This window comes from Peromyscus leucopus, chromosome 6, assembly GCF_004664715.2.
Source record: "Peromyscus leucopus breed LL Stock chromosome 6, UCI_PerLeu_2.1, whole genome shotgun sequence".
NCBI classification, from domain to species: Eukaryota; Metazoa; Chordata; class Mammalia; order Rodentia; family Cricetidae; genus Peromyscus; species Peromyscus leucopus.
This window is the reverse complement of record NC_051068.1, coordinates 68,300,747-68,437,005: the sequence shown is the minus strand read 5'-3', so window position 1 is coordinate 68,437,005 and position 136,259 is coordinate 68,300,747. Positions and strand designations below refer to the sequence as shown.

The following is a 136,259-nucleotide window of genomic DNA, read 5'->3' as shown; positions in this document are numbered from 1 at the left end:
GCTTGGAAAACCTTTTCCCAGCCCTTTACTCGGAGGTAGTGTCTGTCTTTGGAGTTAAGGTGTGTTTCTTGTATGCAGCATATGGATGGGTCCTGTTTTCTTATCCATTCTGTTAGCCTGTGTCTTTTTATAGGTGAGTTGAGACCATTGATATTGATGGATATTAATGACCAGTGATTGTTAATTCCCGTTATTTTTTTGGTTGTGTTGTGTTGTTCTTCTGTGGTGTATGTTGGTGTAGGATTATCTATTGCTTGATTTTTCATGGATGTGTTTAGCTTCTTTGGGTTGAATTTTCCCTTCTAGTGCTTTCTGTAGGGCTGGGTTTGTGGACAGGTATTGATTAAATCTGGTTTTATCCTGGAATATTTTGTTTACTCCGCCTATGGTGATTGAGAGTTTTGCTGGGTATAATAGTCTGGGTTGGCATCCGTGGTCTCTTAGTGTCTGCATGAGGTTTGTCCATGATCTTCTAGCTTTCATAGTCTCTATTGAGTAGTCTGGTGTTATTCTGATGGGTTTGCCTTTATATGTTACTTGGTCCTTTTCCTTTGCAGCTCTTAATATTTTTTCTTTATTCTGTGTGTTTAGTGTTTTGATTATTATGTGGCGAGGGGACTTTTTTTTTGGATCCAGCCTATTCGGTGTTCTGTAAGCTTCTTGTATCTTCATAGGTATTTCTTTCTTTAGGTTAGGAAAGTTTTCTTCTATGATTTTGTTGAATATATTTTCTGTGCCTTTGAGGATTGATCTCCACAATATATAAAGAACTCAAGAAACTAGACATCAAAGCACTGAACAGTCCAATTAAAAAATGGGCTAAAGAGCTAAACAGAGAATTCACAAAACAAGAACTACAAATGGCTGAAAGACATTTAAAGAAATGCTCAACATCCTTAATCATCAGAGAAATGCAAATCAAAACGACTCTGAGATACCACCTTACACCTGTTAGAATGGCTAAGATCAAAAACACCAATGACAACCAATGTTGGAGAGGATGTGGAGCAAAGGGAACACTCCTCCACTGTTGGTGGGAATGTAAACTTGTACAACCACTGTGGAAATCAGTATGGCGGTTTCTCAGAAAATTAGGAATCGAACTACCTCAAGACCCAGCCATACCACTCTTGGGCATATACCCAAAGAATGCTGATACATACCATAAAGATACATGCTCAGCTATGTTCATAGCAGCACTATTTGTAATAGCCAGAACCTGGAAACAACCTAGATGCCCATCAACGGAAGAATGGATGAAAAAAATGTGGTACATATACACAATGGAGTACTACTCAGCAGAGAAAAACAATGAAAGCATGAAATTTGCAGGCAAATGGATGGAACTAGAAAAAATCATCCTGAGTGAGGTAACCCAAACCCAGAAAGACAGTTATGGTATGTACTCACTCATTGGTGGATTCTAGATATAAAATGAACAATCAGACCACAACCCATAGAACCATAAAGGCTATATATATAGCATGGAGGTCCCTAGGACGACTGTGGCATATAATAAATTTCAGTTTTACTCAATTATTGAAAAAAAATAGCCAAATGAATGGAAACACATGAACTATGAACCAAAGGCTGAGGGGCTCCCAGCTGGATCAGGCCCTCTGAATAGGTGAGACAGTTGATTGGCTTGATCAGTTTGGGAGGCATCTAGGCAGTGGGACCAAGTCCTGTGCTCATTGCATGAATTGGCTGTTTGAAACCAGGAACTTATGCAGGGACACTTGGCTTAGTCTGGGAGGAAGGGACTGGACCTCCCTGGACTGAGTCTACCAAGTTGATCACAGTCCTCGGGCGAGGACTTGTCTTGGAGGAGGTGGGAATGGAGGGTGGGCTGGGGGTAAGGGGAGGGCCTGGGAGGGGGGAGAATAGGGGAACCCATGGCTGATATGTAGAACTGAATGGTATTGTAAAATAAAAAATATATATCACAAAAAAAAAATAAAAAAATAAAAATAAAAAAATCTTAAATAAAAAAAAAAAAGAAAAAAAAAAGAAAAAAAAAAAAAAAAAAAAAAAAAAAAAGATTTATTTATTTATTTATTATATACAGTGTTCTGCCTGCATGTATGCCTGCAGGCCAAAAGAGGGCACCAAATCTCATTATAGATGGTTGTGAGCTACCACGTGGTTGCTGGGAATTGAACTCGGGACCTCTGGAAGAGCTGCCTGCTGTTGCTCTTAAGCTCTGAGCCATCTCTCCAGCCCCCAGATTTCATTCTTAAATCCATTCCTTTTAAAGGCATATACAGTTTTTTGTTTGTTTGTTTTTTTAACAAAAAACAAACTTGGAAAGAAAAATACTCAACCTCATAGGGAAAAACAAAAGACCCAGGATAACTAAAAGAATCCTGTATAATAAAGCAACCTCTGGAGGCATCACCATCCCTAACATCAAGCTCTACTACAGGTTGGTACTGGTATAAAAACTGACATACAGACCAATGGAATCGAATTGAAGACCCTGACATTAATCCATGCACATATGAACACCTGATTTTTGACAAAGAAGCCAAAACTATAAAATGGAAAAAAGAAAGTATCTTCCAACAAATGGTGCTGGCATAACTGGATGTCAATATGTAAAAGATTACAAATAGATCCATATCTGTCACCATGCACAAAACTCAAGTCCAAGTAGATCAAAGACCTCAACATAAATCCAGTTACACTAAACTTAATAGAAGAGAAAGTAGGAAGTACTCTTGAATGCATTGGCACAGGAGATCACTTCCTAAATATAACACCAGCAGCATAGACACTGAGCACAACAATTAATAAATGGGACCTCTTGAAACTGAGAAGCTTTTGTAGGGCAAAAGACACAGTCAATAAGACAAAAAGACAGCCTACAGAATGGGAAAAGACCAACCCCACATCTGACAGAGGACTGATCTCCAAAGTATATGAAGAACTCAAGAAACTGGACATCAAAATACTGAACAATCCAATTAAAAAATGGACTAGAGAGCTAAACAGAGAATTCTCAAAAGAAGAATCACAAATGGCTGAAAGACATTTAAAGAAATACTCAACATCCTTAATCATCAGAGAAATGCAAATCAAACAACTCTGAGATACCACCTTATACCTGTCAGAATGGCTATGATCAAAAACACTAATGACAGTCAATGTTGGAGAGGATGTGGAGCAAAGGGAACACTCCTCCACTGTTGGTGGGAATGTAAACTTGTACAACCACTGTGGAAATCAGTATGGCAGTTTCTCAGAAAATTGGGAATCGATCTACCTCAAGACCCAGCCATACCACTCTTGGGCATATACCCAAGGAATGCTCAATCATACCACAAAGATACATGCTCAACTATGTTCATAGCAGCACTATTTGTAATAGCCAGAATCTGGAAACAACCTAGATGCCCGTCAACTGAAAAATGGATTAAGAAAATGTGGTACATATACACTGTAATAGAGTACTACTCAGCAGAGAAAAACAATGACAGCATGAAATTTGCAGGCAAATGGATGGAACTAGAAAATATCATCCTGAGTGAGGTAAACCAAACCCAGAAGAACAAACATGGTATGTACTCATTCATAAGTGGATTCTCTATATAAAGCAAAGAACAATCAGACTGCAACCCACAGAACCAGGGAGGCTATATGGCAGGGGTACCCTAGGATGACTGTGGCTTATAATAAGTTTTGGTTTTACTCAATCACTGGGCAAGCTTCAGTGAAACATTTCACTATTAGGATAAGAATTTATACTGTATAACATAAAAATAAAAAAAAAATTAAAAAGAGGTAACACCAGGGAGGACAGAAGAATCTGTGGCTGATATGTAAAATTAAATTAATTATAAAATAAAAAATATTTAAAAAGATTTATTTATTATTATGTATACAGTGTTTCTACCTGAAGACCAGAAGAGGGCACCACATCTCATTACAGATGGTTGCTAGCCACCATGTGGTTGCTGGGAATTGAACTCAGGATTTCTAGAAAAGAAGCCAGTGCTCTTAACCACTGAGCCGTCTCTCCAGCCCAAGGCATATACAGTTTTATGCATATTTGATGCTATTAAAAATATTCTTGTGGGCTGGAGCGATGGCTCAGAGGCTAAGAGCACTGGCTGTTCTTCCAGAGGTTCTGAGTTCAATTCCCAGCTCCCACATGGTGACTCACAACCATCTGTAATGACATCTGGCGCCCTCTTCTGGTGTGTAGGGATATATGCAGACAGAACACTGTATACATAATAAATAAATAAATAAATAAATAAATAAATAAATCTTTAAAAAAATATTCTTGGATGGGGAGAGGTTGAAGAGATGGCTCAGTGGTTAAGAGTACTTACTGCTCTTGCAGAGGACCCCAGATGGGTTCCCACATCAGGATGCTCATAACCACCTGTTGACTCTAGCTCTAGGGGATCCAATACCTCTGGCCTCAAAGCTCCAGGGAATCTCATGCTTCTGACCTCCAAGTGTACCTGCACCCATACACACACACACACACACACACACACACACACACACACACACACACACACACATAGTTTTAAAGTAATAATTTTAAAAATACCAATTGGGGGCTAGAGAGATGGCTTAGCAGTTAAGAGCACATGATGCTTTTCCAGAGAACTGGAGTTTGGTTCCTTGTACCCTGGTCAGACAGCTTAAACTGCCTGTAACTCCAACACTTCTGATCTCCCTAGGCACCTGCACTCACTGCACTCTGTACACACACACACACACACAGAGAGAGAGAGAGAGAGAGAGAGAGAGAGAGAGAGAGAGAGAGAGAGAGAGAGAGAGAGAGCAGGGCCAGCAAAACGGCTCCAAAAGTTAAGGTGCCAAATCTGAAGCCTCAGGACCAGGGACTCACATGCTGGAAAGAAAGAATTGATCTCTCAGAAGTTGTCCTCTGACCTCCACACATATGCCATGGCAGAGGTATCTATATACATACATCTGAACACACAAAAGAAAATTGAAAAACAAATTGCGAACTTCTTTAGGAGCCAGATCTGGTGCAAGCCTGTGCCTGAAGCAGGAGGATCACATACTCAAGTCCTGCATGTAACTACAAAGCAAATTCAAGTCCACTCTGTCAATTTAGTGAAACCTTATCTCAAAATAAAAAATGTAAAAAAAAGTGGGGTGGGAGGGTAAGGTACTAAGGGAATATAGCTCAGCAGAGCAGTTGTCTAGCAATCATGAGGAGGCCCTGGATTCAAACCGCAGGGATCCTCCCCTGCCCAAAAAACAAATAATCAGCATAAAAAAATCTTTAAAAGAGCAGGGCGGTGGTGGCACATGGCTTTAATCCGGCACCCGGGAGGCAGAGTCAGGCAGATCTTTGTGAGTTCAAGGCCAGCCTGGTCTACAAATCAAGATCCAGGACAGGCACCAAAACTACACAGAGAAACCCTGTCTCGGGGAAAAAAAAATCTTTAAAGGCTGTCATGGTGGCACAGGCCTGTAACTCCAGCACTAGAGAGACTGAGACAGAAAGATTGTGCGCTCAAGGCTAGCCTGGGCTACATGGCAAGACTCTGTCTAACAAAAATAAATAATACAATCTTTAGAAATATAAAACTCACCGGGCAGTGGTAGTACAAGTGTTTGATCCCAGCACTCAGGAGGTAGAGAAAGGCAGAACTCTGTGAGTTCAAGACCAGCCTGATCTATACAGCACTAGTTCCAGGACAGCCAGGGCTATCCAAAGAAACTCTGTCTCAAAAAACAAAATAACAAAAACAAAAAAGAAGAAATATAAAACTTTAACATGAATATAAACTGGCTTTCTTATCGATTCCCATGGGAAGGCTATGGACAACAGCACTTATTTTCATTTAAAAAAAAAAAAAAAAGCGGGGAAGGGGGGCGGGGGCGCCACAAAGGTCAGGCATGGTGGCACACTCCTTTATTCCCAGCACTCGAGAGGCAGCCGCAGACGGATCTCGGTGAGTTCGAGGCCAGCCTGGTCTACACAGTGAGTACCAAGCCAGCCAGGCTCGGTACACTGTGTACTCACTGTGTAGAGAGACCCTGTCCTCAAAAACACAATAAAATTTAAAAATATCCCATCCAAAAACATGGTTCCTGTGGGCTCCTAAACCTGGACCCCGCCCCCTTCAGGCCTACGAAAGAACTACAATTTCCAGAGGGCTCTAGCCCCGGCCAGGCTCGCCCGCGGCTCTCCGAGGACTCCATTTCCCAGCTATCCCCGCGCCGTGCGGACGGTCTACCTAAGCGCCCCCTCGCGGCGCTCCGCGGCGCGCTGAGGTTCCCGGCGGCCCTCGCGGCAGGCTTGCGGGCGTCCGGGCAGCTCGTGATGGCCGCGGCTGGTTCCGCTGCCGTGTCAGGGGCAGGGACCCCAGTGGCGGGGCCCACGGGCCGCGACCTCTTTGCCGAGGGGCTCCTGGAGTTCCTGCGACCCGCTGTGCAGCAGCTCGACTCCCACGTGCACGCGGTCAGGTGCTGGAGCGGGAAGGCTGGGGGCGGGGCCTCTGGAACTGGCTTGGTAGGGGCGGGGCCACGGAAGGAAGCGACCTGCTCAGTTCTGCTAAGACCAAGACTCTCCGGGGAAACCGATGATGCCCAGGCTGGGTAAAAGAGGCGCGAGGGCGTAGAGGAGGCCTGGTCTCAGTACTCGAGGAATAAGTAGAATTAGTCCCCCGCCTTCCATTCACTGACCGTGTAGGCCTTTGTACCTCTTTGCAGAGAAAGCCAGGTAGAGCTCCGGGAACAAATTGACAACCTAGCTACAGGTGAGTGAGCACCCGGACGACCCAGAACCCTTGAACTCACTTTCACGAGCTTTGCTTTCCCAGGCTCTAGGCTAGGTCTCTGTCACTTGTTTCCTCAATAGCAGAACTACCCACGGACTCTAATTTCTGGGGATATCTTACGACAGAATGACAGGGAGTGACGGGAAGGAGTCTGGTCACACGAGACTGCAAGAGTGTTTTTCATCCCGTTCCTCTTTAATACTCCCTAAGAACAAAACAATGAGCCATTAGATGTTGGTTACCCATTTCCTCTTCCCAGAACTTTGCCGGATCAATGAGGATCAGAAGGTGGCCCTGGATCTGGACCCTTATGTTAAGAAGCTGCTTAATGCCAGGCGACGAGTTGTCTTGGTGAACAATATTTTACAGAATGCCCAGGTAATAAAATAAAAAAATTAAAAATTAAAAAAAAAAAAAAAAAAAAAAAAAAAACAGGCGGTGGTGGCCCACGCCTTTAATCCCAGCACTTGGGAGGCAGAGGCAGGTGGGTCTCTGTGAGTTCCAGGACAGGCAGGACTATTAACACAGAGAAATTCTGTCTCGAAAAACCAAAAAAAAAAAAAAAAAAATTTTAAAAAGGTTTCCTGGCAGAGCATGGTGACACATAATGAAATTTCAGTGTTTGGCAGGCTAAGGCAGGAAGGATGGCTGAGACTTGAGCATAGCCTGGACTACACAGGGACTGTTAGATCACCTAGGGCTATATAGCAAGACCCTGGATCAAAAAAACAAAACAAAATTCTAACAGTTCTTTATCCTGCTTTATATCTTCAACACAGTGAAAGCCACCAAAAATTTTAACTACTGGGGAAAGGTTGGTGTTAGCTAGTCTGATTTAAATTAAAAAAAAAAAAAAAGGCCCATTAACACCCTGCCCCCCATACTAGGCCTCAAACTCAGGTCCTCTACCATACTGGACAGGTACCCATAAACCTAATTCTTAATATCTAGTGGCCATCATTTACAGGCTTATAGGACTGACTTTAAGAGAGCCCAAACCAGCCATGCAGTGGTGGCACACACCTTTAATCCCAGGACTTGGGAGGCAGAGGCAGGCAGATCTCTGAGTTTGAGGCCAGCTTTGTGTACTGAGCAAGTTCCAGGACAGCCAGGGCCACACAGTCTTGAAAAACCAAAACTTAAAAAAGGAGTCCAAACCTAAGATATCTTTCGGCAGCGCCTACTCAACTCAGGTAAAACCTTTTACAGCAGTCGTTAGATTCCTTGTCTTCCTGTCTCGTAGGAACGGCTAAGGCGATTAAACCACAGTGTTGCCAAGGAGACAGCTCGAAGGAGAGCAATGCTGGATTCAGGAGTTTACCCTCCTGGTTCTCCAAGCAAATAATAAGAGGGGCCTGTGACCTGAGTACAAGTCCTGTTCTCCAGCTGCCTTGTTTTGGTAGACATGAGAAGATTCCAGGAAACAGTTTGAACTGTGTACTCATTCATGTAGCAGCCTCAAGAAACGTACATCCTGCAGGACTATCCTGAAGAACCTCCATTACAGCTTGTGCTTCCAAGAATAAGCCTCTACCTTTGGGTTTTGTTTCGGGAGACAAGGCTCAGTATGTAGCCCAGGCTGGCCTCAAACAGGAGGTCTTCTTGCCTCAGCCTCCTGAATGCTGGGATTATAGGCATGTGCCAGTGTGCTTGGCTCAAGCCTGTATGTATATTCCCACAGAGAATGTTAAGTAGGTTAGGCATCATGTGGTAGAAACACACACCAGATTTAGTGCAGAAAGAATATGTCCACTCCTCCCCTCCGTGCATTACCATCGTTCCTCTCGTGGTTAGGACCTTTTCAGATTCATCTTTACATGTATCCTATATATTTTAATGTTTGGGTTAACTCTTCTTAGCAAGTATCACAACTGTTGCCTTCATTACTGAGCATAACAAATGATATGAGGATCTAAGGTCAAGGGCAGAGAGCCTTGACAGCTGAGAGTCCCTAACCTTTTGTGGATTTTTTTTTTTTTTACAAGCTATAATTTTAAGGACTGGAAGGACAGCTCAGTGATTTAAGAGCACTGGCTGTTCTTTCAGATGATGGAGTTCAGTTCCCAGCACCCACATGGTGGTTCACAGCAATCTACGACTACAGTTCCAGGGGATACAATGCCCTCTTCTGGCCTTTTTGGGCACAGCACACACACAAGATGCAGACGTAGTTACTGGCAAAACATCCATTCACATAAAATAAAAAATTAAAGCTAAATATTTTGAGTTCCATCTTTTCCAGGCCTAGTTAACCAGTGTTGATCATCCTGTTACTGTCTTATTACTTGGACCTGGGCAAGGTTTCCTTTACCTGTAACTTCACTTGCTTTGTTTTCAATTGAGGACTTAGGCAAAGTCAAGGTAATAATCTATCCTCTTGACTACCCTGGCTTGAGTATGTTAATGGTATTGTTCAGCATTATTAAATAAATGCTTGTATTGGTTATTTTAACAAAAAAAGGATTCATCTTTGTGGTTTCAAAGGGTTTAGGCCATGGTCACCGTGATCTGTTTCTAGGCCTACTGTCAGACATAATGATTGTATGCTAATCAAGTTTCTCCATCCCATGCTGGCCAAGAGAAGGGAATGTTGGGATTCTACCTGTTTTCTTTTATCCCTTTATTCTGTCCAGGCACCCAGCTCATAGGATGGTTTTACCCACATTTAGGGTGGACTTGTTGCTCAGTTAATCCTCTACAGAAAATCAAGTGTGTCTTACCAACCTCCTAGGCCAAGCTGACATGAAAATTAACCATCACAATGCTTAAATGTATTCCAGTTTACTCTCAAACATAGAAAGATTCCAGGAGTCCATTACTTTTAATTTACAAAGTTTGAAATTGCAATCTGTTTATAATAAAAGACTCAACTTTAATTCTAAATGAAGTATATAAAAGGCAGAAATAGTTGCTAAATATTGAAAAATAAGACCAAAAGTCCTGCTAGGAAGCACTTTAATGTTTTTCTTAGAAAAAAAAAACTCAGACACTTGACAGTTTACATTTCAACAACAGGAAGTACTGGTTAGGAGTGGGTAGATTTAAATACTGGGAATGTGTGGCATTCTGCTTCATTCAGGTGGATGGATGGCATACACAGTCACAAACGGGAGACTTCTGGCTACTTAGCCTCTATCCAAACAGTGGAATGACACACTTTTCTTTACAGCTTGTTTTCCTGCCTTCTATCTCCCTATGCCACAGAAATGCCACCATATAAGCCCCATAGCAGCTGGCTTAGGCTCATCTTTTCCTTGGACAGAAAAGAGTAAAGGAAAGTTCATTCCTGCGTCTCCATACTTTCTTCTTCTTCCCCTTGAGGTGGCTCTTCTGTATTCTCCTCCTCCTCCTCCCCTTCCTTCTTCTCAGGTGGCTTCTCATAAGCCTTTTCTGAAGGTGTCACAATCACTCCATCCCAGGTCGATATTTCAGAAGCAAGATCTAGGAGAAAAAGATGAAACCCATTTCATACAGATAGCTCAGTAAACAAAGAAAGCTAGATCCAGAAATAGCAGGGCACCTTAAGATACAGCTCCTCTAGAGGTCAGAACCCCTGGACCACATCCCAAGGAGAACTCACAGCTGGCATCCCCTTCCTGGCCAAGGATCTTCCTAAAGCCTCCATGTGAGAGAATTCGAACCAGAGTCTGAGCTGTGTAGCAGACCATATCCTGAAGAACAAGGAGGGTAAAATCAGCCCAAATAAAGAGGTATACATGACTAACATCCATGTGAAAGAGATGAAGACAGTTTTTAATCTCGAGTTCACTCAGTTTTCAAGAATCCCCAGTTCCCCTGCCTTCTGGCCAGCACCCCATTCATTTCATGGTTGTGTTAATACCTGCTGTTCTAGGGTCATGACTGTGTGCACCCTGAAGTTGCCACTTTCACAGGGGTCAGTGATGCCCACTGACCCTGGCAGGAACAGTCCTGCAGCCAGAATCTGCAAGCAACGCCTGGAACACAAAGACAACACTTAGAAAGCACACAAAACAGCTTACAACCCAAGCCCAAACCCAAAGAAGCATGCTATACCTGTATGCCACATTCAGAGCCAAAGGCTGTCTGGTGGGGTTGTTCATCACTGCATAGTGCCCCTGGAAGAGAGAAGTCTGCCAATTCTATGTTTCAGCACACTACAGCCTCAGGTGATGAGGAACACCAGCTGGGACGATGAGCCGAGAGCGGTAATGGAAGCACACAGTACTTGCACTAAGTACTGAAAACCTCAGCGAAGCAGTAACCTGCCAATCTTCCTACACTGTTCCCCCACTAAACCTGGGTGGTGACAGGGTTCCCTAAAACACACCAACTAGCTTCAAACTCAAAATGCTCCTGCCTCAGCCTGTCAAAGACTGACCAAAATTTCTCTTAAGCCTCGTTCAATTTCTGATGTCAGTGGGTTCAAGAGTAAATAAAGCTGGGTGTGGTGGCACATCCTTTTAATCCAAGCACTCTGGAGGCAGAGGCAGAGGATCGTGTTCAAAGCCAGCCTGGTCTACAGAGTGAGTTCCAAGACAGCCAGGGCTACACAGAGAAACTGTCTCCAAACTAAATAAATACGGACAAAGACTGATGCCAACTGCGCCCTTGTTGCTTCTTACAATACTTGCAATTGCACCAGGCCTCTCACATACCAGACAAGCACTCCTACATGGAGCTACAGCCTCAGCCCCCCCCCCTTTTTTTTACTTACAAGTAGGTCAAGAATCCAGGGGGTGAGAGGCTCAAAGCCAGGAAAACGAATCCTCAAGTCCTTCAGCAATCTGATGAGAACTTTCACTCTGAATGAAGGAGACCATAGATTAGAGGTAATAACATCATACTGGTATGGCTATACTATTTAGAGAACTTCATATACAGTGCCCACCAGCTGACTCAGCAGAGATAGGCCATTTGTTCCTAAGTCTGGCAAACCTGAGTTCAATCCCAAGACTCACATGAAAGGAGAGAACTCCTTAAAACTGCCCTGAGACTGAACAACTGTGACCGCGATAAAATATTAATATATCCTCTTTCAATCTTGTTTACTTAGGTAAAAACCAAAACCCAAATATCACATCTGAAACAGTTCTGTCAGAGGAAGCAGGGGGTGTGTACTGTTACCTATGTAGAGGCCAGAACCTCTACCCTCCTCAGGAAGGGCTATCTCAAACAAATAACAACTTAGACTCACGTGGACTGAGAAGCGTTTTCTTCAAACCAGCGGGCATGCCGGATGGCCGCTAGGGCGCTCTGCAACACCTTGATGTCCACTGAAGACAGACAAGCACAACAGGCTAAGAAACTTTGCTATCAAGTATGCAATAGACTTAATCCGGTACCTGTCCAGGAGTGTGGCAGGCCATATATCCAAACACTACTGTTCCGCCCCAGCCAAATCAGGAAACAGGCAATACACATATCTTTCCCAGTAATCTATTTCCCTGCCAAATATTTATACAGACTTTTACTTTTTTTTTTTTTTAAAACCTTTTTCTTCAAGTATTTTTCTTCTGCAATCCTTTTTAAGGCTTTGAAAAATCTCACTAGGAAGCTGGCAAAACTATTTACAAATTACGGAGAAAGTAAAATTCCCTCACAGTTAACTCAATACTAAAATTTCCTGAAAGCTTCAAAGCTGTCTCTTCTGCCGAAATGAGGAGAGAAGACTTACAATGAAGCTCTGGATCCAGTTTTCGGAGATTGGGTGGCACTGTTGTAATGAGGATTTTCACCGTAGCATCAGAAGAGCTAATTTCAAAGCCAGTTTCGTTAGTCAGCATGGTCAAAACTAAAAGAACAAAATAATCAAAATATGTAAGACATATCTGTTCTGTTTTGTTTTTATTATTAAATTATATTTATTTTAGAGCACCTGTAGAGGCCACGGACAACCTTTAGGAATCAGTTCTCTCCTTCTACCACGTAGGCCCAGGGAACACACTCAGGTCATCAGGCTTGGTGGCAAGCACCTTTACTCACTGTGCCATCTTGCTGACCCGCTTTGCTTTTGAGACAAGATCTCATTTAGCTCAGGCTGCCTTTCAAATCACTGCACAGCCAAGGATGACTTTGAACTGCTGATCCTTCCTCTACCTCACTAGCATGTATGAGGATGTGCCACGAAATCTGGTGATGTAATGCTAAATAATGATCTCAGACCTTCACACAGGCTAGATATGGACCCTGTGTGTCTAGGAAGCAGTTTTTCTGTTCTGAGCAAGCTCACTGTTCTGGCTGCATTGGAAACACAGTAAAGAGAAGAATATGGGCTGGAGAGATGGCTCAGAGGTTAAGAGCACTGGCTGTTCTTCCAGAAGTCCTGAGTTCAATTCCCAACAACCACATGGTGGCTCACAACCATCTGTAATGAGATCTGGCGCCCTCTTCTGGCGTACAGGAATATTGTATACATAATCTTTTAAAAAAAAGAGAGAGAGAGAGAAGAGTACTTCTTTCTCAAAAACAGTGTTCTTGTAAGGGAACTCGGGGTTGAATTCCCCTTTATAAAAACTGAGATTAACCACATGCTGTCTCTTTTCCTACAAAGAACAGTTCTTTTCTGGTAAGCAAAGTCATTATTAGGATCCCATTTTTGTTTTGTGACATAAGGTCTTACTGTGTATATAGTTCAGGCTAGCCTTAAATTACCAATCCCCCTGCCCTAGTTTCTCAAATACTGGGTTATAGGTGTGCCACAACTGGTTTAACAGGTGGGTTTTCTGGCAGTGGGTTAACTTTTTTGTTTTTGTTTTTCGAGACAGGGTTTCTCTGTGTAGCTTTGTGCCTTTCCTGGATCTTGCTCTGTAAACCAGGCTGGCCTCAAACTCACAGAGATCCACCTGCCTCTGCCTCCCAAGTGCAGGGATTAAAGGTGTGCCACCACTGCCCAGCTGGCTGTTATTTAACTTTTGATGCAAAATGTATATGCATGTATAAGTAGCAGAAGCTGGTCTCAAACTCCAGACATTCTGCTTATGCCTCCCAAGTGCTAGGATTACAAGCATGCACCAAAAACCATCAATAAGAGCTTAGATACCAGTCACTGGAAGGTGGCAGCAAGGAGATCATCAGGAGTACTAGACCAACTTGACATGATACCCATCTCAAAAGGTGGGGGAGGGAAGGGACAGGACAACTTGAAGAAACACCAAGCCTGGAGATGAAGCTCAGTGGCCAATTGATCATCTAGCACGTGTAACAGGCACTGTGTTTAACCTCAACCCCATACATACATATACAAATTCAAGCTAAGGGTTATTTCTGAATTACGGAGTTTTAAAACAGAAATCAGAATCCAGTGGTGCACACCTATCTATGATCCTAGCTCTTGGGAGGCTGAGGCAGGAGGAATGTAATTTGAGGCTAGCCTGGGCTATGGAGTAAGTCTTTGTCTCATAACCCACCCTTCATAATAAAAAAATAAACTGGAGCTGGGCGGTGGTGGCGCACGCCTTTAATCCCAGCACTCGGGAGGCAGAGGCAGGTGGATCTCTGTGAGTTCGAGGCCAGCCTGGTCTCCAAAGAGAGTTCCAGGAAAGGCACAAAGCTACACAGAGAAACCCTGTCTCGAAAAAAAAAATAAATAAATAAATAAATAAATAAATAAATAAATAAATAAATAAATAAATAAAAAATAAATAAATAAATAAAAAATAAACTGGATACCTGAGACTCCTGCTAACCTTCGACCTACATGAACCTGAACCTGACTGTGAGCCCGGCTGTGGCTGTCACTACTTAGACATTGAGCACAAACTCAAGACCTTCTGAGGGGTCCTGTGCCCTCAGGCTTTCCATGACCTACGTGGACCTGACAGTTGTGAGCTCAGCTTCTGCTGTCACTACATAGACATGGAGGACAAACCCAGACCTTCTGAAGGGTCCTGTGCTCTCAGGCTTTCCACGACTTTGTTCCCCAGAGCAGCAACAGCTTCCACTAGATGGGGGGGAAAAAAAAGACATTATGAATGTTACAGTAAGGCATTTTATGGATATTTCTTCTACCAGTAAACAACTTGGCATTTCCATTTATACCCCACAGACCAAGCTTATTCAACTGGAACAAATACTCTTCCAGGGGGGGAAAAAACTGACATGAGAATTGGAATTCTCAAGCCATAAGAATCCTCAGGTATACACACCTTTTTACTTCTTCTTTCTTTTTAAATTTTTTTATTTTTTGAGACAGGGCTTCCCTGTGTAGCCCTGGCTGTCCTGGATCTCACTGTGTAGACCAGGCTGGCCTCAAAATCAGAGATCTGCCTGCCTCTGCCTCCCGAGTGCTGGGATTACCACCACCGACCAAGTTTACAAGTCTTCTTTCTACAGTAGTGTTTCCAGGTCAGTGGCATTTACGACATGTGGCAGGCAATTCTCTTCGGCGAGGACAGGGTCTGTCCTAGGGGCTCTAGGTGGCTCCTTTCCCTACCGATGCCAGCACTCGATGGTTCAGATAGTCAATGATGTGTCCAGACCAACCAATGTCTCACAGGGAGCAAACCTGATTCCAGGTGACAGACGTGGACTCCAGCACTGGCCACAACTTGTTCTAGACATCCACTACAGTTTGTCACTTATCACTCCAATTGCATTAAAAAATAAAAATAACAAAACACCAAAGAGCCTGGTGTGATGACACACACCTTTAATCTCAGCACTCAGGAGGCAGAGGCGAGCAGCCATCTGAGTTGGAGGCCAGCCTACTCTACATAGTGAATTCCAGGCCAGCCAGAACTACACAGTGAGACCTTGTCTCAAACAAATCAATTTACTATTTCTTTCCACACATGCATACTCACACACAAATGAGTAAACAAACAAACAAACAAATAAATAAATTAGGGCTTTAATTCTTTTTTTTTCTCCCCCAAGACAGGGCTTCTCTGTGTTGTTTTGGTGTCTGTTCTGGATCTCACTCTGTACACCAGGCTAGCCTCGAACTCAGAGATCTGCCTGGCTCTGCCTCCCAAGTGCTAGGATTAAAGGTGTGCGCCACCACCACCTGGCCTGAGCTTTAATTATTAATATCCCTAAATCTAACCTCAATGTTTAAGAAAGTGGGCTGGAGGGGCTGGAGAGATGGCTTAGAGGTTAAGAGTACTTGTTCAGCAGGGTGGTGGCATGTCCAAGGCCATGTCTCACCCTCAACAGAGAAAGGCAAGAGGTACACTCACATGTTGGCAGGATCTTTAGTATGACCACCAAGTCTGCCACATTGTGTCCTGTAGTCATTGTCCCCTTTTTATAGGATCCCACCTGGCGGACCTCTTCAATTTGCTGTTGAAAAAAACAAAGGTGCTGAGTCCCCCAGAACTGTTTCAGCAGCCTTAATACTCAGATTTGGAAGCAGCCACTACAAAATCACATCCCCCAAACAACCACACATGACTAGACCAGTGAAACAAATCCTGTCCTTAAGATCAAGAGATCCAGAATGCCCCTGTACTTTTCCATTTGGGGCTTTGATTTGAAAGATTAACAGGCAAGAGCCAAGGAAATTTCCATACCACCAAGAGTGCCCTTTCTTAGGATTAATTCATCAAAAACTCACCACTTCAAATGTCCCTGGAGCCACTATCAAGTTGTCAATCACATTGTTTATTTTTGTCACCAAAGAAAGGATAGAAGCCTAAAAAACATCACAAAGCAAAAATACCCTCAAGCACAAAACAACATATTTAATCTGTTTGAGTCATCACCAGACTCTCCACCTACAGTAAGAAGGGGGATGAATAATTAAACACAGGAGAAAATTGGGCTCTGACAACACCCTTGACAGGAATCAAACTCAGGCCCCAAGTGTGCTAGGTAAGTGGTCTACCACTGGCTTACATCCTAGGCAAGACAGCACTGTTAACAGATGCATCATTAACTCTTTCACGATTTTTTTTTTTTTTTTATTTCACAGGCACATTGGTTTTTTGCCTACATGTCTGTCTGTGTGAGGATATCAGATCCCATGGAACTGAACTTACGACAGCTGTGAGCTGCCATGTAGGTGCTGGGAATTGAATCCAAGAACTCTGGAAGAGCAGCCAGTGCCCTTAACCACTGAGCCATCTCTCCAGCCTAACTTTAACTCTTTAGGCCCTTAGCACTGAGTCAGGGAAGAACATACCTGTTCAGCAGAATTGGGGGCAAGGTCCTGATTCCTCTTCAGCAAGGCTTCACTGAAGGATGTTTCATCGGGTGCAGGCTTGACTCGAGGAAAAGCCATTTCACACTAAACCAGAAATTAAACTGTTATTTACCAAAAATAATATACAGAAGAGTTTTTTTCTGATACTCAACAGAAGAAAAAAAAATTGTTACACACTTGTAACCTCAGTACTTTCAAGACAGAGGCAGGAGAATCTACAGTTCAGCACCAGCCTGCACTACATGAGACCTGGTATCAAAAAATATATAAGCAGGACCCAATGAAATGGCTTGACAATAAAGGCCCTGAGTTATCAATACCCAGAGAGCCAAATCCTGCAAGTTGTCCTCTGATCTCCACACATTTGCTGTGGTGTACGTATGATAATAAATGTAATAAAAACACTTATAATTATCATCATCATCATCATCATCATTATTACCTGTTTTGGGGGGACAGGAGTTTTCTCTTTGTATCCCTAGCTGTTCTGGATCTCACTCTGTAGACCAGGCAGGCCTTGAACTCAGAGATCTGAATGCCTCTACCTCCCAAGCACTGGGATTGAAGGCGTGCAACATTATTGCCCAGCTTTAAAAATATCTTTTAAAATAGCTAGAGACCAGGCTAGAGAGAGTGCCATGCTGGGGGCTTGGCTCAGTGGTTAAGAGCACTGGCTGCTCTTTCAGAGAGTTCAACTGTGCTCACAACCGTCTGTCAGGAGGACTCCACTTCTTGCAATTCAATTCCAGCACCCACAGGGCAGCACAACTGCTATAAAGCTCAGACATAGCAAAACTATACAATAAATCTAGACTCACTGGCTGCAGTGGCGCAGTCACAATAAAAAGACACAAATGCAGGCAAAACACTAACACACATAAAATAAAAATAAATCACTTACATAAATAAAATAAAAAAAATAGGGGCTAGAAGTCAGGTATGGTGGCACCGGATTTTAATTCCAGCACTCAGGAGCAGATGGATGGATCTCTGTGAGTTCAAGGCCAGCCTGGTCTACAGAGTGAATTCCAGGACAGCCAGGGCTACACAGAGAAATCCTATCTCAAAATAACAAAACACCTCCCCCAAGGTGGGAGGGGGGCGGCTTGCAGGCTGGAGAGATGACTCAGCAGTTAGGAATACTTGCTCTTCTTACAGAGGGCCCAGGTTCAGTTCACAATACCCATAACAGAGCTCACAGCAATCTATAATTTCAGTTCCAAGGAATCTGACTCCCTCTTCAGCCTCCACTGTTACTAGTACTAGGCATATATGGTGCACATACATACATACACACACTCACACATAAATCTTTAGAATAACCCCATCCCCCCACCCAAAATTCTACATTTGATTCTGTTCTTCCATCTACTCCATTTCAAAGCCATTACACCCAGCTTGCAACACTTGCTCTTACTTTTTAACTCCTTTGGATGTTCAAGTCCAAATATAAATAGGAAGAACCTAATTCAAGTTCTCATTACCCTGTTGTGCTGGTCTGTTTTTTTTGATACAGGTTCTATTTTATCATAGGCTGGCCTGAACTTGCTATGTAGCTGATGCTGACATTAAACTCATCCTCCTGCCTCTGCCTCCGTTATGCTTGGATTACAGGTGTGCACCACCATACCTGACATATGAAATGCCCTGGGCTCTCCGCATACTAGGCAAGCACTCTACAACTGAGCTACATCAGCCCACATTCTCATTACCCTTATATTAAAAGAAATAACCTAGAGGCTGGGGAGATGACTCAGCAGATAAGAATACTAAGTGTTCTTCCAGAGAGCTCAGATTGGTTCCTAACACACACGGCAGCTCACAACCTCTGAAAACCTCTTCTAGCCTTCAAGTGAACCAGGCATGCAAAGGGGTAAACATACATACACATGAAATAAAAATGATCCACTGTGAAGTCAGGGTATGGTGATATACACCTTTAACCTGGGGCAGGGACAGAGGTAAGCAGATCTCTATGAGTTCAAGGTCAGCCTGTTTTTACAGAGTAATTTCTAGGACAGCCAATGTACAGAGAAAGACCCAGTCTAGGGGTAGGAAAAAAAAAAAATCCACCACTTGTGGTAGTACACACTAATAGCAGTCAGGAGGCAGAGGCGGGGCAGATCTCTGTAAGTTCCAGGCCAGCCAAAATTACATATACAGGCCTTGTCTCAAAAATAAATAAGCTGGGCGGTGGTGGCACACACCTTTAGTCCCAGCACTCTTCTAGGCCAGCCTGGTCTACAAAGCGAGTTCCAGGATAGGCTCCAAAGCTACACACAGAGAAACCCTGTCTCAAAAAACTAGTAAATAAATTATCAAATCCTAAAAATTATTGAATTTATATTATAATCAAATATTACAGAACAAATACTACAATTAAACTGTAAAGGAATTATCTTCTCTGCCCTGTTTATACTGTTTTGTTTTATTCTTGTTGAGATAGTTCACTATAGTAGCCCAGGCTGGCCTTGAACCTTGAACAGGGTCCTCCTGCCTCAGGATCCATTACTGGAAATACAAAGGAATCACAAAAGGATTACAGTCACTTTGAAGACTAGCTGGCCAACTGGTTTGTTTTTAAATATTTATGATTTATTGTGAATGTGTTGAGTGTATGTTTGTGCACCTTGTGTTTGGGAGCCTATGGAAGTCAACAGAGACATGAGATTCTCTGGAACTAGAGTTACAGACAAATGTACACTGTGATGTTGGTGCTGGGAATCAAACCTGTGTCTGCTACTAGAGCCATGTTATATACGTGTGTATACATAGAGTATATAACAATAATAAAATAAAACTAGAAATTAGTGTTGTAACAGAGTTAGCATGCTAAAGACCCTGGGTTCAAATCTCTAGTACTCAAACTAAATACATAAAAACTTAAGCCAGATATGACAGTGCATGCCTATAGTCCCAGCACTCAGGAGGCTGAGACAGGAGGATGGTGCATTTGCCGTCAGCTTGGTCTACACTGTGAGTTCCACGCCAGCCAGGCATACAGAGAAAGACCCTCTTTCAAACAAAACACTATATCCATTCATGAATCTACTCCAAATAATATTTGGCTTCATTAACAAGGAGATTCTGGGCTCTCTTTCTCCATCTGTAAGTGAGCAGTGGTCAGTCAAGTCCTACAAAGCCAAATACTCACCAAATAGAAATCAAAAGGGATATGGGGCACAAAAGGCCTGAACCTGAAACACGAAAATAATCCAAAATTATTCAAACAGAAAGCAAGTGAGAGGCACACAGTGCACCAAATTTGTCTTTTTTTTTTTTTTTTTTTTTTTTTTGGTTTTTTTCGAGACAGGGTTTCTCTGTGTAGCTTTGCGCCTTTCCTGGAACTCACTTGGTAGCCCAGGCTGGCCTCGTACTCACAGGGATCCACCTGCCTCTGCCTCCTGAGTGCTGGGATTAAAGGCGTGTGCCACCATGCCCGGCGCAATTTCTTTAAAGACAATTTGCGCCGCGCATGGTGGCACACGCCTTTAATCCCAGCACTCAGGAGGCAGAGGCAGGTGGATCCCTGTGAGTACGAGGCCAGCCTGGTCTACAGAGTGAGTCAGGACAGGCACCAAAACTACACAGAGAAACCCTGTCTCGAAAAACAAAAACAAACAAACAAATAAAAGACTTTCACAAAATCAAGTAGAACAGTCCACTCCAAACTCCAACAAACCAGGGCAAAGCTGCAAACAGCCACACTCACCCTCCTCCAGGGCCTCCTCTGGAACCAAAGCGCCCACCACGACCACGTCCTCTGTCACCCCTAAAAATACATACATTTTACTTTCACCTCGCTGGAAAACATCTCCATCATACCAGCCATGTTATTTCAATTTGACTTACCTCAACTGCTTCCAACTATGGAAGTCACTTTTCGCCAATTCCAAAGGGTGCCCAGCCCCAGCCCCACCCCCACGACGTCCTAATTCTGGATTTTTGTTTTTGATCAGGGGTCTCCTGTATTCCTGGCTGCCCCAGAACTCTTGATGATGATGCCTTACCTCCCAAGTGCTGTGATTGCGGCGTGTGACACCACAGCCGCCTTCTAATTCTGGATTTCATCAAAGCTCACATCAGACCCTGACACACACACCCCTACTAAGTAATCCACGACCGTGAGGCAAACCAATCCTAACAAAGTAAGGTGACTTTTCTTTTATTAACACAGCATAACAGTTACCAGGACATCCTATTGGTCAAACACTAGGCACTAAAAAAATAAATAAACAAATAAAAAAAAATTGCGCAGCGCTGCCGTCACCTGACTGCACGCCGAGGATGCTCTCTCTGGTCAGCTGATGTAACTCCTTTACATCACCCCGAGATCTAAGGCTAGCCCAACTCCCCTGCTGGCCCCGGCCCCCAGCGGGCCCGATTCCCCGCCTCCACCGGCCCCCTGCAACTCCGTTCACGCCGGCCAGGTTTTCCGCCAGCCGCCCGGATACAGGCCCTCGGCCCTCCGCCTCCGTCTCAGTCCGCCCCCCGAGGTTCCTGGAGGAACCTTCAAACACCTCTATCCACTTACCTCATGGTCCACTTAATCCTGAACAATGGAGGCCACCCAACCGCCCTCTCCCTGGAAGAACCAGGTCCGCAAAGAAGCGTCTGCCGCTGCGTCCCAACAAACGCCAGCGCGATAGGCTCCCGCCTCGCTCCGTCCTTCTTGATTATTGGTTGATTCAGCAACCAATGAAAAATGCCCTATAAAGAGCCGACCAATAAGAAAACATAACGAAGATGAAGGCAATTTTCCCCACTGGCGATAGGGGGCGTTCAGAAGTCGGGACAGTGAACTGGAAAAGTTCTTCTAGGGAAAAATAACAGCAGCTAGCAGTGGGTAGCAGAGTGGCGCAGCGGAAGCGTGCTGGGCCCATAACCCAGAGGTCGATGGATCGAAACCATCCTCTGCTATCGGAGACTTACATTTTTGTTTGCTTTGGACGCCTTCGCTTCGATGATACAAAAACAACCCTATTTTTCTGCAGCAAGAGACACCATTGTTTTTCTTCTCCAACATTTTTTGATTTTGCTTTTTCATTCATGACAGGGTGTTGCTTGGTCACTCCGACTTACATAGTACTCGTTAATGTAGCCTCACTCTCAGCAAACTTCACGCCTTATCCTCCCAAGTGCCGGCATTTCTGTAGTGTGCCACCTTACCTGAAAAGGTAACTTTTACCCTATGAGAATACCAGGAATAATTTAGTCTCGTTTACCACAATTATTCCTTCGATATTATTACTGTTATACGATTCTTTTTTATTGAAAAAATTTTCATACACTGTATTTTGATCATGTATTTCCCCTCCCCCAGATCCTCCCCACTTGGCTGTATTATGTGATTCTGACGAGTACTGATGTATTGTTTACTTTTGTAGGCGTGTATTCCTTCCAAGTAACCTATCCCCACCTAGATTAAAATAAAAATACTTTTATTGAGTCGCCAAGGTGGCTCAGAGGGTATAAGCTGCTGAGACCCACGTGGTAGAAGAAAAGCGGCGACTTCTGCATATCTTCCTGCGACCTCACTATGTGCGTTGTGGTTGTGGTGACATCCATAAGCACAGCATAAATAAATTTAACAGAAAAATTTTCAAAAGGAATATTTTGGCAGAGCGTGGTGGAACACGCCTTTAATTCCCGCACCTATATGGCGGTGGCAGGAGGATCTGTGAGTTCAAGGTCAACTTGGTCTACATAAGCGGTCGATGTCAGACAGTGAGATACTGTCTCAAAAAACACTAGTTTATGACCTCAGAAAGATAACCATTCTGGATTTCTCCTATCATGGGTTAGGTTTGCTTTTAGGGTTTTTTTAATTTATTAGGGCTGAAGAACCAGCTCAGAGACAGCTCAGCAGTTCAGAGCATGCACAGCTCTTGAGGGGGGGACTGGAGTTTAACTGTTCTCTTTCCGCCTTTGGGGCACTGCACACAAGAGCATACATATAGACACATATACATAATTTATTCATTTATTTATTTTTTGTTTTTATTTGTTTTTCGAGACAGGGTTTCTCTGTGTAGTTTTGCGCCTTTTCCGGAACTCCCTCTGTAGCCCAGGTTGGCCTCGAACTCTCAGAGATCCTCCAGGAGCCTTTGCCTCCTAAATGCTGGGATTAAAGGCGTGCGCCACCACCACCAGCCTACATACACATAGTTTGTGGATGGATGGATGGATGGATGGATGGATGGATGGATGGATGGATGGATGAGTAAATAAATAATAAATCTTAGAGCCAGGTGTAGTGGCATACTCCTTTAATCCCAGCAGAGGCAGGCAGATCTCTGAGTTCAAGACCAGCCTGTTCTACAGAATGAGTTCCAGGACAGCCAGGACTACATGCCTTGAATTTTTTTATTTATTTATTTAGGGGCTGGAGAGATGGCTCAGCAGTTAAAAGCACTTGTTTCTCTTGCAGAGGAGGAGGTGTCAACTCCCATCACCCACATTGCGACTTACAAATGTCTGTACTACGGTTCCAGGGGGTTCAAGGCGGTCTTCTGATCTCCACAGGCATTAGACGTGCATGCGGCACACAGACATACGTGTGAGCAAAACACTCACATTCATAAAATAAGTAAATGTAAAAAATATTTTTTTAAGCTGTTGTTAGGGAAAAAAATGTTTATTCGTTATTGTGTGTGCATGATTTGAGGGTAGTAGGGGAGGATGTGCCACAGCCATGTCTCGCTGAGTCTTTCACATGAGTCCTTAGGACCTACTCCACATAGTCTCTCTATGTACACCTGCACCCGGAACTTGCCAAATTAGCCTAATCATCATAACTCCTGCTGCTGCAGTCTGCCAAATGCTGCTGAGATTACAACCCAGCTTGTGTGAGTATACCCAGCTTTGTCTGTTATTTTTAATGTTTAAATTCTTACACTCATTTTTCTGTACTTCGTGTGTGTGTGTGTGTGTGTGTGTGTGTGTGTGTGTGTGTGTGTGTGCATGCACTATGGCATGCAAGTGGAGCTCAGAGGACCACTTGCCAGAGTCAGTTCTCTGCTTCTACCCTAGAGGTCCTGGAGACTGAACCCAAGGCCTCAAGCTTTGCAGCAAGTATCTTTACGTCTGGATGACTCCGCTTTTGGTATGCGGGTGAGGATGTAGGGGGCGGGGCTTCTGGCTTCTTTCACTTGTTCCATGGCGAGACTCTTCTGAATTTTTGGAGTTTGGTATTTTGCTTTGTTTGTCTTTGGTTTTTGTTGTTGTTGTTGTTTTGTTTTTGTTTTTATTAATTTTTTTTATGTGCATTGGTGTTTTGCCTGCATGTAGGAGCCATCTCTCCAGCCCAGTTTTTGTTGTTGTTGTTTGGGGGGTTTTGTTTGTTGTTTTTTTAAGATAGGGCTGCTCTTTGTAGACCAGGCTGGCCTCGAACTCACAGAGATCCATCTGCCTCTGCCTCCCAAGTGCTGGGATTGAAGACATGGAGCACCACACCCTGCCTTGCTTTTGTCTTTTGACACAGCGTCTCCTGTGTAGCTCTGGCTGACCTCGAACTCACAGAGATCTACCTCCTCTGCCTCCCGGTGCTGGGAGTCAAGGCATGTGTCACCATTCCCAGCATTCTTTGTTTTTCTTATTTCATCAGAAATCTGACCTTTTGCTCAGTGCATTATTTACCTGATTCTTAGCTAGCGTGGGAAAGGTGACCAGGACCTGGTGTCTCTTCCTATTCACCTTGCCTCCTAACCTGTAACACGTTGCAGGGGTGCTTCTCTGTCCACACTGGCCATTCTGATGGCCAGATGCCAAGTCATTTCGGGAAATGACTTCTAAAATATCTCGTTTAGTGAGCAGGTGCTGACAAGGGTGTGCTGGCAGCAGTTATTAGAGACGGAGCCCACAGCCATTGATGAAGTCTGTACTGATAGACCTCCAGCTTTTTCATTCTGAGCACTTCATCACAGGCAAGGGAGGTGCTGCCATTAACTATGCCCAGAAGAACTACGCATGGGCCTTGAGACCAATGACCTTGTCTGGGATGGAATTTACAAGCTAACCAGCCAGTGTTGCAGCCTTGTTTTTCTATACCTTTGGTGGGAAACTTTGGTATGGAATGTCACTCTGCTGATTACAGGTGGAGTTCTTCGCTTAGCCTGCCCCGGGTTTTCACAGCCATCTTTGAACACTACAACTCCACCTTCACTACATTATCCTGCAGAACTCCCATTGTGCCTTCATGGCAGACAATGAGGTCATCTGTGACATTTGACACAGAAACTTCCATATTGCCAGGCAGTGATGGCGTGCCCAGCATACAGGAGGCAGAGGCAGGCAGATCTCTATGAGCTTGAGGCCAGCCTGGTCTACAGAGTGAGATCCAGGATAGCCTGGGCTGTTAAATAGAGAAACCCTGTTACAAAAAGAAAGAAAGAAAGAAAGAAAGAAAGAGAAAGAAAGAAAGAAAGAGAAAGAAAGAAAGAAAGAAAAAAAAAAAAAAAAAAAAAGAAAGAAAGAAAGAGAGAAAGAAAGAAAGAGAAAGAGAGAAAAGAAAGAAAAAGAGAAAAGAAAGAAGAGAGAAAAGAAACCTCAATACTGAGTACCCAACCTACATTAACCTTCAGGCCTTCTTAGACAGATCATTCTTCCCTCCCATTTGACAGCTTTCCATCCCACCTCCCTGCAGCTGCATAAGCCCATGTCTTCTCTGCTGAGAAAGCTTATCAGGAGCAGAGGTCTTTAGCAGAGGCCACTAGTGCTTACTTGGAGCTAGCCAACCAGATGGTAAAATGTGACCTCACCACAGTAAACATATGGCTTTGAAGCCTGCTGTGCCAAGGTGATGTGGTTCCTAAAGAGGTCAGTGCTACTGTTGCCATCATCAAGACCACACAGAGCATGGAGTGTGTATTCTCATACTCTGGTGGCCTCAAGGCCGGTATATATCTCTCCCAGTGTTACCTGATAGAGACCTGGACCAGCTACAGTGAGCTGTGCATGCTGAACGCCACCACCGCACTGCTGAGGCCTGGGATCGCCAGAACCACAAATCTGACCTGATATGTGCCGGGTGTACCTTTGTTCACTGGCCTGTGGGTGAGGGATAGAGGAAGGGGGCACTTCTGAGGCCATGAGGACACTGTGGTCCTAAAGAAATATTATATAGGGAAGTCGGTGTGAATGCCATTGAGGGGGAGGAGAAGAAGGAAGGGAATATAATTATCCATTCCTTTCACTGCAGCTGCAGGCCTTATTCCTAGAAATTTACCTTCAACCTTAGCTGACAGCTATTAAAAGCTTCCTGGTTAGATTATCTTCTCTTGCCTTAAAAAATAATTCATGTGCTAGGTAGTGGTGGCACATGCCTTTAATCCCATCAGGAAGCAGAAGCAGGAGGATCTCTGCGAGTTCGAGGCTAGCCTAGTCTACAAAGTGAGTTCTAGGACAGCCAGGGCTACACAGAATAACCCTGTCTCGAAAATAAAAAGAAAATCATCCAACATTTCTAGTTGTTTGCGGCTCCAGATTTCACCATACTGACAAGAATTCAATAACCTAACGCTGTTCTGGTCCAGTCATTTCCTCTGAGCTCCAGCTGCACCAGAAGCATATGGAAACCTCTACTTGGGTATCTACAGGCACCTCAGGTTCAATAAACTAGTTACCACCCACCCAAACGGCTTGTTTTAGTTTCTCAACTAAAGAGGTCACGTCCCTTAGGTCCTTCCCTTTTCTGAGTCCAGCTAACGGTACTTACGAAGCGGATTCTGTCTTCTGTACACCCTACGTGCAGACTCTACTTCCCACTACATAACACCTTACACCTGTCACAGAAAAGCCTTCCTGGTCTCGTTTCCTCTGCCCTGTTTCCTGCTCAGTCATTCGCACTCCCAGGTCCAATGACAGCCAGGTGATGTACTTGAGTGAAATAAGGTGGGTAGAGACGTGTTCCCACTGATCATGCAGAAAGGGATGCAGACCTATGTCACCAGCTTTTTCAACATTTCAAGAAAAGCAGGGGGCTAGAGAAAGGGCTCAGTGGCTAGAGTGCTTGTTGCTGTTGCAGAGACCCAGGTCCAGGTTGGGTCCCAGCACCTTTGTGGGAACACACACACACACACACTCTCTCTCTCTCTTTCTCTCTCTCTCTCTCTCTCACACACACACACACACTCCCTCAAACACACAAAAATAAACAAATCTTTTAATAAATAAATAAATCTCTTTTTTTTTCCCCAATTAGGGAGTTGGAAAGAGGGCTCAGCAGTCAGAAGGGCATACTTCTGTGCTGGCAGGCTGCAGTTCTGTTCCCAGTACCTGGGACCCATAGCCGACAACTTCCTGGACCTCCAGCTCCAGGGGATCCCATGTCTTCTGGCTTTCCAGGGCACCTGAACTCCACTCAGACTTAAAACTTAAGGAAAACTACTTTTTTTAAATTTATTTATTTTTATTTTACGTGCATTGGTGTTTTGCTTGCATGTATATCTGTGTGAGGCTGCCATGTGGGTGCTGGAGTTGAACCAGGTCCTCTGGAAGAGCAGTCAGTGCTCTTAACCACTGGGCCATCTCTCCAGTCCAAGGGAAACTACTTTTAAAAAACAGAAACTGTCAGGTGTGGTGGCGCACACCTTTAATCCCTGTACTCAAGAGGCAGAGGCAGATGGATCTCTGTGAGTTCGAGGCCAGCCTGGTCTACAGAGTGAGATCCAGGATAGGCATCAAAACCACACAGAGAAACTCTGTCTTGAAAAACCAAAAAGGAAACCAAACAAACAAAAAACAGAAACACAAATAGTCATAGTCATGAACCATCTATTGTTTTGTTTTTTGAGACAGGGTTTCTCTATGTAGCCCTGGCTTTCCTGGAACTCTGTAGACCAAGCTGGCCTTAAACTAAGAGATCAAGAGATCTGTCTGTCTCTGCCTCCACAGTTCTGTGATTAAAGACATGAACCCACCACTATCCAGTCATCTGCTATTTTTTAAGCATGGACAATTAAATAATGGAGATACTGAAAGCCTATCTACAAAAAAAAAATAATTCTCCTAACACTTCCTGTATAGAAAATAGATTTCAACATTTTGCTCTCGCCACATAACTCCCTTTCTTTTTTTCTTAACTAGAGTTATTTATTTTAAATATCAATTGTATCTGTTTGAATGGCACGTGGTGGGAGTGGGAGGCATGTGCCCTCAGGTCAGAGTTGTTGGCTCCCCTGGAGCTGGAATTACAGTTGTTTGTGAACCATTTACTATAGGTGTTGGGAACTGAACTCTGTTTCTCTGGAAGGGCAATACACAGCCTTAACCGCTGAGCCATATCTCCAACCCCAAATACCCTTTTTCATCTTTTTATCCTTGTTGATTTTTTTCTCTTTGGAGGTTTTCCTGACTCCAGTCCAGATAGAATTATTAATAGCCCTCATCTCGGTCTCTGAGCATATCCCTTTCTTCATTGCAGTGCCTTAAAGTATATTGTATTGTGGTTATTTGTCAAAAGCATATGTGTGTGTATATACATGTATATATGTATATGTATACACACACAAACGTGTGTGTGTGTGTGTGTGTGTGTGTGTGTGTGTGTATTTCATCGTTATGCTGTCTGCATTTAACTGGCACTTGACACAGATGCTCCTCTGGAAGTATTTGCTGACCTTAGATCCTGCTGAGACTGAAGCCTGGCGAATGTGATGGCGCAATACGAGTAATGAATGTGGATGACCATTAGAGGGCAGACTAATCCCATGGCGCTTCGGCCCAACAGCCCAGCAGTTTGGTGTCCCCAGACTCCTCACGCCTTCATTATTCTTCCCATGTTCATTTCCAACTACAACCTCACAGGTCCCATTTTAATAATCTTCTACACAAAGCACTCAAATGATGTTACATCTCTTCTCTAACCACCCACTCCTCCCCGTCCCCACTTTCCATCACTATTTGGAAACTAAAGAGTTAACTCCACCCTCCCACCTGGTCATCTTGCTCTGTTAATCTGCGCGATCTGGGAGGCGGCGAAGAAGAAAGGGGAGGTACTCATTGATGGACTGTGTAACCCGGACTCTGGCTTGCCTCCACTTGGTTGCCTTTTCCAGAAACCCTCCCAAACTCCTACAAGCCACACACACCTTTTCCGGCCGAGATCCAAACAAGCCTCTATTTCCCTCTTCCCCAGAAGGAGCCAGGTAGGAGAGGAGACCCCAGGAGGGGCGCCAGGGCCGGGGAGCAGCTTCCTTACACCTCCCTCCTCAGCCTTGCTCTCCCCACGGCCTGTGCGCCCCGCCCGCGGGTGCTGCCAGGGGAGGGAAACCTCGCACAGCGGCAACGCGGAGGGAAGAGGGTCAGCAATAACCGCGCGCACGCCTGGGTGGGGGCCAGCCGTAGCCCAGGCTGGGAAGCCCGCGTTAAAGAGCCGGGATTGGCTCCCTGGGCTTTCTTGTCACCGAATCTGGGAGGGGAGGATTCGCTGCCTGGCTGGGGACCTTGTGGTCCCGTCCCCCCCTCCCGCCTCCGGAACGGCCGGAGACTTGAGCCAGCCGGACGCCCCTTCTGGCACACTCCTGGGGCAAGCGCGAGCGCACACTCCCCTTTCCTCGCTGGCGCTCCCTCTCGCCTCGCTCTCTCCGGATCACCCTCTCGATCGCTCGCTCGCTCGCTCGCTCTCCACCGACTCCCTTCGGGTGCTGCGCTCGCTCCCACCTGCTCCGAGGCACCCTCCGCTCCCGGACGCGCCCCGCTTAGCGCGCTTACTAGACGACCGGACCGTCGCAGCCCCGGCAGGCAGCGTGCCCTCGGGGCTGCGCCTGCGACCCACCCCGGCCCTCGCTCTTGCTCTGGCTCTCTGGATGTTCGCGATTCGCCCCTGAGCCCCAGGACTGCGAGCAGAACATGGTGACAGCGCTGTCCCGCCGCCGTTGCGCTCGCTGAGGCCATGCCCGGCTCCCGACGCGTCCGTCCGCGCCTGCGGGCGCTGCTGCTGCTGCCACCTCTGCTGCTGCTCCGGGGCGGGCACGCGGGGGACCTGACGGTGGCCGTGGTGTTGCCGCTGGCCAACACCTCATACCCGTGGTCGTGGGCGCGCGTGGGGCCGGCCGTGGAACTGGCTCTCGAGAAGATGAAGGCGCAGCCGGACTTGCTGCCAGGCTGGACGGTCCGCATGGTGCTGGGCAGCAGCGAGAACGCGGCGGGCGTCTGCTCCGACACCGCTGCACCGCTGGCCGCGGTGGACCTCAAGTGGGAGCACAGCCCCGCGATGTTCCTGGGCCCCGGCTGCGTGTACTCCGCTGCCCCAGTGGGGCGCTTCACCGCGCATTGGCGGGTACCGCTGCTGACCGCCGGCGCCCCGGCTCTGGGCATCGGGGTCAAGAACGAGTACGCGCTGACCACGCGCGCGGGGCCCAGCCACGTCAAGCTGGGCGATTTCGTGGCGGCGCTGCATCGACGGCTGGGCTGGGAGCGCCAGGCGCTGGTGCTCTACGCCGATCGGCTGGGCGACGACCGGCCTTGCTTCTTCATAGTGGAGGGGCTGTACATGCGGGTGCGTGAGCGCCTCAACATCACAGTGCATCACCAGGAGTTCGTCGAGGGCGACCCCGACCACTACACCAAGCTACTGCGGGCCGTGCGGCGCAAGGGCAGAGGTGAGGCGGGCACCCACTCGGACCCCTGGCTCTCGCGGCCTTCTCTCCGGCCTGTCCAGGGCCTGGCATTTCTCCCTCCTTTGGGAGCCAGGCATCCTCCTGGCTGTTTCTCTTAGAGTCTTCCCCAACACGACTTTCCTACCTCGGGGTTTCTAGTTCCCTCTCTTACAACCCTTCGGCGCCGCCGGGTTTGCATTCCTACCCTCTCCCCCACCCCCACCCCTTTCCTCCAGTATCCCCGTGACCTTCCTGCCGCGGACTTTTCCTGAGTTAAGCGCGGAAGGGCCTAGTTCTAGCGCTACTAGGTCCTCTGCTTGGTGCCTGGCTTTTCTTCCTCCTGTTTTCGCTCTACACTACCACGTTCTTTCTCCTCCAGTTTCTTCTATTGCTCCCACACGAGCTCTCGGGTTCCTTTTTCCCCTGGCCATTCTCTGATTCTTCCTGCGCTCTTGGTCCCCCACCTTCTTCCCTCCTCCCACCTCTCTCTCCCTCCCGACTCTGCACACCTTCTTCTCCCATCTTTCACGGTCTCTTGCCAAGGCCCAGACTGAGCCAGGAGTTGGTGCCATTTAAAGACTACAAACTCAGAATTCCCTTGCAATGCCTTGTGTGTTCATTCGTGTGTGCTCCCCCTCCCTCTCTCCCTCCTTCCTTCTTTCTCCACCCCCCCCCCCCCCCCCCCCCCCCGCTTCTCCTTCTTTCCCTCCAGTTATCTATATCTGCAGTTCTCCGGACGCCTTCAGGGCCCTGATGCTTCTGGCCATGGATGCCGGCCTGACTGGGGAGGACTATGTTTTCTTCCACTTGGATGTGTTTGGGCAAAGCCTCCAGGGTGCTCATGGCCCTGCTCCCCAAAAGCCGTGGGAAAGAGGAGATGGGCAGGACAGCAGTGCCTGCCAGGCCTTTCAGGTGAGTGCTGGGGTTGTTGACACATCGTTTCTGGGCACTATGCCCCTACATGTCTGAAATGATTCCAGAAAACAGGTTTTGGATAGTCAGAGAGTTGTACAGTGAACTCCATGGGATTTGGGGGCTTCGGAATCAGGAGGCTAAACAGGTAATAGAATGGATCTGAAGTAGGAGGATATTAAAGACCCATGAACTAGACAGTTCTTGAATCTTTTGCTCAAGCATGGAGGCCACCTCATAAAGGACACAGGGTTCAATTTGATCTTTTTCTTATTTAATATTTATTGTTTACTTTTTTGTTTTTTGTTCATTGGTTTTGAGCCAGGGTCTCTCTATGTATTCCTGGTTATTGTCCTGGAACTCACTATACAGACCAGGCTGGCCTTAAATTCAGATTCTCTTGCTTCTGCCTCCTGGGTGCTAGGTTTAAAGGTGTGTGCTACCACACACAGTCATTCAGTTTGATCTTGACCTAAACAAAGAGGCTGGTCTGGGAGGTGGGACCCCAGATGATTGGGACCCCAGGATACCGGGAGGATTAGGGTCAACTCCTAGGACTCCCCTTTTCACTGATTCCTTCCTCAGGCTGCCAAAATCATTACTTACAAAGAGCCGGATAATCCTGAGTACCTGGCCTTTCTGAAGCAGCTAAAACTCTTGGCTGACAAGCAGTTCAACTTCACCATAGAGGATGGCCTGGTAAGAGGAGGTCCTAGGGACCGCCAGTGTGGATCTCCAGACCCTAATTCATGGCTCTGCTCTCAGGCATTCCATTATCCCATCTCCCCTTCTTCCTGTCATTTGTTTCTCTTTTGATGGTGGGGGGAGACAGCGGCAAATTCAACCCTCGAACCTAAAGTCCTCATCAGGGAAGTGGGAATGATATCTCCTGCCCTATCTACCTAACATGACTCCGAGTGGGGAGCAATGGTAGATGCAAACGTATCTGTTAAGCGTCACATCTCTGTGGAATATGGCTGTTTTCCGTACCCTCTTCCAAGCTCCCAGTATCCTCCCAGTTCCCTACCCACAGCACTACACTTTGTCCCTCTCTGCCCTGTCTGAGCTCTGCTTGCTTCTACAGGAGAATATCATCCCAGCATCCTTCCATGATGGGCTCCTGCTCTATGTCCGGGCAGTGACAGAGACTCTGGCACAGGGGGGAACTGTCACTGACGGGGAGGACATCACTCAGCGGATGTGGAACCGAAGCTTCCAAGGTCAGGGCCTAGAATTGACTGGAATGGGCTGCTTTGGGGGTGGAAGTGAGAGGGAGCCCCAGGTGCCCCAGCAGGAGACCACAAAAAGCCTGCTATCCAGCCAGTCTCCTAAGTTCCATAAAATTCTGTGTGCCTAACCTGCCACTCCTACCGCCAACATAGCTGAACTTTTCACCATTACGCATGTATCCATATTTGTGTCTACGTCTCTGTCTCTATCTTGAGAGAGAGAGATGGTTGGGATGAAGTGAGGTGTCTCTGAACCTCCATTCTTTCAGAACACAGCTTTCCTCCCCTGTCCTTAGGTGTGACAGGATACCTGAAAATTGATAGCAATGGAGATCGGGAGACCGACTTCTCCCTCTGGGATATGGATCCAGACACAGGCGCCTTCAGAGTAAGTTCATGCATGCACCAAGAAGACAGTGCCAGGCAGGAATGGTGTCTCATCCTCCTCCCTCCTCCCCTCCTCCCCGCCTCCCCCCTCCCCAGCATCCCTGCCAGGTATGAGAATACTGGATAAGGCAGGCTCAACTCCTCAGTCTAGGGAGCAACCAAAATGATCAGGATGCACAGGGAACTCCGGGTCTGAAGAGAGAACAGAATCCTTCCCTTGAGGAGTTCCTACGACAGCTGGGACCCCATCCTAGCAGAGACAGGTACTCAGAGCCAAGAAGAAGGCATGTGTGCCCCTCTGTAAATACAGCAGGGACAGAGGTCAAAGGCACCGAGAATCAGATCTACCAGTGAAGGCCTGAAAGAGACATACAGGGATTAGTCCTGCAAGTGTAGACTGAGGTGTTTCTGTCTTGCAACCAATGCCAAACTTCCTGAGTACACAGTTGGGGTTTCCAATGGGATTTCCTACGGGTACTTCTCTGCAAAGCCTTTTAATGTTCAAGTTTTTTTGCCCCTTAATGCTTTGGGCATAGATTTGAACTCTCTGGATAGTCCCAGCAGGATCCTGGTGAGTAGTTGGTCGCCCAGAGACAGGTCCTAGAAACAAGAGATTGAGAAGCAGGAGGCAAGATGGTTCCGAGGCTACGGGCACTCACCACTCCGGATCTTCCTCAGGTCGTCCTGAACTATAATGGGACTTCCCAGGAGCTGATGGCTGTGCCAGAACGCAAATTATACTGGCCGCTGGGATACCCACCCCCTGACATCCCGAAGTGTGGCTTTGACAATGAGGACCCCGCCTGCAACCAAGGTGACTGGCCCGTGCTCCCGAAGTCCTGTTGTGGAGGCACTGGCTGCTCCCTGGGGAGCTGGAGGCCTTCTGAAACTCCCTTCATTTGTCATCTGTTAGACTATTAGACGATTCCCTCCCCTGTTGTCTAACCCCTGTCTCTCTTCTACAACATGGACCCTCCCACAGACCACTTTTCCACACTGGAGGTCTGGCGCTGGTGGGCAGCCTCTCTCTCATTAGCTTTCTGATTGTGTCCTTCTTCATATACAGGTAAGTTAGGGACTAGGTGAGGCTGGGGAGACTTGGGAGCACAGAGAAGGGAGCAGGAGGAGAACAGGCCCGGGAAGGAGCCTCACCCGGGAAAAGAGTACTTATTTCATTCCCTCGGGGAGGAGGCAGAAGCTCCAGACTGGAGTCTGGGAAGGGTGGAGCAGTCAGGTTGGTTCAGGTCGGGTGATGGCTACAAAGCCCTATCTAGGAACTCAGAGGGAACAGAGAAGTTGAGAATGGCGTCACAGCAGCGGGGATATTGATGTGGAACCCCCATCTTTTGCTGAGGCCAGATGGAAAGCAGTTCAAAACCTTCAGGTACTGGCCCAAAGCAGTTGGCCCTGAGTGATGAACCCTGCTGTGGGCCGGGTGATGACCCTGAACTGGAAAAGAGGGGTGAGCTGAGCGAGCCACTCCTGCCCTCCAGTGCCTGTGGAAATGGAAGTCCAGGGCAGGATAAGGAAACAGGAAAGAGAGGGAAGAGAGCGTGCTGACTGAGCACAAACTGTGTACCAGGCACTTACACACTCAAGACACCATTTCATCCTTGTAATAACTGAGAATGACGTAGCCGGGCACTGGTGGGGAATTCTTTAATCCCAACACTCAAGAAGAAGAGGCAGGCAGATCTCTGTGAGTTCTAGGCCAGCCTGGACTACAAAGGAAGCTCCAGCACAGCCAGGACTGTTACACAGAGAAACCCTCTCTCAAAAAAAAAAAAAAAAAAAAAAAAAAAAAAAAAAAAAAAAAAACCCAAGAATGAAGTAGAAGCTGGGTGTGGTAGTGCACGCTTTAATCCTAGCACTCAGGAGGCAGAGGCAGGTGGATCTCTTTGAGTTTGAGGCCAACCTGGTCTACAGAGTGAGCTCTAGGACAGCCAGGGCTCCATTGTGAGACCTGTCTCAAAAAAAAAAAAAAAAAAAAAAAAAGAATGAAGTAAAAGTCAATATAGAGGCCTCCAATTTCCAAAAGAAGAAACTGAAGTGACTATCTGACTCTCCTGTGAGGTAGACTTTCCCTCAGGCCCCAGGCCTCCCAACTCTTAGCTCAGAGAACAGGACTCCCTCACTCACCTCTCAGCACGGGAAAGGTCCCAGGGCTCTGCGGGGCTGCTGTGCACCCCCCTGGGCCAGCGGCTCAGATGCAGGCTTCACATCCCAGGAAGATGCAGCTGGAGAAGGAGCTGGCCTCGGAGCTGTGGCGTGTGCGCTGGGAGGATTTGCAGCCCAGCAGCCTGGAGAGGCATCTTCGGAGCGCTGGCAGCCGGCTGTCCCTGAGCGCGGTGAGGACACTGTTGTCTCCGGAGGATGGGACTATTTGAGTACCGAGGGTGATGCCTGATGAGGAAGTAGAAGGTGATCTTAAGCTGGACTCTCACCTGGAATCAGGACTTGGGAAGTTAAGACAGGAAGATTGCTTCAGGCCTGAGGCTAGCCTGTGCTACAGAATGGGACCCTCTGTCTTAGAAAACCAAATCCGGTGGTGGTGGTGGTGGTGGTGGTGGTGGTGGTGGTGGTGGTGGTGGTGCTCATGCCTTTAATCCAGCACTCGGGAGGCAGAGGCAGGCAATCTCTGTGAGTTGAAGGCCAGCCTGGTCTACAGAGTGAGATCCAGGACAGCCAAGGCTACACAAAGAAACTGTCTCAAAAATAATTAATTAATTAATTAAATAATTAAAAATAATAATAAAAGCGAAACTGAACAAAAGAAGTCTACGCCCAGCTCTGCCTTCACCTGCTGTCTCTGACATTGTCTCAGATGAGGGTTGCAGCTACAGCCTCCCTGACCAGGCTATTTCAAAGGTCAAAGGTCTAAGTGAATACACAGCCATGAGTCTAACATACTACATAAAGGAGGGTGAGAGCTAGCCTCGGTGGCTCACACCTGTAATCCTAGCTTGGGAGGCTGAGGCAGTAACATTGCTGGAGTTCCAGGGCAGCCTGGGCTAAAGGTGATACCCCCATCTCCTCAGGAGGGTGACGCAGATAAGGGGCAGTGTGATTGAATCTAAGATTTCTGAGATGCAGACTGGCCCCCGGGGCTGACCACGCAGTCTGTTGTTCCTCTCTGCAGCGAGGTTCCAATTACGGCTCCCTTCTGACCACAGAGGGCCAGTTCCAAGTCTTTGCCAAGACAGCATACTATAAGGTAGGTCTGGAGAAAGAAAGACTGTTGATCCTTGGGACCCAGGTGGATCCCAGTGTGCTCTGAGAACTAAGAGGTGGTTCTGAGGCGGGTCACCGGAGGACAGGGGTGGGCTTTTAGAACGAGGTAAGGACCTGGGGTCATGGACGGGCTTTCAGAAGCAGTTGGGGAGGGGGGTGTCTCAGGCCATACCCTGCACAACACGTCTCCATTTCTTGCCCAGGGCAACCTCGTGGCTGTGAAACATGTGAACCGGAAACGCATTGAGCTGACACGAAAAGTCCTGTTTGAACTTAAGCATGTAACGTAGAGGAGTGAGGCCGTGGTCTGGGAAGGGACCCATGGGTACTCCAAGAGAGTTGGCCAACAACTGATTATGGAGGGATCTGTAGATCTGGGATGGGCCCTTGAGTCTTGTGGGTAGGAAGAAGGAGATCAGTTACGAGCGATCACTGGGTCTGTCAGGGTCCAGATGTGTTGTCCCCACAGGCAGACAGCCTGGAGGAGGAGAGGTTAGGGAGCAGATGCTGAGCAAGGACATGTTAGCAAACACGTGACTTGGTGAGGCGTGAAGCCTCTGCCAAGGGCCCTGACGCCCTCCCAAACCTGCAGATGCGAGATGTGCAGAATGAACACTTGACCAGGTTTGTGGGTGCCTGTACCGACCCCCCGAACATCTGTATCCTCACAGAGTACTGTCCCCGTGGGAGCCTACAGGTGAGTGGAACAAGGGGGTATGTGTGTCAGGAGACTTGGCTCTTACCCCGCTGACCATATGAGCCCAGACAAGCCTCCCTCTTTCTGGCTTTTCTCGGCCCTCTCTGTAAATGGGAGTGGGGAGGAGGGAGTATCGGGGGGGGGCAGGCATGGTAATGGCACTAGAGTGAATCCAAGTGTCCTGTTATACCAGTTTATACCAGTAGCTCCCTTGTGCCCTCCTCCTATGCCCAGGGGGTTCTGACTCTTGCTGCCCCAGCAGGACATTCTAGAGAATGAGAGTATAACTCTGGACTGGATGTTTCGGTACTCACTCACCAATGACATTGTCAAGGTGAGTCCAGAGGAACTCGCTGGATGCCAGGCAAGGGCTGGGCACGGTTGGAAGTCACATTCGTGCCCAAGCCCTCTGCCTTCCTAAATTTCCCAGGGGATGCTCTTTCTACACAACGGGGCCATTTGTTCCCATGGGAACCTCAAGTCGTCCAACTGCGTGGTAGATGGGCGCTTTGTGTTGAAGATCACGGACTATGGGCTCGAGAGCTTCAGAGACCCGGAGCCAGAGCAAGGACACACCCTCTTTGCCAGTGAGCCTGACCCTTGACCCCTAGGCTTTTGCTGCCAACACAGCTGAGAAGGGCAAGTGAGGCCGAGCCTCTGTTTGGCGTGGGTACATCTCTCACCTCCAGGCTCAACCTTCATTGGTTAAAGAGGTCAGACTAAGTGGTCTCTAGTCCTCTGGTTCTCGGCGCCGTGCAGTGTCCACAGGAGGACTAGCCGCTGCCTTGTTCCCAGCTAATCTTAAACTGTCCGATGCTTTCTTCTCTCAGCATGATCGGACCATGCTTTCTTACTTTTATTATTGCATTTATTACCCATGAGATATGATAGTCGTCTGCTAGTTTTCCTATCAGAATGTAAAGTACCTTATCCTTTAGCTTTGGGGCCTCTCCTTCTCTGACTCCTCACCTCTGGTCCACAGAAAAATTGTGGACCGCACCTGAGCTCCTGAGAATGGCTTCCCCGCCTGCCCGTGGCTCCCAAGCTGGTGACGTATACAGCTTTGGCATCATCCTTCAGGAGATTGCCCTCAGGAGCGGGGTCTTCCATGTGGAAGGTTTGGACCTCAGCCCAAAAGGTGAGGATTATGTGGCCTATACCCCAGCCAATCTTGACTAACCCACCCCCAGAGAGGGAACCCCTGCAACCACCCTTACCCTTCCTTCTGGAGTGGGGAGTCAACCACTGTCCTTTGCTCCATGGCTGACAGTGACCAGTCCACTCTGTGCTCTGGGTCTGGACTTGTCCCACCTGCCCCAGCTGGTTGCCCAGCTAGGCCCTTGATAATACCACTCTTCAGTGCATACCCCTTCCCACACAGAGATCATTGAGCGTGTGACTCGGGGGGAGCAGCCCCCATTCCGGCCCTCCATGGCTCTGCAGAGCCACCTAGAGGAACTGGGGCAGCTGATGCAGAGGTGCTGGGCAGAGGACCCCCAGGAGCGGCCACCCTTCCAGCAGATCCGCCTGGCGCTACGGAAGTTTAACAAGTTAGTGGTCTCTTCCCACCACTGCCACCATAAAGCCGGCCTGGAATCCGTTTCCACAGTGGCAGCGGGAGCCCACCGCAGCCCATCACAGCCTCACAGGCATCTGCATATGTGTATAACTCGGCTGTCCTCACAGCTCTCTACCATGCACAGTTCTTTCCTCTGCCAGCACTGACACTCCACACCCTTCCTGCCCCTCAGCCCTACACTGACCCCCAGACTTACGATAAGTAAGCGTAGATGGTCCAGATTCCCCAGCCTCTTCCCACCTCCCCGCTTAGTCTCAATCCTACTCAAAGTCCCTACCCCAGCCCTTCCCTCCGGCCCACTGGGACCTACCTAGTCTCCCAGACTCGTCTCTTGGCTGCCTGTGCGCCCATCACTGCCCTCAACTCATCCTGACTCACTTCCTCTCCACCTCCTTCCAACACTTGTGTTCAATAAGGATAAATAAGATATCAGCTCAGCTCAGAGGCAGGTGGATGTCTGTGGGTTCGAGGCCAGCCTCGTCTACATGGCAAGTTCTAAAAACAGCTAGGACTGTTTAGAGAGACCCTGTCTCAAAGGGGGAAGAAAAAGTGGTCAGTGCCTGAATGTGGGCACTGCCAGGCAGGACCAATCATCTCATCCGTGCCCCCACGTGCCCCACGGCCCTCAGGGAGAATAGCAGCAACATCCTGGACAACCTGCTGTCACGCATGGAGCAGTATGCGAACAACCTGGAGGAACTGGTAGAGGAGAGAACACAGGCTTACCTGGAAGAGAAGCGCAAAGCTGAGGCCTTGCTCTACCAGATTCTGCCTCAGTGAGTGCTGGGCTGTGGGTGCGAGCAGTCCCACGCCTGCACGCACGCACGCACGCACGCACGCACACGCACATGCACACGATCACGCAGCCCACTCCCTGGGGACCCCACCTCACCTTCCGGTCTCTACCCGCCCTCACCCCTCAGCTCTGTGGCTGAGCAGCTGAAGAGAGGCGAGACAGTCCAGGCAGAGGCCTTTGACAGCGTCACCATCTACTTCAGCGATATCGTGGGCTTCACGGCGCTTTCGGCAGAGAGCACACCCATGCAGGTAAGTGGGGTTCAGCCACGGGCCAGGTAGGGTCAGCTTGGCCCTCTGGTTAGCACTCCCCATTTGTCCCTGGTGGGGACCCACATTCCCCATTTCTCTTGGCGTCCCTTGCCTTCCAGGTGGTGACCCTGCTCAATGATCTGTATACCTGTTTTGATGCTGTCATAGACAACTTTGATGTGTACAAGGTGAGGGTGTGAGGAAGGACAGGCAGACGTGGACAGAGTCAGAAAAATGTTCAGAGGGGTACACTGGATGGAGGAAAAAAAAAAAAAAAGGCCAGACAATGGTCATGCCTTTAATCCCAGAACTCGGGAGGCAGAGGCGGGCATGTCTCTGTGAGTTCAAGGCCAGCCTGGTCTACGGAGGGAGTTCCAAGACAGAGAGAGCTACACAGAGAAACCCTGTCTCAAAAAACCAAAAGAAAACAAAGACCAAGGACATGGGCAAAGAGACACAGGGGACCCAGGAACAGACAGAGAAACTGGGGATGGAGGATGAGTACAGTGGCAGGCGGGTTGATAGGGACAGAATGACAGACAGTGAGCATGGATCGGCAGACTCACCAGCACAGGGAAAGCCCCAGTCCTCCTGTCCCTCATTCTCACGCCCCGCCCCGCAGGTGGAGACCATTGGTGATGCTTACATGGTGGTGTCAGGTCTCCCAGTACGGAATGGACAGCTCCACGCCCGAGAGGTGGCCCGCATGGCGCTTGCCCTGCTGGATGCTGTACGCTCCTTCCGCATCCGCCATAGGCCCCAGGAGCAGCTGCGCTTGCGCATTGGCATCCACACAGGTCAGCCCGCAGAAGGCTTCCGAGTCAGATCCAAGAGGCTAAAACTAGGGAACGAGCGGTGGTCCTTGCTTCTAGTCCCCTTATGCCCTGCCTTTCCTTACACATCCTGGGACCACAACTCCTACCTCCCCTGGAGTGCCCACCTGCCTCCTCTAACATCCCTGGGCTTCTTTTCCCCCGCCCAGGTCCCGTGTGTGCTGGTGTTGTTGGGCTGAAGATGCCCCGATACTGCCTCTTTGGAGACACAGTCAACACAGCTTCAAGAATGGAGTCCAATGGAGAAGGTAGTAGAATGTCCCTCCCAGAGGGAATGAGAAAGGCGGCTGGCAAAGGCTTCCTGCTGCTTATGCCTACCTAGTTTCTCAGCTAGCTCCAGCTTTCTCTCCTCCCACACTGCCTTTTCATAACACACATATCCCCCACATTGTAAGTCTAGGCTGTTGCTGTGTGTGTGTGTGTGTGTGTGTGTGTGTGTGAGAGAGAGAGAGAGAGAGAGAGAGAGAGAGAACACAGTGGATTGAAAATGCACTAAACCAACCTTACCTATGAACATCATAGCGTAATTAGGTACCTGAATTGTTTTCAAGGCACTTTCTTTAGCCTACAACTGAGCAACGCAATCTAACACAATCCCCTTTTCCCTCTGTGTGTGGCATTAGAGACTTAACAAGTGCCCTGACACTGAGGTATGTGATAGAAGATATTTATATTCTTTATTTGAATGTGGATCTCATTAAGTTGCTCAGGCTGGTCTTCAGGCTGGTCTTGAACTTATAATTTTCTTGCTGTAGTCTCTAAGTAGCTGGGATTACAGGCCTAAGCCACCAGCCTGGAAAACAAAGTCCATTTTATAATAATAAAGTATTGAATGTGCTCATATACCCACAAAAATAGGTGTTTTGCTGGTGAGATGCTCAGTGAGTTAAGGTGCTTGCTGGCCAAGCCTGATGACCTGAGGTTGAGCCTTGAGACTCACATGGTACCAGGGGAGAATGGATTCTCACAAGTTGTCCCTCTGACCTCCATATACTCACCACATACCCACATACATATATACACATACAATAGATGAATAAGGTCAGGCAGTGGTGGTGCATGCCTTTAATCCCAGCACTCAGGACGCAGAGGCAGGTGGATCTCTGTGAATTCAAGGCCAGCCTGGTCTACAGAGTAAATTCTGGGACAGCCAAGGCTACACAGAGAAACCCTATCTCAAAAAAACCAAAAGGGAGCCAGGCAGTGGTGGTGCATGCCTTTAATCCCAGCACTCGGGAGGCAGAGCCAGGCGGATCTCTGTGAGTTTGAGGCCAGCCTGGTCTACAGAGCGAGTTCCAGGACAGCCACCAAAACTACACAGAGAAACCCTGTCTCGAAAAACCAAATAAATAAATAAATATCACAATATGCCAGGAGTGTTGGAGCACAACATCTTTAGTCCCAGTACTCAGGAGGCAGAGACAGGCAGATATCTGAGTTCAAGGCCAATCTGATCTATTCAGTGAGTTTCAGGACAGCCAGAGCTACCTAGTGAGACACTGTCTTGAAAACAAAACAAAAAACAGCCTGGTCTACAGAGTGAGATTCAGGACAGGCGCCAAAACTACACAGAGAAACCTTGTCTCGAAGAAAAAAAAAACCAAAAAACAAACAACAACAAAAAATACCCCCCCCCACACACACACACACGATGTCCAAAAATGTCCTCTCCACCCACGACACATAAGTAAATGTAGTTTACAATGTAAAGACGTACGAGAGAAGGCAGTATGAAGTTGTCATTCATCTTTTCTGGGCCTCAGTTACTTCTACATATAGCATTCCTGTTTGCGGGCTGTAAAAGATCTAGCACAGCTCTGGGTAGACAGTAGGCATCTAATAAATGCTTGTTTCCACCCCGCCCCTTGATCTTGCCTCTGGTTCCCTCTATTTTTGCCTGCTGGGTGTTTGTTGTTTGTGAATAGTATCTCAAGTTGCCAAGGCTGACTTGAGTCCCGATCCTCTGGCCCTCACCTGAGCGCTGAGGTCACAGGATTGTACCGCCTTGCCCAGATGTCTTTGGTTTGGTTTTGTTATTTTGCTATGAAGTCTGGGCTGACCCCAGTCGCTCCCCCCACCCCCAGCCTCCCAAGTGCTAGAATTACAGACAATCCCCTGCTGTATTTGACACAATTCAATTAAGTAAATAGTTATCCAGCAACTCCCTACCTCCAGGTTGGGCGAACTGAGAAGGCCATGTGACCCTCACCTGACCCAAAGCCCAAAGAAGTCCTGTCCAGCTGCTAATGTTTGCACCTATGCTTGGGGCTGATGTGGAAAGAACTTCACTCTTAGATCATTTTTCACAGAGCACATTCTCAGAAGTGGGTCAGCAACACAGGATGCCATGAAGACACAGGTCAGAGTGGCTTCAGAAAGAATGTGGGAACAGTGGGGCCTCACTGACCTCCTGCCATAAAAAGAGAGTCTCCCTGCAGGTGGTGCATTCCTAACATCCCAGCACTGGGGAGGCCGGGGCAGGAGGATTCCAAGTTTCAGGCTAGCCTTGTCTCCAGTAGAGTGAAACTACATTTCACAAAAACGATGTGTGTGTAGTAGTGGAGGAGGGCATCTGGAGATGGCTCACTGGGCACAATGCTTGCTGTTCAATCCTGAGGATTCGAGTTTGGATCCCCAGATGGGCACTAGAGCCTGTAACCCCAGCACTGCCGGGAGGGACGGAAACAGGTAGATTCCCGGAGTTCACGGCCAGCCAAGTGTAGCCCAAACAGGGATCGCCACAGTAAGGCTCACACTCAGTGAGCCCCTGTGTCAAAGTGGAGAGTGACAGGGAATCCAAAATTCACCTCTGCCTCCACGTGTGTGCACATGTATGCACACTGCCGTGTGTGTGCACGGCAGACACACACACACACACACAAAATACTGAGTCGAGTAATGGATCACAACAACTGACATAATGTTTCCTGTGTGCCACACTGTGTCCAGATGTGCCACATTGTGTCCAGATGTGCCACACTGTGTCCAGATACTTTGCAGGTGCTTTATCTGCTTATTTGAGGTGCTGGAAATCTAAGCCAGGTGAATGAGAGTGGGGTTAACTCCATACAGCACCCACCCTTTGAAATGAGCATGGTCGCTGTCAGCCTTTTACAGACTAGGGAGACGGGGTTTCTCTGTGTAGTTCTGGTGCCTGTTTATCTTAGTTACCTGAGGAGTCCAAGCTGAGCCCCTCTGCAGTTAGAGGTAGGGTAGCATCTGCAGTGTGGGTTCCTAACCAGTGCTGTGCACCCCTTCGGGAGCTGGTTGAGTCTCAAAAGCAATGTTGTGCGATAGTGTTTTCCACAGTCACGGAGATGCTCTGTAATCCATAGGTGCAGTATGGTAGCCTTGCATCTCATCTGCCAACTGATGGCTTAAAAGATATCCAGTGAGCCGGGTGGCGGTAGTGCACGCCTTTAATCCCAGCACTCGGGAGGCAGAGCCAGGCGGATCTCTGTGAGTTTGAGGCCAGCCTGGTCTACAGAGTGAGTTCCAGGACAGGCACCAAAACTACACAGAGAAACTCTGGCGGGGGGGGGGGGGGGGGATGGGGGATGGGGATGTCCAGCGAGCTGAGAGTGTAACTTAGTCCTTAGAGTGCTTGCCTAACAGCAGAAAGCCCTGGGTTCAATCCCTGACACCACATAAACCAGACTTGATGTTTGCCTGTCACCCCAGCACATGGGGGTGGAGGCAGGAAGATCAGGAGGTAAAAGTCAGTTTAAGTAAGGAGATCTTATCTCAAAAGAGAGGCGAAGAGGGCGTGGAAGGGCCAGAGTGTTGGCTCAGCAGTTAAGAGCACATACTGCTCTTGTAGAGAACCCAGATTATGTAGTCACACTTTACAAGGACAGTCCAGGACTTCCTGAGCTAAAGGAAGCCATTGCTATCCAGCCCACATTCCCAGTCTTATCCGCCTGCCCCCCCCGCCCCCGCGCCCTGCTGCTCCCACCCGGGCACTCCTCAACTTCCTCTGTCCTCTCCAGCCCTCAGGATCCACTTGTCTTCTGAGACCAAGGCCGTGCTGGAGGAGTTCGAGGGTTTCGAGCTGGAGCTTCGAGGGGATGTGGAAATGAAGGTAGAAGAGGAATCGCTCTAGACCCCAGAGGATCCCAAGGCCACTCCCACCCTTAAGGGTCTCAAGTGACTTGGGCAAGTAGATGTGCCGTTCCCTACCCAGCCGCCTCTTTTTGTTCTTCCAGGGCAAAGGCAAGGTTCGGACCTACTGGCTCCTGGGGGAGCGGGGGTGTAGCACAAGAGGCTGACCTACTGCTCCTGCCGCCCCTCTCATCTCCTCCCTTCCCTGTGCCGGAGATGACAGAGGCGCCCGGCTCCCACCGCTCCCACAGCAGCCGGACCGCGGCAGAAAGATTAGGACCTGAGCTGCGTCCCAGCAGCCACCGGCTGTGACCTCTGAGAGGAGGATGGAGATGGCAGGGCCTGGAGGGGACCCCCTGAAACTCACAGGGCTGACTGAAATCCACAGTCACGCCCAGTGGCACACTCGCAGCAGCACACGTCCCCTGTCCCACCCTTACTCAGCTGCCAAGGTTGGGAAGGCGACTCCTTGTCCTCCCTCAACTCTGCTCCACTGTAACTTTTATAGGGAGGGAAAGCGCCACCTGAGGGACACTGAAAAAGAGACTCTAGGCAGGCATTTACAGGAGGTGAGCAGCCACGGGTCACAAATACCCCCCTCACTCCCACCCCACCCCACCCCGCAGACCTTGCACCGGGGAGAAGAAAGGCTGTGGTCTCCATGCCTTGCTTCTCCTATGAGCGAAAACCATTAAAGTCTTTCTTCCTATGAACAGTCTCTTCTTGCGGGGAAGGGGGTTGCCGGGAAACAGTCGTGTTCTTTCTTCCAAAAGAGTTGCCTTCAACTTTGTTTCTTTTTTGTTGTGGTTACAAATTTTACACTTTTAATCGAAGAGACCACAGAATTTCCCAGCAGTGCTAAACTTTTAAGAGTCCCAACTGAACTTTTGTTTACATAGGTTTACATAGGTTGAGTTTGTTGGTGTTAAAAATTAAAAAGAGGCAGGCCTGTACTCCTAGCCACTTACTGAGGCCGACACAGGAACATCAAAGGTTCAAGGCCAGCCTGGACAACTTAATAAGCTCATCTCAAAAAAATAAACTGGCCCTAGATGATGGCTCACACCTGTAATCCCAACATTTCCGAGGCCGAATCAGGAGGATTGCTGGGAGGGTAAGGCCACACTGGGCTACATTCCAAGCCAGCCCAAGACCTTGTCTCAAAAAAGGTCTAATAAAGAGGTTGGGGGATGTGGTTCAGCTGATAGAGGGCTTCCCTGTGGTGCATCAAACTCTGGGTTCTGTCTTGGAGGTGGAGGCAGGAAGATTGTAAATTCAAGGTCATCCTTGGTCACATAGTGAGTTCGAGGTTTACAAAGACATTTTTTAAGTTTTGTTTTGGTTTTGGCTTTTTCAAGACAGGGTTTCTCTGTGTAGCCCTGGTTGTCCTAGAACTCACTCTGTAGCCCAGGCTGACCTCAGACTCACAGAGATCCACCTGCCTCTGCCTCCCAAGTGCTGGGATTAAAGGCGTGCGCCACCACTGCCTGGCTCTAGATTTATTTTGTGTGTATTGAGTTTTGCCTGTTTGTATGTCTGTGCACATGTGTTATGTCTGGTGCCCTGGTACAGAGACCAGAAAAGGGCAATGAATCTTCCGGAGCTGCAGTGACAGGTGGTTGTGAGTCACCACGTGGGTGCTGGGAGCTAAACCCGGGTCGTCTGCAAGAGCAGCCAGTGCTCTTAACTGCTGAGCCAGCCCTGCCGCCCCTCCGCTCTCTCCCCACACCAGCAAGGACATTCTCAAGAGAAATGGGCCTTTTCAGTGTGTGTGGGGGCCATCATTAGCCAGTGCTGCTAACCACTGAGCCATCATCTCTCTGGCTCCTCATGGAGCCTTTTGTTTTGTTTCAGATATTACTTTGTTTGTTTGTTTTTTTTTTTTTTAACTTGTTTTGTGTGTGTTGTAGGGGGCAGGCTCACACAATCCACTGCGTTTAGATGGAGGACAACTTTCAGGATTCACTCCTCTCCTTCCACCGAAGGAGCGCCGTTACCTGTTGGGCCATTAGACTGGCCATTAGGGGTGCCTTCGAGACTCAGTTGTGGCGTGGGAATGGGGTTCTTCCTCTTCCCTACACTCCATTCCCTGTGTCCGGGTAGGCAAATGTGACTTCACCCCCTGCCCCTCAGGAGGGCTGGACATGCCCTGGCAGTTGGCTGAACGCTTGCCTAGTATTCATGAAGCCCCGTTTCCTGCTCTCACACTGAACTCGCAGTGATGGAGGCCTCTAATTCCACCATTCCAGAGAGATGCAGATCACCTATCAAGCTGGAGGACAATCTGCACTACATGATAACCCGTCAAAAATAATCAAGTCTGAGCTGGATCCCGAGTCCTCCTTTCCCAGCTCCAGCCACCTCGCACCTTCCTAAGCAGTCCCGCAGGAATGTGGGGGAGAAGGGCAGCCTCACTTCCCCCACAGGGAAGCCAAGTGCCAGACATTTCTTCATCACCATCCATCAAAGGCAGACAGGCCTCTGCCCTGACCTCCCCAGGCCTCTTCCTGGAGCCTGTGCCAAGTGGGACCTGGCGGTAGGGTGGAACACCGGGGGGCTTAAGGTCTGGCTACCAGGCAGTCGGTTCTCGTTTGCACATCAAAGGTGGCTGGAGGGCTGACGAGGTTTACTGAGAGGGTGCCTAACACCCAGCAGCCAAGCTTCGGGTGAAACGCTCTAGAAGGAAAGATGGTTGTCCTGGCAACCACAGCACTCTCCACTTTCTGTGGGCCCTGGTAGCCATTTTAACTCCCATGCCCAATTCCTCCCAGGAACTGAAGACAGACCCCCAAGGAGAGGCTATGATGTAACTACTACAGAGGCCTAGGAGGTGATACCCCAGGCTGGAGCATCCAGAGAGCCTGGCTTTGGGGAAGAGAGACGGAGATGAGGTGGGGAAGGGGGCGGGGAGCTGGATGACTGCGGAGCCTGCAGCAAGACAATTCTAGGAAACTGCCGGTCAGATCCTTCCGGGGCAGCCGGGCTCCAGCGGGCACTGGGAGGGGATGAGGCTGGGAGGGGGCCCCCCGAGGAGACGCCAAAGGGGTAGATGATTTCTGCAACCCCAGAACTTTCACTGGAACCGAGGAGATTTCCTTCCGGAGTTAGGCCCCTGAAGCCAGGAAGAACTGGGAAAGGCATTACTGGGAGTGAAGGGGAGTGGAGGGGGGGGGAGGCCCGGGGGGGGGGGGCCCTCCCCAAGCAGGGGCGCCGGCCCACGTGGGAGGGGCTGTCTAGCCTCAGAGTTTCCTGGGCCGTCCAGCCTAGTGGGCTAGGAGGAGGGGTGGAGGAGGGCAACAGGGCTTCCCTGGAGTGTGATTTGATAATAACAACAGCAACAATTGGCATTCAGCTGTGCCTTACAGTTGACAAAGGCTTTCACATAGATTATCTCATCAGCCCACGTGACACCCCTGAAAGAGGAGGGCAGACCAAGTAGGCCACCCAACTGCCGGTAGGAAGGCCCAGCAGAGGTCCAGCTGTGGACCCACAGCTCCAGCTAGGCCAGGACCTGGAAAAAACAGAGCTGACGTAAGCAGACAAATATCCTCCCCCACTCCCAGCGTGTGTTTTCTCTACGTCAAAGCACTCGGGCAATTTATCATAGTGTTACATTTATTTGCTGCAAAATAATTCATACCTTTAAGGATAGATCTCCAAAATTAATTAATGGCAGAGACCAATTTTGCAGCCTTGAAGCCATTTGTAAATTAAGTTGCAGAAACCATGAAAAGTTTTTTTTTTTTTTTTTGTTTGTTTTTTTTTAATTAACCATTTTAAAAATAGGCCTTTCAAGAAGATTTAATCTCTCTGGGTTGGAATGCAAATAAGATGAAGGATTAGGATGCAGATAAATTTGGTGTTGCACAAAACAGGGGTGAGGATGTTCAGGAGGAGGGTGAGGCTGGGTGTTTGCTGGAGGATTCAGCGCTATACTGTCACCAGGAGGAGTGCCCTTCCCTCTCAGGACCTCTGCTCAGTTCATGCTGGATCCTTGACTACTTGGCTGAAAAGAACTTTAGGATCAGCCAAGACGAAGCAAGTTAGTGAGTTTATTAAAATTATAAAGGAAAATTATTTAAATTTAATAAATTTATTAAAATTATAAAGGAAAAGGACAATATGCAATCTAAAGGCCCAAGTAGGTGTGTAGGTTGCCATTGGCTGTCTTTACAATGACTATTAGCAGGGCAGTGGTGGCTCAGTCTTTAATCCCAGCACTCAGGAGGCAGAGGCAGGAAGATCTCTGAGTTCGAGGCCAACCTGGTCTACAGAGTTCCAGGACGGCCAGGGCTACACTAAGAAACCCTGTCTCAAAAAAACAAAAATTAAAATTAAAACAATGGCAATGTGAATGTATATATGTATAGAGAACATATATGTGTATATACATGTATATATATATATAGTATATATATATATATGCTCAAAGGATGCATTTACAGCACAGTTTAAAGATTAAAGCTTAACATTTAAATTTGAAGATTAAAAATATATAAGCTATTTTATTTGGGTTAGAGACAGGGTCTATGTAGCTCAAGCTTACTTCCGCTTCAATGTGTAATCATGATGGCAATCAACTCCTGATCCCCCAGCCTCAATCCTCTCAAAATGCTGGGATTACAGGTGCATACTAGCGCACCAGTTTATATATACCATGTGGAGAGTAGAACCCAGGCCTTCGCGCATACTCAGTCAGCATTCTACCAAGTGAACCACAGTCTCAGCCTTACAATTTTTTCCCCTTAGATTTTTGGGCTCTAGAGAGATGGCCCAGTAGGCAAAGTGCTTTGCTGAGCAGGTGTTGAGTACCCACTGAAAGCCTGGAGCAGCAGCACTCACCAGTAAATACAATGCTGAGGGTAGAGGGGAGCTAACTGACCACAAATCCAGCCAAGTCTGCAAGCTCAGAGTGTCATGGAGAAACCCTGCCTCAGACAATGAGAGTGCCAGAGGAGGATACCTGAGGCCAACTGGCTGTCCTCCGTTTGCATTGCACACAAGTACTCATATATAAACCACACACAAAGAGCCACAAAAGAATTCTGGGCCTGAGGCCGTGGTTCGGGATAGAGTGGATGTTTAGCATGTGTGAGAGCCCGGAGTCCACACAGCACTAGGGGGAAATTTTTCTGTTGTGAAACAGATTGTGGTTGTGGTAAGCTCATATATTTGAATGCTTAGTCATCAGGGAGTGACACTACTTGAGAAGGATTAGGAGGTGTGGCCTTGTTGGAGTGGGTGTGGAGGAAGTGAGTCACTAGGGGTGGGCTTTGAGGTCTCAAATGCTCAAGTCAGACCCAGTTGCTTTCTCCTCCAGCTGCTTATTGATCCAGATGTAGAACTCTCAGCTCCTTCTCCAGCACCATGTCTGCCTGCTTCCTGCCATGTTGATAATGGACTGAACCTCTGCAACTGTAAGCCAGCCCCAATTCAATGTTTTCCTTCATAAGAGTTGCCTTGGTCATGGAGTCTCTTCACAGCAATAGAACACTAAGACAGTGGTTTTATTGCCGGGCAGTGGTGGCGCACGCCTTTAATCCCAGCACGCGGGAGGCAGAGCCAGACGGATCTCTGTGAGTTCGAGGCCAGCCTGGACTACAGAGGGAGTTCTAGGAAAGACGCAAAGCTACACAGAGAAACCCTGTCTCGAAAAACAAAAAAAAAACAAAACAAAAGACAATGGTTTTATGAGGTGTAATTTAGATTTAGGGATGGGAGAGGGATACTAACAGAGCAGAGCCCAGCTTACAAACATTCTGGCCCTGAGCAGGCATAGTTTGCTGATTTTAGCATCCTTGTTTGAGATTTCTTTGGAAGAAGGCACATTATCTCTTTGGCGGGTTTGGCTTTATCAGCTACAGTGCAGTTTTCCCTCAGTAAGCACGAAAGGCAATCTAGATCCAAGAGTAAGAGGTTTCGTTCCCTTTGCACATCCTTTCATTTTATCCTGTCCCGACGCCACCAGGAAAGGGGGGAAGGGCAGGCAGGAAGGAGCTCGCCTGACAGTAGCTCTAACCCAGTGTGAGAGAAAAATCACTACTCACCTACTTCCATCTGACACCCACCCACCCCAGGGAGGGACAGACACACGGTTGATTGTCCTTTAAGAAACTTGGCAAAGATTCTGTAAGTGGGGCTGGAGACATGGCTCAGAGGTTAAGAGCACCGGCTGCTTCTGTAGGGCACCAGGTTTCAGTTCCCGGCATCCACAGGACATCTTACAGCCACCTGTAACTCCAGTTCCAGGCGGTCTGATGCCCTCTTCTGGCCTCCAAAGGCACTGCACATATATGGTACACAGACATATATGAAGGCATACGTACAAAATATTTTTGTGGGTTTTTTTATTTGTTTGGTTTTTGTTTTTGTTTTTCGAGACAGGGTTTCTCTATGTAGCTTTGCGCCTTTCCTGGATCTCACTCTGCAGACCAGGCTGGCCTCAAACTCACAGAGATCCGCCTGCTCTGCCTCCCGAGTACTGGGATTAAAGGCATGCGCCGCCGCCCGCCGCCGCCGCCGCCGCCGCCCAGCACAAAATATTTTTTTTAGAGATTCTATAACCGGGCTGGAAAGATGGTTCAGCGGTTAAGAGAACTGGCTGCTCTTCCAGAGGTCCTGAGTTCATTTCCCAGCAACCACATGGTGGCTCACAACCATCTGTAATGAGATCTGGCGCCCTCTTCTGTTTTACAGGCATACATGGAGGCAGAACACTGTACACATAATAAATAAATAAATCTTTTAAAAAATATTCTATAGTTAAGTATAGCTTTATAAATATTTATTATTGTTGTTATTATTGGTTTTTTGAGACAGGGTTTCTCTGTGTAGTCCTTGCCGTCCTTGAACTCATTCAGTAGACCAACCTGGCCTCAGCCTCTGCTGGGATTAAAGGCATGTGCCACCACTGCCTGGCCAAGATTTATTTTATTTATTTATTTTTGGGGTGTGTGTGTGTGTGTTGTGTGTGTGTGTGTGTGTGTGTCTGTCTGTCTGTCTGAGTGTGTGGCAGAGTCCTTCTTCTACATAGTCCCAGCTGTACTAGAACTCGATCTGTAGACCAGGCTGGCCTCAAACTCCCACCTGCCTCAGCCTCCAAAGTGCTGGGATTAAAGATGTGCACTCCCGAACCTGGTTTAAGTTTAAGATTTATTTTATCCAGGGGCCATGGTGGCACAGGCCTTTGATCCCAGCACTCGGGAGATAGAGGCAGGCGAATCTCTGTGAGTTTAAGGCCAGCCTGGTCTACAAAGAGAGTTCCAGGATAGCCAGGGTTGTTACACAAATAAACCCTGTCTCGAAAGGAAAATAAAGATTTATTTTCTTTTTAATTATGTGTATATGTATGTGGATATCTGTACATGAGTTCAAGTACTAGGAGAGGCCAGAACACCAGGCCAGTTATCAGATCCCTTGGAGTTGGAGTTACTGGTGGTTGTGGGTTGTGAGCTGCCTGACATGGATGGGTTCTGGGTTCTGGGAATTGAACTCAGGCCCTCTGAAAGAACAGTATTCACTCTTTTCTTTTCTCTTTTTAATTTTGAGACAGCGTCTCTCTACATAGCTCTGGCTATCCTGGAACTCACTTTGTAGATGCACCTGGCTTCTAACTCACAGAGATCCGCCTGCCTCTGCCTCCTGAGTCCCGGGACTAGAGGCATGTGCCACCATGCCTGGCCAGTATTCACTCTTAACTCCTAAGCCACCTTTTAGCCTTGTATATCTTCTAGTAACTGTAGCAAACCTCTGGACTTGATGCTGTGTTACTGCCTTTGCTTCCAGATGTGGACAGTAGATGGTCTACATTGGCTTTTGTTTGTCCTGTGATCAGATCGGCTTGTCATGTCTCAGCCCACCAATTCCCAGCAGGCAAAATAAACCAAAATGCCATTTCAGTGTGGATATGTTGTTCAAATCTTAGATGGTCTTTTAATAAAAACCCAGAGCCAGATATCAGGGTGAAAGCTGTAAGATCAGAGAAGCAGAACAGCCAGCCACTAGTTCTCACCTCTACAAAATCCTCAGCCTAAAGAGAGTGAGTTCCTGTTTCCTCACGCCTTATATACCTTTCTCTGCCCTGCCATATTACTTCCTGGGATTAAAGGCAGGTGTGCTTCCCAAGCAAAGGCAAGAGATCTCAAGTGCTGGATTAAAGGTGTGTGCCACCACTACATGGTTCTGTTTCTCTCCTACTAATGGATCAATCTCATGTAGCCCAGTGTGGCCTTGAATTCACAGAAATTCAGACGGATCTCTGCCTCCCCAGTGATAGGATTAAAGGTGTGTGTCACCACTGCCTGACCTCTGTGTCTAATCTAGTGGCTGGCTCTGTCCTCTGATCCTCAGGAAAGTTTATTAGGATACACAGTATATCATCACATGGATACATGAATCCTTCTCTTCCAATGTGCTTCAGATATTGAAACTCAGAGCACTTGTACATACATATATAATAGGGCAGTGTGGTGGTTGCATAAGAATGGACCCCATGGGGTCCATTTGGGTGCTTAGTCACCAGGGAATGGCACTCTTTGAGAGTATTGTAAGGACCAGGAGGTGTGGTCTTGTTGGAGGGGAGCGGCACTGGAGGTAGGCTTTGATGTTTCAAAAGCCCACACCAGGCCCAGTCTCAGTCCTCCTGCCAGTGGCTCAGGATGTAGTTCTCAGCTGTTGCTGCAGCATCCGCCTGCCTACCGCCATGCTTTCTGCAATGATGATACTAGACTAAACTCTAAAACTATCAGCAAGCCCCAGTAAATGCTTTCCTTTATGAAAGTCGCCATGGTCATGCTGTCTCTTCACAGCAGTAGGACAGAGACTAAGACAGGCGGGATCTATTCCAGTCAATCAGGTTGTAGGCTTAGAGATAGAGTGAGCTTGTTTTCTCTCACTGTGCCTTCATCTTTTTGGTTTTTTGTGTATTTTCTTAGACAGGCTCTCACTGTGTAGCTCTGGCTGTCCTGGAACTCACTATGCAGACCAGGCTGGCCTCGAACTTACAGAGATCTGCCTGCCTCTGCCTCTCCAGTGCTGGAGTTGAAGGCACGCACCACCACACCCAGTGTGTGTGTTTATCTTTTTAAGGACCATTATAGTTTTGCATATGCATTATAATATCTGATAATGTTATACTTGTCGGAGTGGCCCAGATCATTGACCCAAAATGAAGTCACCTAAGACACCAAGATGGATGACCCACATGGGACCCAGCCCCTTCCAGGAAATGGAAACTGAAGATTATGCATTTCTCAGACTCTCCGCAGAACAGTTTGGCCATAACCTCCTGCTGCCCTATCAGCCAGAGTTCCCTCCACTCCACCTCATAAAACTTGGCTTACTGTGGTCCCTTTCGCCTGAGACAATTCCTTTTCCTTGACTGCCCCTCCAGTCTCCCGCTGACTAAAACCACTCTAAAGCCGAAACTCCGCTTCTCGCCAGGACTGCCCTCCCTTCCCTGGAGGCCAGCCCAGCAGTTCCTGCCCTGAATCAAGCTTTGCCTTTCATCCTCAGTGCTGCTCTCACGGTCTGGTTCTCTTGCTAAGCCACACAGTACTAAAATATGTTCCATAAAAACTCACAGCAGGGCTGGAGAGACGGCTCAGAGGTTAAGAGCACTGACTGCTCTTCCAAAGGACCCAGGTTCAATTCCCAGCACTCATATGGCAGCTCACAACTGCCTATAACTCCAGTTCCAGGAGATCCAAAACCCTCACACAGACTTACATGCAGGCAAAACACCAACACACGTAAAATAAAAATAAATGTAAAAAAATCAAAAAACAAAACAAAAAAACTCACAGCAGCCAGGACACAGTGGTGTACGCCTTTCATCCCAGGGCTCTGGAGGCAGAGGTCAGTGGATCTCTTCGAGTTCAAGGCCAGCCTGGTCTACATAGTGAGTTCCAAGACAGCCAGAGCTCTATAGTAATACCCTGTCTCTAAATCAAAGAAACAATAAACAAAAATATCTTTTTGTTGTTGTTTTTCAAGACAGTGTTTTTCTGTGCATTTCTGGCCACGTCAGGCTGGTCTACAAAGTGAGTTCCAGGACAGCTACACAGGAAAACCCTGTCTCGAGCAATCGAAACAAAAATAAAAAAGGAAAAAAGAAAATGAGGGAGTTTGTTGTTTTTCTGTTTTTCAGTACTAGGTATTAAATTTAGGGCCCTCCCACCAGGCAGTGGTGGCGCACGCCTTTAATCCCAGCACTCGGGAGGCAGAGGCAAGTGGATCTCTGTGAGTTCGAGGCCAGCCTGGTCTACAGAGCGAGTTCCAGGAAAGGTCAAAGCTACACAGAGAAACTCCTGTCTCGAAAAAAAAAATAAATAAATAAATAAATTTAGGGCCCTCCCAGCCCACGATAAGTTTATAATGTAATTCCTGCCTTGCGGTTGAATATGCTGAGAAATATTTTGTAATATTGCATTCTAAGAGGGAAAAAAAGGACAATTCAAGTATCCCACAGTACCACAGCAGAGTTAAATGAAGTTCACTTGTTTGGAGGGGACCGCTGGGAACTGAACTAAGGATTTCACACAGCCTAGGCACTGAACCCTACCCCTGGGCCGCCTTATACTTTCATTTTGAGACAGGGCCTCATTAATTTGCCCAACTTGGCCTTCAACTGACTTGAATTAACTCCTTAACCCAAGTAGGCCTACAAACACCAAATCATAGAGGATCAAAATATAGGAAAATAAAACTAAAAAAATAAAATAATAAATGAAATGGAAACCCCCAGGTATGGTGGAAGGAGCCTATAATCCCCACATTTAGGAGGCTGAAGAAGAGAGATCTGGAATTGAAAGCCAGCACAGGTTACATAGCAAGCCTGCTCTTAAAAACAAAAAGAAAAAAATGTATAATGACATATATCATATTCCCGGTGACAACCACTAGTCATCACGACTGAGAAAAATCCTCGATATACCAGTTTCTATCTATATTTCTACCTTATTTGCTGTCCTACTCACCGCATGCTCTGTTGATAGTGTGATAGTTTTTGATCTGGACCTGACTTCATGCCAGATAAGGTCTTTTTACTCAATGGTGGAATATTCCTAGAATTCTTTTTTTTTTTAAGATTTATTTATTTTTATTTTATGTGTATTAATGTTTTTGCCTTCATGTATGTCTGTGGGAGGGTGCCATTTCCCCTGGAAATGAGTTACAGACAGTTGTGAGTTTCCATGTGGGTGCTGGGAATTGAACCCTGTTCCTCTGGAAGAGCAGCCAGTGCTCTTAACCACTGAGCCATCTCTCCAGGCCATCCTGTAAACTTCTTATATGAGAATGGGAATAGTAAACAGAAATATCTCCATACGTGCACTCACACATGCACACTAAGTGAATGCCTACCGGACTTGTCTAGTCCATCTTTCCTTATAATGAAATACCTAAGGCTGTGTATAAAGAAAAGACTTGGGGTTGGAGAGACAGCTTAACTTACTTACAGTTAGGAGCACTGGATGCTCTCCCAGAGGACTTAGGCTCTACTCCCAGCACCCACATGGTAGCTCACATCTATCTGAAACTCCAGTCCCAGGGAACTGATATCCTCTGCTGGTCTCTATGGGTAGAGTATGCACAGATGTGGTACATACACATTTGTGCACATATATGCAGGCAAAATACTCATAAACATAAAATTGGGAAAAAAGGATTTTTGTTTTGCTCTGTTTTTCGATTTTTTTCTTTTCTTTTTTTTTTTTTTTTTTTTTTTTTTAGACAGGGTTTCTCTGTGTAGCTTTGCGCCTTTCCTGGAACTCACTTGGTAGCCCAGGCTGGCCTCGAACTCACAGAGATCCGCCTGCCTCTGCCTCCCGAGTGCTGGGATTAAAGGCTGTGCCACTACTGCCAGCAATATGCTGGCTCTTAAGCGCTAAATCATGTCTCTAGTCCCTTCACTTTATTTTTGAGACAAGGTCTCTCTGGCCGAGGGCTCCTTAACTAGGCTTGATCGACTGCTCCTGTCTTTACCTTCCCGGCACTGGATTGAAGGCTTGCACTGTTGTTTGACTTTTTTATGTAGGTTCTGGGAATAAACCCAGTTTTTCACACTTGTTCAGCAATCGCTTCACCAAATGAGCCACCCCCACATTTTTCTTCCTTCCCCTTTTCTTCTTTTCTTTTTTTTTTTTTTTTTTTTTTTTTTTTTTTAGACAGGGTTTCTCTGTGTAGCTTTGCACCTTTCCTGGAACTCACTCTGTAGACCAGGCTGGCCTCAAACTCACAGAGATCCGCCTGCCTCTGCCTACTGAGTGCTGGGATTAAAGGCGTGTGCAGCCGCCGCCGGCCGCCCAGTGGTTTTTGGTTTTTGAAGACAGAATTTCTCTGTGTAGCCCTGGCTGTCCTGGAGCTCACTCTTTGGACCAGGTTGGCCTTGAACTCACGGATCCGCCTGCCTCTGCCTCCTGAGTGCTGGGATTTAAAGGTGTGAACCACTACAGCCCAGCTTACATTTTTATTTCTATTTGACATATAATCATTTTACATATTTTTAGTGTATTACTTTTTTTCTTTTCTTTGGAGAGACACAAGCTAATGTGGTACCAGCTGCTGCCGTGACCATTAATCTTGAAGTAGGGAACAGGATACCAGTCAAGTCTGGGTTAACTCTGCATATAGTTGTGGATACAGCATTTCTGAACGATGAACTTATCTATATGGAGAACTGAGTAGAAGCCAGCTCGATGGTTAAGCAGCAAAGGGGACAAGCACAGTGTGAAGACACAGAGTCCAGGCCTTAGCAATGCATCCGGCCCCGCTGCACAGCTGCACAGCTGCCCAGCTGCCCAGCTGCCCAGCTGCAGGTCCTAGTGAAGAGCCAGTGTTTTCAACAAAAACGGCCTTCGAGTTCCTCAAAATTAGCCTCTTATGCTAACCCAGACAGGAGGCTACGGCAGGAGGATCTTAAGTTCAAAGCCAGTCACAATGACATGGCTTGTTGTAGGTCATCCTGAGCTATGAACATTGTCTTGAATGACTGAATGAATGAATGAATGATTATAAATAAGTCCTAACATGTCTGAGGTGTTATCTATAGCAAAGATGATGGGAAACCAATAAAATAATGTACTTCTGAGATGTCTGACCTTCCAAATCGGCGACCTTTAACTCAGCTAAAGCCAGTGATACTGGAGGGTCCAGCTAGGCTTGTCTTCAGGTAACACCAAGGGACAGGGATTCTTGGAAGGAACCGTGATCCTGGCTAGTGAGATGGCTCAAGGGATAAAGTAATGTGTTTGCTTCCAAGCCCGAAGACCTTAGCTTGATCCCGGGAACCCACAGGGTGGAAAGAGAGGACCAACTCCTGCAAATTGTCCTCTGGCACCCACAAATATGTACCCCTTCCCTCACTGCACAATAAATAAATGTAATAAAAAAAATAAGTGTGGCGTATGGTGGCACACGCCTTTAATCCCAGCACTCGGGAGGCAGAGGCAGGGGATCTAACTTCCAGGCCAGCCTGTTCTACAGAGTGAGAAAAAGACAGAGAAACCCTTTCTCAAAAAGCCGGAAGGTGGGGGGCGGGGGGGGGAGGGGGGAGACAGACAGACAGACACAAAAGGGTAGGGGAAATGGATATGCAGATATCTATTTATATATGTTTGGAAAAGTATAAAAAGAAACTTAGCCTGGTAGCACAGGACTGTCCCAGCTACTTGGGAAGCTGAGGTAGAAGGATTACAAGTTCGAGGCTTGCCTGAGCAACTTAGTGAGACCTTATCTCAAGATAACATGCCTTTTTACTAGAAAAAGGCTGAGTGTATCTTAGTGATAGAGCACTCACCTAGCATGCATGAGATCCTAGGTTCAATATCCATACTGCAAAGAAACCAAAATGTGGCTGGAGAGATGGCACTCATATGATACACACACATACATGCAGGCAAAACACTCTCATAGGTAAAAATGCATCCTAGGGGATGATTGGGATTTTTGAGGCCCACCTTGGCTATAGAGTGAGACCATCTCTAAATGACAGGAGGGTGGGACAGTAGAGGGGGAGTGGGGGGGACGACGCTGGATGGAAGTCTGGCTCAGAAGTTGAGAGCAAATACTATTCTTACAGAGAGGCTGAATTCAATTCCCAGGACTTCACCACTCACAACTGCCTATAATAACTCTAGCTCCAGGGGGATCAGAAGTTTGGTCTTCTCAGGCACTACACTCACGTGTACGTACACACACACAAACACACACAAAACTAAAAATAAAAATAAGAGACAATCTTTTTTTGAAAAAGGTCAAGAGGTCATTCATTATTCATCAAATCTGGGAGGGGAAAAAAGGACAAATGTCAGGTCTAAAGTTGTGCAACTCTGTTTGTAAGGAAGTTTCAATTATCTCTTTCTGCTCTGGCATTTCAGTAATTTTATCCTATGAGGTAAATGAGCAACAAACAAATTAATAGGAGAGAGCACACATTTATTTTCATTAAAAGCATCAGAGCTAGTAGGGCATGGTAGTTCATGCTGTAATCCAAGCACTTGGGAGGCTAAGGCCAGAGGATTGCCAGGTGTTCAGGGCCAGCCAGGGCTACATAGCAAGACTCTGTCTCAAAAAAAAAAAAAAAAAAATCAGTCAGTAAATCAACCAATGGTGGGGGCAGAGCTCAGTGCACTGCTATGCATGACTGAGTATCTGAGCTGGATCACTAGCTCGACACTAAAAACCAGGCATGGCAACAAGTTTGTCATGCCAGTGCCAGGGAGGTGGAGGTAGACAAACTCCTGGAGCCTATCAGTCAGTCATCCTACCCTAATCAGCAAGCCCTAGGTCCCAACAAAACAAAAACTAAAAATAAAAAACAAAACAAGGATAAAAACACAGGGCTGTCCTTAAGGAATAACACCAAAGGTTGACCTCCACCCATATGAGCAAACACATGCTCAAGCATTCATACACACACATACACACACACACACACACACACACACACACACACACACACACACACACACACCATATATATAATTAAAAATGATCCTAATCACCATTACACTTTTTTCTTTTTATTTGCTTGTTTGGCTTGTCAAGACAGGGACTCAGTATGTAGCCCTGGCTGGCCTGTAACTTGATATGTAGACCCGATTAGCTTTGAATTCACAGAGTTCCATCTACCTCTGCCTTCTGTGTGCTGGGATTATGGATGGCAAGTACTCCTCTACTTGGCTTTTACATGGGTTCTGGAGGCCCAAAGTCCATTTTTCATGTTTCCAGGACAAGCAATTTTTCCACTGAGCCATCTCTCCAGCACCCTGCCTCCTTTAATTTTTATTTTTTTATGAGACAGGGTCTTGTGGGTTATTCACCCAAAAATAAAGTTCCAATATGGATTTAAGCCAATAGAAAGTCTTTATCAGGCAACTGGTAACTCCACCGGGCGTTCAGGATCCCAGTGTAGCACTAAGCATTTCTCAGAGTGAACTTTTAAGCACAAAAACCATGACCTGGGTTGATACACTTTAGTTAACAAGAACAGTCAGCAGAACCACAGAAGCTAAAAAGTAAGGTTAGTTAGTAAGGTTGGAGACTTTCCCAGAACTATGGGCTTTGATGGATTAGGCCTTTGTTTTCATTTTGGCTGGTGGTGCTGTCTATCTGTTGAGTTTTACAGCTTGAAATGGCACTTCCATCATGGAGTCCATTGTACTAAGATCTAAGGTCTGGGCCCTGTTATAGCTGTTGTTGCCTAGCTCAGGCTATTCGGAACTCACAGTCTAATCCAGTTTGGCCTTGAATTTTTGGCAATCCTGCCTCAGCCTCTTAAACCCTAGGATTACAGGAAGGAGCTGCTCAGAGCTTGTTTGTTTCTCAGTTCCATCACCTGTAGAGAAGGTAGTATGTACTCAGGTGTAAATGAATCAAAACATAAAAGCATACAGTGCTCCTCCATGCAGCAAGCCTTTGATAATGTTTTAATCAATATGTGTATAAGAATTGTAGTGTATTTCCTGACCCAAGCACAGAGAAGAGCAAGTCCTATAAAAATCTTTGTTAGGCAGGTGTTATTTATTCTTTTTTTTCTTTTTATTTTCTTTCTTTCTATTTATTTATTTATTTATTTATTTATTTAAGACAGGGTTTCTCTGTGTAGTTTTGGAGCTTGTCCTGGAACTCGATCTGTAGACCAGGCTGGCCTCAAACTCACAGGGATCCACCTGCCTCTGCCTCCCAAGTGCTAGGATTAAAGGCATGCACCACTACTGTCCAGCATTTTTCTTTCTGTTTTAAATACACATTTCAAAAAAATCTGCACGGTGCTTATTACTCATTTGAGGGTGCAAAGGATTGAATGCAGCTTTGCTGATGGAAGGCAAGCACCCCACCCCCAACTCCAGCTAAGCCACTAACTCTACACAAGGCTTATTTAAGGAAATTATAAAGCAGTCAGTTATGGTGGTGCATACCCACATTCTTAGCTCCTGGGAGGCAGATGCAGGAGGATCAGGAATTCAAGGTCATTCTTACCCACATCTCCAGGAGCAACTGTCTCAGAAAAACATTTTTTTTTTTTTTTTTTTTTTTTGAGACAGGTTTTCTCTGTGAAACAGTCCTGGCTGTCCTGGAACTCACTCTGTAGACCAAGCTGGCCTCGAACTCACAGAGATCCGCCTGCCTCTGCCTCCCAAGTGCTGGGATTAAAGGCGTGCGCCACCACGCCCTATTTTTTTTTTTTTTTTTTTTTCTGAAATTTTCTTTTTTAAGTCCTGGAAAAAGGGTGGCGAAGCTCACAGAGAGCTTCTGCCCAGAGTCTAAAGTGTGCCCCACGCCGGTGAAATTCCTGTTATCAAGTCCTGCAGCAATGTAGTGAATTCTTTAATCCTCAGTACCCGAAAAACAAACAAACCCAGAACTTTTAACAAATGGGAGCTTAATATGAAGCGTTGTACATCTTTTTTTTTTTCTTTTTGTCTAATACATGTGTTCCAGGTACATAACTCTGTTGTAATGACTTGTTTGTAATTCAGAGGCTAAAACAGTCCCATACACCTAGAAGGAATCCAAAGCATATACAGGAGGATTGAAAAGTAAGTGCCGGGGGCGGTGGTGGCGCACGCCTTTAATCCCCGCACTCAGGAGGCAGAGGCAGAGGCAGGCAGATCTCTGAGTTCGAAGCCAGCCTGGTCTACAGAGTGAGTTCCAGGAAAGGCACCAAAACTACACAGAGAAACCCTGTCTCGAAAAACCAAAAAGAACAACAACAACAACAAAACCAACCAACCAACCAACCAAACAAACAAACAAAAAAAAACCCACCAATGCAAATGAAATGAAAGTAAATAAATATTTAAAAAGAAAGAAAGAAAAGTGCCGGAAGTGTATTTGGAGGTCAGTCAGTCCAAGATAGTAGAACGGGAGAATAAACCTATACCTAAGGGTCGGGGAGGGGAAGGAAGCATGAATTGGATGGCTCAGCCTCCCAAGTGTTGGGATTACAGGCATATATCACCACACCCGGCTTGGAGCTGTATGCAGTAATCAGTTCATGTTCCTAAAAATGAAAGGTTCCACTGAAACGCAGAGTAAAAGAGCGAAGAAGAAATGGACTCCCATACAGTCAAGCTCTGCTGTGACCACAACAAATCATAATATTCTCAATGGATTGTGTGTGTAAATACAGAGACCAGTAACATTTGTCGGTCCCGGGGCCTCAAAGGTCGAAGAGGTATCAGTAAATTGTGTTAAAGCTAGTGCTGGCACGATTCTAATTATTTGGTTTGCACTAGTGGATCAACGCACTTTCGTTGTTGTTGCTTTCCAAGTCTTACTGATAAATCGCTCGCGTAGCACTAGCAGTTCAGGAAGTAGCTTCAGACCCTGAGGGCGTCTGCTCTGGGACTGCTGAGGGGTTGGGACTCCACTGCTCCTTCCTCTGCACAACCTTTTAGGGGTAGACCTCCGGTCTCCGAGGCTACCCAAGGACAATGTTCTGAACACCTGTAGGGAGCGGGGCGAGAGGGAAACACCGCGCGTGCGTGCTGCTGCGCGCAGGCGCAGCCCGGCTTTTTCCGGATCGCCCAGCACTCGCACCTACGGCGTCCTCCCGTCCCGCCTCCTGATGCAGAGGAAGGATGCGATAGGGCACACTTGTTGCCCATCAGACCAGGCTCAGTTCTTCTCCCTACAATTGGCGGCCCGGGAAAAGGCCAGTCCGTCGTCGTCGGCTCACTCCTTAGAGACCTGGCGCCACCGCGGAAGCCGCTATTGGCGGACGCCCGGGACCGCGACTGCTCACTTCCGGCGCCGGCGACGACTCTGCCCGCTCGGGCGCCCTCAGCCTCCCCCGCCCTTCCACCATGGCCGCCTCTGTGTGGTGTGGGGAGAAGCTGGTCCTCCCATAGCGCTCCTGCCGCATCCTCACCCGCTAGGGGCCGGATCCCAAGGAACCGCGTTTCCCAACCCCGCCGGGAAGGTTTCCCGTCCCCACCTCAGGGCCAGGACTCCTTCCCACACCTCGAGAGGCAGAAACTTAGGGTTTCCCCCTCCTTCCAGGATAAGAAGCCAGAGGGTTCCCCCTCCACTTCTGCAAGGGTGGCAGCCTTGCCCATCTCGCTGCAGGGCACAGACCCTTAGTCCACCGTACTTCTGCGCTAAGGCTTGGCCCCCCCAGCACGGCCACTCTCCAGAGGGAGCATCTAGAGAACCCGCGCCTTCCCCTCCGCAGGAGAGGAGGCAGGAGTGCGGAAAGCCGGGCCTCTGGCCTCCTTCCCACTTGTTCCTCTTGCTCCTCGTCCTTGGCAAGCCAGAGTTCTCCATTTCTAGGACTTAACACCCGTCCCCTCCCTTGACCTCTCTTCCGGTCTCCTGGCTGCAGCCATGGAGTTACAGAAGGGAAAGGGGACCGTAGCAGCTGCTGCATCAGGAGCAGCGGGAGGTGGAGGAGGAGGAGCGGGAGCAGGAGCCCCAGGAGGGGGGAGGCTGCTACTTTCAACCAGTTTGGATGCCAAGGATGAGTTAGAGGAGGTAGGTGTGGGGGGTGGGCAAGGGAGTTAAGGAATTGGGTTGAGGAGGGATGCTGGAGCGGATACGGGGTGGGGGTGGGGAGAAGAGGCCTTCAAGTTTTTTCCAAGGCAGAAACATTGCTCTGGCTTCCTGCTCCTAGAGGAAGAAGTGTGGGTCAATTTCCTGGACAGGTTGCCCTAGTAACAGCCGCCGCTATTATGAAAACGGGTGTGAGGGGCGTTGGTTACAGAAGGGATGAAACCATCCATATTTACCAAAGTTATTTTCATTCCTTTCCACATACACACCAATAACTATCTATAATATCCACCCTATTTGAGTGTGTTAAGTTTACAGGCAGGTGTCTGAGGATTGGCAACTTCCTACAGACTTGGCCCCTTTTCGATGGTATCCATTGACTGTGTGTGGATACAGACAGATGTCAGTGATTTTAACCGGGCATTTAGAGTGAGTGAAGACCTAGAAGTAAGTAGTATCTAGTTTGGCACAATCAGCCATAGCAGTGGGGTGAGCCAGGATATAGGGGACTGCTTTCTTCAGAACCAGAGAGTACACACACAAAAAAGGAGAGAGCAAAAACATGAGTGAGGAGTCACGACCGGCCTCCCTTTCCCCTTGTTCTCCCCCTGTCCTTGACTAACGGGAGATGATCAGTGTCACCCCTTCTGCTGCTTACACACAGGAAGACTGACTTAGGATGTGCCACAGAACTGAGGCATGATTGCTGAACTGTGTGTAAAGCCTAATGCATTCAATTCAGTGTTTATTCAGGGATGGGGGAGGAAATGAACAGGCCCTGCCTCTTCACAGACAGTGTTTCCTGACACTGGTGAATTTCTGCATCAGATGCTACAGTAGGCAGGTTAGATTGCCAGGTGTGGTGGTTCATGCCTGTAATCCTAGCGCTTGGAGGGTTGAGTCAGGAAGATTGTGTGTGTGTGTGCTGAGTTCTGGGCTAGCTGGGGCATTATTAAAAAGACCTTGCCTCCAGAAACAAAAGACAGAGGAAAAAAAGAAAATATGTTAGGCCACAAGATGATGGGACACACACACACACACACACACACAAAAGGGAACTTTGTGGCCCAGCACTGGCAGAGACAGGATGATCTCTGAGTTCAAGGCCAGCCTGGTCTACATAGCAAGCTTTAGGACAGCCAGAACTACCATAGACAGACCCTGTCTCAAAAAAAGAGGTGAACTTTAATCAAAGTGGTCTTATAGCAACCTTGTGGTTTATCCACCAGCAGATGGAAAGTGAGTTATGTTTTCACTGTGTAATTCTATGCATAATTAGGAATGTAAATATTACATCTAAGCCAGATATGGTGGCACAGGTTTGTAATTCCAGTACTCCAAAGAGGACAAGGCAAGATGATTGTAGGTTCAAGGCCAGCCTGTGTCACCATGCCCTACTAATTACCATCCTCTGCTACATTTTGGGGTTTTCATTTTGTATTTTTCTGTTTCAGTTAAAAAGTGTGTGTGTGTGTGTGTGTGTGATATGTGTTGGGGAGTGCCTGCTGAAATGTGCGCGTTGAGGTCAGAGGGCATCTTTGTGGAGTTGGTTCTCCCTCCACTTGTTTGCAGCCTCTGAGGATTAAACTCAGTTTGCCATGCTTGCACTGCAAGCCTCTTTATCTGCTGAGCCTCTCCCCAGCCCTGTTTTAGTGTTTGAGATAATGTCAGTATATAGTCCTGGCTGGCTTTAAACTTTTGTTTGTTTGTTTGTTTTGTTTTGTTTTTCAAGACAGGGTTTCTCTGTGTAGCTTTGTGCCTTTTCTGGAACTCACTCTGTAGACCAGGCTGGCCTTGAACTCACAGAGATCCGCCTGCCTCTGCCTCCCCAGTGCTGGGATTAAAGGCGTGTACCACCACCACCACCACCACCACCACCACCACCACCACCACCACCACCACACCACCCCACCCCCACCCCGGTGTCTTTCTTTCTTTCTTTTTTATTTTTTCTTTTGCGGGGAGGAGGTGTTTTGGTTTTTGGAGACAGGGTGTCTCTGTGTAACCCTGACTGTCCAGGAACTCACTCTGTAGACCAGGCTGGCCTCCAACTCAGAGATCCGCCTGCCTCTGCCTCCCGAGTGCTGGGATTAAAGGTGCGGTACCACTACTGCCTGGCTGGGTCTGGAACTTACTATGACCATTTTGATTGTCAAGTATTGAGCATGGCACTCTAGCACCAAAGCTTTGGGAGGGTAGAAAGTCAGTAGGTGGCTGACCACCGTTGATCCCTCTGCCAGAGCAGGGTGAGAGTCTGTGGGGTCCCATCCGACTCCTCCAGGACTCACGTACAGCATCCTTTTCTGGACAGTGAGTTATGTGGCTGAAGGAGATGACGAGAGAGGAAGCCTTTATGTTCGTACCTTCTTAGACTCTGAGAATGAACTTTCAGCTTCCTTGTGAGAAGCGGGGGGCGGTTGTTTGTTCCTTTCTGGTCTCTTTCATGGTGTGGGTGCTTCCAGTGTGTCTCAAGCTCCCCCTTCCACATCTTACTTTGCCCTTTGTCCTTCTTAATTTCCAGCAAGTCTTGCTACACTAGCCTTCCCCCCATGGGTGTGGCTCTGTTATCCCTGCTAGGCCATGGTGTCCTAGGGTCAGGCTTGCTGGCCTCTTCATCCTCTGTGCCTCACCACAGATCTTTGCACACAGAAGTTATCAGCACCTGCCGTTGACCAACTGACCTCTGCTCATTCCGACGTGGTAATTTTCCACCATAGGCCTACCAATGGCCCAGGAAAATGGGTCAGCTTTTTGACTCCACGTGCTTAAAGTGCCTTGAGCCTGATAGGAAAATAGAAGGAGACGTGAGGTGTGCTACCCAGAAGTTTGTCGTCTAAGGACAAAGTATTGCTCCACAAGAAGTCCTGAAGAATTAGGTGAGGGTAGTGAAGACGTGGACATAGTTGAATATGATTAACAAAGGCCCCTCACAGGCCTGGAGCGGGACACACTCCTCAAGATCATCCTAGACGGAGCTGTGACTCTTCTACTCTGGGGAGTGTTTTTTGTATCCTTTCTTCTCTTTGGCCCCGTTCCTCCCTTTGAAGACTGATATTCTTGCCCATCCCCATCCTAATTTGGGGAGGGAATGAGATAAAAATAGTGCCAGAGATCGGAGGAGCTTAGAACATGTAGTTCCTAGTCTCATGAGGTTTCACAGTCCTGGCTATTCCTTTGCCAGGGAAGGACCAGTCACTTTGAAGTCAGGCCAAAAGCAGGAGCTGCGGCCCAGAGAAATCAGAATATCTTCAAGATAGGTCTCAGAATTAAGTTTGGCAAGATAGAGGTATGTCCCTACCATATTTCCTCTAAGCGACAACTCAGCCTGTCTGAGAAATCGCCGAGGGATGACCTTTGAGTCGTTTTTAATTTTTTCCCCTTAAATCATCATTTCACATGTTCTTGATTGTAGAATATAGGTCATTCCTTGGAATCTGCAGGGCGTTTGTCCTAGGTCTCTCAGAGTTTGAGGATGTCAGAGCCTGTCCTTTCTGTAGGCACCAGAAGGAAAGGCTGGCTATACTTAGAACCCAGCATGGTCAGTCACTTCTTACTGATGCAGGTTCTTAGAAATTGTGCAGGTTGGATTACATTTTCCTTTTCTGAAGACAGTGGACTGAATGCTGCAAGGCTCCCTGCCTTCTATAAGGGAGCCATGCACTCCACATGTAGCAGAGTGTATATTCAGGAGGCCCGGGAGAGGGAAATGGGGTGCCTAGAGGGGCTCTTCTAGTTTGCATCTCTAACCTGTCTTCCGCTTCAGGTATATACTGAGAAGCTGGAAGGCTTCCCTCCCCTCCCCGGGCCGTCCACTGCTCTTGTCAGGTAGTTTTAGTACTAGAAAAATGAGTTCCAGAGCCCCTGGAGATGATAAATATTTACTCAGCTCTCTGAGGTGCTGTCAGAGAGAGCTTGTTCTGAACCGACCCATCCTGCCAGCAATTGCTGGCAGCTGCGTGTGTGATTTCATCTTTTCTGAGGACCTTTAGAGATGACGGGAAAGGGTACTGTTACCCAATTATACATCTGGTCTCCTGTGGCCTCTGAGGAGAGTGGTCCTTTTTTTGTTTTGTTTTCTTGAGACAGGATTTTTCTGTGCAGCTCTGACTGTCCTGAAACTCACTCTGTAGGCCAGGCTGGCCCCAAACTCCGCCTGCCCCTGCCTCCCTGAACGCTGGGATTAAAGGCGTGCACCGCCACATCCAGCTGAGGAGAGTGTCCCTTTTGTCACTCTGAATGATTCGGGATTATTTCTTTTTGTCTGTTTATTTGTCCTTGTTTGTTTGTTTGTTTTAGACAGGCTGGTTTTGAACTCCTGATCTTTCTGCCTCCACCTCCCAAGTGCTGAGGTACAGATAGGCGTATGTTGTCTGAAAAGGAATGGCCTCATGTTTCTTTTCTCATTGAGTTTGTCGGCTCAGTCAAATTCTGGACTCTGCTTTCTACATCCTTCATTGGGCCTCCCTGTTTCAAGAGGCTACTCTTCTTGACTGGGCAGTGTCCCATAACATTGACTCAGGCCTCTGATCAGAGTTTAGAACATTTGGGAGGAGCCTAGAGAAGCTTTGCTCAACCCAGAGCCTCATGAATGTTAAACCACACCAAGACTCTTAGCCAGAACGTAGGGCCTTGGAGCGGGATTTGCAGGCTTTTGGTTCTGGGTCCATTAGTCAGGCCTCCTCCCTCCTCTCTCCTCCCTCCTCCCTTCCCCCTTCTCTATGCGGCCCCCCCCCCCCCCCCCCCCCCCCGCGCGCGCGTGCGCGCGCGCGCGCCGCTTTTTCAAGATAGGGTTTCTCTTTTTAACCCTGGTTGTCCTGAAATTAACTCTGTAGCCCAGGCTGGCCTCAAACTCTGAGATCCACCTGCCTCTGCCTCCCGAGTGCTGGGATAAAGGCGTGTGCCACCCCCCACACACCGCCAGCATTTCCTCTGCTCTCTAAAGGCAAAAATAAGAGAAGAAGCCTTTCACTAGTTGGAAACTTATCCACAGCCTGTGGCAGGGGATTATGTTTTCAGGAACCTTTAAGGACATGCCATGAGAAGTGGTAGCAGGAGGGCTAGCAAGATGGATGAGGATGGAGTGTGGTTACCTGCTGCCAAGCATGACCACCTGATGGTGGAAGATTCCCGACGCCCATGAGTTGTCCTCTGCTGCACACTGTGCGCACACACACAAACACACCACACACACACACACACACACACACACACAAGTAAATGAATGTAATTCATTCAGTTTACAACAGAGAAGTGGCGGGAGATTGGAGAGCCAGGCGTTCAAGGGTTGGATTTGTGCGGTTGCTGAGCTTCACAGATTGGATAGGTTCTAATCAGCTGAGACTGTGCATAGTGCAAGTTTGTGATGCAGGGGTCATCTGTTTGTTTGTTTGCTTGGTTGGTTGGTTTTTTCCAGATAAAACCAGGGTTTGCAGAGGCTAATAACTCCTCCAGGGTGAGCCTGGGCCCGGCCAGCGAGGACCTGTTCCAGCCATGCTTGCTTCCAGGTGGCTTCTGTTGCTTGCGCTGCTTGGCCTCCCTCTGGCGATTCAGCGGACATGCTTTCTTTGATGTAGGCGGTGTGTAGACTTCGAGGATGCCGCTTACTCACCTTTCCCCTCCATGCTGAAGCTGCCGATTAACCCAGGCTGGATACAGGGTGCCAGCAAGACCTGACCGTTGGGATAGGTCACTCTCCAGTCCCTGGTGACTGTCTTTAGTAGAAAGGAAGGGACAAGGTTTTAAAAGAGAGAAAGAAACCCAGCCTCAGGCTTTTCCTGCCACGCTTTTTTTATGCAGGAGCTGAAGTAGGTGATAATGGGTCCCAGAGCTCACGGGGCTTGCGGGCTGCAGCCCAGCTTTCATGTGATGGCGCAGCTGCTCTTCACAAGTATCACTTGCTATTTATTGAGGCTGAACATGCTCATCTGCCCCAATTTGAAGCTAGGCCTGCTGCCGTTGGAGGTAAAGTTGTAAATGTCACCCCCAAGCGGCTTTAGGGTGGTTTTAGGTTAAGATTTTGGACCTATCAGAGCCTCTTTTCGAAGCACAAATCTACCCTTTGCTACCTTAAACTTTTATTTTTATTTATTTTTTTATTTTTATTTATTTTTTTTTTTTTTTTTGGTTTTTCGAGACAGGGTTTCTCTGTGTAGCTTTGCGCCTTTCCTGGAGCTCACTCGGTAGCCCAGGCTGGCCTCGAACTCACAGAGATCCGCCTGCCTCTGCCTCCCGAGTGCTGGGATTAAAGGCGTGCGCCACCACGCCCGGCTTATTTTTATTTTTTTAAGATTTATTATTATTGCTGGGCGTGGTGATAAACACTGTTAATCCCAGCACTCAGGAGGCGGAGACAAGTGGATCTCTGAGTCTCTGAGTTCAAGGCCAACCTTGTCTACATTGTGAGTTCTGGACAGCCAGGACCACACAGAGAAACCCTCTGTAACAAAACAAAAGCAACAAAAAAAGATATATTTTTCTTACTATTATTATCTTGTTTTGTTTTTGAGACAGGGTCTCACTTTATTTTTATTTTATGTGTATGAGTGTTCTGCCTTGGTGGCTGTCTGGTCTGTGGAGATGCTGGGAACAGAACCTGCATCCTCAGCAGGAGCAGCCATCTGCTAAACTGCCAAGCCAGCTCCTCAGTCCTGTCACGTTGGGCTCTTCTCAGGATGGACATGGATGACCTGGATGACGGTCAAAGGAGAAGCATGTTTGTCTTTTCTCCTCACACCTTCCTCACTGTACTTACTTGTCACTGCCGCCGAACGTTGCCAGCAGGATCGACATCATCATTATTGTGGTTTTTCTTTGCAGTACCGGAGCCCAAAGTCTCAGATATGTTAGGGTGGTTGGTTGGTTGGTTTAGGTTTTTCTTTTCTTTTTTTTTTCCCCGAGACAGGGTTTCTCTGTGTAGCTTTGCACCTTTCCTGGAACTCACTCTGTAGTCCAGGCTGGCCTCAAACTCACAGAGATCCACCTGCTTCTGCCTCCCGAGTGCTGGGATTAAAGGCGTGCGCCACCACCGCCCGGCGGGTTTGGTTTTTCGAGACAGGATTTCTCTGAGTAAAAGCTCTGGCTGTCCTGGAACTTGCTGTGTAGACCAGGCTGGCCTTGAACTCACAGCGATCTGCCTGGCTCTGCCTCCTAAGTGCTGGGATTAAAGGCTGCGCCACCACCATCCGGCTGTTAGAGTTTTTTGTTTTCAGTTTGTTCCATTTGGTGTTGTGAGACAGGGTCTCACATAACTCAGGCCTGTCTTGAGCTGCCTTTGTAGCCAGCGATGACCTTGTATTCCTGATCCTCCTGCCTCAAGTCCAGTTCCAAGTGCTGAGATTATAGTGTGCATCACTGTGCCCATAGGGCTTTCTGTTTGTTTGTTTCTACATTGTTGTTGTTATGAGTGTTTGTCTTCCTGCACAGTCTGACTTTGGTGGTCCAGCTGGCCTAGAATTTACAGCAATCCTCCTGCCTTCGTCCTGAGTGTTGGGATAACAGGCGTCACCACCATACCCAGCTCCATCCCATCTGCTGCACATACTAGTCTCACTACTGAGCCATATTGCCAGCCCCCTCTAAATACTGAGATGAGGTCTTGCCAAGGTGCCTGGGTTGGTGTTGGTTTTTTGATTCTTTTATCTCTGTCTTACAGGAGCTAGGATTGTAGCCATACACAAACCATGACTTCACCAAGATGGTTTTCTTTTCTTTTCTTTCTTTTTTTTTTTTTTTTTTTTTTTTTTTTTTTTTTTTGAGACAGAGTTTCTCTGTGTACCTCCTGGCTGCCCAGAACTTGATCTGTATACCAGGCTGGCTTCAAACTCAGAGATCCCACCAGCCTCTGCCCCCAAAGTTCCAGCAAGATGTATTTTGTTAGCTTGTGATATTGGGTAAAAATAAACAAGTCTGCCCCTTTTCTGATTTTGCCAGCCTCATTATCACTGGGAATTGGTTTTTCCTTAACCCAATTAAAATTTTGGGTTAGCCTCATGCTAAAGTTTTAGAAGTTGTAGGATAGTTCAGATGTTGGTACAAAGTGACTGTCTGGCTAGACATATAGCGTGCTTTGTCGGTATCTTAGCAGTATGTAGTAATAAATGCTTCTTCAGGATGGGGACCCTCCAGTGACTCCTTAAAATACTAAGCACATGCCAGGTTATGGTGCCCTTTGAAACTAGAGTGGCTATCCTTGTTTAACTAAAGGCAGTGGCAGGTTTAAATTTCTCTATGTAGCTCTGGCTGTCCTGGAACTAACTCTGTAGACAGACTGGCTTTGAACTCACAGAGATCTGTCAGCCTCTTGTCTCCTGAGTACTAGAATTAAAGGCATGTACCACCACTGCCTGACTAACAGCCAGTGTTCTTTTTATTTATTTATTTATTTATTTTTGGTTTTTCGAGACAGGGTTTCTCTGTGTAGCTTTGCGCCTTTCCCGGAACACTCTTGGTAGCCCAGGCTGGCCTCGAACTCACAGAGATCTGCCTGGCTCTGCCTCCCGAGTCCTGGGATTAAAGTCGTGCGCCGCCGCTGCCACCACCACCGCCCGGCTATTTTTTTATTTTTATGTCCATTGATGTTTTTGCCTGTGTAAGGGTGCCAGGTCCCCTGGAACTGTAGTTAGAGCCAGTTGTGAGCCATCATGTGGTTGCTGGGTATTGAACCCAGGTCCTCTGGAAGAGCAGTCAGTGCTCCTAACTGAGCCGTCTCTCCTACATGGGTGTTTTGTCTTTACATATGTCTGTTACCACTTGCATGTCTGATGCTGGTGGAGGCCAGACGAGGGCATTGAATCTTCTGGAACTGAAGGTAGAGACCGTTGAGAGTCACCATGTACGTGGTGAAAGTCCAGCCTGGGTCTTCTGCAAGAGCAACAAGTGTTCTTAACTGCTGAGCCAGTTCTCTCTGCCCCCTGTATACTTTTTTTTAGTTTTTTTGTTTGTTTGTTTTTGTTTTTTTAGTTTTCTGAAAAAAAGGTTTCTCTGTGTATTCCTGGCTGTCCTGGAACTACCTCTATAGACCAGGTTGGCCTCAAACTCATTACTTTTTAATTTTAACATGAAAAACATAATAGTAATTCCTTGATTTACTCAGTACTTCATATCTAACTTTCTTTTCTTCCTTTTTGTTTTGAGACAGTATCCCATTATGTAGCCTTTGGCTGTCCTGGAAGTCATTACATAGACTAGGGTGGCCTTGAACTCACAGAGATCTACCTACCTTTGCCTCTTGAGAAATGGAATTAAAGCACGCAAATCATTGATTTTTTTTTTTTTTTTTTTTTTTTTTTTTTTTTTGGTTTTTCGAGACAGGGTTTCTCTGTGTAGCTTTGCGCCTTTCCTGGGACTCACTTGGTAGCCCAGGCTGGCCTCGAACTCATGATCCTCCTGCCTCTGCCTCCTTCAGCAAATCCTACCGGCATGCGCCACCTGCCGGGCGGTGGTGGCCCACACCTTTAATCCCAGCACTCGGGTCTCTGTGAGTTCGAGGCCAGCCTGGACTACCAAGTGAGTCCCAGGAAAGGCACAAAGCTACTCAGAGAAACCCTGTCTCGAAAAACCGAAAAAAAAAAAAAAAAAAAGATTCTTAGTTTTTTAGTGACTTCATATTTAAAATCTAAAGAAAAATTATACAAAATTTTGCTATGCAGCCCAGGCTGATCTTGAATTCAGAATCCCCCTGCCTCAGCTTCTTGAGTACCCAAATTACAGGTATGCACCTTCATGTTTGTCCACATATATTTGGACAGACTCTGACCATACCGTATTACCTACATTGTTCTTAACTCCTGAGCTCAGGTAATTGATTTCCCAGTTATCTGGGACTACAGCATGTGCCACGACATCGGACTTTCCTAGTCTTAGAGGAGCTTGTTTACTGTGGTTTAGGTGACTCCTGCAGGCTGTCCTCCGTTTGTTATTTTCCTGTGACGGTAGTCAGCATTGTGAGTCTTAGGACTTTGCCCTTCCCGAAGGTGTTACCTGCTAGCTGCCGCACACATGGGTGATGTTGTCCAAAGTCAGCTGCTCCTGCGCTACCCCTGCCACGTTTGTCAGTGGCCCTTCTGCTGGCAGAGTTTCTTCTTTTTCTTTCTCTTTTAAGCATAGTCGCAGGGTGACCAAGCTTGAAGCTTTAAAATGTCTTTGGGCCGGGCTGCGGTGGCCCAGAGGCAGAGCCAGGCGGATCTCAGGCAGCAAAATTACACAGAGAAACCCTGCCCCAAAAACAAAAAGCAAAAACAAATGTTTTGGGGCCAAAAGCACTTCATAGATGGTGTTATGACGCACTCCCCATGTGTTCCCATCCCTCCCCCAGAGGCTGGAAAGATGCATGAGTATTGTGACATCGATGACGACTGGTGTCTCTGAGCGAGAAGCCAACGATGCCCTCAACGCGTATGTAAGTACCCTGTCCTCTTACATCCGTTCTGCTTGGGGAAGCAGACAGGAAGGGGGAAAGATGGTGGTGGTGGCCAGGACTTAAGGGGCTGAGTTCACATCTTGGTTCCTTAAATGAGGTTTTACTCTCTCCCTAGTAGAGTCTATTTCTTGGAGCCTTTATTCTGAGACCCCATCTTAGCATATGATACATCCTGGCCCTTGAAATTAGTATAGAATCCAGGCTAGCATCATACTCAAGGTCCTTCTGCCTCAGCCTCCCAAGTGCTGTGATCCCAAGCTTGTGCCATCTTGCCTGACTTATATAACAACTTAAAAGCTCAGTTGTTGGCCGGCCAGGTGGCTCAGTAGGTCAAGGGCTTTGCACGCAGCCCCCACAGCCTTGAGTTCTCACTCCTGGATTCCACAGGACAGCAAGAGAGAACTGACTCCCAAGAATTGTCCTCTGATTTTCTTTGACAATTTATAAAAAACTTTTATTTATTTAGACTTGGTCTTAGCCCTAGCTGACCTGGAACTTGATGTATAGATTATGCTGGCTGAACTTACAGAGATCTGCTTGTGTCTGTTTCTCAAGTGCTGGAATTAAAGGCATGTGCCACCCCCACCCCCCAAAAAAAAGCCAGGCAGTAGCAGTGCACTCCTTTAATCCCAGCACTCGGGAGGCAGAGGCAAGAGGATCTCTGTGAGTTAGAGGCCAGAACTCACAGAGTGAGTTCCAGGACAACGATCCCTGCGTGGGTCCTGGGTAATGCATGTGACCCTAGCCTGGGAATGAAGGGTGGTGGGGACAGTTGGGTCCCTGAAAGCTCGTTGGCTGACCAGCTTAGCCAAATCTATGAGCTTCAGACTTAGTGAGAAGCCCTATTTCAAAAGGTAAAGGTGGAGATTGAGAAAGACACCCGTCACCTACCTCAGGCCTCCTTGAACATATGCATACAACACACACATGTATTATCCACACATACAATACCATATACATCTTAGGTAATACTAAAAAAATTTAAATGATGAAATATGTGTGAAAATCCTGTAGTGAATCCTATTACTTAGTGTGTTAACTGAAAAAGTAGTCTGACGTAAAGAATAGTTAGAATGAGAAGACTCTCACAGAGTGAGTGCTTAGGTACCACTCACTAATGACCAGGTATCATCATCGCTGTGCTGAAGTCCCCGGGGTTCTGTGGTTGTCTGTGGCTGTGACTGGAGCAGATGTGTCTCCACTGCAGGGTTTCCGCAGCTCCTGTGCTTTTCCCACTTGAAGGAAGCACTCTTGTATTTTCTGGCTCTAGCTTCAGGTGGTCAGAGAAAGCAGTAAAATTTCCCCCTTTCCTTATCTCCTGAAATAGGTGCCTCATTCCTTTTAAGAGAAGGAAATCATCATATTTGAGAGTTGATTTTCTCCGTTAAATGTTACTCAAGAGTCCCAAGAATTCTAGGAGAAACTGTGCTTGCACTTCCTGCATGTAAGTGACAACTTCGTTTTTTTCCTCTCTTACCTTCCAGGTATGCAAAGGACCCCCCCAGCATGAAGAGATCTGCCTAGGCCTGTTTACTCTTGTCCTCACTGAACCCGCCCAAGCCCAGAAGGTAAGGCGATTTCTTCCCTGGGTCCTTATTAATCTATGGGACCTTTACCCTTTAACTGAAGTGGCGTCACACTCTTGACAAGAGCTGAATCACTTTGTCCTCCAGATGTGATCTCAAGTCCCTTCTTTTTTTTTGTTTTTTGTTTTGTTTGTTTGTTTGTTTGTTTGTTTTTCGAGACAGCATTTCTCTGTGTAGCTTTGCACCTTTCCTGGATCTCACTCTAGACCAGGCTGGCCTTGAACTCACAGAGATCGCCTGACTCTGCCTCCCCAGTGCTGAGACTAAAGGTGTGTGCCGCCACCACCCGGCTTCAAGTCCCTTCTTACTCTCAGTGAATTCATTAGTCTCTGGCTGGAGTCCTTCCTAACTCCAGGTCCTAAAGCTGAAAGGCAAGAACAAGCAGTTAGGAGAATAAGAATAACATGAATGTTAAGTTTCAGGTATGAGACACGAAGCTCAAAGGTTGGCATTTAATTTGGGGGATGGAAGAGATAAAGGACAGCCAAGTCCGTGAGAGCCCTTACCCAGAAGAACAGACAGAAAACAGCCTTAAAATTGTAGCATGTAACCTTTAGATTAAATAACTTAATGTAATGATTAAGAAAACACCAGAGCACAGTGGAGCCTGACTTCCTAATGAGTATTGCCGGAAACCAGCCTGGCCTTTTCATAGACAGAAGAGGCTCCGCCAAGGCTCAGGACCAGCGGGATAGTTTCTCTGGATTCTGTTCTTTTTTTTTTTTTTTTTTTTTTTTTTTTTTTCAAGTTTTCTGTTAGCTTTCGCTTTCTGAGCTCACTTGTAGCCAGCTGCCTCACTCACAAGATCCGCCTGCCTCTGCCTCCCGAGTGCTGGGATTAAAGGCGTGCGCCACCAACGCCTGGCCTGGATTCTGTTCTTTTTATAAATTAAGTCTGCTGTTTCTCCAGAGAGCTCCTTTCCAGCAACTTTGTATCTTTTGAGTCTGGGCATAACGGTTCAGGTTGGACTCTGGCTGGAACCCTGTGACAGACATGAAGATCGAGGGGGCTTGGTTCTTGGCCCTTCCTGAGCACAGCTGGCGTGGAAGGAATTAGACGCGCCGTTTGCCTGCTGCTGTGCTCTGCTCTATCCGTTGATCTGTTTCGTTTCGTGTGTCTGAACCCTGTGAGGCTTCTGTAGCGTTCTCCCTCTAGACTGCAGCTCCTCCATAAGGTACCTGGGAACCTAGCCATGTTGCCGTTTGTTCAGGGATAACCAAAGGAGTCTCATTCTAAGGGATCCAGACAGGGTGCTCCTGGTACCCGGCAGAGATGCTTGTATCAGTGAAGCCTGTGTGGATGTGGGGACCTGCTGTGTTCATACTTCTCTGATGCCAGCTGGTGCCTGTGAAGATGAAGGACTGGACAGTAGTTCTTCACGTGGTCTTGCTTCCCCAGGAGAAAGACCAGTCATTTTGAACTTCGTTAGGTAGAATTCCATCTGTGCTTTTTCCCTTTCTCTTCTTTCTCCTTTTGAGACATGTTCCAGGCTGACCTGGAGCTCCTCTCCTCGGCCTCTCACGCGCTGGGTTTTCATCTCACAGTGAATGTGTCACCCGGATTTTTAGAGATAAACGGATGACATTGGTGTGGTGGTGCCGAGCAGTAATAGGAACTCCCTGCCTTTAAAGACCTTGCTGGCAAAGATGAAGGTGGATAAGTGAGGGCTGTGATTTGATTTCCTCTTGTATGTATTTTTATAGGTATTGTGATTAAAATCTGATTTAAGGGCCAGTGAGATGGCTCAGCTAGCACATGTATTTGCCACATAAGCCTGATGACCTGAGTTTGAGTTTGATCCTCTGACCTATAGTAGAGGGAGGGGACAGACTCCCAGAAGGTGTCCAGTTCATTCATTCATTCACACACACACACACACACACACACACACACACACTACATAAAATTTTAAAAAAATCTGATTGGCTGTAGCTCAGTGTTAGTGCTGTGAGGCCCTGGGTTTGAGCCTCACTTTCCTCTACCCCAACTGAACTGGGCATGGTGATACATGCCTGTAAGATCAGTAGTTGGGAAGTTAAGATAGAAGGATTGCCCTGAGTTCAAGGCCAGTTAGAGCTACATACCAACTACCAAGCCAGTAAGTTAAATAAACAAGTAGATTTTTAGAAATAAAAAATGGGTGGGCCGGGCAGTGGTTTAGTCCCAGCACTCGGGAGGCAGAGCCAGTGAGATCTCTGTGAGTTCGAGGCCAGCCTGGTCTACAGAGATCTAGCAAGATCCAGGACAGCTAGGGCTGCACAGAGAAACCCTGTCTCACATCAAACAAACAAACAAATAAATAAATAATAAAATAAAATAAAAATTGGCTGGAGAGATGGCTCAATGGTTAAGAGCATACACTGCTCTTACCAAAGACCCAGCTTCAGTTCCCAGAATCCATATCACAGCTCACAACTGCCTGCAACTGCAGTTTCAGGGGATCTGACATCCTCGTTGGCCTCCAAGGCATGGCACACACATGGTGTACATAAACTTGTACAGGCAAACACACATACAAATAACAAAATAAGCTCCAGGCCAGCCTGCATTACAACGTAAGACCTTACCTATAACAAACAAACAAAACAATAAGGTGGAAGTCATCTCAGTGCAGATTAGCCTCGCCTTCTGGAAAAGGTGAGGTCTGAGTCTGCCGGGGTCAATCAGTGAGCTTCTGGGAGGGGAGCAGGCTGTGCCCGCTGGCTCCCTTCTCTTGCCCGGCTTGGCGGTGGAGAGGCCACAGGTTCTGCAGCGTCGGTGTGTGTTGTGCCATGAGTGTGGCCCCGCAGTCTAGTGAGGGCTGGAGTGTCCTCCTTGTTTGCAGGGCGGCAGGCCCGTGCTCCCAAGGGAGCTGATGTCCATGTGCTGAAGGTGTCTAAGTAAATCCGCTACCTGCGGGTGCCTAGGTCAGACCTCTTTAGGCAAGCACGTTACCGTAAGTCTTACATGAGGGAGGACCTGTCAGTAGTGAGTCATTTGGACACTTGAGCCGGGTCAGACTGGCGGAAGAATTAGTGGCAAGTCTGCCCAGTTCTTGACCCTTCTCTGCTTCGGGCAGAAGTTCCTGGCAGGAGTTGCTGACAAGGACGGGTCTTAATGTGTTGTCTTAGAGTTTAGCTTAAGCAAGAAGACTGTTTTCTAGGGTTTTTTTTTTTGGGGGGGGGGGCGGTTAATTCTGCCTTTGCACAGAAATCCAGGGTAGATTCAAGGTTTGCTTGTTCCTGGGTCTTGTAGGCATAGAGCTATGAAGCATGGATGATAAAGATAGTTGTGGAAACTGAGTCAAGAATCTTGGGTGGGAAGAGCGAGTTGGGAGCTTCTGAGGCCTGGACGGTAGTAAGCAAGCTCAGGAGTTAGGATCAGCTCTTAGGAACTTGTCAGTGGATGGGTAGGTGGGTGAAACAGGTGAGCTAGAGATGTTGCAGGTAAGGACCTGAAAGATGGCTCAGCAGCTAAACTCGTTTGTTTGTAAACCCAGTGACTGAGTTTGGTCCCCAGATCAAAGGGAGAAGAACTCCGGAAAGTTGTCTTCTGTTGTGCACGGTTCATGCACAGCGATAGTAATTTTAAAAAGAGAATGCAGATACGGTGTTGATGGAGAGTACAGTAGGCATGGCTGAACTTCATCCCAATTACGCCTTCCTCTGGCAACTCTTACATGGATGCTTTATAGCTTTTGAATTTATTTAGCTGGGGTCTGAGCTAAGTATCTGGAGTAAGGGCTGATGTGATGAACAGAGGCTAAGCTGGGATCTCAACTCTGCAGGTTCTAGCATCAATGAAAAAATGTTAACTGGAAAAACCCTGGCATCCGAAAAACCCTGGCATCCGTGTCCAAGTCCCTCTCCCTCAGATGTTCCTAGACTCATTCCTAGGCCTTTGGTCTAGGCTCTCATTGCTGGTGGTCTGGAGAAGGCTGGAGCTGCTGGGTCACTGTCCTCAGCAGGGCCAGGCTGACGCTGCCTCTCTACCACCCTGTCCTTTTTCTTTTGTCTGAGATCGCTGCTCTTGTGTGTTTTGTTTTGTTTTCGTTTTTCTTCCCATCTGCTTCTCTTCCAAACAGTCAGCAAGCTGGCACAGAGGTTCCGACAGCTGGCAGCGTAGGGCACATGGTGCTGTGGGTACCCAGCTGCCATGTTATCAGTGGTTACAACCGATAAAGATCCCTGGTGGAAGGTGGAATTAGGCAGACAGTATCACGGCTCTTCATCTGGCCTCATACCTCCTGAAAAATTGGCCCTCCTTCCCTGTCCTGAGTCTGGGCTACGTTTCTGGTATTTCTCCTTTCGTTTGAGCAGACAAGGCTCTGATGTGGTTAGCTCAGCATGGGTTTTTCTTTCTCCCTCTCCCTCCCGTTTCCTCTAGGACATTCTGTGACTTACCTGTGAGGAGTCTCCAGAATGTACTCTTCCAATTTGATAACCAGTATGTCAGCAGAACTGGGTCGCCTGTCTTGTGCTCCCTCCCTTGTGGTTTTTGTTTTTAATCTCTCAACAGTCTACCCCCTAGATAGAGTCAGGATAAATTCTCCTTTGGGTATGAGAAATTTGTGGCACATGAAGAATCTCTGTTGATATTTTTTTCATCGGAGCAGTTAGACTTGAGGGCAGAAAGGCGGGGAGAAGGATGAGAACAAATCTTGTAGAGCCCCCATCCCACTAAGGCCAAAGAGCTGTTGGTAGTGAGGACCACACTTGGAATGCTTAGGGTGGGTGAGTTTTCAAATGGAGTACCTTCAGAGCTGTCATAATTCTTCCCTCCATCTCTGGCAGCCTTGTCTCCTTTAGTTAGTTTTCATATTTGTTTTTGAGGTGGTTAAGCATAGTATTTGAAATTAGATTGCCTGGATTTGTTTGTCTGTTTCTTTTGTGTGAGATCTCATGCTGTAGCTGGGATTATAGATATGATCACTGCCTGGGTTTAATGCTGGTTTTCCCCACAAACTCTTGTTTCCCCTCCCCTGTCCTGTTCTGTCCTGCCCTGTCCTGCCCTCCCCTCTTCCCCTCCCCCCTTTCCCCTACCTCTTCCTGTGGCTACTTCCTCACCTGTACAAAGACAATAACTAACATCTGTTTCAAAGGGGTCTTAGATTTACCCAGTGCAGTAACATAGACAAAGTTCATGCTGCGGTCGGTGAGTGTTAGCTATTACTATTGTTGCTCATTTTTTCTTCAAAAATTTTTTGATTATTTTTCCCCTCCTCCAACTCCTCCCCTCCCCATCTCCCTCCCCACCTAACTTTATGTGTTCTCTCTCTCTATTTTGTTTGTTGTTTGTTGGCTTGGTTTGGTTTGGTTTTGAGGCAGGGTTTCTGTGTAACAGTCCTGGGATTAAAGTCATGTGACACCACCATCCAGCGCTCTTGCCCGAGCTCTCTCTCTAAAACAAAAACAAAACTACAGAAATGATGCCTGGGTATGGTGTCACATGACTAATCTCAGCACTTGGGAGGCAAAGGCAGGGGGATCTCTGTGAGTTCCAGCACAGCCAGGACTATGGAGAGAGATCCTATCTCAAAAAAACTGCCACAGACATACAAATAAAAACCCATACACACAATGAAAATCAAAACAAACAAACAAACAAACAAAATCACTAAGATAAAAAGCATCCAAACGAAAAGAAACAAAAAGCCCTCATAAAAAAGGCATGGAATCTACTTTTGGTTTTGGTTTTGGTTTTTCGAGCCAGGGTTTCTCTGTGTAGCCCTGACTGTCCTAGAACTCGCTCTGTAGCCCAGGCTGGCCTCGAACTCAGAGATCTTCTTTCCTCTGCCTCCCCGGTGCTGGGACTAAAGGCGTGCACTACCATTGCAGGTGTGCAAATATCAGTGGTTAGGGTCGCCCTGTGTCACGGTCATGACGTCCTTCTTTCTTTTCTCTCTGGCTCTCTGTCTCCTCCCTTCCTTTCTTTCTTGGCTGGGCCTCATGTACTGTGTAGTTGAGGATGGTCTTGAACTCCTGATTTTCCTTCCTGCCCAAGTGTTGAGAGGACAGGCAGGAACCTCCACACCCGACTTATTGTTATTCTTTTTTGGTGGTGGTGGGGGCTTTATTTTGTTTTTGTTTTTTTGAGACAGGGTTTCTCTGTGTAGCCCTGGCTGGCCTCGAACTCACTAAGATCCACCTGTCTCTGCCTCCCCAGTACTGGGATTAAAGGTGAGCGCCACCACCACCTGGTTTATTGTTAATCTCGATGCGATGCCGGGGTCTCTGCACCCAGCCTTCTGATGTTTCTATCTAGCTCAGAAGCTCTCCGCTGAAGTTTTGCCCTTTGGCTGGGACCCTGCCAGGATAGAACTCAGCAGGTGGGGGAGGCAGCTAATGAGCTTCCCTAAGGCCTGACCTCATTGATGAAGAAGCAGGGTAGGAAAAGCTCTAAGGGAAAGGGAAGCAGTGACTCAGAAGAAACTTATACACTCCCTCTCCCCGAGGGCTGAAGATGCTGCAGGGACCCCCCCCCCTTTCAAACTTGGCATTCAAGAGAAAAGTCTAATAAAGTTCATGTTTGGGGCCGGCCAGCTGCCTGAGTAGGTAAAAGCACTTGCCATACAAAGCCTGATAATTCCTCTGTCTCAGACAAGTTCAGAGTTCAGTCTCTGGGTTAAAAGTTTTGTTTTGTTTGTTGCTTTTGTTTATTGCCCCTGAGACAAGGTTTCTCCATGTAGCCCTGACTGGCCTGGAACCTCTACCTCCTGCGTGCCAGAATTAAAGCTGTATACCACCAGGGCTGGAGAGATGGCTCAGTGGTTAAGAGCACTGGCTGCTCTTCCAGAGGACCTGGGTCCAATTCCCATCTGCCACATGGCAGCTCACAGCTGTGTTGTTCCGGTTCTGGGTGACCCTATACCCTCAGACATACATGTGAACAAAACACCAGTGCATATAAAATAAAAATAAGTCAGTCATTAAAATAATGTTGTGCGCCACCACGTCCGGCCGTGAGTGGCTGCACTAGCACATATCTGTAATCTCAGGAGGCTGAGACAGAAGGCTTGCCATACATAGTGACTTCCAGGACAGCCTGAGCTACCATGTAAGGCTCTGTCTGAAACAAACAAGGAAGTGTTTGGTTTTGGTTTTCAGCAAGAGTCTCACTTTGTATCTCAGGCTGGCCTTGAACTTGTGATTCCCCTCCCTTAACCCCCAAATGCTGGGCTTTGGGCTTGTGCCACTATATCAAGCTAAGAAAGTTCGACTTTATTTCTGTGTTTTCTCCCAGACCCTCGTCCCTTAATGTTCCCTCTGCTGCATCTGACTGGGTTACAGCAAGTCTACAAACCTCTGGGTTTCTTTTTGACTTTCACCCAAACCCATTTTCAGTGACCTTTCACTGGCAGATGAAACGCAGATGGCTCCCACCTGGGTTTGCTCAGCTTGTGGCATCAAACAGTGTGACACTTCCTGAAAAGGGAGGTTGGGGGACAGGGACAGGACCAGGAGCTGTGCCCAGCAGGCTTTCTTGCCTTATTAGAGAATCTTTTAGTCCTTTTCCCTAACCCAGGAGGCAGAGCGGAGGGCAGTTTTGGAATGGAGAAGCCGTGGAGAGGAAAGAGTCCAGAATGCAATGTGTTCTGTTGCCACTCAGTATCCCACTGTTGTTATTGAAGAGACTGGCTGGCTTGGGGCTGGCCGGGTGACTGTGGGGAAAAGGTCTTAGCTTACTGGCTGCTCACAAGCCTTACTTCTCACAGTGTTACCGGGACTTGGCTCTGGTGAGTCGTGATGGTATGAACATTGTCCTGAACAAGATCAACCAGATACTCATGGAGAAGTATTTGAAGTTGCAAGATACCTGTCGTACTCAGGTAAGGCCAGAAAAAGAAAGAAGAGGAAGGCTGGAGTGTAACTCAGGGATAGAGCACGTGCTGAGCATGCCCATGGAAGGGTTCAGTCCCCAGCCCCAAACAAGAAAAGAGCCGAGCTCCGTGGTACGGGCTGGAGGTGGGTCCTGAAGGGAGACGGTGTGGGCTGCAGCTCTCACTGTGCACCTAAATTGTAGGTGACTCAGTTAGCCATTTTTCAGACTCACATCGCTGCTCTGTATGTCTTTTCCTCTCCTGTAGTTGGTGTGGTTGGTTCGGGAACTGGTGAAGAGTGGCGTTCTGGGAGCTGACGGCGTTTGCATGACATTTATGAAGCAGATTGCAGGTAAGCTTGTTGGCAGGAGCGAAGAGGAAAGGGAAGGAAGGAGCCCAGAGATAAGCCTAGACAATGGAGGATGCTTAAGTACCTACGGAACTTGATTGATGGGGTCTTGGAGCCTGATGTAGACATCTTCTGGCCACATACGTTGCAGGAAAAAAAATGGATTGAAAAATCACAGGGGGCTTATGAATCAATGAGTCTTGTCTTGATTTCATTTCTTTCCTGCTAAATTAAGACCTGACCAGGTGTTTGGCTCTATTAGCCAGTCACCACCCTGGAGTTAGGAGCTTCTAGATCAGGAAGGAGGCAGTGAGAAAGAAGGAAGCCATGTGCTCTCTGCCTTTCTGTTTTTCCTGGTTTCACCCCTGTTCTAAACACTGGCTCCCTAGTGATTTTGGCAACTAACGAGGGCCAGTCTGAGGGACAGTGTCACAGAATAGTCCCTGACATTTAGGGTTTTTTTTTTTTTAATCTTGGCATCAATGACTTCTGTCTGAAATATTGACTATGGAAAGGTCTGCCCAAGCCATCTCTTCTGCTTTTGAGATCGCTTGTGTTTTGTTTTCCTGTTAAAAACAAGAAAGCAAACAAAGTATTAATAATAGATAAAAACGAGGCCGACCCTGCAGCTCTGCTTCACCAATGCCCATTGGTGCCTGTCTTTTTGTTTTGTTTCTTATGGTGGTGAGAATTGAACCTAAGGCCTCATATGTTTAGGCAAGCACTCTACCACTACAGTGTACCATGCTCAACTCCACTCACCCTTTCTCCCCCCTCCCCCTTTTTTATTTAAATGAAAAAAGTCTTGCTGTGTAGCCCGGGCTGGCCTCACATTCCCAGTCCTGCGTCAGCGTCCCCGGCGCCGATGGTACAGGCCTGCACCATCATACCTGGCTGTGCTTTGCCTTTCTTTAGGGTTCTCTCTAACACTGAGATCCCTACTCAGTGTGGACGGCCCCCAGTGGTTGTGATATGACTATGTGAACACTGAATTTTTTCCCTGAGACTCGGGTGTGACATTGGTGTGCTGTGTATTCTTACTCTTTTTCGGCACCTCCTTTTTGTTGACACCCCAGCCCCACTTCTCATCCCAGCGTGGCTGTCTGGCAACACTGCGTGTTAATTCTGCTCCAGGAAGTTCAATAGCAAGATCCAAAGACTGGTGTCTAGAAATAACGCGCACACACACAGACACACAGACACACACACACACACACACACACACACACACACACACCCGCCCGGCCCTTAGCCTGTCAGGATCCTGAATCCCACCCTGACACCCGGACACTAGACGGCTGCGATGCCAGCTCACCGCATCTCTTAGGCCCTAGTGCACATTTTGCTTTTCAACTGGGGCTTCAGTTTGTCTGAGACATTACTTTTCAAGGACAAAGCATTCCCTCTGCATTTCCTGGTGGATAGGAAAATATCGGCTCTGGTAAAGTAGCAGTTCTAGAAAATCAGAGCATTCTTTTCCTTTCTCTCAAGGCAAAGGGGAAATCTTGAAAGCCTGGAAGGAGAGAGAGAGGTTATTCTAGCATTCAGGGCAGTAGTGGTGAGATACCTGGGTGGACCGGCAGGATGAGTGAAGAGGTTTGTTGGTTCGATTAGCTGAGTTGCTAATCAGAGCTACTGTATTCTGATTCTTCCCCCTCCCATCCCCTTGAAATCAGGTGGCGATGTTACAGCCAAAAATATCTGGTTGGCAGAAAGTGTTCTGGATATCCTGACGGAGCAGAGGTAGAGTCTACCGTGAAGGGTGGGGCAAGACCAGATACGGACATGAGGGGTGTGAGTATGGGACATGGGAAGGAAGGCTCGTGGCTGTAGGGTACTCTGATGCAGTGGGAAGGTGGCAGATGGAAGGACTCATGCCACAGTGTGTCCCAAGGGATGAGGAGTGGGAAAGAAGGACCTTGCTGAAATATCTCAGAGCCCAGGAAAAGCTGGTTTCATCTGATAAGGGTTTATTTTTGACCCAGACCTCCTTGGAATGTTTATATTTTGGGGGAGCTGGGGGAAAATGAGCTCAGTAGAGGGGGCCAGCCAACCACTCGAGCCTGGAGGTACCTCATCTCCCTTCCAAACTTCTCAGTCCAGCACATGCTCTTTTTTGGAATGGTCCAGGGGCAGTGTGGGTGAAGAAGTAATAGAGAGCAGAGACTCCTCCTAGAAGGTGACACAGGGGCACGTTTGACTTTCTGGCTCCTCTTCCCCATCAAAGTGACGGCCTGGGAAGGGTGGGAGGGCTATTCTATTATGTAAATTTGCTTATGGCTTCACCTTGGCCTGTGTTCCCAGTTTCTGCCTCACTTAATTCTAGCGTCTCTTTCAGAGTAAGGACATCCAATAGCCAAATGACTAAGAGGCCTAATATTGTCCATATTTGTTTCAATTTAAAACATGGTTCTCTTCATAATCAAAGCTATGCTCTGCCCAGGCCTGCTGTGCAGCGCCACCTAGTGCCCCGAGCGCAGTATATTCGGCTGGCCTAGGGCTGGTGTCATCACTAGCAATGGGGCTTCTAGCAGTTTCTTACCTAGGCCTCTGCTTCTCTTTAGATCTCTTGTTTCTCGACTCCCTTTGGCTAGAGGGCCTCACTTCCATCTCCCTCTCCTCCTCATTATTCCATCCTCGTGGTCAGATTTGTCCTCCCCTCTGCTAGGAGTCTTCCTCAGAAGTGATCTTCTCATTCTGTTCCTGGTGTCAGATTCTGTCCGTCATCCCTTAGAGCTGAATTTCCCATGCAGGTCACCTAGCAGCCGCCTTGCTGCCCAGCCCCTTCACATTTGTGGTGAAAGGGACTGCCTTGGCATTTTAAATGTGTTCTAGCTTACCATCCTGTTTACCTGACCTTTCCAAGTATTTTTAGGGATGTGGGGGTAAAAGGAAGTATGTGTCCTTGAGTAGCATTTCCATTTTGTGAAAACAGGACAGTGCTGGGCATTGTAGTGCATGCCTGTAATCCTCTCGCATTTGGGAGACTGAGGCAGGAGGATTACTGTGAATTTCAAGTCTATCCTGGGCTATCTAGCAAGACCCTGTCTCAAAAAACAGAAGCGACTCACACAACCAAAAGAAAAAGAGAAAAGAAGACAACAAAAGAAAAGCAAAGCCATAGTCTTTCAGTTAATTAAGTCGCTTGATTACTTTTCCTGAACCAGGATGTTGCCTGGTTGTAGTAATTAACCTCTTCCTCCAGTTCTCTGCCTCCCAGCAGGGGTGTCAAAGCAATTACAAACTACTTGGCACTTGGAGGCAGCGTTAGGATGCTGGGAACTCCCCTCTGTGGCTTTCCCGGTGCCCCTTTTGAACAGATCATGCTTTCCTCACTGTTTTCCAGGGAAAATCTAAAACTCCGGAAAAGTGGGCTTTACCGTCTAAATTCCACCCCCACCCCCACCCCCACCCTGCAACAACCTCCCAGATTTTGGTTTAGGGTTTCGGGCAGGTGACTCATTATCTGAGGGTGGGGTTGGTGGCTAGAGCCAGGGAAAGGTTTGTGGCATGGTTGACTATAATAAGCCCGATAGAGGGCTAGCACAGTGTGTTCTCAGAACTCCGGGTCCTGAAAGGGTCCTGGAATTCCCCAGAGGCCCTTGCGTCACACTTAAGAGAATTACTGACACAGAAAACACGCTCCGTAGCTGAGCAGGAGAAACGCAGCTTGCCTGTGTTTGGTGCCTCACCTAACACCGCTTCGCATATGATGGGCCATGGTGGATGAATGAGTCAACAAACAGTTTTTAATTGGCAGCTGTGAAAATGCTTATGTTAGAAGAGGTTGATTTCATTCAGCACCTACCTATGTTGGGCATTTTTCTGGTAAAGAAAATTAGTTACCTTTACCTTAGTCAACTCATAGTTAGTTAATAACACCTGAGAAAAACCTTCAAAAGATGGAAGCCATTCTCTGTGTGCACATCCGAGGAGTTTGAGGTGCAGGCCGGTGGAGCAAGTGGGTCTAGGCAGGAGGTAGGTGCAGTGTCTTCCCTTCCTGCAGGGAGTGGGTCCTGAAGAGCAGCATCCTCATCGCCATGGCTGTGTACACATACCTCCGACTGATCGTGGACCACCATGGGACTGCCCAGCTCCAGACCCTTCGGCAGAAGGAAGTTGACTTCTGTATCTCCTTGCTTCGGGAACGGGTAAGGGAACAGAACAACATCAGTATGAGGAAGTGATATCTAGATGTGGTATCCCAATGGCCTTTATGCATCTGGGCCAGAGATCCCTTGTTGGAGGTGCAGGTGGTTTAGATGTGGTATTTTCATCATCCCTAGACAGCTCAGAAGTAAAGGACAGGGAGTTGGCATGGAATACCCCTTGCTCCTAGAAACGTCACACATAATGCTGGCATCCAGGGTTTTTCTGGTCAGTTTCGGTTTACATTATTGTACAACACAGCTATTCTTGTATGCCCACTGTTACATCAGCCCCACCTAACCCGGAAGTAATTGACATGTTTACTTGTGTGGATTATGAATTATTTACTGCAGTTTCTCCAAAGAGAGATATGCTAAATCTAAGCTACTATGAGGCCACTGGCCGGCCACATAAGAAAATTTAAGTTAAAAGCACTATCAGGTAAAACTTTAAAGTTCGGTAGTTAGATCAGATGCCGCTCTTTCAGAGGACCTAGATTTGGTTCCCAACACCCACGCGGTGGCTCACCGATATCTACAATTACAGTTCCAGGGGATCTAGCACTCTGTTATGGCCTCTGTGGGCACATGTGGGCAAAACACTGATATACATAATATAAAAGTAAATCTTTCTAGATGTGGTGGCCCACACACACCTTTAATCCCAGCACTCAGGAGGCAGAGGCAGGTGGATCTCTGTAAGTTCCAGGCCAGCCTGGTCTACAGAGTGAAATCCAGGACAGCCAGGGCTACACAATCTTAAAAAACAAACAACTTCAAAGCCAGTTGGTGATGGCACACGCCTTAATCCCAGTACTGTGGGAGGCAGAGGCAGGTGGATCTCTATGAGTTTGAGCAAGTTCCAGGACAGCCAAGGCTACACAGAGAAACACTATCTCAAAAATCTTAGAAATATATTCACATAATTGTGTAGGCACATGCTTTTAATCAATATTGTTTGGACCACACAGATATATAGATCATTTCTTTCATTACAAATTGTCTTTTCTGTTGGACAGAACAAACGTTGGGGTAGGATATGTGGGGTGTTGCTCCCCAGTCCCATACTTTTGGAATTTGGTTCCCTTGAACTGAATCAAAGCAACTTCAAATGGAGAGGGGCTTGATTGATGGGAGAGTCAGCAGGGCTCCCCTCTTTCTTGTGGTCCCCAGTTTCAGCCGCACAGCCAATCCCTTGACTCCGGAAGGAATCGTGTCATGGTCCCTTCAGCCATCTTTCCCCTCCATAGAACGCGCTATACTTTGTCCGCCATCTAGAAGGTGAACAATGCATGTTTTTATTCTCTTTCCTACTCCCCATTCTCCATCCTCCCTCCCTTTCAGTTCATGGAATGTTTGATGATTGGCCGGGACCTTGTAAGATTACTTCAGAATGTTGCTAGGATACCAGAATTTGAACTGCTCTGGAAGGATATCATCCATAACCCTCAGGCTTTGAGTCCTCAGTTTACAGGTGAGTAAGCCCCTGGGTGTGCCCTGTCCTTGTTTGTTTGGGTTTTGTTTTGTTTTGTTTTGTTTTTCGAGACAGGGTTTCTCTGTGTAGCTTTGGAGCCTGTCCTGGATCTCACTCTGTAGCCCAGGCTGGTCTTGAACTCACAGAGATCCACCTGGCTCTGCTTCCCGAGTGCAGGGATTAAAGGTGTGCGCCACCACAGCCTGGCCTTGTCCTTGTTGTTTTGAGTGGATTTGAAGGGCCGGAGGTTTGTTGGAGAGATTTAATCAGAGAAAGCTTGAGGTAGGACATACTTGGCCGAGTACAGCTGGGCATGGGAATGGCAGGCCACAGAACAGTTCCTGACTGGGCCCTACTTACCTGCCTCCAGCTGCCATTTAAATTAAAAAACAAAGACAAGGCCTCAAGATGGCTCATAAAGGCAGTTGCTGCTAAGCCTAATGACCCGAATTCAGTCTCCAGAACCCCACATGGGAGAAGGCAAAGAAGTTGACTCCCAAAGTTATCCTCTGACCTCCACACACCCACTATGACACATGTGAGTCCACATATGCACATCAGAAAATTAAAATGGAAGAAAAACTTAAAACACAAACGTGGATAGAAAGCCGTGACCTCTTCCTTCCCAGAGCTCCTTGAGAGGGTGATGGATGACCAGTCTCTGGCTTCACTGTGGTTGACAGGGTGGAGTCAGCTGAGGGTCTTATTAGTCCTGGAAGAATGGCTCCCAGGATGTGGCACAGTGGTAAAGCACCTACAGTGTGCTGAGTTTGATTCCTAGAGCTATAGAGAAGACAAAGAAATGGTCCTGCCTCTCATTACAGGGGTCTGTTTGCTTTGTGTGTGTGTGTTTTCCCCTGGCAAGGTCTTTCGGGTCTGACTTTCCCAGAATCCTTTTGTATTCTATATAGCTTCATTCCTCCTCGCATATAACACAGATGTGTACACACACACACACACACACACACACACACACACACACACACACATGCTGAAGGCTGTCAGGAGGGTGCTGCTGCTGTGGGCTACTCTGAGACCTTAAGTATGTGCTGGGTTGCTCGGGGCTCCTTCTCCTCAGAGGGTGTGTGCCAGCTCCTTTAATCATCTGTACAGCCCTTAAGATGAGTGTTTTACTTCTACACAGGCAAGTGAGGTTCAAAGAGATGAAGCCGCCTGCTCGGGTCGGCTAGGCAGTGACAGGCAGGATTTGGAGACAGTCTTTCTGACCGCCCGGTGTACGGCTGTGCCGCTCAGTCACGTTGGTGCTAGGACCTCAGAGTGTCACCCTTAGGAACAGGAAGGCAGGCTAAGACTTCCAGTATTAGCCGGGCGGTGGTGGTGCACACCTTTAATCCCAGCACTCGGGAGGCAGAGGCAGGCAATCTCTGCGAGTTCAAGGCCAGCCTGGGCTACAGAGTGAGTTTCAGGACAGCCAGAGCTGTTAGTTACACAGAGAAACCCTGTCTTAAAACAAACCAAAAACAGACTTGTCACATTTCCCCCTGAATTTCCCATCTACTTGTAGCTATGAAAACATGGGTGTCGGGCTTTGGGAGGCCCGCTGAAGGGAAGCGCCGCAGTCAGTCAGCGTGACCGGTGTCCAGCTCGTGTGCCTTTGCTCCGCTTCCCGGGCTCGTCACGGAATAGGCCCGTGAGCAAAACCACACCTGCCCCGGCCCGGCGGTTTCCTCTTCTGCCTTCCATTTCTCTGGCCTCTTACTTCTCTTTTACACTTGGTTCAGGTATCCTGCAGCTACTTCAGTCGAGAACATCCCGAAAGTTTCTAGCCTGTCGTCTAACCCCAGACATGGAGACGAAGCTCCTCTTCATGACGTCCCGGGTGAGATGATCTGTGTCCGGTGTTAGCTGAGCTCCCTGCAGATTTGACACCGCGGATTACCGCCCCACACAACAGTGGCTAAGTCCCTTACCTTTTTGGGGTTTCCCTGGTGCAGTCTATGCCTGCACATTGCACAGTACCCTAAAAAAATGTTAGCGGAAGCATTCGAGGTAGAGTGCTGAAGAATCGAGGCAGAATCCAGCCCTGTTGAAGTTTGTTTTTAAAAGCAGCCTTTCCAGTGTGTGTGCCCAGGTGTCTGTCTGCAGTGTAGGCTGTGGTCTTTGGTTTCCAAACGTGGCTGCACTGTGGTAAAAAATGTCTGAGGACCGTGGTTTTCCTGTCTCTGAGGATTGTTTGTGGACAAAGGAGTTGTAGAGGCGCCTGCCTACAATCCCAGCACTCAGAAGGATGATTTGGGAGGACTGGTACAAGTTCAAAGACAGCCTGGGCTACATGAGATCTGGTCTTCTTAAAAAGAAAAATAGTAACAAAAATGCTGGACATGGTGGTATTCGCTTGACATTTCAATCCCAGCACTTGAGAAGCAGAAGTGGGCAGATCTTTATGTATTCAAAGCCAGCTAGGGCCACCTAGTGAGACTGTCTCAAAAGAAAGAAAAGAAAAAGCAAATTGTAGTGGGATGGGATGGCACATGGATTGGGACCCTGAGGCATGAGGATCTCCAGTTCCAGTCTAGCTTGGACTACTTCACAACATTGTGTCTCTGAAAAGGCCGCATTTAGAGCATATACATACTGTCTTAGTGAGGGTTTCTTTTATTGTGAACAGAAGCAACTTGGAAAGGGGATGGTTACTTTGTCTTACACTTCCATGTAGTCCACCACTGCGGGAAGTCAGAACAGGAACTCAAGCAGGGCAGGAACCTGGAGGCAGCATCCCTGGAAGGTGCTGCTTACTTGCTAGTTCTCACGGCTTGTTCAGCCTGCTGTCTATAATGCCCAGGACCACCAGCCCCTGGGTGGCACCACCCACAGAGACCTGGGCCCTGCCAAATCACGCACCAATCAAGAAAATGCACCACAGCTTTCCTTGTCCACAGGCCAGCCTGGTGGGGCATTTCTCCAGCTGTGGTTCCGTCTTCCAGAACGACTCTGGCTTATGCCATAAAACTAGCCATCACACATCTGTATATTAACATTTAGTATTTTTGCCACCATTGCTGTGTTCCAGGTGCTCAGCCACTGTTGCTGCCACAAGTTCTGGTCCACAGTGTTGACCTGGAAGCATCTTGTTAACCTTTTTGATCTATTTTGATATTTTCTGAGAGGGTACTAGAAGAGAATTCCAGATCTGCCCCATTGAGTGCTACTGTGTGGTTATTAGGTGCCTGGTTTGAGACAGGGTAGTAGTCCGGTTATCTTTGATCTTTTGGCCGTCCTCCTATATCAGCTTTTGGAGTGTGGGAATTTCAGATATGGGCCGCCACATCTGGCTCTGGTGTTGTGGTTTGTAAACATTTGAGGTGTGTCTGGGGAAGGACTTGCTGCCAGGTCTGGAGAGTTTGCGCCTTGTAACAGTCCTGTTCAGTCATCCTGCGTCAGGAAGCAGTCAGTACTCAGTGGTGGCCTGGCTTAACACTTGCTCTCCAGGAACATTCTTTCACATTCAGCTGTAGCTCCGGAAAGGGAGAAAAGCTGAGGCTTCTGGCCAGAGAAGCAGAGACGAGCGTTAGCAGCCAGATCGGGCTGCAGCTGCTTTGGGAGGCCAGTGTGTCATGAAGCCAGCTGCAGGGGTGCGCGAACCACTGATCACCAGGCCAGCTGGAGAGTTAAGATCAGGACGTCCCCAAGAGGAGAGGGCGCTGGAGACACAAAGAGCTTAGTTGTCACAGGACACGGTCCCGGCTCCCACTCATCACCCTCCTCCCCACCCCTCCTCCCTAGGTGCGATTTGGCCAGCAGAAGCGATACCAGGATTGGTTCCAGCGCCAGTACCTCTCAACCCCCGACAGTCAGTCCCTGCGCTGTGACCTCATCCGCTACATCTGTGGGGTAGTCCACCCTTCCAACGAAGTGCTGAGTTCAGACATCCTGCCCCGATGGGCCATCATTGGCTGGCTCCTGACCACATGCACGGTAAAGGCCAGGCCACGGGGCAGAGACGGCTGGGTGGGGAACGGTGCCTCTTCTCGCATGCTCCTGGACTTCTTCCATCCTGACTCCATGGCCGTCTGAACCCGAATGGACCTTTCCCTGTGGGCCCCGAATGCCTCAGGCTCTTCACCCCTCCCTTTGTCTCTAGAAAGTGCTAGTCGCCCTCATCTGAGCTTGGGTTTGACTAGGCTCCTCGTCTTTCTCCATTACTGTTGGTCGCTTGTCTGTTACAGGATCTTACTGTGGAGCTCTGGCTAGCCTTGAGCTACAGCTCTCCTGTCTCAGGCCCCTCAGTCCTGGGACTAGGTGTGCACCAACCTCTGTGCCCAACTCAAAAGTCTGGATTCTCGAGGCATGCCTACCTGGGTCCCTAAGAGGGCCTGAGTTTTTCCTCATTGTTTCTAGAAACCATAGTTATTCTCTTGAGCTGTTTCCTATTCAGATTCAAGGTTTTCATACTTGTGTTTTATTTTAGTCACTTTTTAGTGTGTGTGTGTGTGTGTGTGTGTGTGTGTGTGTGCGCGCGCCGCGCGCGCGCGCGCGCGCGTGCTCGTGGAGGGTGGAGGTTAGAGGAGGGAACTGGAACCGGTGCTTGGGCGTCGCCATGTTGGTGCTGAAAGAAGACCCAAGCCCTTCGGCAAGAGCTCTGCAACCACTGAGTTACCTCCAACTTATTTTATGTCTTTGAGACAAGGTCTTGGAGTGCTGCCTAGGTTGGCCTCAGACTTGTAGCAATCCTCCTGTCTCAGCCTCCTAAGTGCTGTAATCACAGACATAAGTCATTACACTACCCTGACTCTTCCTTTAGATCAGTTGTTCTCAACCTGGGGGTCGAACGACCCTTTCACGGGGGTCACCCATTAGATAGCCTGCATGCTAGATATTTACATTATAATTCATAACCGTAGCAAAATCACAGTTGTAAAGCAGCAATGAAATAATTTTGTGGCTGGAGGTCCCCACCACCTGAGGAACTGTATTCAAGGGTCGCAGCGTTAGGAAGGCTGAGAAGCGCTGCCTTAGATGCTCACTTCCACAGCTTTGGCATCAGCCTTGGACGCTTCCTTTTCCAAGCACAGAACCTTTAAGGGAGCCGCCACCCCCTCCAGTGTACTTTTTCTGTGCTAGGGTGATTCTGTTCTTAAGCATCTGACACCCTTCCCCCATTTTATGGTGTTCCTGGAATGTGCTGGTTCAGGCAGCAGCCTTTCCTGGGGGTCTTTAGGGAGGTGCCTGGGTTGTTCAGCAAAGGCAGCTGTGGCTGCTGTGAACATCACCTCAAGTTGTGGGTGATCAGTGTTCCCATGCTGTTCTCCTTATGAGGATTAGGTGTGTGTACTGCGCCGTACATGAAAAACCCAGTCCAGTGCCCGTATAATAGCCTGTGTGCTCCTCACCCTGAGGTTAGGCCAGCTCTTGCTGGGAGCTGGATTTTAAAGACGGAACAGCCACTGGGCCCTGGAATCTACCCTCGGCTCTGGGAGGATGGGAGCTGATTGGTGGAACTAGTCTTTTCCTTCTCTCTTTTCCAGTCCAACGTTGCTGCCTCTAACGCCAAGCTGGCTCTGTTTTATGACTGGCTGTTCTTTAGCCCAGACAAGGATAGCATTATGAACATAGGTATGTGACTGGGACCAGTCAGCACCATGCCACCCTCCCCAGCCCCACTGCGCGTCCTGCTAACAGCAGTCATCGGTCTCGGGAGTGGGGTGGAAGTGGCTGATTGAGGAGCGGTTCCCTGCCCCCTTCCGGTTTCCCTTGACCAAGAGGAAGGCGGCCTGGATGAGGCCAACAGTTGCTGCTGAGTGGGGCTCTGAGTGGGGACGGCCTCTCTCCCCATCTCCTTTGCGCCAAGCTGAATACCGGCACAGGGAGGGAGATGAGGACCGAGTGCAGTTAGCGATGGGCAGCCTTGGCGCTTCCCAGGGGCTCACGGGTCCTGAGAAGCTAGCGGTAGACGGAGACGGTGCTGAAGCCGGGGACCTGTCGTTTCTCTCCTCACACTCTAGAGCCGGCCATCCTGGTCATGCATCACTCCATGAAGCCTCACCCAGCCATCACCGCCACGCTCCTGGACTTCATGTGCCGAGTAAGTGCCGCCGCCAGGGCTCTCTCTGCCTTTCCGTCCTGCGTGAGCAGTGTCCAGTGCCTTGCCGCTCTCCCAGCGACTGGGCCTTCCCAGCATGCCTCGACTGTAGTCCTGTGCCTGCATTAGCCAACGCTGTCTCCAGTGCGCTTGGCCCTTCTTGCCATAGGTGATGATGCAAGATGGCGACTGAAGATAGAATCTGGGTTTTTTTCGCAACAGCTGGGGCCAGTCCAAGGAGTCTGTCTTCACAGCCTGGAGTAGTCATTGCAACCCTCTCTGCGGCCACACAGTCTCACTGACACTAAAACTAAAACAGCTTTTCCGTTCTCGTCCAGCAGAACACTGTAGTTATTGCCTCCACTTCTTCCCTTCTAGATCATTCCTAACTTCTACCCACCGTTGGAAGGCCATGTGCGGCAGGGCGTCTTTTCTTCCCTCAACCACATTGTGGAGAAACGAGTCTTGGCGTAAGGAGTTTGTGTGTTGGGGTGGGGGACTCCCCCACTTTTCATTAGGTCCGACCCCCTCTGGATCAGATGGCATCCAGATACTGTCACACCGCTGCTGACTCCTTCCCTAACAGGTGTGAATAGTGCTGTGACAGAAAGACCAATGTCCCCTTGACTCCAGAAATTTCTAACTTGCCATCACATTACCAGAGGCTTCAAAGGCCCTCCCGTCCACCCCCGTTGACCCTGAAGGGTCTGAAGTGGCACGTTGTGCTCCTCGGCCTGTGTGTCCACACTGAGGTGGCGGTGAGCAGCTCTGGTGTGACCCTCATCTGTGTTCTCCATCAGACACTTGGCTCCTCTGTTTGACAACCCCAAGCTGGACAAGGAACTGCGGGCCATGCTTCGAGAGAAGTTCCCTGAGTTCTGCAGCTCGCCCTCCCCGCCCGTGGAAGGTACGGACTTCCCGCAGACAGCGGCCGTCTGCTCTCCATGGAACCTCACTCATGGCTCTCACTCCCTCACTTTCCCCAGTGACCTCTCAGTGAATGCACCTGTCCCCCAGTCCTTAGTCCAGGCCCCTCCTCACATCCTGTCGTGTTCATTTTGCTCCTGACTCCAGACTGCCATCTGCCAGACTGGCTCCCACAGTTTTTTGTTTTAGTATAAGGGCTTAAGCCAAGCACTACTTTCCAGCTTGGTTTTAAATCAAAGAACACTAATAAACGTCCCCAGAGCTGAGCTTGGCAGGGCATGCCTGTGATCTTAGTACCTGGGAGGTGGAAGCAGGAAGACCAGGGGATCAAGGGTATCCTGGGATACAGAAAGCCCTGTTTCAGAAAAGAAAAGGCTATGCCCCGCTCACCAGCTGACATGGAGAAGTCATGTCTTGTGCTGTCCCTTCCTCTAGGTGGGTCACAGAGAACTGACAAGGCAGGTTTGTCCTTCCCGCAGTCACCGTCTAGGGCATAAACTGCGTTCTCCCACTAGTCTCATTCCCAGAAGCATGGGGTGCACTGGGGGACCCAGGGCAATCAGAGTCTCTCTCTCTTTACTCACAAGTCAAAATTGAAGAGCCTGTTTCCATGGAGATGGACAACCATCTGTCAGATAAGGACGAGAGTTGCTATGACAACGCAGAGGCAGCCTTCAGTGATGATGAGGAGGATCTCAATAGCAAAGGTAAGGGTAGCAGCAGAGAGTGTCTGAGCTGTGGTAGCCCAGGCCTGCTTCTCAGGTAGCCAGTCTACAGTCCTTCTGTCCTGCCTCTTTGCCCATGAGGTTTGAGTTTTGTGTATTGTTGGAGGAGGCTCGGTGGTCCAAAGCTTAGCATTTGACACCAAAGGCATAGGGTAGAGCAAGTGGTCCTGCCCATTTGTGAGTATGAGCCGGGCATGCGTACAGTCTGGGACTCACCCCACTGAGTGACAGGCACACAGGCTGTGAGGAGGGAACAGGTAGCTCATGGGGACTGTCTCTGGTGCTAGAGTCTTAACAAACCATCCTCAGGGAAGAAGAGAGAGTTCCGCTTCCACCCCATCAAGGAGACCGTTGTGGAGGAGCCGGTTGACGTCACCCCCTACCTCGACCAGCTGGACGAGTCCCTGAGGGACAAAGTGCTGCAGCTGCAGAAAGGAAGGTGGGGTACAAGCTCTGCTCCCCACCTTAGAAGATCCCGTCTGGGTGCTTCCTGCTACCTGGAAAGTGTGGCTGGATGGTGGGGTCTGGAGGGGCAGTCGGAGCTCCATGAGACATGTCTTTGGCTGATGCTGGGGAGCATGGGCTGGGAATAGGAGAGACCCCACTTTCTGGATTCTGGAAGTAAGAGCCACTCTAGACTGGAGCAGGGCAAGGGAGGATTGTCCTGGACTTCTTTGGGCCTCTGCCCACAGAATGGCAGGTGCTACCCAGACATCTCCCCTCTGAGCTGGGGGCTCATGGCTCCCTTGTGGGGTCTGCATGTGCGTGTACACAGCTTGGCATGTGTCCTGCCTGCCGTTACTAATTTCCTCTCACTTCTATGCTGTAGTGACACCGAGGCCCAATGTGAGGTCATGCAGGAAATCGTGGACCAGGTCCTGGAGGTAAGTGGGGAACCGAGTCCTCGGGGAGAAGGCCGTCCAAACCTTCCCAGCTTACAGCTCCTCACACATGCCTCACTGGGAATGGAGGTCCTCCCTTCCCTCCCCCAGACCAACCCTTCTGAGGCAGGGAACATGAGTGAGCTGAGCTGGGAGGTAGACACAGGTGGACCCAGAGGCTCTGGGGCAGGTGGGGACCAGGAGGCTGCGTCTGGGTCCTAACGTCTCCTCCTCCCTTGTCTTGTCACCAGGAAGACTTTGACTCGGAGCAGCTGTCTGTCCTTGCTTCCTGCCTACAGGAGCTCTTCAAGGCCCACTTTCGAGGGGAGGTGTTGCCTGAAGAGGTCACTGAAGAGTAAGGCTCATCTCTGACACCCTGGGCCTCGGAAGCGATCCGAGGCACACATCACCGTAGACTTGAGAAAAATCCTCTCCACGTGGTGTTTCCATGCTCGCATGTACTAATGGGCCCCGAGTACTGGGCAGTGGGCCAGCATCCCTGCCCTGTTTGTCCAGGCCTGCGGCCGGGCCAGTGGCCCCAAGCCTTGCTGCTTCTGGAGGGACTGGCCCTGACCCGACTTGGCTGAAGGGCAAGAGTCTGTTCCTCAGTGAGGATGACATCCTCCGATTGTGCTTCTGTGTTGGGAGCCTGCTTGTTCCCAAACCACTAGGCAGCAGGATTTGCCTCTGGGTAGGAAAGAAGTGGGTTAGATGCCTGGTCTTCCGTATCATCTGCCTACAGAGACTCTCCTTCATGTAGACTCTCTTTAACCTTCCTCTCTTAGGTCCCTGGAGGAGTCTGTAGGGAAGCCTCTCTACCTAATATTTAGGTAAGTCCTCAGCTGAAGAGCTGCCTGCCTGCCTGCCTGCCTGCCGTCTTCCCTGACATACACAGACGTCCCTGTCCTCTAGGAAGGAGGAGGTGTTGGGTGGGGAGACAACCCTTCGGAGAGTCTGCTCTGGGTGACGGCCTTCTTCCACCCCATGCAGGAACCTGTGCCAGATGCAGGAGGACAACAGCAGCTTTTCGCTGCTTCTGGACCTTCTGTCCGAGCTGTACCAAAAACAACCCAAGATCGGCTACCACCTGCTCTACTATCTGAGGGCCAGGTGGGTGTGGTCTCCGTCTCCTACTGGTGTTGGGGCGTCCCGGAGAGGCAGCCTCTCTGTTACGCCCACCAGTCCCCTCCCCTTTTAGCTATCAACAGCAGCACGGTCCATTTTGTGTGTTAGTTTGGGTGCCGGGGCTTAAATGCAGGGTCCATACATCCTGTGGTAGTAAATTTTTCACCACTGTGACCCAGTGAGAGAAACTTAGAGGAAAATGCATGCTGGCTCGTGGTTTCAGACAGCTCGGCAACAGAGGGCAGGGTCTGCTGGCCCTGTTCTTTTAGGCCTGTGCAAAGACAGAACATCGTAGCCATGGGTGTCATGCATGGGCTTGTGGCGAGGAAGCTGCTCAGCTCAGAACAGGCAAGAAGAGAAGGACAGAGAAGGCCAGGAACAGGTCTTGTGAATACATGCCCAGTGCCTCCAGCGGGGCCACAAGCCAGGAAATGCCCACCGCCTCCCAGTGTTGCCATCAGATCCTGACCCCTCAGTTCTCTGCAGGTCTAGTCTCTTGCAATCTCAGCACTTCGGAGGTGAGTGCGGGAGTTCCAGGCCAGCCTTAGCTGCATGAGATTCCCCTCCACCCTTGCTATTCCAGACAGGGTTTCTCTGTGTAACAGTGCTGGCTGTCCTGGAACTCAATCTGTAGAGATCCGCCTGCCTCTGCCTCCCAAGCGCTGGGGTTACAGGCGAGCGCCACCACTGCCGGGCCTTTTCTCAGACATTTTAAAGTTATCTGTTTGTTCCTATTTTATATGCATTGATGTCTTGCCTGCATGTATGTCTGTGTGAAGGTGTCCGATCCCCTGGAACTGAAGTTATGGACAGTTGTGAACTGCCCTGTAGGTGCTGGGAATTGAACCTGGGCCTCTTTAACAACTGAGTCATCTCGCCAGTCCTTGTTTTTGTTTTTTGTTTTTGTTTTCCAAGACAAAGTTTCTCTGTGTACAGAGGGACTCAGGAATAGCCATGGCTGTCCTAGAACTCACTCTAGATGAGGCTGGTCTTGAGCTCAGAGATCCGCCCGCCTTTGCCTCCTGAGTGCTGGGTTTAAAGGTGTGCCCCGCCATGTCTGCTCTATTTTGTTTTTGAGATGGTCTAACCTGTTGAAGTCGGTCTCAAACTTGCTTTGCCAAAGATAGCCTTGAACCCTGATCCTCCTGCTTCCACTTCCCAAGTACTGACTGGCCTATGTGGAGTTTTTATTGTTTGTTTGGTTTCATTTTGAGACAGGTTCTCAGAACCTCCAAAGATCCTCCTGCCTCATCTTCCCGAGTGCTGGGATTATAAGCATTTGCTACCAGGCCTAGCTTCATGTATTTTCTTGTCTGAGGTCCACGTGCTTTTAATTCTTACATTTAAGCCTCAGTTCCAATTTAGGCTTTGTACATGATGTTAGTTGCTACTTCTCCAGCTTGAGAGGAGCCCCTTCTTCCTCTACTCTCAGGAGTCAGGACAGTCCCTGCTGGTGGTTACAGCCGCTGCTGGGGACGCTGGGCATAGTGGTGTACACTTAAATACTAGCATTCTTTGGAAGGCAGAGGCAAGTAGATCTCCCTAAGTTCAGAGACAGCCTAGTCTACATAATGAAGTGAGTTCAAGGTCAGCCAGGGCTATATAGTGGGACCCTGTCTCAAACAAGTAAAACACTGCAAGCAAAAGCCAGTATTGGGGGAAGAAAAGCGTCTCCTGACCCTGAAGTTGCTGGCCTCCTGGGGAAGGCAAGGGGTGCCGTGGGGTCCCTCAGCAGCGCTTGCAGGTGGAATGGGCTCCTCTGGGGATGTTGGGTGCACTACCGACTTGGGTCCCGCTGGTTTTGTAGCAAAGCTGCCGCAGGGAAGATGAACCTGTACGAGTCGTTTGCCCAGGCTACCCAGCTGGGCGACCTGCACACCTGCCTCATGATGGACATGAAGGCTTGCCAGGAGGATGACGTGCGCCTGCTGTGCCACCTCACACCGTCCATCTACACCGAGGTCCGTGTCTCCGCAGGGTCCCTGTGGGGCGGGGTGGGGGTGGCGGCAGCCATGCAGGGCTCACAGGAGATGACCACCTCGGTATGCACTCACTTGTCTGAGACACTCTCATTCTGTAGCCCTGATGGGCTTAAAATTCACTGTGAAGCCCAGGCTGACTGAAGACCGAAGGGCGATCCCCCCTGCTTCGTTCTCCCAAGGGCTATTGCATGCTCTTGAGGTGCCGTCCACGCACCCACTGACTTCAGGGGTCACTGCATCCCGTACGTGGCTGTCTTCTTCCCCCTGTGTTATAAGTTGAAGCTTTTCTCAAAAGTTGTATTCTTTGGTTCTGCTCTAATGTCTGCTGCAGTCTCTGCCTGTTTACGTGGCTTCTTGGGTTTAGCTGTATCCTCTGGGCCAGGACAGGTCTCCTGAAGTAGATAGGTCCCTGTTCCTATCTCCAAAGCTTCTTTGATGTCTGCGAGGCCAGCGCTTCTGCAGTAGAGACTCACTTTCATTTCCCTGTTGGTTTGAAATCTTCTCTCAGAGCTGGGATAGAAGGGAGAGATGAGCTCTTCCTCCTCTTGGCAAAAGTTCCCAGGAAGGGGGAAATGAGGCTTAGGGCGTGGGCATGGCAGAAGGAACTGTGATCCCAGCCAGGCCTGGAGGGAGGGCTGGAGGGGGGGCATAGGAGGCATCCCTCCCCGTTCTCTCTCCACCCAGGACCTCACACAGCCCCAGACCCAGGCTCCCTCTGACACTTTCTGTGGCTGAGACTGCTCAGATTGGGTTTCTCCATTGCCAGGCATGCAGAGAACAGAACTGGCCATCGTGTCCAAGCCCTGTCAGCTCTGGCTTTATCTCCCAGCCCCCCATTCCTCTCTTCCTACACAGTCCGCTCACGATGGACATACACAGATACTGAAACCTGGGGCTTCCAAGGCTCAGATTCCCAGATTTGTAGCTGTTTGCTTCTGTGTAGGACTAGAACCCTAGTTTATGATGGGGGTCCCGCCCACGTTCCCGCCCCGATCACCTGTCTTTTTCTGTCTAGTTTCCAGATGAAACCTTGAGAAGCGGGGAGCTGTTGAACATGATCGTGGCCGTAATTGACTCTGCACAGGTGAACACGAGCTTTGACATCTCCATCGAGGCCTGGAGGGCAGGACTAGGGAGAGCAGGGTCCGTGTTCTCTCTCTAGGCCTGTACACGAGAGCCCACACCCCTCAGGCACTCTGCCTCCCACTGCATGTGGGTGCCCTTCAGGCCATTAGGGCAAAGCAAAGCCCAAGAGAGAAGCTGGGGTCAAGGCCATCTTCCCTGATATTTCTCCATGTTCTCTGGAAGTTCCTGTTTGCACAGGAAATAAATCTGAGGGTGGGCAGATGTGTGTGCGTGCTCATACATGGGTGTTTTTGCTCTTGCCTGCCCTTCTCTTCGGCTAAGAATAAAAATATTCGGGCCATTTCGACTTGACCTCCATACATAGGGCTCCTAGAGATTATAGCTTCCATGTACTCTGTATAACCCTGCCTGTCCTGAAACCCACCTTTGACCCCAGGGTGTGGGTAGTTTTTCCATAACAGCCTGTGTTCTGCAAGCCTGTAGCTGTTGTACCCGACGCCTTCACCCTTCCAAATGTGTGCCGTCCTTCCCCTCCTGGCCGCTGGCCTCTTTCAGAGCTAATGGGTCTGGCGTTTCCTCTTCCATAGCTCCAGGAGCTGGTGTGCCATGTGATGATGGGGAACCTGGTCATGTTTCGGAAGGACTCAGTCCTCAACATACTCAGTAAGTAACCAGGTCTTCAGGTACCTGGGAGAGGAAAGGGACGTCAGCTGTGTGTTTACCAGTGACAGAAAAGTAGTTCTGGGCATAGAAAATTGAGAGAGAGAGAGAGAGAGAGAGAGAGAGAGAGAGAGAGAGAGAGAGAGAGAGAGAGAGAGAGAGCGCACACCATGCCACCTGATCTCTCTGTCTTGCCCTGTAGCCTGGAAAGGCTCCTCACCCTCACCTCTCCAGCCCTTGGGTTGCTGGGAATGTTGCAGCCCTCCAAAAAAAAAAAAAGGTAGCAATCTGGGAAGAAACAGGATCTAGATTTTAGCTCTATCTGTTTGGGGTGCTACTAGTCAGTGGATTAACCATGTGTATATGTGTGAGAGATGGCAGACAGACAGACAGACAGACAGAAAGACAGAGGGTTTCTTCTGTCTCTTCCAGTTCAGAGCCTGGACTGGGAGACCTTTGAGCAGTACTGTGCCTGGCAGCTCTTCCTGGCCCACAACATCCCCTTGGAGACCATCATCCCTATCCTGCAGCACCTCAAATACAAGGGTGAGTAGGGCTGGGCTGTGGGCTGGAAGAGGGGGGGCCTTCAGGCTTCTGAGGTGACCCAGGCCCCACTCCTCACCACCAAGATGCACTTGAGCTCTGGAGTTGGCCCTGAGGCCTCCTCTGAGCAGGGCACCAGGCTTCCTCTGAGCTCCAGACTGAGTGAGGCACACTGCTTCTTCCGGTTCTTGGAACAAGACTGTTGTGTTCCAGTGGTTGTTGGCTAGGGGATAGGAGAAGCACTCACGTACTCACCTGACCTCCTGAAAGGATCCCTTCCCCTGAAAAACCTCTCTCCTCCCCCACAGAACACCCAGAGGCCCTGTCCTGTCTCCTGCTTCAGCTCCGAAGAGAGAAGTGAGTTCCAAACGGGTGGCCCCAGGCCTCAGCCTTCCACGGGACACTGAGCTTTGCTCCTCTGGTCCTGCTTTGCTACCATGGCCATCCGCCTGGCCCTGCCCTCCCCGGCTGACTCACAAATAAGCAGCCCCTGGGCTGCCCTCAGAAGAGGGAGGTGGGGACTGGACGGCCCCGTTTTCTGCTGCTCCTCTTCCTCCCCATGCCCCTCAGACCGCCACAGTCATCCAAAGGGAAGGTCAGGGGCAAGGGACCATACCTGCCTTCGTCACCTGACAGAGAGGAGCCACTGGACCCCTTGCCCTGCCTGATGGAGGTGTAGTGGGAGAGAGGGCAGGGGCCTCCTCCGTCCTTGATCCCTCATTGGCAGCAGCCTTGGACAAATCCTTGGAACAGTCATGTTCCTTTTCCAACTCGTTTTCTTTCGTCTGCGTTTGTCTGGGTTTGTTTTTGAGGCAGGGTCTCTGACAGCCCATGCTGGCCTCCACACAGTCTTGTGGCCTGAGGTCACTGGGGGTCCTTCTGCCCTGCCCCACAAGTGCTGGAGTCAGCCTGCTTCCCTCTTACTCCTGTCTTGCCCGAGACCTGGAACTGGCTGCACTTCCTAGAGGAAGCGGGAAGTCAGGGAGGGCCCTGTGGGGACTGCAGCTTCCCACCCTCCTCCTGCTCCTCCCTCAGGCTGGTGTTCAGCTGACCTAAGGGACAGCAGTGCAGGCTGGGTATGGGACTCAGGGGCATCTGTCCAGCACGCCCTGTGTCCCTTAGCTTCCTGGGTCTTCTGCCTGCTCTGGGGGAGTCAGGGCCTCACTCTTGCCATCCATAGGCATGCCTCCTACCACCCCAGAAGTGGGAGAATCTCACTTCTCATCTGGCCTCTTCAGAGAATGAAACCAGGAATTCCTCGGCCCAAAGAGAAGGGGGAGAGAGATGTGAGAGGAGGAAGCCGCAGGGCAGGGAGGCCGGGGTTGGAAGATGAACCCCGGCAGGTGTAGCAGTTCCCCGGCCAGCAGCTACGTGTGCATGGCACCCAGCACGCTCTCGTTCGCAGGCCCAGCGAGGAGATGGTAAAGATGGTGCTGAGCAGGCCCTGCCACCCTGACGACCAGTTCACCACCAGCATCTTGAGGCACTGGTGCATGAAGCACGATGAGCTGCTAGCCGAGCACATCAAGGCCCTGCTCATCAAGAACAACAGCCTTCCGCGCAAGAGGCAGAGGTGGGGCACCGCCCCGCACAGACCCGGGCACCGCCCCGCACAGACCCGGGCACCGCCCCGCACAGACCCGGGCACCGCCCCGCACAGACCCGGGCACCGCAGTAGCTATCACCAGGGCAGGCTGCGGTCGGGGACTGCTGCCCGGGCATGGTGGCTTGCCAGTGCTCTACCAGACTAGACTGGTTTGTGGTCCTCTAACACAGGACCGTCCCTGAGTCCCCCAAGTGCACACCCCCGAGCCCTCCCCAGCCCTGTATCCTTGAGGACTACTGTGACCTAAGTTTAGGAGGCCCCTGGTGGAGTGGAGAGTGTTTGACTCGCTGTCTCCGCATGCAGCCTCAGGAGCTCTAGCAGCAAGCTGGCCCAGCTGACCCTGGAGCAGATCCTGGAGCACCTGGACAACCTAAGACTCAACCTAGCCAACACCAAGCAGAACTGTATGCTGCCTCCTTTCCTGCTCCCTTCCTCTTCGGCCATTTTGGGGGAGGTGCTGCCCTGGTTCAAATCCCCTCCAGCCAGTCAGGGGGCAGGGATGAGATGTCAAGACCACTGTTCAAGCCCACAGAAGAAACAACCTTGGGTGCCGTGTAGTAAGCTTCCTGACACACTCACTGTGCTTCCCTCCTGTCCCTTCTGTAGTTTTTAGCCAGACACCGATCCTCCAGGCGCTGCAGCATGTCCAGGCGAGCTGCGACGAGGCCCACAAGATGAAGTGAGCCCCTTCTACTTTGGGAAATGGTGGGGAGAAGGGGGCTGCTGGGGCATAAGCTCACTGACCAGCAGATCCTGGGTTTGAGAAATAGACTAGGTTAGCTACTGAGAACACGGAGGGAGGGGCCTGGGCAGGATGCCCATCTCAGGAAGCCTGCTCCTCTTAGGTTCAGCGACCTCTTCTCCCTGGCGGAGGAATACGAGGACTCTTCCACTAAGCCACCCAAGAGCCGGAGGAAGGCAGCTCTGTCCAGCCCTCGAAGTCGAAAGAATACTGCCCAGCCCCCCAATGCTGAAGAAGAGTCGGGCTCCAGCAGTGCCTCGGTGAGACCCATAGCCAGTGTGCAGGAGCCGGGGAGTGATGGGCACAGGTAGGGTGTGGCCAGCCACTGCCCAGGCTGGTAATCGCCTTCTGCCTCCCCCCCATTTCTTCCAGGAGGAAGAAGATACGAAGCCTAAGCCCACCAAACGAAAACGAAAAGGTTCCTCTGCTGTGGGTTCTGACAGTGACTGAGGCCTGGTGTTCCCACCCCGCCCCAGCCTCAGAGATGCAAGGGTATACCCTTCCTAGCCCCCTCACGTGGGGTAGGATCGAGCTGCTTCCTGTGGCCCAGCTGAGAAACTTCCATGCAGCCCCGCCCCTCCTCTGTCCCAGGGCCTCCAGCTCTTTGCATCCCCTCTGGACTGCTGCTCCCACGGTTCTCACAGCAGCCAGAGGCTGTGCAAACCAGGTCGTGGTGGAGGTCCTTAGCCCTTGGCTCCTCCCCCAGTCTCCAAAGAGCCGTGTGGACAGAGAAGGGAGTGATGGAGAGGCCGCTGGACAGAGGAGCCAGGATGACAGCAGATGCTGCGGGAATGGGCGAACCTCCTGCTTCCCTTCAGGCCGCATTCTCTGAACAGACTTGTAGTCTGTGGACGGTGGTCTATACACCAGTGCGACATGGGCATCTGACCTGGGGTGGGCAGTGCCCATCTGGGCAGATGCCACAGCCTTCAGAAAAGAACCTGATGACAGCGTGAGAGCCTCTTGGTGCGCCTGGGATGCTTGGGTTGGCCCAACATTGACACTTCAAGCTGAGCCAGAGCCCAGGGGAGTCCCAGAGGCAAGTTCCTCAGAACTGTCAAATGGCCTGATTTCTGTGGTTCTGTTTTTTGCTTTTTCTTTTGGCAAAGATAATCGAGTTTTAAAATTGTTTTTAAGTGATAATGAAACAAGCCAGAGCATCTTTTGTGCCTGAGTTGATATCTGTGTTCATCCTGTGTGTAAAGTGCCTCTGTTTAGTTTGATGCCTTTACTTGTTCCACACACACACACACACACACACACACACACACACAATGTCTACAGGAGGGGTTGGCTACCCTTCCCGCTAAAAGTGTGAGTCAGGCATCTGACCTTTTCCTCCACTCAGAAGCTGATGTTGGCACCGTGTCCCCGCCGGCTGGCCTTGCCCATTGCCTCTCAGGAACTCCATCTTTCAGAGGGCGCCGGGGGAGACAGCTCAGTAGATCCAGCACTTGCCACACAAGTGTGAGGACCAGAGTTCTGACTCCTGAACCCATGTAAATGATATGTGGATGTGGTGGCCTGCCTGTGATCCCAGTGCTCAGAAGGCGGGAAGGTGGCTAGCTCGTTAGCTAGCTCGTTACTAATATTGGTGGGCTCAGGGCTCGGTAGAGGACCCACCTCATTGAGTGAGATGGAGGATCTTGACCTCCACTCTGGGCCTTCCCACCTGTGAATACACATGCGCACAGTTCCAGATGGTTCAAAAGCTGCTATTTGTCCTCTGCTTTATTAAGCATGCTTTGTAAGGGGTTGGCAGGAAAGGATGCTCAACGTTGAGTTTTGAAGGAGAGAGGATGCAGTTCTAATACCAGAGATAGGAGACCCTCCTAGTCTGGCTGCAGCAGAGAAGCAGCCAGGCTTTGCTTTTAGTTCCCTTAACATTCGACGGCTTGCTGAGGAGAGGCGTGAAGACGGTGCATATACTTCCTTGATTCGGCCCAGACATCTGACTCTTCAGAGAATCCATGCTCCTTGAAAGCCACTCCTTTTAAAAATCTAAACCACCAGAGGCCTCTCTTTCTTCCTCTTCCCATCCCCAGTTTCCACGCACCTATTAAAACCAGGATGGGAAGCATTTGCTGGCTGGTCCCAATTATTGTATCCGCCTAAAATGAAGGGCCTCCCTCCAAAAATCTGGCAGTCTGGCCTCCACCTTTCCCCTACTTAACTCTCAGGACCCCACCCATTCCCTGGGGTTGCTACTGCTGCTGCTACCTGGAGGCCGCACATGGATCTGGCTGTCCTGCCCGGACTTGCAGAACCGAACGGGCCAGGGGCCAAATTCTTCAGTCTCCTTGGAAAGAGAGCAATCGTACCATCCCATCACGGGTGATAAAGAACCACCAAAGGAAAGAATGACAGATGCGCCCTGGCTCCTGGACCAGGACTCCTTCAGCCAGCCAATAGCTTAGCTGGCCCTGAAAATGCACCTCTGTAGGGATGAGGGTAGGCACCTCTTCAGACTCTGCGGGCTGCTGGCCACCAGCAGTCAAATTCCAAAGCGTGTGCGCCTAGGGCGGGGCCTGGTCTGTGGGGAGGACCGGGCCGCCCCCCACTCCTGGCTCCCGCGCCACACCGCAGAGGCTGGGTGGGAAGGGCGGGTGCCAGCGCACGCGCGCCACGATCCCAGGGACTAGTGTTCCCGGAGCCTGACCAAGATCAGTGTTTCAGGAGGGACCACCCGGAGTGTATGCGAGCGGCCAGGGCGGACCAGAGGAAGAGGGCACCATGGCGGCCCTCTTGCTACTGCTGCCCCTACTCTTGCTGCTGCCTCTGCTGCTGCTGCTGAAGCTGGACCTCTGGCCTCAGCTGCGCTGGCTGCTGGCCGACCTGGCCTTCACAGTGCGCGCCCTCCGCTGCAAAAAGGCCCTTCGAGATCGCGCGCTGGCCGCAGCGGCCGCAGACCCGGAGAGCCCGGAGGGCGGCTGCAGCCTGGCCTGGCGCCTCGCGCACCTGGCCCGGGAGCGTCCGGCACACACCTTCCTCATTCACGGAGCACGGCGCTTCAGCTACGCGGACGCAGAGCGCGAGAGCAACCGGGCTGCTCGCGCCTTCTTGCACGCACGCGGCTGGGCCGGGGACCGCGGCGGCGGCGGTGGCGGCGGCGGCGGCGGCGGCGGCGGGGCGGCGGCGGCGGCGGCGGGGCGGCGGGGCGGCGGCGGCGGCGGCGGCGGCGGCGGCGGCGGCGGCGGCGGCTCGGGCACCAGCAGCACCGAGGAAGGCGCACGCGCGGCGCCTGCCGCCCGAGACTCCGCGGCGGGAGGAGAGACGACCGCACCCCCTCTGGCACCCGGGGCGACTGTGGCGCTGCTCCTCCCCGCGGGCCCGGAATTCCTGTGGCTTTGGTTCGGACTGGCCAAAGCCGGCCTGCGCACGGCCTTCGTGCCCAGCGCCCTACGCCGAGGGCCCCTGCTGCACTGCCTCCGCAGCTGCGAGGCCAGCGCGATGGTCCTGGCTCCAGGTAAGGCTGCCGCGCCAGAAGGGGCGTGTCTGGTCCCCGGAACAGAAGTGCCGACGTGAGTGGCAATAAGAGGCCCTGGGTTGGGAAGGGATGGTGCCGAACCCGAAGGACTCCCGAAGGATGACAGGTCCCAGGCGCGATGTGGGGACACCCGTAGTGCCACCCTCACCCTAGAGCCTTTCACAGGGACAGAGAGCAAACCAACGGGTGATGAAGGCTTCAGGGTAGCTGGAGCGCCATAGAGCTGCATCTGCCCATCCCTGTAGAGTTCCTGGAGTCCTTGGAGCCGGACCTGCCGGCCCTGAGAGCCATGGGGCTCCACCTGTGGGCGACAGGCCCTGCAACTCATCTTGCTGGAATCAGCAATTTGATGTCCGAGGCAGCAGCCCAAGTGGATGAGCCAGTGCCTGGGTACCTCTCGGCCCCCCAGAGCATAATGGACACCTGCCTGTACATCTTCACCTCTGGCACTACTGGTGAGGACCAACACCGAGGCAGAGGGTGGCAAGGTCTGGGGAGGGGACTGGGGCCCCTCTTAAACTCCCAGGTCACTCTGGACACCACCCCAGGCACGGCTTCTCTCCTTCCACTCCCCAAACTCCCCACGTCCCCAGGACACAGAGCTCAGACCCTTCGTCTGACCGTGCCCCCCTTGCCACCCTCCAGGCCTGCCCAAGGCTGCTCGCATCAGTCACCTGAAGGTCCTGCAGTGCCAGGGGTTCTACCAGCTGTGTGGCGTCCACCAGAAGGATGTGATCTACCTGGCGCTCCCACTGTACCACATGTCTGGCTCCCTGCTGGGCATTGCGGGCTGCTTGGGCATTGGTCAGTCTTCCTCATATACTCCTGCGGGCACAGTGGTTCCCAACCTCCCTAACGCTGTGACCCTTGAATACAGTTCCTCGTGCTGTGGTGACCCCCCCCGGCCCCAGCCATAAAATGATTCCGTTGCTGCTTCATAACTGTAATTTTGCTACTGTCAGGAATCGTAATGTAAAGATCTGAGGTGTGACTCGCCGGCCAAGAGCCGGCTTCAGCAAGTGCGGAAGTACCTTCGACGGCTGCCTCGACGGGGAGGTGTCCCGTCCCAAGTCCTAGGCAGAGGGAGGCGGTCCGGACGGTAGAAACGCCTGGTGTATAGTAGGGAACATGACCCACTCAGGGCCACAGGCTGAGCAGCTGGGGAGGCTGCACCGTTCACAGACTCTAGACTTCAGGGAGAGAACGGAGAGGGTTGTATCAATCCAGAAAGGAATATTAGCCTTGCCCAACACACGTGAGAAAGGATTCGGCCACCACAGCCTCCTAAAGACCCGACTCCAGCAGGTCCTTCACAGGGAGCAGAGGTGGTGAGGGTCATCTCTTGATCTTCCCTCCCTTTCCCGGCAGGGGCCACGGTGGTGCTGAAGGCCAGGTTCTCAGCTAGCCAGTTCTGGGAAGATTGCCAGAAGCACGGCGTGACAGTGTTCCAGTACATTGGAGAGCTATGCCGATACCTCGTCAACCAGCCCCCGGTGAGTAGGCTTCAGAGCAGGCCGGACAGCAGGCGACCCTGGGAGAGGAAGGCAGGCGGGAGAAGAGATGGTCCCAAGTGCCAGGACCCCACCGCTGAACAGGCCCTCCGACGCCTGGGGAGGGAGGGCACGGTGGGAGGAGGTCCTGGATGGAGAATGAGCAACAGCACTTCCCCCCGGGGACCTGGAAGCTTGGTATTGCAGCCTGTACCCCTCTCTCGCTCACCCCAGAGCCAGGCAGAGCGTGGCCACAAGGTCCGGCTGGCGGTGGGCAGCGGGCTGCGCCCCGACACCTGGGAGCGTTTCGTGCGGCGCTTTGGACCTCTGCAGATACTCGAGACCTACGGGATGACCGAGGGCAACGTGGCTACTTTCAACTACACGGGCCAGCCGGGGGCGGTGGGGCGCGCTTCCTGGCTTTACAAGGTGAGAGGCAGGAGGAACCTGAGCACCTCCTGGGGCAGGAGGGGGATAGTGAGAAAGGAGGCCCCTGAAGCTGGTGACCCAGTGTGGCTCTCCCCTCCCCCAGCACGTCTTCCCCTTCTCCTTGATTCGGTATGATGTCATGACAGGGGAGCCCATTCGGAATGCCCAGGGGCATTGTGTGGCCACATCTCCAGGTTTGTACGGGGGTTGGGATGAAGCTGGCAGACAAGGTTTGGACCTGGCCACGGAGGTGGAGTGGGTGGGGCCGAGAGGTCCCGGTGACATTGGGTAACCCGCTCCTGACCCCCGAATTTTTCCAGGCGAGCCAGGGCTCCTGGTGGCCCCTGTGAGCCAACAGTCCCCTTTTCTGGGCTATGCCGGGGCTCCAGAACTGGCCGAGGGGAAGCTGCTGAAGGATGTCTTCTGTCCTGGGGACGTTTTCTTCAACACCGGGGACCTCTTGGTCTGTGATAAGCAAGACTTTCTTCACTTCCATGATCGCACCGGAGACACCTTCAGGTATCGGTAACTTGCTGATCTGCCCAGACTTTCAAACTCAGCGACTCACACCTCAGAAACCCACCTCGATGCTCTTCCCACCTCACCCCATGGCCAACCCCATCTCTCTCTCTCTCTCTCTCTCTCTCTCTCTCTCTCTCTCTCTCTCCCCCTCAGGCTTCGTTAGCAGCATTATCCCCTAGCCTCTCTATCTCCTCAGCAATATTATAAGCCCTTCGTCCATCTCCATTTCGCTCTGCTCTCCCAACAGGTGGAAGGGGGAGAATGTGGCCACAACTGAGGTGGCCGAGGTCCTCGAGGCCCTGGACTTCCTTCAGGAGGTGAACATCTATGGAGTCACTGTGCCAGGTGCTTAGGCATGGAAGGTGGGGAGTCGTCTAGCACGGTACCCCACATAGTGGTGCTCAGGGACCAGGACTAGAAGGGCTTATGTATCTCCCACACCCACCAGGGCACGAAGGCCGGGCTGGCATGGCAGCCTTGGCCCTGCGGCCTCCACAGGCTTTGGACCTTGTGCAGCTCTACGCCCATGTGTCTGAGAACTTGCCACCTTATGCCCGACCTCGATTCCTCAGGCTCCAGGTAACCAGCCGCTCCTGGCCCAACCCCTCACCCATGTATCTGCAGCTGTTAGTGATTCCCTAACTCTACAAAGGGACCCAACGTAAGACACTCCGTGAAGAGAAAGGACACTTCCTCCTGCTGGACATGCTTCGTATCCCCCCCCCCTTTTATCTTGTGTGTGTGTGAACATGTGCATGCTCGGTGTGTCCATGTGAATATGGAGGCAGAGGACAGCCTTGGGAGTCATCCTCAGGAATGCCAGCCGCCTCCTTTGAGGCAGGGTCTCTTCTTGGCTTGTAGGCTTACCAGTTAGGGTAGACTGGCCAGTGAATCCCAGAGATGCTCCCGACTCCACCTTCTCCCAGCGTTCCTTACAGGTTCTGGTGACTGCGTCCAGGTCTTCATGCTTCATGGAGAGCTCTTTGCTGACTGGGCTGTCTCCCTTCTTACCCCCTCGTTCTTCAGGCCTGGCTCACGCTCTTCTCTGTTGCTACCTCCTCTCAATTTTACATGATGGCCCCTTTCCCTCATGTCTACCCCTGAACAGAGTTCAGACAACTCACCTGAACTAAGTGGACAGATTCCTTTTCCTCCACCTCTCTTTGAAAACACCCTTCTCTCCCCAGGAGTCTTTGGCCACTACCGAGACCTTCAAACAGCAGAAGGTTAGGATGGCGAATGAGGGCTTTGACCCCAGTGCGCTTTCTGACCCTCTCTATGTTCTGGACCAGGATGCGGGTGCCTACCTGCCCCTCACACCTGCCCGGTACAGTGCCCTCCTGTCTGGAGACCTTAGAATCTGAGACCTTCCACCGAAGGGAGGGGCTCTGGGGGTACAGGCCACCATGGCAGTACCAGGGGTTTCCGGGTATCTTTTGTATATGGAGTCTTTATTATTTTGTAATAAACAGCTGGAGCTTATCTGGCTCATCTCTGTGTGTCTGGGGTGCTGCTGCATTCCTCTGGAGCCACGGGCTCCACATTCCTGCCCTGACCTGTGTGACCCTGAGCTGTGGCTGATTCTTTCTGATAACCGCATCTGACCCTGGCTGGTCCTGGAGAAGCCCTGGCGGTTGATGTTTGTGCTCCTGAGTGTCCGTTTACTCAGGAGCTGTAGGATCCCCAAGGATTGCCTCCTCCGATGGCCGAAGCAGATGGAGGCGCTCAGAAACACCACGGTCCCGCCCTCCCCATCCCCGTGGCCTGCTCACACTTCACCACAGCCTGATGTGTGGCTGGTCCTGAGGAAGTCTCAACCCTGGAAAACAAATGTGGGCAGGCTTGGGAAGGAGGTACCGTGATCTAGAGAAGCCGGTCAGGGGAAGGGAGCCCTCGGCCTCAAGACTCCCTGCCTCTGTTCCCGGTCACCCGCAGTCACACTTCAAGAAGGGGAAATTTGACTTCCACAGTCCCTCGGCAGGGGGTTCTGAGAAGCTGCAGGTGTAACAGGGATGCTGGGAAACAGAGAGAGGGCTCTCCTTGTCTCCTGAAGGAGGAATCTAGAAAGTTCACCATCTGGAAAGGTGGTCTCCCAGGAACCACGGTGCCTCTGTTGGAGCTGGGGCCTTGTTTTTGTTTTCTCTTTCCTCCTCACCCTCTCCCCAACACGAGTGGTGAGAAACACCCATGGTAGCCTGGAGAGGGCTCAGTGGCTAAGAGCGCTGGCTGCTGCTGCTATAAATTCTCAGCACATTCCTCAGGCAGCTCACAACTGCGTGTGACGCCGGTTCCCGAGGAACCAACACCCTCTTCGGGCCTTTGTGGGCACCAGGCTTGCATGTGTGTTGTACACATACATACATGAAGGCATATGCACATAAAAGTTTAAACAAGAAGAGTTATCTAGTTACTTTGTTTTTGTTTTCGAGACAGGGTCTCTCTGTGTAGCTTTGCGCCTTTCCTGGAACTCACTCTGTCGCCCAGGCTGGCCTCGAACTCACAGAGATCCGCCTGCCTCTGCCTCCCAAGTGCTAGCTATTTGTATAAAGGAAAGAACCACGCCTCACCTCCAAAGCTTGGACCCCTACTGCCAGCCCTCTTGATATCCAAGCCTGCATCCCACCCCATGTTCACCAGCAAGTTCAGTTCGGCCTCCCTGAAAACAGAGCCCGTTCTAACTGGGATGGAGTCCACACCCACACACTGACTGACTCATTAGGAACTGGGCTCACTGCTAAAGAGTGCAGCAGTGAGGGAAGCCTGGGTGGGGTGGGTAGGCAGAGGTGCCAGCTGGCTAACAGCAGTTCCTCTATGGCAGCCTCTACCACCTCTGCCCAGGTCTGCCCGGCCCAAGAGCTGAGTGGACACCTCTTCCCTTTGGAATCATGGACCCAATTTGCACATTCTGCTCGGGTAGCTGCTAGCCACATGAGAGAGAGGCTGAAGTATGGTTAGTCAAAAGTGGGATCCGCTGTCAATATGTAATATGCATACAATACATACCACACGAAAAATCTAGGACACAAATGCATTGATAGTTGTTTTATAGTCCAGGAAAGTGATGTACACTGGTATTCCCAACCCTTGGGAGAATCACTCCCAGGAGTTTGAGGCCAGCTTGGGAAACAGCAGAAACCCATCTCAAAAACAATACTGGGTGGGGGGCTTGGCTCAGTGAGTAGAGTGTCTGCCTAGCTTGCAGGAAACCCAGGGTTGATGCTCAGCACCACATAAAACCATAAAGCCTGCTGTGGTGGCACAAGCCTGTGATCCTAGCACTCGGGAGGCAGAGGCAGGATCTGAAGCCTGTCATCCTTGGCGAGTGAGTGAGTTCAGGTCCAGCTCGGGCTACAAAAGACCCTTTTTCAAAAAATAAATGGAATGTTTTTATGTTATGCATTGCTTACATGAGGAGATACAATCTTGACTATATGGAGTTAAGACCTTAATAAAGCATTGCTACTTTAGAATTACACAGCTCACTTGCTCTCTCTCGATCTTCCAGATCACTCAGTTTATTCACTGTGTCTCCTGTTTTTCACATTATGGATCACGAATTTCTACTCAACGATGCTAAATGCTGACCTCGGACTTCACTCTGTAGTAAAACGTTAGCTGTGAGTGCAGGATGCCTGTGCTTAACCAGACTGGGAGGAAGGCTGACCCAGGGCGGACTCTGTCCCGAGTCGTGAGACCAGCTGTTGCTCAGCTCTGTCTCAGAAGCTGCAACTAGTGATACAAGGGGAAAGCTTGCAAGCAGGCCTTATTGTTTTCTAGTGGGGGAGGCCCTTCATACAGACTCTTATGTGTAGCCCAGTTGGCCTTAAACTCACTGTGTAGTCCAGGCTGGCCTTGCACCTCCCTGTCTCAGGCTGACTTAATTCAAAAGAATTAGGTTTTCCTACAAAAAAAAAAAAAAAGTTGAAACAAAAGTAGGATTATGAGAAGATAACTGCAAAATTTGCTGACTGGTGCCCTTTTATCAAGGGATGGTCAGCCTTCCTGAGAAGCCACAGTGGAAAGAATCACAGTGTGCGCTGTCTTTTCTTTTCTTTCCTTTTTTTTTTATTTATTTATTTATTTATTTATTTATTCATTTATTTATTTATTTACTAGAGCAGAAGCAAAGCCACAGTGTACGTGTGGAGGTCAGAGGACAACTTACTGGAGTCCATTTTCTCCTCCTACCGTATTGGTCTTGGGGATCAAACTTGGGTCATCCAGCCAGGCAACCGGTGCCTTTTTCAGCCCAGCCTCCTCTCTGGTCTCCCAGTTTTGTGGCTGTGAAGTCTTTTCCGGAACACTTAAGGCCAGGAGGAAGGGCACCCCATCCATCCCAAGGCAGGAATCTGAAAAGTGTGATCTCTTTTTTTGTTCCTGGAATGCACACATTTTTTGTTTGTTTGTTTGTTTCCCAGAGCTGAGGACCAAACCCAGGGCCTTGTGCTTGCTAGGCAAGTGCTCTACCACTGAGCCAAATCCCCAGCCCCACAAAAAGGTTTTATATTTTTAGGTGATTGAGAAAAATCAAAAAAACATATAAGATTCTAGGAGTTCAATTTTCAGTGTCTCTAAGCAAAGACACAGCCACTTCCTCGTTTTTTTGTAATTGCCTGAAAATGCTTCTGTGCCGCACAGGACTAAGACCTCAGGGTTGCAAAGCTGCACCATTTGTACGTGGCCTTGACATTTTCCTAGTTCCTGGGCCGCATCTCTCCAGGAGATTTTGGTCACCCGGGAGACGACAGCCAGAAGACTCCACCTAGTCTGACCTGCCCAGCGCAAGCCCGGGCTCACTGCGCAAGCGCACACAGTGGCAGGAAGCTGGAGAAGTCATCTTGCTCCTTGCTGGATGGGGCAAGCTACTCCTCTGACTTCTGTGAAGCCTCCCCTCCCCTTGTCCGCCCAGAAGCTGAGCGGGGAATGGAGGGGCGGGACCCAACCCCCTGGCATCTCTTCCCTAGGTCTTTAGGGGCTAAAAATGCAGGCTGAGCGTTTCTCTGGGAGCAAGGTGGCCCCGCCGGCCTCAGGAGTGTACGCGAGTTTCACAGGCATCAGCTAGCATGCCCAGCTTAGACATTCTATATAAGTGAGATCATAGACTTTGTGATCTTTTGTATTTTTTTCACTTAGCATATTTTATTTTATTTCATTTACTTATTGTTATTATTGTTGTTGTTGTTGAGACAGAGTTTCTCTGTGTAGTCCTGGCTGTCCTGGAACTCACTCTGTAGCCCAGGCTGGCCTTGAAATCAGAGATTCCCCTGCCTCTGCCTCCCAAGTGCTGGGATTAAAGACATGTGCCACCACTGCCTGGCTTCACTTAGCATATTTTAGATTGATGTATCCATGTTTCATTCCACTTTATAGATAAATATTGCTGTACCCAGAGTCTCCCAAAGACCACCAAGATGCAAAAGCAGAGTCTTTGTATTGTTAGGAGTTGACTCGGGGACTCTGCCTGACGCAGCAGCGGAGCAGGAGAGACCCTGAGTAGCAATGGGGCTGGGTTTTTAAAGTGAGGGGGCTTGGGGGTCTACAGACTACATAGGAACAGACTCAGGATTGGTTTATGCGAGTGGCAATCATGTCAGTTATTTAACTTTTAATTGGCTAGGGTTAGTTGGGGGTTACAGTTTTCCATTTGGGGGCAGGCCTGGACAAGTCCCAGCCTTTGTCCTTGAGCTGCCATGGAGGCTGGCTGGCCTAGCATATACTGACTGTGTGGGCTGACTCAGTGGCCCAGGCTTTCACACTGACTCCTGAACATAGCTCTAAGTTGGTGAAGGGTCCCAGACAGTAAACATCTGGCTGAACTTTGAGCAGTCAGAGTACGTGCAGAAAGGGAGCTACTGCAAGGACTATGTGTTTTGTTCATGGCCCTCCCAGAAACTGCTTGCTCAAGTCTCAGGAAACTGAAATTGAGGCCTGAACTCTGAGAGAAGACTGAGCAGCCTGTTATATATTCCTCTCTCTCTCTGTCTCTGTGTGTGTGTGTGTGTGTGTGTGTGTGTGTGTGTGTGTGTGTGTTGAGACAGGATCTCATGTAGCCTAGGCTGTCCTTGAACTTACTATACAGGGAGTTGAGCATGACCTTAAACTTCTGATCCTCCTGCATCCACTTCCTGAGTACTAGGATTACAAGCACAAGTCACCTTGCTCCACTTATGAAGTCCTGGGCATCCAATGCAAGGCCTTTGTGTGTGCCAGGTGGGCACTCTCCGCTAGGCACACTCCGCCTGCCTCCCTCCTGCTGATGCTTCCTCCCCTCCTCCACGTGAGGAACTGCTGTTGCTGTCAGCATCCTGGTGTCTCATATAACTCAGGACCTGGGGATTAGGCTTTTGGTCATTGAACTGCAAGAGTGTTTCTTGTTCAAACACAAGCCTGCTATTACACGTACGTTTGCAAAGCTCCCAGTCACTTTGTGAAATGTTTCAATTCCTTGTGGGAAAGTGCCTTTATTTATTTGTTTGTTTGCTTGTTTGTTTTGGTTTTTCAAGATGGGACTTCCCTGTGTATCCTGGACCTCCCTCTGTAGACTAGGCTGGCCTTGAACTCAGAGATCTGCCTGTTTCTGCTTCCCAAATGCTGAGATTAAAGGTGTGAGCCACCACATCCTGCATTTTTTTTTTTTTAAAGCTAGGTCTTACTATTTAACCCTGGCCTGAAACTTGTTATGTAGACCAGGCTAGCCTCAAACTCAGTGAGCTGTTTGCTTCTGTCTCATGAATGCTGAGACTGAGGCAGTGACATTCCACCATCATGCCTGGCCATGCTCTGATTTCTATGCGGATGCTGGGTATAAAGCTCCGGCCTCTAAGCTTGAATGATGCACATTTTATTGTCCATTCTCTCAGCCCCTGATTTTGTTTCTTTCGGAACATCTCAAGCTGGCCTTGAACTCCTGATCCTTCTGTCTTCAATTCCCAAGTGCTAAGATTACATTGTTGCACCTCATGGCTGCTGTATCTATCTTCCTTTCTCCTTCCTCTCCTCCCTCCCTTTTTCCCTTATTGATTGTGATAATCTGCTTTTTTGAAACACTTGTGTTTCAAAGGCGCTTCATAGACTAGAGAGACGGGCCAGTGGTTAAGCGCCCTGACTGCTCTTCTCAGCACCCACGTGGCTTCTTACAACTGTCTGTAACTCCAGTCCCAGGAGATCCCACGCTCCACTAGCACCAGGCAGGATATGGTGCCCAAACATACACTCAGGCAAAACATCCATACATGTGAAGATAAATAAATAAAATATAAACACCAGATAGTTATGGCTAAAAGCAGGGCTTAGTGGCAAATCCCAGTATTTGGGAGGCAGAAGCAAGCTGATCTCTGAGTTCGAGACCAGCCTGGTCTATAGAATGAGATCCAGGACAGCCAGGGCTGTTACACAGAGAAACCCTATTTTGAAAAATCAAAAATAATAAATAAAAAGATAAACACACAAAAAATAGAAAAATAAAAAGAAAGCAAGGAAGCCAAGTCCTGTGGTCCCGTCACTGCAGAAGCAGAAACAAACAGATCTGGAGGCTTACTGACCTAATCAGTGAGAGACCTGATTTCAAACAAACAAAAAATGACAAGGTGGTAGGTGGCATGTGGTGGTACACACCAGTCCCAGCGCCAGGGAGACAGAGGTAGGCAGATCTCTGGGAGTTTGAAGCTAGACTGCTCTACAGAGTGAAAACCTGTCTGAAAAACCCAAAGAAAACAAGAAACAGCTCCTGAGCAGCAAGGCTTGAAGTTGACCTCTGATCTCTGCATAGGGGTCCAACCTATCTGTAACTCTAGTTCCAGAGAATCCAGGGTCCTCATCCGGTCTCTGTGGGCACTAGTCACACATGGGATGCACACACATGGAAAAACACACACCCCAAAAGGAAAAAAGAATAGAACTCTTGCTCAGCATGTGAGGCCCTAGCAAGTGTATGTGGCGGTGGCGGCTGCGGCGGCTGGGCGTGTCCCCGGAAAGTATCACTGAAAAGCTCCTTAGAGGAAAGGTTGATTCCCAGGTCTGGGAAGTATGTGCCACCAAACAAAGAGAGCGAAGAATGGGCTTCCATAAAGAACAAGGGGCTCCTGCCTGCCTGCCAGTGGCGCATTTGACTAGTGAATGCACTGGAAACACAGAGGGTGTGTTGAGACAGAGTGTCTTTCTTCCTGGAGCAGGCGATGAACTACAGAGATGTGGCTTGTGAGTGTGGACAGGGCAACACAGAGGGTTTTAAAGAGTGTCTTCTGAGAGCGAGACTAATGGAGTAAGACAGAAAGACAGCTAAGAGCCTTGGTCCCTTCTGTGTGAACCTTGGGAGTCACCAGGTTGTCCTAGGTGGTAAGGGACCATTCTTGCTGGTCAGTGGTGGCACACGCCTTTAATCCCAGCACTCGTGAGGCAGAGCCAGGCGGATCTCTGAGTTTGAAGCCAGCCTGGTCTACAGAGCGAGATCCAGGACAGGCACCAAAACTACACAGAGAAACCCTGTCTCGAAAAACAAAAAGCGAAAAACAAAACAAAACAAAACAAAACAAAAAAAGGAAGAAAGAAAGAAAAGAAAAGACCATTCTTCCCTCCCTTCTTTCTTTTTCATTTCTTTCTTTCTTTTTTTTTTTTCCTTTTTTGTTTTTTCAAGGCAGTGTTTCTCTGTGTAGTCCAGATTGTCCTGGAACTCTATAGATCAGGCTGGCCTCCAACTCAGAGATCCCCTGCCTCTGCCTCCTGAGTATTGTGATTAACCACCACCCAGCTCTTTTTTCCATTTCCATTTGGAAAGTTCTCAAGTGTGTGTGTGTGTGTGTGTGTGTGTGTGTGTGTGTGTGTGTGTGTGTGTGTGTAGGCGAGAGATCAGCACAGGGCATATTCCTCAATCTCTCTCACTTTTCTGTTTTGGAAACAGAATCTCTCTGAACCTGGAGTTCACCCATTCAGGTAGACTGGTTGGCCAGTGAGCCGCAGATAACCTCCTGCTGCTGGGATCATAGGTGACACATAGCGCTTAGCTTCTGTATGAGCGCGGGAGTCAAGCCTGGGTCCTCACGCTTGTGTGCAAGCAAGCACTTTGTCGTCTGAGTCATCTCCCATCTCCGGCCCTGGAAAGCTCTTGTTTATGAAAGAATTCCAGGTAAGGGCTGGAGGCATGGCTCTCAGTGGTTAAAAGCACGGGCTGCCCTCGCAGAGGAGCTGGGTTCGATCCTAATTGTGTGGTGGCTCACAACCACCTGTAACTCTAGTTCCAGAGAATCCAATGCCCTCTTCTGGTCTCTGAGGGCACCAGGCACAGACACGGTGCACAGACATAATGCAGGCAAAACACACACACACACACACACACACACACACACACACACACACACTTTTTTTTCCTCCCTCCCTTCCTTACTTTCTTTTTTCTTTCTTTCTTCTTTTTTTTTTTGAGACAGGGTCTGTCTGTGTAGCCATGGCTGGTCTGGAACTTGCCCTGTAAATGAGGCTGGCCTCAAACTCACAGAGATCCCTGCCTGCCTCTGCCTCCTGAGTGCTGGGATTAAAGGTGTGTGCCACCATGCTTGACATTTTCTTGATTGATGATTAATGTGGGGGGACCTAACTTCCTGTGGGCAATGCTACCCTGGGCTGGTGGCCCTAGGTGCTATTAGAAAGTAGACTGACTGAATGAGCCATGAGAAACAAGCCAGAAAGCAACATCACTCGATGGCCTCTGCATCAGTTTCTGCCTCCAGGTCTCTGCCCTGAGTTCTTTTTTTTTTTTAGTTTTTTCGAGACAGGTTTTCTCTGCGTAGCTTTGTGCCTTTTCCTGGAACTCACTTGGTAGCCCAGGCTGGCCTTGAACTCACAGAGATCCGCCTGGCTCTGCCTCCCGAGTGCTGGGACTAAAGGCGTGTGCCACCACCGCCCGGCTGCCCTGAGTTCTTATCCTGACTTTGCTCAGTAATTGACTTATTACTGAGGTAAAAATAAACAAACTCTCTTTTCCCCAAGTTACTTCCCCCCCACACCAGCACCCACCCCCGCCCCAAGACAGGGTTTCACTTTGTACCCCTAGCTGTCCTGGAACTCACTATGAAGACCAGGCTGGCCTTGAACTCACAGAGATCCACTTGCCACTGCCTCACGAATGCTGGGATTAAAGGTATGGGCCACCACCACCTGGCAAGTCTTTTCTATTAAATACTATAAAATGTGTTAAGGACAAAGAATTAAAATCTTTTATCAAACTGGAGAGATCGCTCCGTTCAATCGCAGCAACCACATGGTGGCTCACAACCATCTGTAATGAGATCTGGTGCCCTCTTCTGGCCTCCAGGCATACATGCAGGCAGAACACTATATGCATAATAAATAAATAAATCTAAAAAAAAAAAAAACCTTTTATCTTCCCTAACTTGTAAGACTTTATGCAAGTGTTTTAGCCCTCCCCAGCCCATAAAACCCTTATTTACACAAACACAGACTGCTCTGTTCTAGGAATCGATGGCCTGAAGCTGTGACTCTTCCCCTCCTCCGTTCCCTCTGTGCCAATCCTTTTTAGACTAGCCAACTGAATAAGACTGTGCGGTCGGACCCCAGCCAATAGGAAAAAGACACAGCCACCACCTGAGGTAGAATAAAAAAACCAAGTGAACTTCCTGGCTAGGCGTATTCATGCTTCCCCAATTCATGCTCTTGGTCAACAGCAGTGTTTGCTTGTCCAGACACTTCAGCTGAAATGGAAGTCTCTTTCTTTGCAACCCCGAACTTATTTCTAGCATCAGGGACCTAAAACAGCCCCTTACAGCCCATCCATAGTCAGCAGCAGGGAGGGAATGCATGCATGCTTATTGCTCAGCCCACTCTCTTCGCTCTCGTACAAGCCAGGACCCCGGCCCAGGGAATGGTGCTGCCCACAGTGGGCTGCCCTCCCACATCAATCAACACAATCACGATCATCTCACAGACAGCCGGAAAGCAACCTAACCAAAGCATCCCTCAAGGAGACTCTTCCCAAGTGATTCTAGATTGTGTCAAGTTAACAAAATGAACTACGATGGGCACTTAGGCTAGCTCTCCTGGTTGCTCTGACTTAGTAGGCCCCTCTGGGGTGTGGTGATATTTTGTCTGTACTCTTTTTTTTTTTTTTTTTTTTTTTTTTGTTTTTTGTTTTTTCGAGACAGGGTTTCTCTGTGTAGCTTTGCGCCTTTCCTGGAACTCACTTGGTAGCCCAGGCTGGCCTCGAACTCACAGAGATCCGCCTGGCTCTGCCTCCCGAGTGCTGGGATTAAAGGCGTGAGCCACCAACGCCCGGCCTTGTCTGTACTCTTAACAAATAACATTTGCCTGATGATCAGAGGACAGAGCCAGACACTAGATTAAACATAGAGGCCAGGCAGTGGTGGCGCACACCTTTAATGCCAGCACTCGGTGTTAGAATTCCTAGCCACTCCCCCATGACTGCAAATATGCTGGCAAGATGCTTAGTCATCCCAGGGCCTTACGTCCTACATAATCTATGCACATGTATGACCGAGCTATGTAAGCACATATGCGCATGTTCGGGGAAGTGCTGTGGATATAGCTCTATATAAATAAAACACTGATGGCCAGTGACCAGGCAGGAAGTATAGGCGGGACAAGGAGAGAGGAGAATTGGGGAAACAGGAAGAAGGGGGGGAGAGACACTGCAGCCACCGCCAGGACAAGCAGCATGTAAAGACTCTGGTAAGCCACCAGCCACATGGCAAGGTATAGATTTATAGAAATGGGTTAATTTAAGATATAAGAACAGTTAGCAAGAAGCCTGCCACGGCCATACAGTTTATAAGTAATATAAGCGTCTCAGCGATTATTTTATACGTGGATTGTGGGACTGCGGGGTTTGGTGGAACCTGGAGAGAAGCCCTCCAGCAACAGAGGGGGGACCTATAAAAAGTGCGGTCCACCCATCCCTCCCCTCTCTTCCTGCACGACCTTTCCATAGGCCTGAGAACCCCCTTCTGCTTCCTTCCCTTAATAAACTCTTAGAGTGGGTTCTGTTGTGCCTCCTGGCTTTTCTCACACAGTAAACAGCGCCACTTAATAGATAACACTCGGGAGGCGGAGATCCACTTGGCAATGACAGACCCACCTCTCCAGGAACCGCTCTCACTCTTTGGGGAGCTCTGTTTTTAGGAAGGAGGCTGGAGTTCAGGGGATAGGGATCCCGTAGACACAGATAGCAACTTTCAAACCAGGGAAACTCCCTTCGAGTCCCAGGCTCCCTCGGTGGCAGGCAGCCCCGCTTTTTGCTTGGTTTAGGTGGCCAGTCCAGCCTGGGATTGGAGGCCTTGGAGGCCTTGGCTTCTTTCTTCTCTGTAGGGTGGGGCCAGTGGAGGTCCCCTACGTTCAGTGGCTGGCGACCTCCTGACCCCGATGGCTCAGTTCCATTGTCCCAGTGAAAACAGAACAGCTTTGGGAAGTGGCTGTGAATGGAGAGGGGCCGCTGGGCCTGGGCTGAGCTAACGGAATAAAGGAGTCATCTCCCCCCGCCCCCAGGCCCTAGCTCAGAACCTGAGGCGTCAGTGCTGCTCACAGATTTGGGGTTTGGCATCCCTACTCAAGACCCCTAAAGCCAGCACTGACTAGGCCTTGGGTGCTCAGAGATGGACTCATGGAGCAGGTACCCCAGTTCTGCCTAGAACTTCACTCTCATTGGGTCGTCTGAGGGGGCAGGAGGGGTCTGAGGCTCTGGAGCCTGAGAAAGGGGCAGGTGTGACCCCTGCAACATTTCCCTGTTCTCACGGCCCCCTCCATTCTTCCTGCCCCAAATGTTTCCATGTGAGAGGCCAAGGCAGTGGGGTAAGGGGGGGGGGGACCAGGACAAAAAACAGAGAGAGATCTAGCCTCCAGAGGACACAGGACAGAGGAAGGACAGTAGCCTTAGACCCTAACCCTAGAATCTGGGAGCCCCAAACGAAGGTCAGAGGCACTGCACTGTCCACCTGAATCTGCCTGCCTCTGCCTGCCGCCTGCCTCGCCTCAGGCGAGGGCAGAAACCTAGAGTTGCTTGAGAAGTGTGGGGCTGAGAGGGCAGGGCCTGGTAAACATGCCCCCCCACACTATAAGGCTGGGGTTGGGGGAGGCACTGGGGGTCCAGGCAAACTGGATCTATCAGGATCTGAGAGGAAAGTCAGGTGAAGGTGGCAGACAACAGCGGGCAGGGGGGACGTAGAGGTGGACAGGTGGGTGGGAGGAAGGAGTGAAGGATGAGGCGGCAGAAGCAGGGTGCCCTGAAGGCCTGCTGCACACACAGCGACTGCTGGAGCCAGCTAGGGGACCAGGGCCTTCTGGAAGCACGAACTCACAGAGACATTCTCTGGAAGCATGAATTCACAGAGACTTTTTTTTTTTTTTTTTTTTTTTTTTTGGTTTTTCGAGACAGGGTTTCTCTGTGTAGCTTTGCGCCTTTCCTGGAACTCACTTGGTAGCCCAGGCTGGCCTCAAACTCACAGAGATCCACCTGGCTCTGCCTACTGAGTGCTGGGATTAAAGGCGTGCGCCACCACCGCCCGGCTCACAGAGACATTCTTAAGGCCCAGAGGGCCGGAAGGTGAGCTGAAGGGTCTTATGGCTAGCACTTAGGGCCTAAGATGGGGAAGAATATTCCTAGCAAAGGCGTGGGTCTGTAGGCCTCTCGAAGGCTGCTGCTGTCCGCCCATCAGTCCCACCCCACTTGCAGGCTGGGTAATGGGGCGTGATGTTTGTGGAGGGGTGTCTGTGCACGCGGCTTCACAGCTCTGTCATGCTCCTGGGCTGCTGACGTGGGTGACTGAGGACCTGTGCCTCTGTACTTGACTTTGAATCGGTAGAAGCATCTCCTAGTGACGGATATCTGTGGCTTCTTTGACGATGCATGTGGTCTGCGCCCTGGAGTCAGATGGACTGTAAGGTCGGAATTTCTAGTACAGGTGCGCATTGTGGAATACAACAAATTACACTTGTTTATATCTCGGAATATTACTTTAACTATGCAAAGGTGAGTTACATTTGTTTATGCTGCATTTGTTTAATGATGTAAAGATGTGCTGTTGTTTCACCTTGCCTGCCCAAGGCACCTGATTGGTTTAATAAGAAGCTGAACAGCCAATAGCGAGGCAGGAGAGAGAGAGGTGGGGCTGGAAGGCAGAGAGAATAAATGGAGGAATTTAGGCTCAGGGAGAGAGAGTGTGGGAGAGAGGAGAGAAGGAGGGAGAGAGAGAGGGAGACACCTGCTAGCCAGACACAGAGTAGGACACACAGAATGAAAGGTAAAAATCCCCAGGCAAAATGTGGATGAAGAGAAACAGGTTAAATTTTTTTTTTTTTTTTTTGGTTTTTCGAGACAGGGTTTCTCTGTGTAGCTTTGTGCCTTTCCTGGAACTCACTTGGTAGCCCAGGCTGGCCTCAAACTCACAGAGATCCGCCTGCCTCTGCCTCCCAAGTGCTGGGATTAAAGGCTTGCGCCACCACCGCCCGGCCTGAAACAGGTTAATTTAAGTTAAAGAAAAACAAAACAAAAATACAAAAGACCCGAGCATAAGCTAAGGCTGAGCATTCATAACTAATAAGAAGTCTCCATGTCATGATTTGGGGCTGGCGGTCTGGGAAAGCCCTGCTACAGATGTGTGCTTGTGTGAGCCTGAGCTGGTTCCTTCCCTATTCAGAGGCTGAGCTAGTGTCGGGAGGGGCGAAGGCAGAGCCAGGAGTCCTGGGAAGCTGACCTTATGGGTAGATAGGCCGAGGGGCCCACAGGGAAAGGAGGAGGTGTCCCCACTGTCTCCCGGGGAACACAATGACCATGCCTCAGCCCCTAACCTCTCCATTGTGCCTGTCCCAGCCCTGTCCTGTTGCCAGGGCTCAGCTGAATGAGGCCATCAATCAGGCCTGTCAGACATCAGCTCTGGTGACCAACTCTGGGACAGCAGCCAGCCCTGATGACAACCAGGCCTCGCTCTCCCTCCCAGCTCCTCCCTTGGTACCTAGATCCAGCCCTTTGTCCCATCCTCGGGCACAGAATTAGTCAAAGATGAGAGGAGGCCCTAGGTTCAGGCAGTACTCGACTGTCCCTCCAGGCTGTTGGACAGGTTCTGAGCTGCCCTTCATGTGGGAGTCAAGGGACCCCCGCTGGAGCTGCCCTGCCAGGTGGCGGTAGACTGAGCTGGCCTTGGCCAGTGACAGCAGGGCCAGCCTGATGTCAAATGGCTGCCTGCATAGGATCTCCTGCCCTCCCACGAACACCCGCTGTAAAACCCAGGACCACCGTCAGGGACTGATGAGCCTGTGCTCAGCTGGAAAGTGCTGGGGCTGCTATGGGGACAGAGGATGAGAAGACATGGCAGCGCCCGAGGGTACCCACAGGGCACAGAGGTACCCACAGGGCGCAGAGGTACCCACAGGGCGCAGAGGCACCCACAGGAGACCCGGACAGGAAGAGCTCTGCCACCAGACTTGGCTGCACAGTGCCTTGGGCACTTCTGAGATGGCTCAGCAGTTGAGAGTGCTTCTGTTCCTCCAGAGACCCTGAGTTCAAGGCCCAGCATCTGCATCAAGCAGCTCACCTATAGCCCTGGCCTCACAATCAGTGTGTGGCTGAGGATGGCCTTGCATTTCTGATCCTCCCCGGTTCTCCCTCCAGAGTGCCGGATTAGAGGTTTGCGCCACCACATCTGGTCTATGTTACAGGTTTGCGGCACCACATCTGGTTTATGCAATACTGAGGACTGAATCCAGAGCTTTGTGCAAGTTAGGCAAGCACTCTACTGTAGTAGACTATTATTTTAAGATGTGTTACATTTGTTTATGCTGTGGAACATTTGTTTACTGATGCAAAGATGTGTTGCGTTCTTTTATGTTGCATTTGTTTAACTCTGTAAAGCTGTGTTACTGTGCCTGTCTAAAACACCCGAGTGGTCTAATAAAGAGCTGAACGACTAATAATGAGGCAGGAGAAAGGAAAGCCAGGGCTGGCAGGCAGAGAGGATAAATAGAAGGAGAAATCTGGGAGGAAAAAAAAGAGCAAGAGAACAAGGAGAGGAGAATGCCAGGGGCCAGCCGCCCAGCCAGCCATGGAGTAGGAATGAAAGCAGGACACACAGAAATAAGAGAAAGGCAAAAGCCCAGAGGCAAAAGATAGACGGGATAATTTAAAGTTAAGAAAAGCTGGCTAGAAACAAGCCAAGCTAAGGCCGGGCATTCATAAGTAATAATAAGCCTCCATGTGATTTATTTCGGAGCTGGGTGGTGGGCCCCCCAAAAGAGCAAAGAGCCAAAAGAATAAAAGAGCAAAAACAAGCAACAACACTCTACCAATTCCACATCTCTAAGCTCCACAATTTCATTTAAACAAAAATTGGGGAAAAAAAATGGGTGTGTAATGTGTCCAACTTAGATTATGTTTGACTTCATACCAACACAATTGTGATATGTATTTTTTTTTTTTAATCAAGGAGCAAAGAATGGCTATAATCCCAGGATTTTGGAGGTTGAGGAAGGACTTCCAGTCCAGTTGGCTTGGCTACAAACTAAAGGACTGGGGACTGGAGAGATGGCTCAGAGGTTAAGAGCACCGACTGCTCTTCCAGAGGTCCCGAGTTCAATTCCCAGCACCCACATGGTGACTCACACCCATCTGTAATGAGATCTGGCATCCTCTCCTGTATACATAATAAATAAATAAATCTTTAAAAAAAAAAAAACAAAAAAAAAAAAAAACTAAGGGATTGTAACGAAGGAAAACCAAGTGTTTAGAGTCCACCAAAGTCACGGACAGGTGACTCTCCGATTGGGTAGTGATGAGGAATAGGAAGTGGCAGGTGTGGCCCAGCCCGGGTCTACTGTGTGGATGCTCACACACCACCCACCCCTATGTCTATCCCGCGCCACCGAGGTCCAGGTTGTCCAGGTGGAGCAGAGCGGTGCTGGCCGCTTCAAATGTCTGCCTAATGGTCCATTTCCTGCAGCATGGTGGTGCAGCCCCGGCCATCACTGGCCACTACTCAGCAGAAGCCAGGAGTGTGCTGTTTGGTAGGCTGGGGGCAGGGTGCAAACTGGGGATTTGTGACTTCTGTGTCCTCTGGGTCACACTGCTGTCTGGTGGAATCCTCCACATTACCAGTGTGAGCCAGGACGCAGTGATCACCTACCACTGTAGGGCATAAAGTGTGGCTAGCATCTGCACTATCCAGGGTGCCCATCTGCCCCTGGGTAAGGACCAGGGTGGGCTCCGGGCACAGGGAGAGTGTGTCTAGCTGGTTGTTTGTGAAAAGATGCTTTGGAATTCTGAGCATCTTACTTTCTGCACAAGCCAGAGGGCTCCTGCCCCTTCATGTTGCTCCCGAGGGCTCAGCACCTGCTAGAAGTACAATGGGAAGCAGGCCTGGGCTTGGGCAAGGGATGGCCAGGGCCTTTCTGGGCTAGGCTGGGTCAAGCTAGGTGTCGGAGGGTGAACAGAAAAAGGCAGATGGAGGTCAGCGAGGCAGAAGGGCAAACGCCCAGGAGAGAAGAGCAGGGAGCGTGCAGGCAGCAGAGATGCGGACTCCAGAAATGGGTGCCGAGAAAAGACAAGGCCCAGAATGGGGTTCATACTGAATGCAGAGGACATAGGCGCTCTCAGTGAGGCGGGGAGAGGGCTCAGTCAGCCTGTATGAGTTCCTGCGTCTGCAGCTATGGGTGCCTTAGGGAGTGCCTCCCGAGGGTGAGAATGCAAAGCTTTGTCACTGAGAGGAAACAGCCTGGGTGGCCAAGTGGGGCGGGAGATTTCGTTTCCTGAGTGAAGGCTGCAACAGCCCCTGAGGACACCAAGCGAGGCAGGACATGCGGGGGCCGCTGGTGTTGGTGAGGTAGTCATGCCTTAATCCGCCACTAGAGGGCTCCTAGGTATAACTAAGCCGGCACGGGCAGGAGACCGGAGGCTCCAGGGCATGGCCACTCTTGGAAGTCTCACCAAAGGACGCATAACTGAAAACATGTAAAAAGAAGAAACCGGGCGGTGGTGTCGCACGTCTTTAATCCCAGCACCCGGGAGGCAGAGGCAGGCGGATCTCTGAGTACGAGGCCAGCCTGGTCTACAGAGTGAGTTCCAGGACAGCCAGAGCTGTTACACAGTGAAACCCTGTCTCAAAAACAAAACAAAAGGAGTAAGAAAAAAGAAAGAGAAAGAGGAAAAAAGGAAGAAAGAGGGAGGAAGAAAGAAAGAGGAAAAGAAAAGAAAAAAATCCTAACCCTTCCGGTTGTGTTGAGGAAGAGGGGCCTGTGCAGGTCAACAGCTCTCTTCATGGACAGATGTTTTAGGAGGGACTCGGAGTGCCCGTCCCCTCCGCCATCACCCGAAGCCCCCTTCAAGTCCCATACATACGTTCTTCCGGCCATCATCCCCGCCCAGGACACTCTTCTCCTGGGACAAGCCAGGAACTCCCAGGATGGGGAAGCCTGGAGTGATGGGGATAAAAACTGTCCTGGCTGTGCCAGGCATGTGAGTTAAACCAATAAAAAGCTCGTTTTAATTTAATTTAATTTTTTTTTAATTTTTTTATTTTTTTGGTTTTTTGAGACAGGGTTTCTCTGTGTAGCTTTGCGCCTTTCCTGGAACTCACTTGTTAGCCCAGGCTGGCCTCGAACTCACAGAGATCCACCTGCCTCTGCCTCCCAAGTGCTGGGATTAAAGGCGTGCGCCACCACCGCCCGGCTATTTTTTATTTTTTTTTATTATGTATACAGCATATATGGCTGCAGGCCAGAAGAGAGCGCCAGACTCATTAAAGATGGTTGTGAGCCACCATGTGGGTGCTGGGAATTGAACTCAGGACCTCTGAGCCATCTGAGCCTCTTAACCTCTGAGCCATCTCTCCAGCCCTCGTTTTAATTTTAAAAAGAAAGAAAATAAATGAAAAAGAGGCCTGGTGTGGTGGTGCAAGTGCTGGGCGGGCCGAGTTAGGCAGACCTCTGTGAGTCTCAGGCCAGCCAGAGAGACGCTGAGACCCTGCCTCGGAGCAAACGCAAAGGAAAAATGGAAAAGAAGAAGAAAAAACAAAACCAAGCCGATCCTCTTTAGAGCCCTGCCAAGTTGTCTGCCTCTAGCGCTGGAGCCTGACCCCTCCTTGGAGCACCCCCAAGGCACCGCCGCCATCTGAGGTGGTTTGACAATGGTCCCCATAGGTCACGTGTTTGAATACTTGGTTCTCAGTTGGCCGAACCTTTAGGGAAGGATTAGGTTTCAAAAGCTCAGGCCAGGCCCAGTGGGTGCCTGCCTGCCTGTGGCCTTCAGATCGGGAATATAAAGCTCTCAGCTACTGCTCCAGAGCCTTGCCTGCCCTCAGCGCCATGCTCCCCACCATGATGGTCATGGGGTCTGACCCTCTGGAGCCGTGGGGCCCCAAACGCCTTGCTTGTGGTGTTTGTCACAGCAATAGACAAGAAACGCAGACGTCTGCGCATGGATCAATAACTCTCCTAACAAACTTCTCCTTCTCCCAGGGGTTGGGCGCGGGTAAGGCAGATGAGATGGTTCAGCCGGTAAAGGCCCTTGGTGAAACATCCAAGGACCCGAGTTCAATCCCGGGGTGTCACGTGGTGGAGCGAGAGAACTAACTCCCATGAGCTGTCCTTTCCTGAAAGTAAATGTAATTAAAACAAAACTGGGGTGTGTGTGCTCATTTTTATCCACATGCTAGCCTCAGTCTCCCTACTTCAGTCACCTGGGTGCTGCCGTTACAGATGTCTACCTCCACCCCTAGGGTTAATAACTTTTTGTTTTGTTTTTCGAGACAGGGTTTCTCTGTGTAGTTTTGGTGCCTGTCCTGGATCTCACTCTGTAGACCAGGCTGGCCTCGAACTCACAGAGATCCACCTGGTTCTGCCTCCCAAATCCTGGGATTAAAGGCGTGCGCCACCACCGCCTGGCCGGGTTAATAATTTTAAATTAAAGATTGAAGGGAAAGGTGACATGGTGGGATCTCTGATCTGGAACTGACTTAGAAACCCAAAGCAAAGGGTGGGGGATGGTTTCCTCTGAGAAAGTAGGAGGAGCCCAGTGGGGGTCTCCGGGACCATTATTCCCATTCCCATCTACTATCCCATGTGGTGGTATTGTGTTCCCCAAAATATTGTGTACTCTAATAAATTTATCTGGGGTCAGAGAACAGACAACCACTAGATACAAAGGCTAGAAAATGGTGGCACTCACACCTTTAATCCTAGCATTCCAGAGATAGAAATCCCTCTGGATCTCTGTGAGTTCAAGGCCACATTAGAAATAGCCAAGCATGGTGACACACGCCTTTAATCCCAGAAAGCCAGCCTTTAATCCCAGGGAGTGGTGGTAGAAAGCAGAAAGATATATAAGGCTTGAGGACCAGAAACTAGAAGCATTTGGCTGGTTAAGCTTTAGGCTTTCGAGCAGCAGTTCAGCTGAGACCCATTCCGGATGAGGACTCAGAGGCCTCCAGTCTGAGGAGACAAGACCAGCTGAGGTTCTGGCGAGGTGAGATAGCTGTGGCTTGTTCTGTCTCTCTGACCTTCCAGTATTCACCCCAATAACTGGCCTCGGGTTTGATTTTATCAATAAGAACTTTGAAGATTCATGCTACAATCCCACCTTCCCGTGTGGGACTACAGGGCGGCAGAACAGGCTACCACGCTTCCAGGATGCTAAGTGTTCATGGCCAGTTCCAGGCTGCCTCCTAATGTCCTGCCTGTGATTCCAGGGCCATGAGTGACCAGAGAGCTTCAAGGAAGCCAGGAGAAGGGGCAGGTGCCTATTCAGGGGCAGAAGGCAACCAGTACCCAGCATTTGAGGGCTGCTTCAAGGCCAGGAAAGGGACTGATGGTGGAGACTTCCAGGAGAGCAGAGGATCAAGGGCTGACCTCAAACCGCTCACTGGTAGCATGTTCACCTGTGGAGAACCCTGTCTGGGACAGGCACTCTTTCTGGCACGCTCAGAGTGAGAAAGACTCTCCCAGACTTTGAAGGAACTCCGAGGTTGGAGGTTCATGTTGTCCGCTGGCCAGGGCTACCGAGGTCGTCGGAGTCCAGGCTCTGCGGGCTCCTCTGTGGGGGAACTGAAGTAATAATCAAGTGAGGTGAGGTGTGTGGGGCTCACAGCACAGTGCTCCGCATATGGACCTGTTAACTACAGACCGGTAAGAGACCGGAAGATTCCCAACAGTGAAAAGTTCGACTGGATGGAGCTTTCTAGCGACAACCTGAGCAGCCCCTGGCCTGAGGCAGGCTCTAAGTGGACAGTCCTTGCTGCAGGTGGGGGGTGGGGGTCCTCTTCTGTCGCTCGAGGGAAACTTAAAATTTAAAATTCAACCCTTGAAAAAACTCATTTTAATTAATTGATTAGTTAATTAATTGTGCTGAAGACTGAGCTAGGCAAACTACAACCCCAGCTGCCTTTAACGTTTTATTTTGAGACAGTCTCACTGAAGCTGCCTGAGTTTTCTTTTTCTTTTTCCACAGAGGACCAGGGTTTGGTGTTCCACACTCACATGGTGGCTCTCAACCATCTGTGACTCTAGTTCTAGGGGATCCGATGTCCTCCTCTGACCTCTGCAGGCACCAGGCATGTATGGTGTACATACATGCAGGCAAACACTTACTAATACACGTAAATAGATCTAAAACACTTTTTAATGGAAAAAGTTAAAAATGATTTTATTTTTGGCGCTCTCTGTATATGTGTGTGTGCACGCACTCCTGGAAACCAGAACAGGGTGTGAGAGTCTCCAGCGCTGGAGTTCAAGGTGGTTGTGGGCTGTTTGACATCAATATTGGGAATAGAACCTGAGTTCTCTGGAAGAGCAGCCCAGCCCGGCCCCAAACTCCTCATCCTCCTTGCCCTGCCTCCACCTCTCAAGTATTGAGACTGCAGGAGTTCCTCATCTGTTCATTCGTACTGTTCTGTCTTATGGCGCTGGGAATTTAGTCTAGGACCTCATACATGCTGGGCGAGTGCTCTATCACTTGGAGTTATACTACCAGCCGCTAGACAGGCTTTGAACTTGGGATCCTCCTGCTTCAGACTCCTAAGTAGCTAGAATTTATAGGCCTGAACCAGAAGACCCTGCTAAAATTTTCATGTTAAAGACTCAGGAGTCGAATCCGCATGGTTCTAAGTGAAGGGCATGAAAAGTTCAGTTCCTATTAGAAAGGACCAGAAAATACAAGGTTTAAAAAGATCAGTGAGAATAACAGAAAAAAAAAAGTCAAGGCTAGTTTACACTCTAAGTCCGCAGTTCTCAACCTGTGGGTCACGACTCCTTTGGGGCCCCATATCAGATATTTACATTATGATGCATAACAGTAGCAAAATTATAGTTAGGATGTAGCAACAAAAGAATTTTATGGGGGCTGGAGAGATGGCTCAGTGGTTAAGAGCACTGGCTGCTCTTCCAGAGGACCCGGGTTCAATTCCCCTCACCCACATGGCAGCTCATAACTGTCTGTAACTCCAGCTCCAGGGGATTTGACTCTCACATAGATATACCTTCAGGCAAAATACCAATGCACATAAAACAAGTAAATCATTAAAAAAAAGAAAGAATTTTATGGTCTGGGGTCCCCACAATGTGAGCAACTGTTTTAGAGGGCTGCAGCACCAGGAAGGTTGAGAACCCCTGCCCCAGGCTGAGGACAGTGCCAGGCACACTGCAGCCTCCATGGCGGTTTTAACTTTTTTCCATAATAAATGGGGTGGGTGGGTGTCATATAAAGAGCATGCGTTCTAGGTGCAAAGTGGTAGTGTTTTGGGAAAACATTTATCTCTCCTCTAAATATTCTCTGACACTTGTCCCAAGACTTGACACGTGTCTAATTCTTTGAGTGTCCCAGGGGAGGCACCTAGGGGAGGGTGAGTCTAGCTAAGGTTTTGACACACAGGGTGCATACTCAGTCTCTATTTGTTCTTTCTCCTCCAGGAGAGGGCCTCACAATATAACCCCAGCTGGCTTTGAACCTGGTCTGTGGCCCAGACTCGCCTCCAGCTCACAAGTGTCCTCTTGCGCCCTCTCTGCAGGGGTCAGAGCCACGCATCACCACAACCAGTCTTGCATAGGTCATTTTACCTGATGGAGTAGCAGCCACAATGAGGCAGCTCTAAAGCCTGGCCACAGATGTCCTGGAGCAGAAGCCACATGGGAGATGGCAAGGGTTCTCCCCTCCTACACATTAGCCTGTTTCCGCTTCAGTGGGCTTCTGCCTGGCCTCAGTATCTAACTCCCACAGTGTACCAGCCCTGGGTGTTAGAATCTGACGACTCAGTCCGCTCTGCCCCAGACGGCCACTTGTTTCCTGGGTATAGAGCTGCGCTTCTCCTACTCTACCCAGGCCATTGCCCTTCCTTCACGCTTTCCCACAGATGGCTGCTCCCTCGAGTATAGAGGCATCCAAGTTCTGGGTACTGGGGACCTGGTGATTTCTGATGTGTCTGTCCAGCACTTGGGTATCTGTGTCTGTGCTCCTTAACAGTCAAGCACCCACAGCCAGCACAAGAGTGCAGGGTACTCTTTGTGTGCAGGGTGAGCCTCCATGGCCTGGCAGGAGGGCCTGCAGCACTCAGCTCCTAGGTCAGGAAACGACGACCCAAATGGAAGGGGGCAGGGAGCCTGGGTCTCAGGGTGCCTTCCTCTCTTCCTTGCGCGCATGCGCGCGCGCGCACACACACACACACACACACACACACACACACACACACACACACACACTCAGATTTTTCTTTGGGCTGCCAGTTCACAGATAACAACAAATAGACTTTTATTACGAAAGTTTGGCCTTAGCTTAGGCTTGTTTTTAACTAGCTTTTATAACTTAAATCAACCCATTTCTATTAATCTGCATTCTGTCACGTTCCGCCCATCCTGCTTCCTCAGTGTCTCATCCCACCTCTCTCATCCACGTAGATTATTCCTCCTTCCTCTTTCTCTGCCTGGAAGTCCCGCCTATACCCCCTGCCTGGCTATTAGCCATTCAGCTTTTTATTACACCAATCACAGAAATACACCTTCACACAGTGTACAAATATCCCACAATCCCCCCCCCAGCCACAGAGCCTTCTCTTTCCAGCGAGTTCCTCCACCCACCTGTGGCTCTGTCCCCTTTACAGTACTAGTGACTGCTTCATAAGAGTGATGTGCCCTTCTTTCTCTGAGCAGGTCTCAGCTTCATCCTTTAGGACCACTCCTTTAGCCTGTGAATTTTGGCTCTTTTCTTTAGCACCCTAAGAGTGGGAGACTCTGTTGATGATGAGGCTCTTTACCAGTTTGAGGCAGAAAACAGCATGGGTTCCAATCAGGCCAGTGCCTACTTGGCTATGATTGGGAACCCAGAGCCACACCCAACTCCCAGGGATCTGCCAGTGTCCCAAGAGCTACCTGCTCTGGAGGACATACCAATGCTTCACCTTGGCCAGTGCGAGCTGGGTGTGGATGTGTGGGTGAGAAAGGCCTTCACTCACAGATTGGGCACCATGAGTGGCTCTAGTTCAGCTCTACCCAAGTGGTGTGTCCTGGAAAAGTCACTTTGGGCCCTACCTATCTTACTCATCCGCTTCTAGACTCTTTTTTGTTTTGTTTTGCTTTGGTTTTTCGAGACAGGGTTTCTCTCGTGTAGCTCTGGAGCCTGTCCTGGATCTCCCTCTGTACACAGGCTGGCCTTGAACTCACAGAGATCCGCCTGGCTCTGCCTCCCAAGTGCTGGGATTAAAGACGTGTGGCACCACCGCCCGGCCTCTTCTAGACTCTTGATAGGTTT

The 136,259-nt window shown here is 49.3% G+C and overlaps 5 protein-coding genes and 1 non-coding gene across 7 annotated transcripts; 5 read left to right on the top strand and 1 right to left on the bottom strand.

Moving 5' to 3' along the window:
• Nucleotides 1-6,265: 6,265 nt before the first annotated feature.
• On the top strand, nucleotides 6,266-9,236 carry Snapin (SNAP associated protein). Its single transcript, XM_028890797.2, has 4 exons — nucleotides 6,266-6,462; nucleotides 6,709-6,755; nucleotides 7,036-7,154; nucleotides 8,020-9,236. The coding sequence occupies exons 1-4, from the start codon at nucleotides 6,320-6,322 to the stop codon at nucleotides 8,119-8,121; spliced, it is 411 nt and encodes a 136-aa protein (XP_028746630.1). The 5' UTR covers nucleotides 6,266-6,319; the 3' UTR covers nucleotides 8,122-9,236.
• A 478-nt stretch (nucleotides 9,237-9,714) lies between these two features.
• Nucleotides 9,715-21,551, bottom strand: Ilf2 (interleukin enhancer binding factor 2). Its single transcript, XM_028890796.2, has 14 exons — nucleotides 21,434-21,551; nucleotides 20,612-20,671; nucleotides 20,054-20,096; nucleotides 16,879-16,983; nucleotides 16,312-16,389; nucleotides 15,935-16,037; nucleotides 14,632-14,697; nucleotides 12,433-12,549; nucleotides 11,953-12,031; nucleotides 11,473-11,560; nucleotides 10,812-10,873; nucleotides 10,618-10,732; nucleotides 10,357-10,447; nucleotides 9,715-10,217 (listed from the first exon to the last, which is right to left on the bottom strand). Exons 1-14 carry the CDS (start codon nucleotides 21,436-21,438, stop codon nucleotides 10,057-10,059), a joined length of 1,173 nt encoding a protein of 390 aa, XP_028746629.1. The 5' UTR covers nucleotides 21,439-21,551; the 3' UTR covers nucleotides 9,715-10,056.
• Nucleotides 21,552-21,747: 196 nt separating this feature from the next.
• Nucleotides 21,748-21,819, top strand: Trnam-cau. Its single transcript has one exon. It is a non-coding gene; the product is annotated as a tRNA-Met (tRNA).
• A 7,952-nt stretch (nucleotides 21,820-29,771) lies between these two features.
• On the top strand, nucleotides 29,772-45,222 carry Npr1 (natriuretic peptide receptor 1). The gene is given in 23 exon segments (XM_028890833.2): nucleotides 29,772-30,500; nucleotides 31,210-31,409; nucleotides 31,995-32,108; nucleotides 32,494-32,629; nucleotides 32,935-33,026; nucleotides 33,704-33,839; nucleotides 34,008-34,025; nucleotides 34,028-34,091; nucleotides 35,253-35,373; nucleotides 36,165-36,239; nucleotides 36,460-36,537; nucleotides 36,849-36,953; nucleotides 37,216-37,287; nucleotides 37,384-37,540; nucleotides 37,936-38,091; nucleotides 38,335-38,503; nucleotides 39,162-39,308; nucleotides 39,456-39,579; nucleotides 39,699-39,767; nucleotides 40,202-40,376; nucleotides 40,562-40,660; nucleotides 44,402-44,493; nucleotides 44,618-45,222. Coding segments are annotated over 23 exon segments (3,171 nt in total). The 5' UTR covers nucleotides 29,772-29,791; the 3' UTR covers nucleotides 44,681-45,222.
• Nucleotides 45,223-62,779: 17,557 nt separating this feature from the next.
• On the top strand, nucleotides 62,780-106,757 carry Ints3 (integrator complex subunit 3). Its single transcript, XM_028890767.2, has 30 exons — nucleotides 62,780-63,488; nucleotides 73,819-73,902; nucleotides 75,408-75,491; nucleotides 83,203-83,316; nucleotides 83,575-83,659; nucleotides 85,333-85,399; nucleotides 87,663-87,807; nucleotides 89,149-89,278; nucleotides 91,021-91,118; nucleotides 93,023-93,214; nucleotides 94,765-94,852; nucleotides 95,242-95,321; nucleotides 95,697-95,788; nucleotides 96,119-96,225; nucleotides 96,833-96,952; nucleotides 97,280-97,409; nucleotides 97,800-97,854; nucleotides 98,103-98,206; nucleotides 98,637-98,681; nucleotides 98,842-98,961; nucleotides 100,784-100,937; nucleotides 101,974-102,042; nucleotides 102,632-102,707; nucleotides 103,137-103,250; nucleotides 103,556-103,604; nucleotides 104,653-104,820; nucleotides 105,157-105,257; nucleotides 105,460-105,532; nucleotides 105,699-105,855; nucleotides 105,968-106,757. The coding sequence occupies exons 1-30, from the start codon at nucleotides 63,342-63,344 to the stop codon at nucleotides 106,043-106,045; spliced, it is 3,126 nt and encodes a 1,041-aa protein (XP_028746600.1). The 5' UTR covers nucleotides 62,780-63,341; the 3' UTR covers nucleotides 106,046-106,757.
• Nucleotides 106,758-106,862: 105 nt separating this feature from the next.
• Nucleotides 106,863-113,014, top strand: Slc27a3 (solute carrier family 27 member 3). Of its 2 annotated transcripts, none has more exons than XM_028890770.2 (11): nucleotides 106,863-108,675; nucleotides 108,781-109,061; nucleotides 109,328-109,537; nucleotides 109,728-109,886; nucleotides 110,451-110,575; nucleotides 110,807-111,001; nucleotides 111,105-111,195; nucleotides 111,322-111,520; nucleotides 111,771-111,868; nucleotides 111,972-112,102; nucleotides 112,711-113,014. In XM_028890770.2, the coding sequence occupies exons 1-11, from the start codon at nucleotides 108,329-108,331 to the stop codon at nucleotides 112,885-112,887; spliced, it is 2,013 nt and encodes a 670-aa protein (XP_028746603.1). In that variant the 5' UTR covers nucleotides 106,863-108,328; the 3' UTR covers nucleotides 112,888-113,014. The 2 variants fall into 2 exon arrangements, with proteins under 2 accessions (XP_028746603.1, XP_028746602.1); XM_028890769.2 differs by having other exon boundaries at nucleotides 106,863-108,701; nucleotides 108,807-109,061.
• The last annotated feature ends 23,245 nt before the right edge of the window (nucleotides 113,015-136,259 follow it).

Coding starts and splice junctions, on each gene's coding strand:
- Snapin (XM_028890797.2), top strand. CDS start 6,320: ATGGCCGCGGCTGGTTCCGCTGCCGTGTCAGGGGCAGGGACCCCAGTG. Junction 6,756..7,035: donor AATTGACAACCTAGCTACAG/GTGAGTGAGCAC, acceptor TCCTCTTCCCAG/AACTTTGCCGGATCAATGAG. Junction 7,155..8,019: donor ATATTTTACAGAATGCCCAG/GTAATAAAATAA, acceptor CCTGTCTCGTAG/GAACGGCTAAGGCGATTAAA.
- Ilf2 (XM_028890796.2), bottom strand. Junction 14,698..15,934: donor ACTAAAGATCCTGCCAACAT/GTGAGTGTACCT, acceptor CCCCCCATCTAG/TGGAAGCTGTTGCTGCTCTG. Junction 12,550..14,631: donor AGCACAGGACCCTTCAGAAG/GTCTGGGTTTGT, acceptor TTGTTCTTTTAG/TTTTGACCATGCTGACTAAC.
- Ints3 (XM_028890767.2), top strand. CDS start 63,342: ATGGAGTTACAGAAGGGAAAGGGGACCGTAGCAGCTGCTGCATCAGGA. Junction 96,953..97,279: donor GGAGGATCTCAATAGCAAAG/GTAAGGGTAGCA, acceptor AACCATCCTCAG/GGAAGAAGAGAGAGTTCCGC. Junction 102,708..103,136: donor CTCAGTCCTCAACATACTCA/GTAAGTAACCAG, acceptor TGTCTCTTCCAG/TTCAGAGCCTGGACTGGGAG.
- Slc27a3 (XM_028890770.2), top strand. CDS start 108,329: ATGGCGGCCCTCTTGCTACTGCTGCCCCTACTCTTGCTGCTGCCTCTG. Junction 111,196..111,321: donor TTGTGTGGCCACATCTCCAG/GTTTGTACGGGG, acceptor GAATTTTTCCAG/GCGAGCCAGGGCTCCTGGTG. Junction 111,869..111,971: donor CTATGGAGTCACTGTGCCAG/GTGCTTAGGCAT, acceptor CACACCCACCAG/GGCACGAAGGCCGGGCTGGC.